This window comes from Pomacea canaliculata, linkage group LG2 (assembly GCF_003073045.1).
Source record: "Pomacea canaliculata isolate SZHN2017 linkage group LG2, ASM307304v1, whole genome shotgun sequence".
In the NCBI taxonomy this organism is placed as follows: Eukaryota; Metazoa; Mollusca; class Gastropoda; order Architaenioglossa; family Ampullariidae; genus Pomacea; species Pomacea canaliculata.
This window is the reverse complement of record NC_037591.1, coordinates 5,898,084-6,021,991: the sequence shown is the minus strand read 5'-3', so window position 1 is coordinate 6,021,991 and position 123,908 is coordinate 5,898,084. Positions and strand designations below refer to the sequence as shown.

The window sequence follows — 123,908 nt, the reverse complement described above, 5'->3', positions numbered from 1 at the left end:
TAACTGTGTGTCTGTAATTTACTTTGTATATGAGCACATGTCTGCTGTAGAAGTGAGCATATCTGTTTTATGCAAATGTGGGTGCATGGTTGTTGGTGATTCAGTTATTTATGTAAAGTGCTCTGAGCAAATCATTGGAAAAGCACTATATAAATCCTCATTATAATTATTATTATTTTCAGTTTGGTGCCAGGTTTTATTATTTTAATTTTGCAAACAACACTGAGGTTTGGCTTGCAGTGTCTGGTTCTGGCTGTTAACTATAGCAATAGCAACCTTTGGTCTCTGTCCTTTGACATAACGGTAATCAGTGTTACAAGTAAATACCCCAGTACTGATGTGCTAAGGCCTTTTGTCTTAACAGCAAGGAATTATACTAGTAACTAGGCTTAGAGGGATTATTTCTGGTATTTTAAAAATTCCTGGTTTTGCAAACCATTTCTAAAGATGAAAAAGCCAGATTTTGTTAACTTAGTCAGAAAGGTCACTGTTTTACTGTCAAGACTTTTTGCTTAGAGTTTGGTTCAGCCTCTTCGGCGACTTTTTAAAAAAAAGGAAATAAATTGCAAACACTGAAACATGGTAATAGATGTTGATTGTGGGTGCATTCAAGTGATATCTGTAATACAAAGGAAGAGCCTGTGATAATATCCTGATGTGTCTTCGCTTGATAACCATTGTGATAGGACTGGGCTGCAGTTTAAAGGGATGGAACATATCAATAGTGTCTGTACATATAATTTTAACATTCTTATGATGAATGTTATTAACACAGTTGAGTCTGTTTTAAGTGATAATGGCTAATTGAGAAAAAAATGATAGGTGTCATTTTGCAAGAATTTTTAAAAACTGTTCAAAATTGGATTTTGCCTTTGTACGCATTAGATGACTGGCATATCGGGGTTGGGGAGTGGGGAATCTTTAAGTTTAGTTAATATTCAAACAAAAATTATTAGCAGATTATTTTTTTCATTTATATGCTGTGGATGATTTGCAAAGTTTGTTTAAGGAGCAATGTTATCCTTGACTACATATAGAGGAATGCTAATTTCCTTTGGGTGTTAACCTCAGACATCATGACTGAATAAATTTGTTAATGTACTTCAATAGCCGGTTCACTTGTGTTGATTTGTACAGGCAAATGTAAAAAGAAATAAAGGTGATTGACGGAATTTGAGTTTTTTGTTTTCATGTAGTATGAAGAATAAGGGAAGAAGAAGCTGTTAATGAGGTTGGGTGTAGCTTAATGGAGAAAATCATGTTAAATTAAATCTTTTACTGCATTTGGCTAAATATAAAGTTTTTTTTTTTTTTTGAGAATCAAGTTCAGATGATGTAGCCAGTCGTGGTTATGGTGGTGCAGAAATTGTTCAGGGTAGAAATTACCATCACTTTTGTCTTATATGCCGCATCACGGGCACATAACTACTGGAACCCACAGAGTAAGTCCTGTCCATAAGGGGCACGCAGGATAGAGGTTGTCGCCCAGACCGGAGCATCCTCAGCCTAGCCTAGGAAACTCGTTTTACGTGGACAGGTAACTTGGGCATATGAGCAAATGTCTCTCCTCCGGAGCTGCGCAGAACTCTAAAGCGGTAAAGATGATATACAGCGGTTATTGTTGTTCTGTGTGATGGTGTTGAAGATGCGAGCAAGAAAAACTGTATTAAAGGGCTTCCAAGTTACATGGGAAATGGGGTTGGACACATTAAAACGCTCGAGGAACAACATTCAGTGTAGGAATGGGAAGAGAGGGAGATACGATTGTGAAAAGACGAGAATGAAGATGCCGCAAGGTGACCGATCCTGGTCGGTTGAACAGTAAATGCCTCAGTTTGCTGCAAGATGATAGGTAAGGCTGTTTGGTAGTGTAGTAGTTTAAACAATCGCTGCTCGAGAGGCCCGGGGTTCATATCTCGTCTCGGGACACTTTGTATGTGACATCTGTTCGCAGGGCTTGCCGTCGGTGGTTCTCTCCGGGTACGCAGGCTCGATCCCCCCTCCTCAACCATCAGTGCAAAATTACGAACAAAAAAAAAAAAAAAATAAATAAATAAAATCTATGCATGACTCTTGAAAGCGATAATTTTCTTGAGAAGCGGATGTATTAACTGAGTCGCGTCCCCTGAAAAAGTTTTGGCGCTCGCATTAACAAAAAAGACTTTATTGCTAATAAGTATTTAATTAACTTACAAGTGTTCTCAACTGCATTTAGATATGAAATTGTGTCAAAAACACAACATCTATTCTTTTTTTCAGACTTTATCAAGATGCAGCTGGTTTTTATTGTTAGAGTCGACAGGCTGATTTGCTAGAACAACATGCGAGACTCATTCCGATCACTTTGTTGTTTCGCATTCACCACGAACTTGCATTACGTCTGTGATATTCACACTGCTTTCCTCCTCCCTCTTACGGTTCCACTGAAATGCGAGGTTTACCGAATGTCCAATCTAAGAATGAGGCCGAGGGAACAGCGTTGCTTATCAATTATTGTATCACTGTGGATGACCGCTGTCTGGTCGACCTTGACAACGCAGGATAGAGAGTCAGGAAAGAAAAATTTCCCCCTGAGTACGACCTGGGTAAGTACTGGTCTGAAAATAAAAACGCATTTATAACAGTTTGATTAATTAAAAACCAAACTGGTTCTGGTTTTAGTCAGCAGGAATCAGCATCAATGTCATAATTTTAATGATTGGGTAATTCATTTTGAATTTACCATATTAATATATTGTCTTGATCCTTATTTTTGTTATAACTGTAATAAAGAAACCTTGTTTAGTAATGTGTAAGATTAAAGAACTCTGTGAGACATAGCTACACAGACTTTAGTGGTGTGCAAGGAAAGGGATGCAAACAATCCCTTTTGGTTTTGCAGTCACTTTTGATCCTTATGTTGTTTTGATTTCATTCATGACAAGGTAGCAAAATAGGTTTTATATCTGACACTGAATACAGAATAAATAAGAGTTAAGAAACTGACCCCATGAAAAATACCATTCAAGCTAAAGTTCCTGTGTCAGCCTGGTTATACTACAAGCAGTAACACACAATCAGTCATAAATCTATGTATAAATGTGTATATCAAAATAATAAATGCAACAATAACATGATTAATGGCTGTCTGCATGTAGTGCTGGTAGATGGGGGTTCACTGCAGTTTGTAGGTTCTTATTCCACAAAGAACAAGAAGCAAGCACCTTTGGATGGGTACCACTTGGTAAAATTGCAGTTCTGAATAGTAATAAGATTGAGTCCTTGTTCAGTCAAATGAAAGTCCTGGGAAACGGAGCAGTTAGAGCAATGTTTTCCAAGGCCGTTAAGCGTAAAAAGTCAGTTCGATACCCGCGGAACGCAACACACTTCCCCTAGTTCACATACACGCATACACACAGCTGCTTTTTTCAAGCCTTTTACTGGTGCATGTGTGGTACACATGTACTCTAGAAAAAAAGTTATTCATCATTTCGTGGGCCAAATTTCCGATAGTCTTATGAAGATGGTTAAAATGAGCTTGATTGAACTGCCAGTAACATGTCACGGTGCTGTGAAAGTGTTGTAACTAAAGCTGTCTTTGTAACCATGTAGTACCATAAGGAATCAAATAGGTGTGCAGAGAACAGGGGTGCGGCTTGACAGATCCAGTCACCACAACTCACCAGGGTGATGAACGCGCACTCGTTCGCACGCGCGTTTTCAAACAACGTTGTCAGCGCTTATTGATTTAATTCAACCACAGCAAGTCCTCGGCATTGTCCCAGCTTCCCAGCAGCTGCATTGTAGCCGGTAGGTGATGCACCGGCATGCGAACAGCGGCTCGCGTTGTTCAGCTGCGGTGCGAGTCACGGGCTGAGAGGCGCCCGTTGAAGCGTTACGCACGCACGCACACACCACACGTCACACGCACATACGCAACTTCAGAATTTTGCAGCGGTGACCAGCTCGCGTCGAGTCGCAAGGCTGCAGGCATCGGGGCCTGGTGATTGAGTCCTTGTGTGGAGACGGCCGACGACAGTGCCGACGACTGCGGGGAGAGTTTGTCCGCTTCTTTGCTCAGTGGCTGGAGTGTGCGAAGGACGTGTGACCAGCGCTTGGTGAAGCAAGTGCGCTCAAACGGTTTCCTGGACCTGTTATACGGGTGGACGGGTGGAGAGTTGGGGGGAAAGAAAAAGTCGAAGAGCGGTACGGCCAGGTAGGTATGCAGCGCTTCGCCATTCTCGCCCTTTCACAGTAACCCAGTTTAAGTCGGTTTAAGTGCAGCGCGACCCGAAAAATGAGCTGGCAGGCGTTGGAGCATGAACTTTTGAATTTCATCTGCGTAATCGGCAAATAATAATAAAAAAAAAAAAAAAAAAAAAACGAAAGAGAAAATAAGTACAAGTAGAAAACATTGACTCGAACAACTGGGACTAACAGTAAGGAGTAGCCACAGAAATAGTTCGCGTTTGCGGTCTGTGACAGCTATAGTGTCGATTCCTTGAAACGAAAACGGATGTGTCGAGTTTCTCCTTTTTTTTTTTTTTGTCTCTGTTTTTGTATCTCGCGTGTTAGCGTTACGGTGGCAGTACAAAATACCCATCTATCACCCACTCTCATACTGTACTGCAGGAGGAAGAACGCGATCAGCGACATGTCGGATCAAGCCTTATGTCTATTCTCAGTGACACATGCGTGACGATCCCGGTGCTTCGTGTGTGACGTGTGCGTGCAGTCGGAGCAGGAGCAAGAGCTTATATGCGAGCTGCACTTAACGTAGCTTTGTCTCCTCGCACTCCCTTTCTCACCCCTTCCCCACGACCATCCCCCCAAAAAAGTGAAGCTCTCGTGTAATTAGTCCGCCGGTTAGTGAATAGCCACATCGGTCACTGGCGGCCGCCGTAGACTGTTATTAGGGTGACACACGCAGACTGCCGCTTATTCTGTAGATAATGCATGCTTCCAGACACATCTCTTCTAAACCTAGGTTCCCCACTCCCTCAACCTCTTTCGCGTGAACGTAGCGGAGATAATGCCTTTTATTCTTTCTTGCATGTGGTCATGAGTGTGAGAGCTAGGGTAAATTAACCGGCTGGCCTCTTGACCAAGCGTGAGCACAGTCGCCGGAAACATTAGGATAGTGCAGATCCTAACAACCCAAATTGTGCAGTGTCCGATTGTCATCCTTTCTTTTCTTTTTTAAAGACCTTTTCTCACCACCTTCTTTACATATATACATACATATCACACTAGTCCTACTTTTCCGCCTCTCCTCGCATGATGGTCAGTAATTAATTACCGCCCACCCATCCCCACCACTCTAATCGTCAGTCGGACGTAAAACAGCCAACAACAACACGACTGTCATCTTCCATCGATGACCCAAATGTCGGGTGCAGGATGGAGATGGGAGACTTCATGTGTCAGATATTCTTTTTACACTGCATGGCATCGCGCCTCTTTGCTCCACGTTGTTTGGCCTTCCTCGGGATATAAAACCCCACACCCCTTCCCGTAAGAAATAATCCACGCCATATAAATATTTTCATTGTACCAGCCTATTGTCTTGTTCTCTTGGTTCTGTTTTCCCTTACGTTGCTCCGTCGCTGGACTGTAGTTGCAGTACAGCTTGTACCGCCTTTAATCTTTACTCAGCAATTATGTCCCGTTGGACATTCACTTGCTTCCGAGAACAAAAAAAAATGCTTGACTGCATCAACGTGTTTCCATGCCAACGCGATGGCTCTGTTTTACTTTCTTAATTCATCCACTTAGCGGGAAATGAGCTGCACTCAGCGCGCAAGTGTCTCCGCAGTGAGTTCCATTCAGGCAGCCGATGAGACTAGCAGTGCCAAGGAGGCGGTGCTGGGCGAGCCCTTCCTGTGGTCAGTCCCTGGGGGACTGGAGCTTCAGTCGCTAGCGAAATCGCTTTCTACGTGCCACTCCCCTGCTTCAGGCATAGCGTGCATAATTGCAATACGAGTGTACTGGCATTGTTATCAGACGTAAGAAAATCCTTGTCTCTTCTCATGCTGGGGAAATGGTCAGTGTCTAAACGATGTCTAAGCTTTCGGGTGGTTCCGTAGCTCAACGGTTAAGCGCTGGTCACCAATGCAGTTAAAGATCGGGCGTCCTGGATTAGGGACTTCAGCTGGGTACTTTTTCTAGTACCTTCAAAGAAATGTGGCACCTGTTTACAAGGCCGGGTGGATTGCCGTGATAGAACTTTGAAACATTTCCTTTCCCTTTCTCCCACCTCCCGTGTCTACGCTCACCCAGTTCGCCGACACCAACGACTCACACTTCGTACAGCTACTATTATTTTTCTTCCTTTTATTATCAGTGCCATTCTCAATTTCAAGAAAAAAAAAAGTGGTTTATTGAGGGGGACTGGGGTGGTTAAGCGTTCACATAGCTGTACACAGGTGAATTTGGGGTCTGCGATTGCTTGTTTGGGCATCTGTGTTTCGAAGGCTGGTACTGGTCAAGTGGTTACACAGTTATCTCCATAGTTTGACTTCTAAACTTTCTGGGCGCTTGAATGTCACAAAAAGCTGAGCGCCAAGGGTAGTGGCAGCAGTAAAAGCAGCACGGCAGCTGACATTAACAAAACATACTACTTGTTAGTGGCGCAAGAGTGGAGATAAATGGAAGTTATGGATTAAGGAAAAAGTGGGTTGCAAGTGAGACCTCGATCAGATGATAGCCCCCATCCCGCGTGAGAACACTTCACATACACTGGTTTCAAATGAGGTGTTGATTGATTTTACCTTACATACACGCAGCTGTTGCTGTGTCGGCGAGATACTCTTTCTGGCGTCAAGAGCTCGAATTGTTTTCGGCTGCCGCTTAGTAGTGGCCTTTCCTATTTTACATTTAATTGCGACTACACACAGTGCCACTGACTTCTTATCTCCCACGAGGAGAATAAGTCATCGGAAATCGCAGCAATGAAAAAAGAAAAATCAGCTTCCAGTTTCAGCCGTGATACAATTCTTAAAAAAAATGAAGAGCCAGTTTCAGTTTTGAGGTAGGGAATATAAATTAGTGATATAAATTAGTGAGGTAAAGCGCTGTGGAGTGAACTGTGAAGTATGACTTGTTTAAAAATGCCTTGCTGAGGCACTACTCCTCATTCAGAGGCTTCAAAAGTACAGAACTCCGCTGCACGTCTGGTGCTTAGAGCTAGGAAACGGGACCATGCCACACCTCTCCGTTTTCTGCACTGGCTCCCCATCTGTTCTCTCATCCCGTACAACCTGTCCATGCTCTGTTTTAATTTCTTTGCTGGCTCCTGCCATGATTATTTCTCTGAACTTATTTTCTCTTACATCCTGGCGATACAACTACGCTCTTCGTCTGATGACCGTATCCTAACTATTCCTGTCACCAGAACAACATATGGTCACAGGATGCTTAGTTCCTGTGCACCAAAACAATGGAACTCTCTCCCTTTCCATATCCTGCTACCTGCCTACAATTGAATCCTTCATAACTGACTGAAAATGCACCTCTTGCTTGATCATTATACAGTCCACACGATGCTATTCCTTTTCACTCTCCCACTTTTTCCGGCTTTTTGATACTTTCCTACTTGTCTTCCTTTACAGAATCACTATTTTCTCAGTTCTTGTTACTCTGCTTCTGTGTGCTTTCCGTACTCGTCTTCTGTTCGTGGTCAGTACATGTACTGTTGTTTAATCTTCCGTCCCTCGTATGCTGTCCATGTCTCATTCCTGTTGTAAGCGCTAAGAGCATTCTCCGTAGGAGTGTGAATATGCGCTGCATAAATATTTATTATTATGTACACTTTACTCGAATGACCCCTAGTTTTTTTACTCTTACTGCATTTGTTTGGTAATGTCTCGCGATGTTTTAAAAGCACATGAAAATAACAGGAAAAAACCTTAAAAACTCTGCCTGAAGCGCTTTTCCCCTTATACCACTCTCTCTATATATACATGTATATATGTCGTCCCCTCTTAGTTATTATTTCATTACTGCGTCCTCTCTATCAAACATCCAAAATAGCTATCAATTTTGTTTTTATTCATGCATCACCTCTGTCAACCATCTAAATTAACCATCTGTTTTTTTCCCCTCACACAGTGACGATAGTACTGAATGGAAACCATGGTTTAAAAAAAAAAAGGAATGTCAGTCCATATTTTTACAGGCACAGAAAAAAATAGCTACACGTGCCATCGGCTGCCTCCTGAACACTTGCCGCTTTTGTTCGCCTTTCATACCAAGCTGAACTGAGCAGCATCGTCGATCGCAGAGTTCATTGATATTTTGCTTTGCACAAAAAATCGCATTCTTTCCACGCAGTTTCTCACTCACCCCCTCAACCCCATCACTTACTCCGACCACATCATTGTCGCGTTGCCTTTCCCCCTTTTCCCCTTTCCCCACCGTTCCCCATTGTCGTGTTGCATTCCTGCCGCAGTCGGCACGCAGCTGCTGCACTGGACTGGGTTTGTCGTTGTCGCTGCCGTTGCTGGGTGTCTGTCTTGGCCGACCACACAAGCAGCCAGCTCACCGCTTGTCCTCTCTTGGCACTAGGGGGAATTTGTAGGTGGGGGTAGGATGTCGTATGCACTGGAACTTGTGTGCGATGACCTTTAGGGGTTGGGGGTCGAGGTGGGCGTGTTCACAGACTCTCCCGGCGGCCTGATGGTAACCATGGAGATAGATGCTCCCTCAGTTTTTTTTCCAGCTGTGTAAGTGATGTGGCCGAGTCAAAGTCTCGCTTCTTGGCTAGTGTTGCTCTAATGGTGTCGCATGCAAGTCAGACACGGCAGCGTTACCGTTCTTTTCTCTGTTTCCCATGCTGTTCAACCCTTGCATTCACTCAGATGTACTTTTTAGTTCGCTCTCTTGCTTGTATGACATATATTTCTTCATGAACGGGTCTTGTTTATCATACGAGATCACAGGAAATTAATGCTGCCTGTCTGAGAGAATCCACTACCTGAGGCCTGTTCTCCTTACCTCATGATTCTAAAGAAGCTGCCTTGTTCGTGTGTAATAAATGGCTGTATTTGATAAGTAGAATGCCAGTGCGTTTTTCCTGATATGTCAATATTACAAGCATACGAAAGAGTCCCGAGGTCTATTGTTCTTTGCTCAGTTTTATGTGTGCGTGTGTTGTCAAAGCTGTCATTAAGGAGTTACACTTTATATTTTCGAGTAGTTTATTAGTTTGCAGAGAAGAGCTTATACTTCTCCCCAAGCCCCCCACCACCAAATTTTGGCTATTTTGAAGACTGTTAACGACCTCATGGACTCTGAAATCAAAGAAAGCGATGATTTTTATGAACACGTAAGATGACACGCCGCAGCGCCTGACCTGCATGCGACATGTTGAACACGTCCTGCAACCTCACACACCGAGGCTCGAACGGCATGACTTATTTAGCAGGGCCCTCAGCCAACATCAGAAACTCATTTGGATGTCGGTCTGGAATTATGGCCTAAAAAGAAAATGTTGTGAATGCACCGAGGGCTAGGAAAGCGCATGCGTGAGCAGACACGTGTTTGAATATGAGAGAGAGAGAGCTGAGGAAAACATGAAGAGAATAAGACACACTGAGCGTTGTTACCTACTACTTATTTGTGAGAGTAAATTCTGTTATTTCACCTAAACATCGGCTGCCAGTACAAAGCTGTCGAGCAGTAGTCAGTGATCTGTTTCACCTGTAACGGAGCAGGCTTCGTTGTTCCATATAACGATCGGCCGCTGAAGCATCTTAAATATGTCAATAGATGAAGGGTTTCCATGGCTAGAATTTTTGTTCTCCTAGCGAGTGGGGAGATATACTGTAATTTTTGACGCCACAAACCTCCAGGACCGTTTCCAGTCTAGCGGAAAAGCCAGTCTTTAGTGCGAGATGGGTGGCGTGACGTAGGACAGTGGCGTGGATGCACTTAGGTGGTCCCTTGAGGTCATCGTCAGCGGAGATATCCAACCCATGTTGGAGGCAGTTACAGTTCGGCTTCTACGCATTGTGTTTGTGGTCTGCGCTGAATTCCTTTGAGTATTTCCCAGTTGAATATTCACGTTGCCGAAGAAGTATTTTTGAGAAGTGTCAGGTAAAACGCCTTGAGACAAGACAGAGAGAGGGAAGGGATGTGTGTGCGTGCGTATATGGGTTCATGCATGTGTGTGTGTTTGTGAGATAGAGAGAAAGAAAGAAAACGCTTTAATGTTAAGGTTAAGGAACAGGTTTTTAAACGACACCACATGCAGAAGGTGCAGACGTGAAGCGAGAGAAAGAGAGAGAAAGAACGTTGATTCCCGAGACTTTCGTTCACACGCTTAACCTCGTGGGAAGGTGAACGCCAGACTTGATAGTCATTGGAGCGCCATCATCCTAGGCGCTGTCGTTCTTCGAAAATCCTGTCACTAGCTCCAGCCACCATAAACCTGAAGCTTTTATGCTTGCGTGGCCGCTCAGCTGTTTTCTGCTCTCCTTTCTAGCACCCTCCCTCCCGATAATCAACCCCCTTTTCTTTTGCGAACACTCCTTCTGTCGTCACTCCGCCACTGTTGCCACTGCCCTCGCTGTTCCCGTAGGTTATCTCTTATTTACCGACGTTGTAACCCTGGCTGGACTGGTCCGGCTGCTGCTGCAGACAACAGATGTGACCACCCTTGTCCTCCGTGTCGGTAGTTTACCGCTCTGTCTTCCCAACACTTCGCCATGTGTGTGTGTGCATGCGCGTGCACTTGCATACTTATGTAAGGAAAAGAGTCACTAGTGGAAAGGGAAAATTCAGCAGCCTAGTGTTGTCGCAGTACGTCTTCGCACATGTGGGCGGATGTGGGTCATTATCGGGCTTAAGTTTGTAAAAGGAAAAAAAAAAAAAGCTCATCAGAGCCATTTTCCGGCCGTTAACGCTTTCGCATGCGACAACGAAATCATTAGACAACAGCCTCAGCTAGTGCACCTGTAGATCGTTATCTTCGCTTTTTCCAGCGTTTGACCAGACTATGCACCATCTTTTTGTCTGTTCTCTTTCTACTGTGTCTCTTTTCTTTCTATTTCTTTAAAACGTCAGGCGCAGCCGTTCTGTAAAGTATTATAAGCCACATCCAGAGGTATCTACCCGTAAGATTTTCCCGTATTTTGCATGCACAAATCTGTAAAATACGATTTTGGAACTATTTTCGTTCCTGCCATTTTTTTTTTTCAATTCCGTTGTGTTCAACGCTCGATCATGGTTGTCTGCTCACCATTTCCAGTTCGTAGTTTCCATATCTGTACTGTAATCATTCTACCTCAGAGATTTGCTAATGGACCGTCGTCGAGACGAAGTAAGTACAATGGGGACTCGAGCGCTAAAAATTTCAGACATTTCTGAAATCATACAAAATTAACTGTAAGTACATTGAGACCAGCAGAGAGAGAGAGAGAGGAGGAGGAGGAGCAACTGCACATTTTGTGTGTGGTGCCGATAAGACATCTTATATGCTGGTCGAATAACATTCTTGGCCATAGGAAGATTAAAAATCATTTAGTCACTGTGAAGTATAGCAGAGATGTTCCCCCAAGAAAACTCAAATATATGGGAAAACAATATTACCCTCCCTCCTCCCCTCCAACAATGATTTTTTTTTCATTTTCATTCATAACCCGTGGACTTTTAATTTCATGTAAAATACAGATTTTATACACAGAAGATGGCATCCTGGAATACTTATTACTTCTAGAAAGGTGAAAATAACTGCGCATAAACAGCCTTATACCATGTCTGTCAGAGAAGAGATTGCTTTGAAATGAAAGATTTCAGTATAAGACAATATTCTTAATAGACGTATGTGATTCGCCCCCACAGTTCTTTCCTTTCTGTAGATTAAAAAAAAAAGGTAAATGCCATCTCATGATTTTTTTAAGGTCGTTAAGGAGTGAGGTTATGCGTGGTAATGTTTGTAGGTTTGCATCTCTAGAGGATTGTTCAATCGTTGGTGTTTTGAGGAAAATGTTATCTTGTACCAATCTCAACCCCAGTGGCTTGGACAAAATGTTTGCGCAGACTTGTAAAACTTCTGTTGTATACCAAGACCACGTCTTGATGCTCTCTGTGTAGACAATAGGCGACTTAGCGTCTCGTCTAGGGGATGGTTTTGTGGGTGTCATCTCGGACAGAAAGGTTCTGGATGACCATCGACAGTAAGGTGCTCGGTGTCTCTGCAGTGTGTCTTCTATTTTAGTCGTGAAGTCTTGTGAGGTCTCACGAGATCTTGCAAGATCTTCGGTGTCGCGAGTCCTAGGAGGAAGACCATTTCAGTGTTGCTGCTTGGCTTTCATCGATCGTGTGCGATGACACCCGACCTTCATCTGCTCAGGCGGGGGTCTTTCCCGGGCAAGACCCCGCGTGGTTCACGCAGCGATGAGCTGCGGGGCTGTTCTCTCGACGTATCGCCCTCTGTCGGCCTCCACGAACTTTTTTCTTTTTTTTTGTCTTTTTTTTTTTGAGGGGGGGGGAACCTTGGTGTCCTGGATTATTCCGACGTGTCCATTAACAGCAGAGCTGTCCAAAAATGGAACCTGGAACACATAAAAAAATAATGTGCCGGCAGTGTCCGGGAAGTCGTCGATATCTTTTCTTTTTTCTCTTTGTCACCCACTCATTCATACTGTCTTCCCTCTCTTTCTCACTCACAGATGCACACCCACGCGCGTGAACATATGCATGCTTTTTTTTTTGTTGTTGTTGGAGTTAGAAGGGAATTTTAGTGTAAAAGCAAAATAGCGAGCAGACACCTGCTTCAATATCCGATGCGATAACGAACAAAGCCTGCCACGCCGATCGCTCACGCCAGATGCCAGCAAGCAGCCACCTCCGCAGCCAGGAGCCTGCACACACAGATATTTATATAAAGGACTGTCTACTCCTGTCACGATTTGAGTCCCTGTGTTCCTAACATTTCTCATGGTCGTCGTCGACGACATCGACCCTCCCCCCTTCCCTTTTCTTTATTTTTTTTTTTTTTGCTTTTGTTTGAGAGTAAAGTACCTTCTTGTTTATTTTCACTGCGACTTATGCGTTTATTCGTACTCACTTGTTGGGGACATTCTAATTTCATTAATTATGTTCTTTTTATTTCCTAGCTCATAATTGATGTCTTATCTGCTTATGTCTCTTATTCTCTTTGTTTTTTCCTATCTGATTTGTTTGTAAATGCTCACTGTCACCACACCACTATAGTTAATGTCCCAGCGTTCGTCCTACTTATCAGTTTACTGTATTCCTATCAATTTGCCTACTACTTGCTATTTTCAACGGCGCGCTCAGTGTCATCAGAATACTACAATGTCACATCTCCCACCTTAGGTTAGGTCCTACTGATCATTCTGCTTGTATTTTTATCAATTTACCTTCTACTTGGTACAATGTACCAAAGAAGAGTTTTGTTGTTGTTGTTGTTGTTGTTGTTGTTGTTTTTGTTTTGTTTTGTAAACGGCGGATTACTTGCTTGTAGACGGCATGCAGACCTGTCCCCTGAGTCATTTATTCGCTTTTGTGAGATACTGTGCCATACATTTGAACAACTTTGTTCGATAATTACGAAACAGGTGTCGGCTGTATTTTATTAGCAAGTGGTAGTCCACTAATAAATTAGACAGCGTGTGGCGACGTGCCTACGGTTATGATGGCAGATCCATGTCAGTTGTCCGCTCCTAGCCACAGTTTGCAGCATACACATGTTTATTTGAAGGATTTTTTCCCCGATATGTATTATTGGTGCTTCAGATTAAAATAAAATAGACTGGACAGAGCAAATTTCGCCAACATATCTGAGGGTACCTATGAGTGTTGGTGTGTTCAACCAGCAACAGTACTTGATCCCGATCACCTCACTCTTAGGACAAGTGTTTCACTATTAAGCTACACTGATGCCACCAAGTACTGGTGGGTGATCCAAAAGTTAATGTTACAATCATAAAAGAAAGAGTTGACGGGAGAAATTCTGGACTACCGCCGGGCGATATCGGGGTTTTACGCGAGGTGCGGTGTGGTTTGCGCAATGGTACAGCGCTTTTCACCTAAACAATGAGGATCGTGAGGTCATGGGTTCAGATCTCGTCCTGGGACACACACTTCTTTGTGTGACACCTGTTTACAGGGTATGTGGGCGGGATGCTCTGGTGTTCTCCTCCTTCCGCATCCCTTCCTGTCTTTGTTATATAAAAAATAACACTAGCTAGCTGCTGCGTTCTCTCCAGAAGAGCAGCGTCCATTGACTCATCAGCAGCTGTCAGAGTTAAGCGCTTTGGAGCCTCGAGCACTGGGTTATGGAAAGGTCAGGCCAGGTTATCAACGGCGTCGGTATAGTGTTTTAGATGTATCTCCCTTCGGTCTCCCACTTTCCTCCCGACTGACCAGTTTAGGCAGTTGTTCTCGCCATCACTGGGTGTGAACATTCCCACAGGATCTTCATCTTTGTCGCTTCTGCCTGATTGTTGTGCCCGCCAACACTGATATGTGTATACTCTTGCAGTTTGTTTATTTTTCTTGTCCATTTGTTTGGGGAATTCGCTCGCGGTTTGGTTTGTTGTTGGTTTTGTTTTGTTTTGTTTTTTGTTTGTTTTGCGAGAGAGAAATAGAGAGAGAGAGACCAATCAAGAAATGAATCCCTCCTCTTGTTCCTTTTTTTTATTCTCTCTTATTTCTCTGTCTCTCAGTTTATTCATCGTTCCTTCTTTCCTCTATCCGTCAACCCATCTGCCCATCATTTGCTGGATTCAGAACCATTGCCAAAAAAGCATATGCAGCCATCACATTACTACTTTCATCCATATGCTTTTTTTAAAACCCAACCCTCACAAATACTGCTTTCTTTAAGCTAAAGGGAAGTCGAACAAGAAACCCAGAAAGTGATCTTTCATTAAGCAAATGTCAACCGGGAGTTCTAGCAGTAATTTTCCATTTTGAAAAGGTTACACGGCCAGACAAAATTGTAAGGGGAAGAAAATTCCTCATTTGCTAAACCGAATGGTGCGGTCGTCTCCCCTGGCATTTGCGTTTTGATAATAATAATGCCTCAAATTAGTGACCCGTGTAAGCATTATTAGACTTATTATCATATTAGCGAAGGGTTTCCGCCCCGCAGTGCAGTGGCGTAGGAACCCGTGCGGTGGAGGGACAAGGAGGGCAGCCGCTTCATCAAAAAAGATAAAAAGAGGCAAGAATGTGTACATCGTTAACTGTCAGCATGAAACTTGCCCCCTCTATCCCCCCACAAAGCTGAGCATCCTCCTACGCCACTGCCGTGTTGTATTGCCTAATGATAATGAATTCTTTTATTAACCTTTAACATCGCATGATTCTTGCTGTATGTAAAAGAAGGGGATACATGTTTTTTTTTTTCTTATTAGGATTTTTTTTTTAACTTTGCCTTCCTTATATCTCGTCTCATGAAGCAGAAGAGAGGAGGGGAAAGGGGATAGTGGTAGGGTTGGGGGAGACTGATTTTTTGCTGGTCTTATGGAATGGGGTGGTGTGTGTGGGTGGGTGGGGGATGTCGAAAAATGCCCTCCTTATGACCGCCTGTTACTGGGTCTTTCATAAAATCTCTACAAGGAAAAGGAAAACGCTATTTTTGTTAAATAAATAATGTGTCATTTGTTTTAAATGTATTTAAATTTTGTTAGAAATTGATTGTGGAAAATATCTGAAGCTGTGTTACCCGGCAGTTGCCGAAAGTACACACATATATGTAGAGCTGATAAAAACCTTAGTAGTATGAATATGACCATACATGTATGCATGCACAGAGAGAAAAGAGAGAGAGAAAGAGACAAGCATATCTAACTCCTGCTTTCTGGCCCATCTGCATACAGGATATGGAAATGGAGAATCATATGCTGAATGGATCGAACCTGCAGCTCGGAGACTACGGGTCTGTTTCTGATCGTCAGTCCGAGGACACTGTGCGCATTCTGGATCAAGACCAGCTGCAGGTAAGCTCACGATCGCTTCCTTGTCCAGCTGATCTTGATGACCTATTCCAGGGCCTTTTCCGCACAATCCACGCATAAGAGGAGAGAAATCGTGAATGATATGGCTTCATCGTACCGTGCACTTAGTCGCCATAGCTGGAAAAACCTCTACAGATTTGCAAAATACATTATCCAGTACATCACATTAAAGAAATAAGAGCTATATTGCAGTACTCTCTTTAAGAAACTGACAAAAAACCGCTGCCTGTTTGTATTATTTTGTCGAGGCAACGGCGATATCAACTGTTTGACAATTAAAGTGCGTATCATGAACATGGTAACAGCGAATGCAATAAAACTACAACATAGAAGTCTTTTGTCAACAAACTGATGTTATTTTAACTTGAGGTGGTTCTTTAGAGGCTTTTGAGAAAGTGGGATGACTGGGCAAGAAGTTTTGTAAGATGTGCATCATCAACGCATACCAACGGGTTTTAAACCCCTGTATGACATCTATATACGAGTAGTTAAGTAAAAAAAATCCAACATATGTTTTTCGTTCGCTATCCCTAGGAAAACTCGAGTATCACAACAATGAGTAGATTAAACCCTCAGTACCTTTCTATCAAGCCTGGGTGTGACCTACCTAAACACCGATTGAGAACCGTTAATGTGGTAGCAGGTGTTAAGCAATTTTACAGGTTATTCCAAAGCTTGAATGAGCTATTTGCTATCGCATATTGACGGTTCGTACAGAATAGTTTATGGGAACTGACATCAGTTATTTTGGAATAGCGTGTGCGGCAAACATTGGACTGGTGGAAGCCTCAGGATATTGTGGGTTCAATAATTAATAATCGGACAAAGCACAGTGCCAGCCAATCAAAAGGCTGACGTACGTTGGAAAGGCTTGTCATCCAGAGCTCTCGTATCTTGTGCAAACAAAGATCATGAATTTGTTTGTTGTTTTTTGGGAGGGGATCCAGTCTATTAAACTGTGTATAGCAGCCTGTAGTGAAAGCCCCTCAAACCCTGTAGTAGGGTGTAATAATGATATTAAGCTGTTTTCACACCGTTCAACAACGTCATATGAAGCAGGCGGTAGACGAGATATATTTTGCCTCTCGCCACTTCTCGACCGATTCCTCGACGTACTGCATGAGGTTGTCTTAAAAGGTCTAAAAGAGCGCAATCTTACAGTCAATTGAGCATTTAGAAGAAGGAGATCGTTTCCCGTGAAGTCACAAAAGTAGGCAACGCATCTTTGCCATATATTCGAAGCTTTCGTTGTGACTGTGGCCTTCGATGATGTCGGTAGTTAGAATTTAGGTCCGTATTTCTACGTTTTCTTAATGTTACTCATTTGCTACTCTGCAACAAAACAGAATTAGCGACGCCTTAGTCTCACTTTTGTTCAGTAAAGAACAGATTTATTCCCGCCAGCCTCTCCACACCTTGCACCGACTGCCCTTTCAGTCGTAGTAAGCATTGTTCTTTTGGGTCCGTAGCTACGAAGTGTGGGTAATGGATACGTCGTTGCACCTGAGGCAAAAAGAGAATTCCTTCGCTTCCATCTGGTTTCCATAGTTACGAACCTTATCCAGACCCCCCCGTATACTACTTTTTTTGTTAAATTATTCCCAGGGCATCTCTGCACAACTTTATAATTACGGCCCCCTAGTGGGAATCTGGACACCGCTTGGAGAATACGAAGACAAGATGCTTGTCCTTGCTTTCCCCATTTCGCCCCGGGATAGCGAGTTAGCCTCGCTTTATATCTATGACCCCTGTACCATCTTTTGGCTTTGTTGTTCTTCGCGGGTGTCGCCAAGACGCGTTCAGGTCCACAATCTTTTGGGTGAAGAACAGTGTTGCTCGTCAAGCTAATTAAAAGTAATCGAAAAGTATACAGTTTGCGTTGTCGAATTTAATTGTTGACAGATGGAGATGTTGTTACGATCGCTTCTGTTTAATATAGTTCAAGCAAAACGTTAGCCATATATCCGCAAGTACAACCTAACACATTTCTGGACATCAGTAAGAAGACGAAGAAACCTTTTTTAGTGCTATAAAATATATGCTGCTTCTCTCTCTCTCACACACACTCACACGCCCACCCCCTACACACTGTGTGTATGTAATGTCAGGTGTTCACACAGTCTATTTATCCCGACCTACACTAACATTTATCGCGCACTTATCCTGCTGGCACTGCGTGGCACAGATGGCTGGAAATGCATAATTGCAGCTTCTAGGCTCGCTGATGCGGGAGATTAGCATTCATTATAAAGAAAATAGCTGCACCTAACGCACAGGCGCCCTCTGGTGTATTAATCGGATGAAGGAGCGGTTCACGGGCAAGTGCCTCCACCGATCGTTCCCAGCATGCCATGTCAGCTTGATAGAATGGCTGACGAGTTTTGGCGGTTAAGGGGGAGGAGAGGGGTTAGTGACAAACAGAGCAGGTTAACAGGTTTCGCTCATTTATGTCCGCAGTAATCCGTCTGTGTCTATACAAAGTTTGTCTCCTCGCTACCGGTGGTAAATTGGCTGATAAAAATGAACCAGCGAGGTGACAGGAGATGGCGAGCAGAGTGGCTTGTTTTTTTGGGGGTTTTTTGTGATCTCAGATTAGGCTGTCACCTAATTACCAATGGATTATTGTTTAATCTGTATTTTTAGTTTTTTTCTGGCACTCGTTGTCCGCGCGGATGATACTTGCAATGTGTTAAGAAGGATTTCTGTATAGTCATCGACACAGGCTCAGCCAGTAATTCCCAGTTCATTCGCAAGGAAGACGACTCATCATTTCAAGGCCTCGACAGCGGCATTAGGACAATGACATCCTGTAACTCTCTCTAGAAGCTTCTCTGCCATTAGGCACATAATAGCATTCCTGCCCTACGCGTCGGGAGCTGTGCTGATGAGAACGCAAACACGCATGCACGCATTCTCACGCACAGTCACACAGTCCGGACCACACACACTCACTCACGTACACACACATGAATGATGACATCCTTGTTATGTGATAGGCATCGCTTTACGATCCTCGTCGTCGGGTTGCTTTTTTTCCATGTCGTTTACATATCCTCCTGTCTCGTTTGCACATCACTTTCTGAAGCCTCGTTTCCAGCACTTTCCCAGTGCTGGCGGGGGATCCATTGTCTCTAGCTGATCTGAGTAAAGAAGGGCGCTCCGGGTCCCAGGAGAGGGGACTACAGAATCTACATTATGGCGTCCGGTTTAGCAAGGTGGGGGGCGCCGTGCAGGTCAGGCGGGAGGGACGGTGCGATGCTTGCCTGCCCCGAAGGAAATCTAGATAAATACATGCTGCTGCTGCTGGCCAAAGCTGCAGATTCTGGTGGTGTTGACATCGGTGTCCTTTTGATGTCTGGCGTTAACTTGCAACACTTTCCTGAAGACATTCTTGTGGTGTTAGTTTGGCAGATTTTACAGATGTCGGGTGATGCAAATAAAAGATTAAATAAGGTGCTTGACTGAGCCTGCAGCCAAGAACTTGCATTACTACCGGGACTACTGACTGAAGCCGGTCACGTCACATGATCCAGCAAGGCCCAGGGCTGGCGCGTGCTACGTACCACGTGAATGTCATCTGTTTCCGTTTGCGCGTGCGTTGTGGTGTGGGTAACAGGCCCAGCGCTGATTAAACTCTAGCTGTAAATACACCCGTGTGCCCTCAAAGTAAATGTCTCTTTGAAAAAAAAAAAACATGTATGTGCATTCATTAAAAATAAATTTTTATCACTTTTGCGCAGCTTCGATCGCTACTGCGCATGTGTGCGTATGACAAACGAACGCGCCCCTGGCCATGCACCTAACTGGTTGGGAATTTCAGAATAAGCCGGGGACCGCGGGAGCTGGTACTGTTTACGTGGCTGCAGCTGTAGTTTATCGCTGTTGGATTTTGCGAAGGAGGGTTACACGTTAAAAAAGTCAAAACTCTCTTTCGGGATTGACATAAGTCTATATACAATGCGTTCTTAGAAGCTGGCCATCACACGTACTTAATCCCGCAGTCCTAGAGAAGCACCCAAAATCGATGAGTAATGTTCCAGAATGACACGCGGAATCTTCCGCTGCTTCAAGTGACTTTTCTAACGCTGGTGCTGCTAGCACGTGACCCCACGTGACATCAAGGATCTGACGAGACCTTCCGGTACACAGCTATACAGTGAATTGGTACAACACGCCCGCCTAATGTTGAACCGGACAACTTTATTCAGACATTCTTTTTTCTGATCCTCTTCCCTTCCATTCTTTCTCTGACTCTATCGCTCTCTCACTCAATCTCTCTGTTATCATTGTATGGTTGACTGTCGGTTAGATTGTCGTTTTCCGACTTCAGCGCATTGAGCTCGCCTCCAAACTGGAAAAGGCGCTTCACAAATTCTTCTACTGTTATTTTTCAATTCATTTTTCACCTAAAATTGGCAGTAGACTCGATGAAAGAGTCAGTCTCCAAGATGCTACCAGTGAACTCCTGCCCACACCATTCACGAGGGAATTTAATTCTGATTGATGGACAACTAACGAGATCAGGCCGGATAATGCCAGGATGTAAAAACACAAGGTTTGATTTTCAGGTCCCATCCACCCCACCACATCTACTTCCTGCATTTCACCTGTCACCACATCCTCTGTTATTCTCGCTGCCTGTTCTAGATCCAGTTTAATGCGAACTGGAATGAAAGCGAGAATGAAATTCAATAAGCTGGCAGTAGACAATCAGGTATTGTTTGACAACACACCCGATCGCTTGCAATCAGTTTGCAGAGAAGACGGCCATAATACTACACATAATGCAGCGAGCTGGCGAGATTCCTAGACAAGAACAAATTATGAAATATTTTGCGCAGTCCTCAGATCATATTGCATGGCGCACAAAGGAGAATTCACCCTGTAGTATCCCCTCCTCTCTTTTGACAAGAGACATTTACAGCCAAGCTTATTCCAATGACCAAGATAACGCTAATATGTATGCACATATTGTGCTTGACGCCGCGGATTATAGTTTCCTTTAGACAGAAATTTAATCATAACAGAGCAACATTCAACATTTGCAGATATTATTTTTAATAAACTTTTTCAAGTATTTCAAAGAATTTAACGCTGGGCCCAGTGCATGATCACATTTCTCCTCATCATACATTTGTCCACTCACCCCTTCAATGGAATGATCAAAAAATGAAAGCATTCACACAAAAAGAACAATTTGTTTTGTTTCAGTGAGCCTGTGATGTTGGTCATCAAAAGATTTGGGACTCTAAGATTCTTCCAGTTATGTCTAGCAGTAGCTACATCTAAATCCCATCTATGTGTGTGTATGAGAGAGAGAGAGAAAGAGAGGACAGGATGCTGATAGAACACAAGGCTATCCTCTCCCCGGAGCCCCATCTGTTACCTCAATTAGCGAGAAAATTGCAACTTCTGACTCCCAGCCTCCCGACCTTCCTGTCCTGTTTCAATCCAAGCTTCACTGATGACAGTACAGACTCCAGGGAGCTAACCGACAAAATGTCACTGGCATGCCTATCTGTGTGTGTTCGTGTATGCGTGTTTGAAAGAGAAAGTGTGTGCTCGTTACTATGCTTGCGGTATTTTTAACACTCACCACCATCATCACCACCAACTCATTACGTCCTGTGTCGGGGGTGACCGGTGGCAGCAGAAGTTGTGTAGGTTGATGTAGAGAATCCATGAAATGCAGGCATCCCAGGATGTGACATCATGTTAGCAGGTACAGTAAGCAACATGGCGGGGTCTTCTACTCCTTTGCCGCGCCGCTGTGCAGCGAAAGGCATGGCAACAATTAGTCATGACAGCCCATGGACCGTCAGATGGCGCTGGCGTCCAAACATCAGCTATAAACAAAACTACCTTTAGTGCAGTCTGATCGCCTGTTCGTGGCCGGACTTTTAAAGTAACAGTATTTGCCGGTTAGCAGAATCCTACAGAAGAATGGTAAGTCCTTTGATGAGTTACGTAGGAGTGAATTCGTGAATGGACAAGCATATATATATATTTGCATGTGCATTAGCTTGTGTGGATAGCAGTCGATTTGGTCATTCCTTTTTATTACCACTCTTCCATAAACTGCGTAGGCCGGCAGTTGGGGCTCGCCTCGACTGTGAAGTGGCCACGCCGTGTCGATATACCATCGTTGCCTTTACAGTCTAGCACCAGTGGTGTCCATGGAGTCTGGACATCCCATTGTAACCATGAAAATAAGACGTTTTTCCTCAAGCTCCTCGTTTTGCCATGGGGGACACGACTTACTCTGCGACCCCGCTCTTGTGTTAAAGTGCAATGAGTCCTCTGCTAAGCATGGAAAGGGCAACATCATCACTTCGGTCTGCAGTGTGCAAGTAACCAATGCTACGTTCACTCTAATTAGCACGTGCACACACACCACTTGTAGATGCGCCGTTCTTGAGTGTAATGCGCCGCTCGTCGTGGCTCGGTACCTCGACAACGACAGGAAAGCATCGTTACAATCATCTTTAAAAAATTATCGACGCTGTGTCGTGATGTTGCAGCAACACATTCTACCTACCTTGATATTTTCTCGTTCTTTCTGAAGACAGAAAGTAATCGCTCAAACGAGGCAGTTTCTTTAGTTTTAAGTGAAATATGTATGTATTGCTTTTTTGTAGTGGTGGTGGTGGTGGTGGTGGTGGGGGGGGAAATTGCATCATTACTGAAACAGTTAACATCGCGTCAGCCGTTTGCCCAGATCAAGCGCTCGCCTTTCCGACGCCAGCTGCAGCTGTAACATCAGCTTCTCACGCAACATGGTTGCGTTTGTGGCATTTCCGATAATGTGAGGAGGTTAATCTGTCCTTCGTACAATGAAAGAAAGTATTATGTTACCGCCTCCACACTTTTCTGTTGTTTTCCTGTCAAATAAAAAGGTGGTTAGATCGTTCTTCACGAGAAAAACACACACACAGCATTGTGTTACCGGTACGTCACATCTGTTGAAGACTTCGTGTTGCCTTCCCGTCAAACAGGAGGTGGTTAGACCACGTCTTCTGTTGAGCAGAAATCATTCTTATCTGAAACTCCACTCTTTCTCACTGTGTGTGTGTCTCTCTCTGTGTCAAACACAGCGGTTTAATGAATATCATTTAGCGCGCACAATATGTATAAAACATCATTTTCCTAACCTCTCCATCTTAGCTCTCTGACCTCAGGGTAAACAACCTCAGCGCGTCTGAGAATTGTGACCATCGAGCTCCCAGAGTGTGTCACAGTCAAGAATAGAAGAATGTCTCGCAGAATCGCAACGAACTCGCCATGTTGAGCGGGGAGTGGAGCCTTATGAAGAGACAAATTGCAATTTTTTTCCCCCAAGCCATATATCAGCAGCATCCACCACGGTTCTCGAATGTTCTAGGGTAACAAAGATCAGCGGAGGAAACAGGTTTCGTAAAGGGAATCTGAGGGTGGTGCACGGCACTGGAGAGTGGAGACAGACAAAGCTTAGTGTTTATTTTCTCACAGCATGTTGGCTATAGCTATAACAAAAGGCAAAAAGGGAAAAAAAATACAGCAAAAGATACTAAAACATTTATGGCACGTCTGTATGAACTGTTCAGTCGAGTTGTCTTATAGACTGTAGCAAGCAATCTGATCAATACCCGGACACCATTGTCTTGAACTGAGCCTCGAGCCATCTGGTAAGTGGAGGCAAGCAGTTAGCGAATCCTTGCTTCGTGAAAGGAAGAAAATATGTAAGGATCCGTACATTGCACCGCCAAGGAGTGATACAGCCTGCTGCTTAGAGTTTCATTTACAGTATCTTTGAGGCCTGATGCTTTGCCGCTTTTTAACCATCGTTGCTTCTTTTATATCCGCTTTGATGATCTGATTGTCCGTAATTGACAGCAGGCTGGATTTCACTACTCGTGATATCGAAAGTGGCATTACACTCGAATATGATTTGATGAGGAGAGACAGAACAAAAGAAAGAATAGTCAGGCTTATCCTATACTTACACACTACCAGGAAGTTGTGGCTCGAACAAGTCTATACCTGACCCCAGAGGGCATGAGGCAGTACAGGGTGGATGCATCAGCCCCAATCTTGAGAGTGTTGCACAGACTGCGTTGGATGAAGATTGTACCCACAGGGATTACATCACAGCCAATACATCAGCTAGCTGCAGGCACCACCCGGTCGAGTAGGACTTTATGTCAGTACATTCTCGATCACCGCCAGGTAAAACTGGACCAGAATGTCCTGTCTTATGCCAATAACAATCCAGATGCTCGCAGGAATAGAATAGAGACAACATTTCATTTTACCGCCACTGTAGTGATGGTTCTCTGTGAGAGTGTCATTCACAGACGATTGTGTCACAATGCGGAAGCGTGGCAGTGACCTCTGTGTTCTCGATCCGTATTACTTGCCAGAGTGTTTGGACAAGGCCTGTCATTCCTACTCATAAATATCTCTCTGCTTATTCTATCCATCATTCATTTCATGGACCCATTATTGCGTGTATTTGCACAGAGTGACCAACATACAAGCTCGTCAGTATTGCTTTAACGAAGAGTGACCAACATATCTCTCACGAAAGCAGGAGTTCACGAATCGTAGATGTCAGTCTGCGAGGACATCAGATAAGAAACGATGCTGTGTTGGCATCAGGCCATCGTTAAACAATGAAAGTTTTCTGTACAGTTTCCTGAGGGATTGCTGTTGCTACACCCGGCGCCCCCGACCTCCTCCCACCACCACCCACCCAATAAAAAAAAAATTCTCTTTTTGTTTGTTGGCGAACACAATTCTGAGATCGATTGACAACGCTGCAGGCATTAACAGCTTGACCGGGGTGAAAACATCAAAGGGCACGTCTCTCAAAAAAAACAAACTAATGAACATAAAGGAAGAACGATGAGAATTTTAACGAATAATGAAGACATAAGAGAAAAAGACAAAGGCAGGATGGGAAGGTGATAACGGCAATCGCAGACAAGGAAGGAAGACGCTTTGAGAGGAGGTAGGGGAGGGGTAGGTGCAAAGGTCACGTGAGGCAGACCCGGGTGACGTCAGCCACGAAGGCTTTGCACTTCCTGTTCTTGGCGTGACGCTAGCTCCGAGGACAGCGAAAAGAGGATTTGGTGTCGAGAGGCTGATGAGGAGCCGAACTGTCACTGTGACGGCTCAGACGATGATCAACGGCTTAGGAAACACATACAGTCTGCGACGTCAGAAGAGAGCTCTTGGGGAGGAGGGAAAAAGTGGGGAAGAAAGGAATGTTTAATCCGGAATTATACTGTTTTGTTCTATAGCAGTTTGGTTTGTAATGGCGTACTTTAAAAAAAAATAAACTTCTGACTGGTTTCCTCGGTGAGAGAGAGAATGTGCGTGTGTGTGTGTGAGACAAGCACGTGCTGCCTACTGGTGATTCGAGATACAAACCACGACACCAACAGGTTTAGTGATTGTCTCCGTTTGTGGTGTGAAGGCTGAACACGCACACACCAAACCGTGAGTCTGATTAGTTAAAAAAAAAAGTGCATTTTTGTCTCAAATACTGGGCCCTGGCGGCTTTTGTTTGCGCACAGATGCGCGTGGTGAGGATTCACTTCCAATATTTCTTCTTTCGGGAGATGTGGGCGAGTTTTTTTTTTCTGTTTTTCTCTAGAACGTCCCCTGGAGATCAAGGCGCGTTTTTTTGTTCAAAAAGTTAAGACCGATTTAAAGGCCAAGAAAGAAAAGACGACAGCCCGGAGCACGAATTCTGGAAAATTATCAGGTCTCCAAAAGCAGGTTTTTTGTTAGAGGCGTAATCACAATGGACAGCGGCTTGAATCGATGTGTTCACAGTGCGCTGTCTTGGCGCATTCGGGTAAATAAACCGCACAAACAAAACAAAGCCGCTTAATTTCTTAATACATTTTTCTTAAATCGTCGTCCAGGTAAACATCCCAGTAAATGTAGATTTGAAGAAAAAAATATAGGATTTAGATATAATTAATGAAACTTTTTAAACTGAACCAACCTGTCTGGCATCCGGCATACGGAATACGGAGGAAACTCTCCTTACCTTCTCTGGTAAATGACGCTCTGAAAGCGTGAACGATTTAGCTTCAGGGATTAGAAAAAGTAAAAGAGTTTTGGTCAGAGGTCATATCGTGTAAGACATTTTGTAATGAACCGGACATGAAAGGTGATATTTGGTCAGTGCTGATTATTGAATGTTAATGACAGATTTACATGTGGAAAAACGTGATCTTCATAAAGCAGTCTCGGGATATCAGGAATCAAGCTGGTATTAACACGTGTACACTGGTGTGCACTTTTTTCTTTTTTTTTTGTTTTGTTTTAAAGCCAATAAAACGCAATGATTTAGTTGAGGATGTAGGATATAGGATTGGGGTGCGGGAGTCTGAAACGGGTATAGTTAATGCTGAGGAATTAAAGGGGAAAAAAGAAAAAAAAATAAATAAACGAAAGTGTCGAACGATTTGAATTAAGAGTGTAATTGCGCCATCAGATAATACGATTGACATGTTTTCTGCTGACAGCCGACGTCCATGAAGCGTGACGTGTTCGAGCTGAGGCCATCTGTCTACCACAACAAGGATTGCTACTTTCACAGACGGCGTCCGGCAGATTGGTAAGTGACTTCAAACTTAATTAGACATTGGAACACTCCAGGGAAATTTTGCTCAGGGTCGCAATACTGAGCGTAGACGACTAGTGTGCGCACGAACGCACGCACACGCGCACACATGCAAGCTCTCGATCACTCACTCGCCCCTCACGATCGTGAGGCGTAAACATATACAGCACGGAGGTATGCACTTGTCCTTGCACTTGCAGAGGAAATGGTGCCGTAGAGTCGGCGTCTACCACGGGTTCGTCACAGAGTATGCCCAGTTGTGGAGGTCGAGCTCGGGTCAGATCGGAACTAGTCTAGCTGTCTCCTGGATCGATCTCACAGACCTCCGCTTGCCTTTTCTGTGTCTGCTCTGTTTCCTCCTCCCTTGTCACACCCCACTCCCACACTTAAGTAATCGCCCTCTGTGTGTTTCTTCCCACTAATCCCTATCTCAAGCATATGTCTCTGTCTCTTTGAAATCTTGATCTCTCCTCTGTGTCTCTTTCTCTATCGCGATTTTCTCTCCATAAAACATTAGAGATTCTTCCCAACTCTAGAACCCTTGTAAATGTATTGAAAACTACTGCTTTTGTATATATTCAGCATCCAAATCTTTTTTGATTTTATATTATATTTACTACTGATTTTTTTTTAGTATTTAGTTACAGTAAAGGGCAAGGGTTAAAAGGAAAAATGCATGTCTTGCTTACTTTACCTCTCGTTAATAAAGAATTGTCATTGTCCTGTCTCGCAGTCTCTCTGTCTTAAACTCTTCCCTATGTTAGTCTTTTTATCACTCCAGGTTTCACTCTGTTTCTTTGTGTGTGTGTCTTCTGTTTCTCCTTTTCATGTCACTGTCTAGCCTCTTAGTTTCTCTTTTTAAACCTTTTAAAGTGTCTTACAAGATTGTGAGTGCCTGTAAGCTTGCTAAATGCTGCAAGGCAGCAATATACTGACTTGAAAGTCTGTCGGTTCTGTCTTTTTAAAGGTATTTAGTGTATATGTGTGTGTGTGATCTTTAATTATTTATAGTAATTGAGGTAACTTAGTCACTTAGCTTTTAGTTGCTGAAGAAGGTGTATGGATGCATGCCGAAAGCTCAAATATGAGTGCTACATTTTTTTGTGAGTGTGAAAGCCTAGTTTTCCTTCTATTGATGCTAATTAATTATGGTAGCTTGCCTATGCACACATATTCCTATGTTTAGGAAGTGCCTTCGTCATGTTCCAGCATGTTTATTGCACATCAGAAATGGAGTTCTTGTTTTGTTTTCACATGTATTTGAAAGAAAACAGAGGTATTTGTACATTGCACACTTACAGCTGCTTAAAGTGAGAGGTTATTTACTTTTTAATTTTGAGAAAGCATTCACACATTTTCTTTTTCTTTTACAACAGTACTTTATCTGTCTCTTTGGATCTCTTTTATCTCTGTATTTCTTTACTATCTCCATCCCTATATTTAAGAGAAAATAGTGTGTGTGTTCATCCTTATCAGGCATGCTTAAAAGAAAGTGGGAATAATTTCTTTCACTTGTATGCACACATTGACTGAATTGGTTTTGTTACTTATTTTGTGTTTTACTATGTTTCCTCAAGACTTTGTGCTGGTATATGAAGAAAATTTGGAAGGGAAGAAAACAAAACATGAAGACGAGAAAGGAAAGCAGTGGCGATCCAAGTTCTTAAAGAACCTAAAAAAATCTGGTTTGGAAATGGAGGAAGTAAGCAATCAGATCCCCTTTGAACCATAAAAAATGCAGAAAATCTGAAAAATTTTATGAAAATGTGTCAATAGCACAGGTAATTTATAGGACATCATAAAAAATTGGAATGAGATACTGAATAATTTACATTTTCTTCCAAAATGGGGAAAAATTCTTGTTTTAAATTTTTCTAAGGTCACTTCAGCATGCAAAGCAGCATTGGCATTTACTCTGAAAGTGTGGGATTAGCTTGGACCTGACTATTGAAGACTATATGCTTTGATTTTGCATAAGATTAACAGTTTTAGCTTTATCTCAAAGTGACTTGGCTTGCTGCAGGCAATGCTGGAGAGTACCAAGATACTGACAACGTTTGTGAAACTGCATGCACCCTGGGAATTGTGCTGTGTTTGTGCTGAGGATCTGAGTATGCGTTCACCTTTGCAGGTGAATATATGGCCAGTTAGGACAGAAGGGTGAACATACAGCCTTTTTAGCACTTTATTTTCTTTGTCTTGTGAAATTTAAGTTGCTAACTGATATCCAGTGGAACTGTGGAGTGCACTGTGTTAAAAAATATTTGCTACATTTTATATTTGCACCTTCCTCTCTCTTCATTTCTGTTTGTCTAATCTCATTTCAACCTTTTGTAGTATCTGTCACTAACTTGCTACTTCCACATTTGCCATTGTTCATTGCAGTGTGAGCATTTAATTCCTTTGTTTTAGTTTCTGATCTTCAGTAGACAGTTTAATCCCACTCTTTTGTTTCCTGGCTTTTGGAATTATGCCTATAGTCTTTTGTTTTGGCTTATAGGCTTGCTTTCTTTCATTCTGTTCCATTTACTGCTGTTGAATGAAAAAATGAAACATGTTAAGATCTCAGATTATCATAGTGATAACACACTAGATTTTGTTTAGTTTTACTTAGAAAAAGAGTTTTGGAAAAAGGTTTACTTTTATGCCATTTGTTGTAGATCTTTAGAAGTGGTGCAGTGTTTCTAGGTGATCTGAATCATGCAGTCTCTGAAAGAGTAATATTTTTCATTAACATTTCACATCAACATTTCATTCAGTTATTATGGAAAGTTTTTTTTTTGTGCATCTCATTCAACTTAGTTGACATTCTGTGTACATCATGGTGGAGTTCATGAAAGAAGCAAAGCAGAGTCCTTTATCCTAGGCTGTAGGGGGAGTGAATTGTTAGTGGTTGATTGTTTCTGGAGTCTGGTTCAGGGATAGTGCATCCGCCTTCTCCTTCCACTGATTCCTTGATCAATCATATAACAGTATGTGGGTGAAAGGGATAAATTTTCCATTCCCACAGGCCTGGCTGACCGTTGAACTGGCAATCTTGTATTCTGAAAGCAAGCACCTTAAAAACAAGACTTCAGTGGCTTCTCCTTCAGTTCATTATGGAGACATATGTCACTTTGAGCACTTGTAACTGATACACTCAGTGTTATTAGAAGCACACACTTTTCTTTGCGGTTTTTTTGTGTACTGAGTAGTATGAAAATATGTCTGCATCTTGAGATGTTTGTGTGTGCATGGTTTTCTAATGATTGGATGACATTTTGCATGCATGTGTTGATATCAGATCAGAGATTCAGACAATCTATCGCAGGTAAGCAGTGCACCTATTAGGGTATTGTGTGCATGTTGACTGCTTTGTCACATAGTTTGCATCTGCAGATCCAGTCTCCAGTGCCATTTAGATGTTCCATGTAAAATACATTTGAAAACTTGAAAAATTCATGAACATAGCAGAGAGAAACCAGGGAAAATCAGAAGATATGTGAAGTACTAAACCTCTTCTTCACTGAAGAGCTTCATTTTCCTCTGACCATCTGCTCTTTTATAAATTGTGTAGTTTGTTTAGTGGCATTGGAGAAAGGACTACATAAGAGTGCCTTTTTGCTTTCTTTTACTGGTGGAGAAACCATTTGTTAGCAAAGGTGCAGGTGTGCCTGTCAAAGTTGTGTGTTCGTATTAACTCCATCAGCATTCCTGTTTGATATGTTTTGTTTAAGATTTAGCTTTGGTAATTATCCATTTATTGGTTTATTTGTCCCTTATTGTAAGGGGCCAAACATTAATGATATTAGTATAATAATTTTAGACATGTTATTGAGTTTGGTTACCAGTAATTGTGTGGCTGTTATGGAGTATGCTCGAGTTGCATTCTTTTAGGGATTTTTCTGCTCCTCTGTCTTCCACAGAAATACTGTCTGCCAATGCCAGAATAGATTATGCATTCATATATACATGTGCATGCATGCAGACATATGCACACATACACACACTTTCATGCACCCACTCAACATACATTCACAGTGGCCAGATTTAGGTTCATTGTTCTTGCAGTAACATTTTATTTGCAAGTCTTAGTTACACAGAACCTAAGGGAAGATCAAATTTTCCCATTGGTGACATGAAGGCAGATTGCCTAGATCCCTTCCAGAATACCCAGACATAACCTGATTCAATTTTATGCACGAGTCCATGAAAAGTTGGCTTTCCTACAGTCTGAGACTGGCATAAATTGCCTTGCTGAATGATGCCTTTATGCACATAACTTCCATCAGCACATAGATGTACATAAAAACTGTGTTGCAGGCTATCAGCATTTCAAGATGATCTGCATTGCAAGGATGGTCATAAAGCCAATAATATTATCAAGGGACATCACTCAGCATTGATCATAGAATGATAAGGTTACTTGCCTGATACAGAATTTATTTTAACACATTTTGTTACATAAAGGTGTCCCACAGAGGAGTCAGAAGGATGCATGCTGATGCAGTTGTTTAGCTATGAATCATTTTTAAAAGGATGCTGAGGATCTATTTCTTTCAAACATAATTTTTCACTCACAATGCAGCAGTGTGATTGTGGCACATTACAACATGGCTTAAAAAGAAGGATACCATTGTACAGATCGATGACAGAAATTTAGCATTTTGTGTGTGTATATATATATCGAGCATGATAACCTAATATCATATGGCATGGCTTTAGAATAAGATCCTGGCATTGCATAAGTGCTATTTAGGATATCTTTGTGGTTTGTAAACCTAAGCTACTTTTGTGATTTAGCTCTTGGTTGCATGGCATGTTGGTGAATATATTTAAGCCTGCATGGTTTGCAATTTTAATAACAGCAAAACATTAAGCCACACATAACTGGTGTTTTGTATGTATTTTCTTAATAAATAGCAAAAAGCTGAATTTTTTGATCTTTTAACAAAATCTCTTAGTGGATGTTACAATGATATGGTAAAATTGTTGAGTGAAGGCAAATAATGCCAAGAAAGAAGAAATCTACAGACCTAAAGCTAAAAGAGAAGGTAGTAATTTAAACATCTGTAAACGCCATTTCATACACTATGCAAGTAACTACCTTTTTTTTTTAAAGCAACCGCTGAGCAAACTGTAAGAAAAGAGAATTGAACAACAGCTGTAATAGCTTTAATAATAGCAATAGTTCCATTTATTTCATTTTGGGGCTTATGTCTGTAGTGGATACCCTGGCTTACAGTGTAAAAGGTACAGAACAGAAGATTAGGTTGCTGGCTTATATGCAGTTGTTTTTGTCAGGCACACCCTAATCCCACCAAGAACTGGTCAGAAACGGTTCTACAGACATTGCACATTCCAGTTTTGATGTCACAAGAGGTGCCTAACCAGCCCTTGGACTACTACACTTGTCAGTTCAAGGCCTCCAAACTTCAAAGGTGCAGTGCACTAGATGCTGAGTGTTTTCTTTTCCTACAGTCTTTTAAGTTTTATAAGGTTTTGATACACTTTCTCCAGCCATAAATTTCTATCATTCCTATTTTAGTGGCATCATGGTTTATATTATTGATTTAATGAACAATTTTTGTGATGATATTAACGTGTGCTTGTGTATTTCAAGCATGAAGTGAACACATCATCTGTTTAGCAGCCTGCAGATCTGCAGCATCACCTGCTAAATGTTTCTAGATAATTAGACACATTCTTGACAGTAGACAGTACTTTTTGCTGAGAGTGCCTTTCAGGTGAAGACTGGCTTCTGCAGGTTTTTGGGCAGTGACGACCATGAGAACTTTTTCACCCCTGTGCAGCGTCATCAGATTGTGAGCCATATCCTCTCCAATGCTATATATGGCAAACGCAAGAAGGCAGAGATTGGCATTGAACGGCTTCTGGATGAAGAAGTCTTCAAGGCTGCCTTCCCTCTCCATGATGTAAGTCCTAAATTAGGTGAGAGTAGGCTTTATGCAGGGGTCGTTCAATTTATTTCCTCTTCTTGATTTCTCAGAACATTTATACTAGTCATCTTGGTATCTGTTTTGAGATTATAGTACTCATGTTATTTCAGGATGATCAGTTTGTTTCATTCTTTTTATACAATGGTATTGCCAGATTGGGGCTTCTTAATCAGGTAATTCATGTGCTTGACTGTAGAATAGAATGTTGCAGGTTGAAATTTCCTAGATCCCTTGGCAGGAAAATCCACCCAGCAGAAATATAAGTACCTAATTTACCAGGGAAGGTGGTTGGAAAATTCACCCTAGTAGAAATGGAAACCTAATATACCAGGGAAGGTTGCTTTTTGTAGAATTGAAGCAAAAGTCACTCATTTGTATGGTCTAACATGCAGTGACTGTCTTCATTTATTGAGCAAGCTGCTGTGGAATATAGGTGGTTGGCAAGTCATCTGTAGCAAATTTTGTATAAAGATGTTAGCTGTGCTGGTAGTTCATTTTTCAGTGTTCTGTGTAAGATCTTTGTCATTCATTCTGTTTTTCCTGTACCTGCTGTCCTTTTCCAGCTTTAGGACCCCTTCTTTTTACGCCTTTCAGGTGTATGGTTCTGTCTGCCTTAAGTAAGTCAGTATTGCTGTGTCAAAAATGTACAATTCATTTTAAACTATATGTAAGTAGGAGAAAGCAAATTCAAACAGAAGGAGAACTTATGATAAAGGGAAAGGACTATACAAAGAGAGACAGCAAAAGACAGAGAGCTATGCTGATCAGTTTGCAAACTGGTTTTAGACTGTCTTTCTAGATTTATCTGTTACATCAAAGACTTTGATAGTCATTGTGGACTTTAGAGGTCTTAACTGATTCAGTCAAGTTGTTTGCCTTCAATTTATAATCATACATAGCTGTAAATATCTGACTTTGAAATAAGTTTTTCTAGGAGCATCATTCTTTTACCTCACCTAGTATTTGCATTTTATGTTGTGTACTTGAATGCAAATTGTTCACTATATTTGACATTGACCATGCAGTGTTCTAAATCTATGTGGAGATTTTTAATGGGAAACTTTTGCGAATGTCAGAGATAAAATAGGTGGATAGAGCATGCCATTTGTTTTAATTGCTGCCTTTGGTCAGTTGCTAAAATCTCTAAATAACGTGGTTTCCATGATGATTAAGTTTCATATTCTTCAGTGGTGCTCAGTTGTTTTTTGCATGTTCAGACATTTGATGTGGGTTTTTTTTTCATGTAATCAAGGTATCCTACCATTCAAATCCAGTATGTTTTGCGATGTAGGTTTACAAAATTTATGTTTCATTATGTGTCCTAAAATTATACTTTTTTGTACAGGGGCCGTATGAACTACCTGACAGCAAAGTACATCCTGAAGATATGAATCCCAGGCAGGTGTTGTTCCACTACTGGGCACGATGGGGAGCCTGGTACAAGTACCAGCCGCTGGATCATATTCGGGAGTATTTTGGAGAGAAAATTGGCATCTATTTTGCATGGATTGGTATATAATGTATTCTTGACTATTTCTTTGTCTAGTTACTCAGTACATAATTAGTTCCTCCCAAAGTTGTTTGCCGGTGTCTGCAAAGCACTGGCTATCAAACTGACTCTGTGGGGACAGGTGGCATGGGCTTTGTTGGTGCAGAAATATAACATTATCATAACTACCTGAAGACCTTGCTTGAATGGGGTCATAACACAGTGCTTTTGATCGTCGATCGGTTCTTTGCTTGTCATTATTATTACACAGAATGGGGAGTTGATAGCCAAGTGGTTAGAGCAATGACAATCATGGGGGTGCTCCAGTTTGATACCTTTGTAGCACAGTGAACTTAACCCATTTGACCCAGCTGTTAGTAATGAGTACCTGACTCCATGGAGGGTTGGGGAAGGATAGGCAGTGAGAAAGAGGACATAAACCCACTAAAGCTAGCGGCCCTTACTCCATAGAGGGTCAGGAAGGCTATAGGGAGTGATGGAAAGGACATAGCCCCACTAAAAGCTAACCCTGAGAAAAGTGTGGTCACCTAACTTCTCAACAACTAAACAATGACCTTTACTTTATATTTAAATGTAATGAATTTGTGTGTCTGTGTGTGTGTGGGTGGTGGGGGGCACATGTGTATAGACACTTTGTAAACACAATGAAGTTCTGTAAAATAATAAGGTTTATTACTTGTCATAAATATGTCTTACATTTACTATCTACGACTTACATAAACACATGGAACTTTCAACTTAAAACAATCTTTTCCAAAAATACTTAGTAGAAGGAATCCCTTGTGCATGTGTGCATATGTATATATTTATTCTTTATGTGGTATGTTTAGTAAACAGCTTCCAGCTAGAATCAGAGGATTTATAAGAATGATTATTACTAATGAAGATCCACTTTTGTTGAAGGTTTGTACACAGCATGGCTTATCCCTGCTTCCTTTGTGGGCATCTTAGTCTTCTTGTATGGAGTCTTCACAATGAACAGTGATATTCCAGCGTGGTATTCATACATCATTTTTCAATTTTAAATAATTATTATTTTTGTCTTATTTTCATCCTTGTAAGCATCCCATGGAACCAAATTTAAATTTTGTTCATGGCGAAAATGTAATAATAGGGCTGTATCAACATTTAGTATTTATTTCTTTACTGACCATGGTGTCCAGCTTTGCTTTGATTTCCTCACTGGCTTTTCCAGCTATGATTTAATGGTCTACCTTTGACCTCTCATTTGAATCAAGATTATTTCTGTGCGACCACAGCGCAATGAAAAAGTGAAATACTGTACTCTTGATGTCATTTTCCTAACATGACAGCTTATGTTTGGCATGACATCTTGAGTGAAGCTGCCATGTAAGTCACTCATTCTCTCTTCCCCTTCCCTTGCTTACTCTTTGTCTATTTCTTGCTCTCTCACAGTCACGTTATGATGTCTACATTTGTTCTGCATAGTAAAGGTGTGGCAGTTTCTTTTGCAAAGTATTTTTTTATTTGTAGCTACCAGGTCTTTCGATAGAAATAAATGTAAAATAATCATGAGCCAGAGCAATGTTCACCAAGCATAGTCCATGACTGAATCAGTAAGAATATTCCTGCCAAATTTCATGAAGATTGTACAAATGGTGTGGATTTACATAGGTTTCAAGTGCCTGATCCTACCTGCCAACCAAAAACTGCTTTATTTATAAGGAGTTAGGAATTTGTAATGAGTTAAGAATGGGGGTGACAGAGATAAGAGTAGAGAGAGAGAAAAGGAGGAAGAGATAGAAAGATGTGTGCCTGTGCTGTAACATGAAATAATGCATGTACAAGGTTGTTTAGAGTTGACCATTCAAAACAAGGAATAGTAGCTCATGTCTTATTGCGTTGACTGTATGTTTACTTACGTATCTTTCAATTATTTTTTTAATGTAGGAAACTTTACAATGTGGTATTTGCAGAACTGAGGTGTGCTTAAGCGAAGACAAGTACGTCATGTGTCCTCTCAGTGATATTGGGGAGTACTGGAGTCTGTCTGACGTCTGCTTCTTTGTGAAAGTTGCATACCTCTTTGATCATCCTGGCACTGTGTTTTATGCAGTTTTTGTCTCATTTTGGGGTCAGTAGTGGTTATGATTTTTTTTCTATTCTCAATGATGAAACTCTTTTGATGAGGATAAAATTTTATAGTTTGCAAAATGTTCTGCGATCCGTTTGTATTGTCCATGAACTATAGTGACTTATTTCAGATGTTCCTTCTGGTTACAGGATTGATCATCCTGACAGTTTTCTATCCTGAGTGTTAAGGATAGTGAGAATTCTTTATAAGAACTGTTTTCTTTATATATGGACTGTAGCTTCAAATCTCTTTCTCTCACACACCCACAAAACATATGCACACCCATGCACAGGCATAGCAAACACACATCATAAATTATTCATTTTGTCATTTTTGCCTCTTTATTTCTGCAACCACAAAAAATAACTAGTTTGAGAGTACAATGTATTTTTTCATTAATTTCTTTTTAATGAAAATGTGTGTGACCTATAAAATATATGGCTTTAGTGACCAGCCATGATGTAAGCACACAGTCAGGAGCTAATGGTTAGAGACTGTCAAGCAAATACACTGACAGGAGCTAAGGGTTAGAGACTGACTATGAAGTAAGCACAGACAGGATATAAGGGTTAGGGATCAACCACCATGAAGGAATTGTGACAGCAAAATTCTTTTAAGATAAATGAATCCTATATGTTTTTTTGTGCATTGTCTGCTTGAAATGCAGCAAACTTGGAAGTATCCAGCATAGCATATCACCTGCATTTTTAATTCTGTCAATCTTTATGCAGCGGTCACTTTTCTGGAATTTTGGAAAAGAAAAAGTGTTAGTCTGGCTCACCATTGGGACTGCTTGGATTTTCATGAGGAAGAGGTGAGTCAGTGTAGCTAAATAGTCTCCACAACAGTTTCGTCCTACCAAAAAGAGCTTTTGATGATGCTCACTTGATCAGTATAGGAATATTAAACTAATCCTGGTGTACTGAAACACCAATACCAGAAGGGCATGAGTGGTAGATGGTGACCAACAGTTGGGCTCACAGTCATTTTGAAAATTTTGGGCTGAAGAATCATCAACCAATCTAAAGAAAGAGCTCATTTATTGATGATAGATCGATTTTCTTCAGGATTTCATATCTAAGCTTAAGTGCTATCTATGGAGTATACTGGATGAGATGAGTTTCTCCTAATACCAGAAAGGGTTTTAACAGTCTTCAGTTTCAGAATCCTGGTAAAGATTTTTTTAAATGTGCAAATTTTAGAATTTATTAATAATTTGTTAATTTGTTAAAAATGAGCTTGTTGAAAAAAGCTAGGGATGGCAGTATTTGCTTGTTTGCTGGGGCATGAGATTTTGAGGTGTCCAGTCTGTATAGAAAAACACAAACACCTACATATATATATATGAAGTGCACCAACACATAATTCATGCTGGAATTCCAGGAACGTCCTAGACCAGAGTATGCTGCTAAAGCTTGTGATTTGAGAGAGAATCCCATCACTGGTACTAAGGAGCCATTCTTTGACCCCCGGGAACAGTTACCCAGAATCTTAACTGGCATGGGAGTAATCATTATTATGGTAAGGATATTTTATGGTGGTTTTTATTGTGATCATTTGATTGTAATTTTATCTGTTAATGTAGTAATTGCAATGCACAATGCTGGTGAAAGATATAAGACAGTTGAGTTCTATGGCTGAAGTCCTAGAGTTGGATGCTTGACAACTTTCAGTTTATTGTGAATGTTAGCTGCTGTCTGTATGCATTTATTAGATCCTGGAACAATAGCTTCCTCAATATAAGCCTAAGAATTAGACCTTTTTTGATTTGCTTTTAATATTGTAGCGTCAAAACTAGATGCATATTATGGGCACATTGAATACCAAAAGTTTTCTGTGTTCCCAGATAACTCTGGTCCTCATCTTTATTATTGCTGTGATCATGTATCGTGTGGTCATCAACATGGTGCTGTTTGAGAACAAGGATCTGAGGCCTCGCTCTGCCATAATCTCCTCTACGTCAGCTGCTGTTGTCAATCTTCTTATCATCATGGCCATTGGTCGTGTCTACGAGACTCTTGCTTTAAAACTGACTCAGTGGGGTCAGTAAGTGACGACTTGCTTTGAATAATGACAGTATTAAAACTAGGTCACTGGGTCAAAACATTGCTTTAATGGGGTCATGACAGACGTTTGTGATCATTAGTTTTCTGCTGATCATCTGACAGCTCAAATAGGACAGAAAACTTTTTTTTTCAGTTTTTTAAGGAATATTTTTTCTTGTATCTACAACTGGGGCATCAACTTGTAATTTGTCTACAGAAACAACTATGCAGCATAAGTGGACCATTCAAAGGCCATTCATCAAGGCAGCAAAAAATATGTTCAATTCATCTAATATTGTTTCAACAGTGTTACAGCTGAAAATCCACTGCCGTGAAAGATTCTGTCATAGCTCATGTACCATTTACATTAGATGCTAACTTACTGGATAGATGGGAAGTTAGCAAGCAATTGCTGATGCATTAATGTGGCATGATGAAGAGTCATAATAGTTACACTTGGGGCACAGTGTGTTTAGGAATATAATGAAAGATAATTGAATCAGCTTTTAAATACACCACTTCCTACCCTACAGTGATCGATTTTTCTTGAGTTAAAACAAACAACTTTAACTCCTAGTAGCATGTTCACAGAATATTTGACACTTTAATGGAACTGAGGTTACAGAATGTCATGTTTGTGTTAACCCATAACACAACTTCCCCCTTACTCGCTTTTAAAACAAATGCTGCCTCTTTGTAGGTTAGCAATAAAAAAAGACTATACAAGGTGATGCCTAAATGAGATGTCATGACAGTTTTGTCTTTACAGGTTGTTCAAATAACTTCCAAGATAGATTTTATCCACCATTGCCTAGAAGGTGAGAGGGTGATATGATGAATTAAAAAGTTTCTTCATGTTTTCTTCTTAATTGCAGAGATGCATCGAACGCAGACAGAATTTGAGAATCAGTTGACTTTCAAGGTGTTCATTTTCCAGTTTGTCAACTTCTACTCTTCAATCTTTTATATTGCCTTCTTCAAAGGCAGGTGAGAAGTTTAAGGGCTGTTGTATGTGCTTTAGTTTGGCCATGATATTTTCACAGATGTTTAACACTTGCTGATTTTGATCTTTCCCCAGAGCTGAACATATTCTTTGTCTTTGCTGCAATTGTAAGATTCTTCAAAACTCTTTTATAAGCAAGAATGGGACAAACTGATTTCCACTAAGCTTTTTTAGGTATTTATAAAATTTCTTTGTCCCCAAAAAGGCTTATTTGTTTTCTTCTAGTAAATTTATCTAAAAGAGAGCGAAAATATCATCTGAATGTATCTAGTCAAAATGATTTCAGCCCAGCTCCACCAAAAGAAGTTAAGACGGGGACCAACAGTCAATGCGATCATGGCATGAGTTCGATTTGACCATGACCAAAACCCATAGATGATTTGACCACAGCCCAGAGTCAATTCATCCACTGCCTTTAGTCAGTTCAACCAATTCGTCATCTTTGTGATAATTTGGCCACAAAATAAGGGAATTTCGTTCTTGTTTGATGCACACAAAGCAAGATGTACATGTGTCAATTAAGGATGAATCTCACTTATTTTGTAAGTGGTGGTGGTGGTGGGGGGGGTATGTGCAAGAGAGAAAGAAAGTCAATATATATATCGGCCCTATGCTCCATTGGGGGTGAATAGGAAAAAGAAGATATATAGATATAATTTTAAATTATGACATTGTTGTTAATAGTCTGCAGCAGGTCAGTGCTATGAAATAATTGTGTCCTCATCTGAATGTCTTTACCGTGATATACTTTTATTTTTCCTAGGTTTGTTGGCTACCCAGGACATTATAACCGATTTTTTGGCTTGAGGTCAGAAGAATGCAATAATGGTGGTTGTTTGATTGAGCTGGCTCAGCAGCTTGGTGTGATTATGATTGGCAAGCAGATAATTAACAATGCACAGGAGATCATTGTGCCCAAGTTAAAAGGGCTTTGGCATCGATGGCAAGTAAGGCTTGTGAAAGTGGTGAAACTCACACGATGGGAGGAGGACTATGAGTTGATTGAAAACGAGGGCCTCTTCCAGGAATATCTTGAAATAGGTTAGTACTTTTTTCGTTGCATTTTATCCATTCGCCTTCTGTCATAGAAGTGTTTGGTTAATGAAATGAGTGTTCCTAGTTCAGGTCTTCTTAAGCTTGCAAAGCTTCAAATTCTTGTTTAATAAATGTAGTATGTGTTTGGTCGCATGACTATTTCAAGGCTTAACAGAATAAAAAATTATTTTCAAAGTGTAATTGTGAACAAACAACTCTGTTATCTTTTTGTAAGATACATATCTCAAAACATTCCACAGCTGAGTCAACTGGGAAAAGTGCATTAGTCATTTGTGTATAAAACTGGTGTACCATTTATGAATGTTGAGGTCATTGCTTTAACTTGACTAACACAGAACATAACCTAGTAGTAAGTGTTCAATTAATGGCGCAATACCCAACAAGTGTCCAGCAAGGTGAAGTTATGCGCGTAAATAATTGCTTTTACTTGAACGATCCAGTGATATAGTTTGAGAAGATACTTTGCCTTTACATGCCCTTTCATTGCCTAAAGTCAGTTATGCTCTCTTACAGTTTTATAGTTTGGCTTCTTTATTATTTGTGCTCTGTTACAGTTTTACAGTTTGGTTTCATTACTATTTTTGTGGCTGCCTTCCCATTGGCTCCACTGTTTGCTCTTCTGAACAACTGGGTGGAAATTCGTCTAGATGCCCAAAAGTTCGTCTGTGAAACCCGTAGGCCTGTAGCAGAGAGGGCACAGAATATAGGAGTATGGTTTCAGATTCTTGATGCCCTGGCACAAATAGCTGTCATCAGCAATGTATGTAATCTTTTTTTAGCAATAGCAGATTTTTTTTTTTAATCTTTAATGTCAGACCTCCTGTTTTTGGATGTGTGAGTTTTTGTGACCATTACAGAATTTGCCTCTCCTCCTACGTTCCAAAAACACAGATGAACAAAGAAAACAAAGGCCCCCTCTCACTTCCCCAAACCTAACCTACCACTGAACCTTTACAGCACAGATGTCTAAAGGGCTTTACCTTCCTTTCATGTGAAACCAACTGACTTAAGGCCAGTGAACTCCTTGAAATTCCACCCAACAGTGTCAAAACTTCTTAAGCAGTAAACTCATACAAAACAATAACTTAGAGGCTAACCCAAATGCATTTTTTTTTTAAATTTAGCTTGAAAGCAGGTGTTTTTTATGCAGAAAAAATACAGTAAAATGTTTTTTTTGTCATTAAATGCTTTCTGAGATGTTGATTAAGCTGCATGTGGATGTTGAACTGAAAGTGAGAATTTTTCACAAGATGTAGCTAATTTTTTAGGAGCTGCCTAGCAAAGGTACTAGTACCTTTTCTTTCCTTCTCTGATCTTGCAGGCCTTCCTGATAGCCTTCACCTCAGAATTTCTCCCCAAGATTCTGTACCAGTATCACTATGACTGGTCACTACATGGCTACATTAACTTCACACTTGCCTATGCCAATGTTAACACCTCTGGACTTCAACAAACATGCAGGTATAACTGTGACAATTATGTGATGTTGGAAAGACTAATCACAGTTACCCCTCTTAGTGTGATGGCTTTGCCAGGAAACACAGGGAAGGGCGGAAGGCGATTTTCCTTACTTTTATGCAAAGTTCAAGTTTTCTTCTTTCCAAAAAATGTAAAGGCTTCTAGCTGTTTTAGGGGAAAAGAAATAGTTTCCTCACTGTCAGGATCCAATAACTATTCAGTCACATGATAAATTATGGATTGTGTAGGTATCGGGATTTCCGCGATGAAAATGGTGATTATAATATATTCTACTGGCATCTTCTGGCTGTTCGTCTGGGCTTTGTTATCCTCTTTGAGGTGAGCATAAATAAATAATCAGCAAATCTTTGTGTTTGTGCTTAATTCAGTCACAGAATTGAGTATAAATATGTGCACTTCTTTCAGGATATACCTGATAATGCTTTGGTCTGTATTGTAAAGAGAAAAAACTCCCTTCTTTTTTTTTTTTTTGTAGTTCCCTCCCTTAATGCAGGTTTGATTTTTTTTACCTCCAACCAGATGCTTACCTGCCTGAAAGAGATGAAAAATAAAGTCTCTAAGTGCTAGGCTGAGTTAATGTTGATGCTCAACTAGACATTCTTAACAGAAAATCAGATGTGGAAATAAATACTACTTTATACCTATTATTTGTGCAGTGTTTATATATTTTGTATGTTTTGTCTGCTTTTAGTTTAAGTTCTTTTTTTTTATGTTCATATTTCAGACCTACTTTTTTTTTTGCAAACATTATGACTATGGACCACAGGTCTACTCATTATTTCAATTAGATTTACTACAAACAAAAGTGTAGTTTAAGTGCTTTGCAAAATCTTACATGGATTATTATTTTTTTCAGTTAAACATGTAGCTTGTTGATGTACTAGAGTACGAGCTTTCACAATTGATCTGAAAAGTTTAAAAGTTTGGCATATACTATGACTGTATAGCTCTCTACATTTCTCTTTCACAGCATGTTGTGTTTGGCATTAGCAAGTTGATTGACATCATGGTCCCTGATATTCCAAAAGCCTTGGAGCTTAAGATCAAACGTGAACAGTACTTGGCAAAACAGGCACTGGCAGACACAGACAGGTTCCTGGTAAGAATGTAGAACTAAAAGGAAAATTACTATCTTGTATAACTTTCTGAAAAAAATTAGTGGTCCCAGTAGAACATATTTGGACCAATGTAATGTCATCAGTTGATCCATTGTCTTTATAGAAATTTGTAAGGCAATCCTACCTAAAGGTGCTATCCAATTGTAAATCCAATCGTCCAAAATTTCATTGGCATCCATACTTAACTAGTTACTAATACTAACACTCCACCCTAAACTTTTGCTCTTTCACTGCATGTGGAGTTCACTACAGGATAGATGTAAACAGATGGAGATAAAAGCAATTCTTCTTCATGGATGAAACTTTGATTCTCAGTAGAAATATTTTCTTGTTCAACATTGACAAAACCTAGCATTTCCAGCTGATTTACTGCAGGTGGGCAATAGATGAGATCGTCTGATGAAAGTGTTTTGATTTGAAATTTTGGTGTAAAGCCATTTTGTTGCTTCTCATTGCATTTCAGCAGTTAACACAATGCAAAGACATTTTCTTTTCCCAGCCCCTCTGTCAGTCGGCATGTAAACTTTATCCATTACTTTAGATATGTGGCTCAATTTATCAGTCTCTAGCTTTTTGACCACAGTGCCAATGAGCAGTTAAATGTGATGAAAGACCACCTACAAGAATTACTTTACCATGCTCTTTACTGGTTCTAGATTACCCATAAATCAGCTTGGGCAAAGATTGAACCTGTCCTGTTCAGCAGTGAGGATGTGAGCCGCATCATTCTGAAACACTAGTAGTATCACTAGCGTACAAATAGCCTCTGTGTACATACATACCAAGTGAAACTGGGATTGTTGACTGTAATCACCATCACAATGAACATTTCAAAGCTAGCAGTTCATTTGGCAACAATAAAAAGAAGACATGACGGTGCATAAATTCCCACCCCATCCTTTAGGCTGAATAATAATAGCTGAAATTAAAATGTCTTGCCAAAAGTCTCTTTCAGGGCCAGCAGCAATCACATCTGAAATGTCCCTGACCTTTGGGGATTGGTGGTATTGAGGAATGTTTGAGAAGTGATAGTCTGTTAAGGCCTCTGCCATATTTTCTTGCAAGTATTGATAGTTTTGCCTAAAACCTGCTATTCATTTCTTTCAGACTTCGGAAGAAGACGAGGAAATAAATGGTGCACCAGTTCAGACTGAAGACATTAATTTGAGAATGTCAGAAGCATGAAAGTCATCTGCAAGCCAAGAAGTAATGCCACAAATTTAATCAACGAAGCTACATTATGCAGAAATGCATGCACAGTACAGGCATGGCAGAATCAAGGCTGTTTTCTGACAGAAACTTGTTGAGAAAGGGATGCAGAAATGCATTAGCACATAAGCTCTTCATCCTCCCCTGTGATCAGACAACTTCATCCAACTGTATCGTCAGATAATTTCTTTTTCTTGTGCATGTTTTCATTCATGCCATCTTTTCTTCTCTGTTTCCTTTTTTTCAGTTTTTTTGCACTAGCTTCCTGGCATAATGTTGCACTTTTCTCAGTCTTTTCGAAGCATGCAACAAAGAAACCATTTGTTAAATCATCTTTTGGGCTCATTCGAATACAGCAATCTGCATATGGGGAACTTCCCTGGCCTCTGTGTGGCCACATGGGAAAAATTTTTTGTACATGGAATTGGTCTTTCACCTGCCATGCCACTTCAGCAACCACCTGTTCATTTTCCTCCTCGTTGATTGAGCAGGTGGAATACACAACACGACGTACTGATGAGAAGCGTAGGGCATGCTTGAGAATGGACACTTGGAAGCGTGCCAGATTTTCAAGACGTTGGCAAGTAGTGCTTGAGAGATGATCCATCCTACTTAGCATACCTGATGACAAAAACAAATTCCAATCATTTTGAGGTTGTCCTTGTTTGATATTTATCTTTTAAAAGTATGCTTGTGCATTTTATAAATGACTATTCTGAAGTGTCTCAAACCATGGACTTCCCCCATTAAAGTCGTCAAAGTGGTACTCAGGTTTTTAAATATATTCTGCCCCTAATCTCGTCAAAACACATTGCTCACCCTCGCTAATCAGCACCACAAAAACGTTGTATATATCACCATTACAGTTCTAAAAGATTTTCCAAGTGAATTGTTTGCACTGGTGGAATTTCTGTGGCTTGAGAACATTTATTATTTGTTATATACACGACTTTTGACAGGCAAATCTATGAAAAGTAGAACCTGAATCTGGCAGACTTCTGTCTGCAATGCCACATTACCTGAACCACTGCAAGAGGGGTCAACCAAGATGAACTCCACATTAGCAAAGGATGGGTCATGTGGATCAACGGACAAGAAGTCTTGACACTTAGTGGTGGTGTTGGTGACACCTGTCTTCTGAAGCTGTTTTTGCAGCAAGGACATGCGCTTCACATCGCGTTCATATGCCAACACTCGCCTACAAACCAGAAGGCAGATAACTGATTTTTTTTTTTATATCCAGTTAACAAACTGAATGGTATCTGTATTCATTCAAAATTATATGGTGCCATACTTCATTTGTTTCTAGCACAACAAGTGTTCAAAGGTATATTGTTTACACTTATTACATTGTTTACACCTATAAAAGCACACTGCTGTTATTTTATTACCATCATCATGCACATGTTTGTGTATATACATAAATTATAAGGTAATAAAAATTCTTTTTGCAGCTTTACAACCCTTGCACTTTTTTACCTCCTTTTAAATGTATTATGCTTTCTGAGCAACACTTTCATTGAACCCTGGTGCAGAAGCTTGCTTTGGTTGAGAATGCATTCACTGCATCATATTACATAAATTAACAACTGGTGCTGGGTAAGCTCTGAAAACTGCTGATTGATTAAAAAATATAATCACACCTACCCCGAGTTCCCAAGAAGACTGGCTATGTGAGAGGTCTTGTTTCCAGGGGCAGCACAGCAGTCCAAGACTGTTGCACCAGATGGAGGGTTTAGCACATGGGCTGGGAAGCAGCTTGCCTATAGACGAAAAATGAACCCCGCAATAGTCAGACAGCAAAAATCCTTGCTGTGATATAGCTTTATGAAACATAATATATCAGCATAAACTAGACTAGGCAACAGCAAATTACTAGCAGCAGATTGTACTGACTCTTGTCCAAAGTGTATGATCTCTTTTAGCAAGAACCAAAAAGAACATTTTTACAATTGTGTCTATAACACTAATCAAGACTTGTCCAACCTCTGTGTGTGTGTGTGTGCATGCAAGAGAGAAGTGGGAAGGTTTGTGAGAGATTTGCACTGATTGCCAAGTATTTTTATTACTATTTTGATTTCATGTTAAATATTGAAAATTTATTTTTTATAAATACCGATCAAAACAACACTTTTTTATGTTATTTAATTTGATGTGATTTCATGTTTTAAGAGCTGATTATCTGACTAGCTTTTCTTTATAATAACACATCCCTCTCCTCCCCCACCCCCTTCCCGACACTAATCATCTAGATGAAAGGATAAAACCACTAGCTGTTTCTGCATACCCGGTCTTGCAAGACAATGCTGCCATTATTGGTCAAGTGATGGGCATGCAGTTCAGTTGCTGGAGGAAACACCAGCAAATCTGGCATCAGCGGATCCAGCGCAAACTTATCATCACAAAGTCCTTCCACCTCTGCACGAAAGCTGAAAAAAAAAAAATTATTAATTCCCCTCTCTCTTTGCCATTTGAATCTGTTTTAAACTATGAGGAAAGTGATGAGAGAAAGGGATGTTAAGAACATTTTTGATATGTAAGCATTCATTTATCAAATTAAGGTACACTGCTAAATGCTGTAATAACCTGCTGATAACAAAGGATATTGTACAAAGTGGTGATAGGACGGGATTTAAGGATAAGACGTTTAGCTGTAAGTGGACGTATGAATCATGCCTTGATGTCTGCAATGTGGAATGTAGAATGAAGAAAAAGACTCAAAATATTAACACTTCATTAAAAAATACCATACCTACAAAGTCTAGAGAAATAGTATTGTGGACAGCAAAGAAACTGCTCCTACCAGAGAAAAGGTCAGTGATGTATACACCTGCTTAGCTTAAAGGGTATACTATACAAAATGATCTGATGCTTCCAGTGTAAATGGCATTAACAGGATTAATCATAGCTTCTTTCTTTGAAGACTTCAGGAAGGAAGGCTGTTTGTATTAGCATACTTTATCAGCACACAAATGTGACCGATTCGGGAAGGCATGTGGACGATCAGCCACCCTTACCCTTATGAAAGGAAAACAAAAATTGAAGTGATCGCTACCAACTCTATGATCCTTCTTGGCTGCTTTGTATTTCAAACCTCTGGTTGGTCATTCATAAAGTATTATATCTTGGTTTAAGGCTGGATAATGCATTCACGACACTGGCTCTATCAACATGAGTTAATACAAAAAAGGGGAAATGAACATCTAAATGGTTATTGCACCTGCATCCGAACCCAAAGAAGTGACTTTGATACTGTGTGGCACAGAAAACTTCCCCAAGTCCATCCAGTTGGCAGTGAGTACCTGACTTTGACAAGGGAGATGGTAACAGCAAAGGAGAGATGGCCATTGCCTTCACAAAAATTTGGCCCCAAGAAAATCTTGGTCTCGAACACTTCACTCCCCCTCTTCCTCCCAGCAATGGAAAAAGATTTTTTTAAAAAAGCCAACTTCGTTACACACTTGTTGAGAGTGAGCTGACCATGCCAAATCCAACCCTCATCCTCGAAAGTTGCCTTAACATCATCCACTGTAGTCTTCAAAAGGTTGACACGAACATATCGAGGAATAGGTAGATCTGAAAAATATATTAAATGAATATGTCATACATAAATGCTAGTTATTTTTCAGAAGTTGGTGAAGTTTAACTTTTCTAAGGGGTTAATCTCTGACATGCTTATTATTTCCTCCACTGTAAGAATGCACTAATTATTTTGCAAAGATTTTCCAACATAAAATGTCCACATTTAAAGATCATGCCACAACTTACAATTGCCAAATTTTATCCACAAATGTATATGCCTACAATCAATCATTTCACACTTGTGCAATTAGTCTCTTACTGTTAAACATTTGACTCTGTCCACTCAGCAGCGAAGCAAGGGAGTCTACTCCCTGTTCCTGCATCAACTGTGAACAAGCCTCCTTCACCTCTTTCTTGTGGCGCATGATGCAAATCTATAAACAGATGAGAAATCGTTTAGTTTCTTTACTTTTAAACTCTCTTTATTATCTTAATTGCACCATTAAAAATGCTTTCAAATCAGTAATCTGTCACTGTAGACACATATAGGTCTGACTTTATAGTTTTAGATATACACACCTGGTCCATCAAATGTGTAAAAGACCATTTTAGAAATGTTAAATGAATATCTAACTGGACCAGGCTCAAATTACTGAATAACCATAATAGGTTCATTCTAGCTAGCACAAGATCATACATACCCTTTTCAAACTTCCAGCATGCCTTAGGCCTTTGCCAACAAGATGTTCATAAAGAAGAACAATGGCTAGCTCTCGATTCCTTGTCAGAGTTTTATCTTCTAGAAGACCCGAGCATTTATCAAAGATAGTGGACATCACTTCTTGATACTTAAGGGATTCGCACACAAGCGCGTACAACTGTCGTACATTCTGAAATGTGATATGCATGCAACTCATTTATTAACAGAACTGATTAGTACACAGTAAGCAATCTATTCAATGATGTACAGCCTTTTCGACAAACTGTATCTGTAGAAAAATGTTCATAGAAAAAGGTAAAATGTTTCGCTAAAACTTCAAACTTACTGCACGTTATAATCACGAACTATAGTATTACCTATACACGTCTGTTTTATAATGAAGCGAATAGACTTGGCACACCATATATGAATACGAATCCAAAAGTGTACACTGTCTGAAAACATAACATATAAAACGCAAAAATACTGACATTTTGGACACAAATACTAAACTGACTAGCTTCAGTGTACTAATGTTGTGAAACCTGATAACGTTGGTAGTACCACTGCGACATTTTAAGGTAAATTATAAAGGTTTACGGGGAAATAACCTTGTAATTGGAAGAAAAAACAAGATTTTTGACTGATCCTTGCTTCTTGTTGAATTTCTGCAAAACTTCCGCTGCTACGTCGTATAAATCCATTTAACTTGCAGCTGAAGCTTGAATCACGTTTCACGTTGTGTCAAGGGATCGGCCATTGGATAACCATGCAAACAATGGCTGCTCCCTGAATGCCAGCGTGTCGTCTGTTTTCTTTTCCAGACAACTGACAAATTTTGGAGATGGGATTTCTGAGTGTGAAGAGAGGTAAAATCTCTGAAATCATATTATGCCAATCAATTGAGCGCAAGTGCAGAAACGCATAACTCAACTAGCTGGAGAAAGGTGCAAATGTGCTAACGCTCAGCTGAAGCTGAGAGATACATTTTACGAAGTTTAAATAGAACCATTGTTGTTGCTTTGTTGTTCTGTTAACCTGCATGAAATATATATTTTTTAAATGACATTATTAAATTGGCAAGTATAAAACTATATCCACTCCCTTAGCTCTCAAGTAGAACCACATAGAAGACTTGAAGTCACGATAATATACAAGCTATCTTCATTTTTATGATCAATGCAATTCCAGTTGTGGCTGTACTGCTGGTCCTATGGGTAGGCACACTCTGCTACATCTGGTTGCCGGGTTTCATTCCTGATTTTCTTCATGTTAGAAGTCTGAGCAAATCTGAAGAAACTGATTTGAAAGGTAATGTCTCCGTGAATGGGTAGTGGGTGGTTCGATTCGACCCAATCATTATCAATGATGTGCGAGTAAGCGTCCATATGTGCATGATCGCGTATGTGTTTTGGTATGTATTGTGAATCTGAAATGTGTTGGTAGCATATGTACAAAAAGAGAGAATGTGCGTACATGTATCTGAATGTGTATAAAGAAGGAATTAAGCTACATTGTCACTTGGTAAACAAATTCTTCTCAATGCAATAATTAAGCCATGAAATAGGTAATTTTTTATGTATTCTCCTTGGTTGATGCACATCTTTGTGTGTGTGTGTGTGGAGAGAGACAAAAAAAATATAGACACAATTTAATATTAATCAGAGTTTACTAAATATTCTAACAACTTCACATTTGTTAACACTTTACACTTTTATTTTCGAAATGGCTTTTTTTGGTATGTTGTTCTGTGGTTGAGTCTGAAAATGCTTTACACAGTGCCTTGTACACAAGACTTTTTAATTACTCGAGTGTTTTCTGGCTGCAGACGCAAAGTCTCTTTAGTCTAAACTTAATGGGAGATTTCCATGCATCACTTTAAGTTACCATATGACACTAAGTTATGCCCAAATCTATTATTTCTCCATTGATAACAATGGCAACTGACCTGCTTACATCATGTGCTTAATTTGTATTGAAAAAATGTTTAACATATGAAAAGGAATGAATATTAACTTTTGTACCCAGTGGTATTACACAGATCACATGTGTGACTCCTAATCAATGTCACAAAAAAAGTAAAAAACTACCTCAGAATGTTCCCTAATGGTAAGAATCAATGTGTTGCACTTTCCACAATAAATCCTATAGGAAGTAACATCACTTAATAAATTGACTTTCTCCTTGCAGTGTCCTATGACAGCTATGCTTTGATAAGAGCAAAAGACTTTCTGTTATCCGTTCAAAATATAGATAGCTGATGTAATAAACACTCACCATCAGACAGGAAAGACTATGATATTTGTGCAATATAAATGTCATCACACTCATTTCTGTAGCCCAGCCCAGCCTAGCCTACCATGGTTTAAGTGGAATGTGACCTTCACTGCTAGCCTTACTGTAACAAATTTGAACCAAATGAAATTAGCTAAAAAGAGACTTACAAAGCCTAGGAAGATAAATAAGAAGCAAGTAACTTTATCTCTAACGATTGAATATTTTCATTTTTCTTCACCCTGTCCGAACAACAAATTTTGTTTGCACGTTTGGAAACTACATGGTTCAACAAAAAAAAAAATCCAACCATGCAGCTGAATAATCCAAAGAAAGCTGCTCATTTAAAGTTATTTTTGTTACGGAATTTTGGCTCCCTTTTCTAATCTGCTGATATATCTGTGTGTGCACTTGAGCTATTTACTGTGCTATGTTTCAGTAAAGGAAGGTGCTCTTCGTGATGGATTGGGAGGGACAAATGAGTCAGCAATGAAACTGGGAAAGAATTCTGGTGTTAATCAGTTTGATGATGCTGTTCATGTAGTGATTGCTTCTGACAGCAATACCATTGGAGGAATGATTGCACTTATCAACAGTATTCTATCAAATACAAAAGCAAAAGTCATGTTCCACCTTATCACTGACAGCGAGACCAGTTACCACTTAGGGTGAGAATGTCATTTGTCCATTCCTTTGTTTAATTATTTGCAGAAGTGTTTCTGAATGTCTTAATACATGCAAGCAATGATAATAGTGAAGTCATGACATAAATATAGTTATATGTGTTACAAATTTCCTTTTCTGAATGTCTTAAAACCTGTGAGTGATAAGCATATTTTCCTACATGATTACTTTCTTTTGTAGATCTATTGGGTTGTCAAAAAAGTCATGACATATTTTTTATGTTTTTCAGTGGTCTCTTTTACATAAAGAACAAAGATCAATCATCAATATATTGCCCGTTTTTTTTCTATAATATTTTGCCATATTTCAGTGAGCTTTATAGTTCCTCAAACATAGAAGAACCTATCTTTATAGACAAAAAACTGAACAGGGTGCTGATTTACAGCCTCATCCAAACTAAACATTGTACCACTCAAGGAGTTTTGAAGAGAGCAAAACAAGTACCCTTTCCAAGGATGGCTGCTCCATACCAGATATCTGCATCAGGATTGCAACAGCAATGACTAAGCTAGATAGGATCTGGTATAGTCATAAGATAAAGTTCACTACCAAGTACAATCTGTACAAATCCCTGGTAGTAACAATCCTGGTTTACGAATGTGACGTGTGGACTCTGCTTACCAAAACAGGAAGGAGAATCCAGGCATTTGAGAAACAGCACTTGAGAAGGCCACTCCAGATCTTATACAGAAAACATAGAACCAATGACTTTGTACAAAACAAGATTTCCACACTTACAGGACACAAGGAACCTCTACTTTCAACAGTCAAGTGACAAGCTGGTCTTCTTTGGCCATGTGACCTGGAACGACACCTTATCAAAGACTATCCATCAAGGACATCTTGGAGGGTAATCGATGATGCGGTGGCCAGAACTGGTTTATAAATGGCAAAGACTGGACTGGTCGTCCTGGACCCACTCACAGTCACCCAAAATAGCCTAGAGTGGCAGACCCTGTCAGCTGGCACTTCTCCCAACAACAGGTGCCGGTCAAGGACAACTGACTGACAGTTTGGTCTACAATCTTCAAGTTGTTGTAAAATTTCCCAAACTCAACCAGATCGTCAATTTTTCTTTTAGAATGAAGCTAGAAATGTCAGCTGTCAAACAGTGTAGCAATAACATAGATCCAAATGACTAGTACTTTCAAAAGTGTATTAGCATCATCTGTTGCAGAAATGCATCACGACTTTTTTGACTTTTTCGACAACCCAATAGTTGCTGTGAAAGGACTCTGTTGTCTTTTTTTTAATGTAATCTTAGCTTACATTATTTCAGTATGTGGCTGATGAAGACAAAACTGAGTGTTATCAACTATGAGGTTAAAATATTCCCCAAGAGCCTTGTTGAGGGCAAGATCAAGGTCAGAGGTGGTCGACCAGAACTGGCTAATCCAGTGAGTGCTACATACTACTCCATTCAGAAAGGCTACATTATCACTGGCATTTGATGCTGTTTACCAAGTAATATGCAGTAGCTTAAACTTTGGATAAGTTAGTGTAGGTACAAACAGTCAGCAATAATGATGGTTTCTTTGCATCCCAATCCATCACAGCAGTCTCAATCTCCCACCCAATTTTTCTGTTTCTCTAAGATAGAAATCATCTTGCATTCAATAGCTACACAATTTAGACTTCCATCATGACAGCTAGGATGTGATTGCTTAATAAGAAATCAGCACAGTTTTGGATTAGATGCACAGCAAGCATGCTGTCAGTATTCAACAGATTTGCATAGACAGTGTGATTAATAATTATTCTTTCTTCAGGTCAACTATGCACGTTATTATCTGCCCGAACTGTTTCCCAACATCCTAGGAAGGATTGTCTACATCGACGATGACTGCATTGTGCAAGGTGGGTTTTCTGTGGAATCATTATGGATCCTGAGAAATGTATTTAAATGGAAAACTTTCATTGGCACTTTTGCTTATTACAAACCTCTAGCTTACTGAAATTGTTACTCTCTTATTTAATAACAATAATCATGATGTTTGTGTAGCACAGAATCCCAGCACATGGCCAGGATCTGCATGTTTTCATATTACAATGAAATGAATACAGAATACAACAGGTAGGGGAAGGGTGTTTCTTGTATTCTCGCCAAACCTTTTGGGCGTGTAAGAGTGGATTATTGGGGAGGTAAGCACATCAGATCTCTACAAAGGGGCAGCTTTCATACAGTAGTATTACCTTAAGAGCTATTGAGTTTTCAGTAGCCAGGCTTAAGGTAAACAAGAAGAGTAAAGCTAATACCCAGCAACTAAAGTCTCTGGTAGCAGCAAACTGAAATGCAGAAGCTACACATTGCTTTTTGAGATGAGTAGATATTAATGCAGGAGTCAACTTTGTTCAAACTTGAAAATCCTGAGTGTAAAGGTTGTGAAGATTCCAAGAAAATATGCCTAATCTAGTTGCTGTAGCTTATTGGGGTACAGAATTTGTTAGTACACTGAAGTATAGACTATAGTGACATTGCTTTATTGATTTGAAATATCAGTGATCCATAAAATTAGCACAAATATTTTTTGAGATTGTGTAATGACTGAACTTTTCTTCAACTAAAATAAATGTAAAGCATAAAATCTAAGCAACGTAACGCCTTAGTGGCATCCTAAAGAAAATGGAAATAGGTCAACATTTGATTAATTGTACAATTTTATACTAGAGACCTGTGAAATTGACTCTGAACCATCATGCGATATCAGATGTTGAAAAACAATAGTTCTAATATGTGAACAAAAAGTTGAAACAGGATGTATGATTTTTTTAAAATTTGGTTTCTTGGACACTCCTGCTTTTTATAAACCTACAAAAGTTGTTATTTAAAGGGGACATACAGGAATTGTATCAAATGAAGATCAAGCCTGGAAACCTGGCTGCTTTTTCAGAAGACTGCCTTGGTATGAACAGAAGAATCACCTTTATGCAGGTAATGAACCAGGATGGCTTCACATAGTTTATTTTCATGTTATGACAGTATGACCACACTTTTTTTTTATTAATTCTTTTGTATAGAAATCATGTACTTCTTATGCTTCTAAATACCTTGCACACATGACATTCTTTCAACACCCTTGTATCTGCATTTTATATTTCAATTAACAAATGTTTAGCTAACTATTATCCAGAATAATAGTAATTATCTCTGTATAATCTTGCCTTAAGTTCATGTTCTTGACAGTATTTTAAGTATAAACATTAACATCAAAAATACAAAAAGCGTGATTTTCACCTATAGAGTGTAAAATGCAAAGCAAGGTACGTTTGTTAATATTAATGCAACCGTTATCTCTGATATAATGTTTTATGCAAGTATAAAAATGTCGCTGAAATTCGGTGATGAATGATGGCGAAATGTTATCTTTCATGTCTCAAATGGTGAGACCTCCAACCATACAGCCTTCATTACATGATTGTTGCATGTTTCTACATGATGGAGAATAGTTGTACAAAGTTCTTGTATTTCTCATTTCAGATGCTAGCATGAAGCAGACATAAAAGTGCATAGTTGTTAGAACATTGCAATGGCAGTGTTTTTTTTTTTTAAAAAAAAATTATGAGACATTGCCGAAATTGAATCTATATTTGTGATAAGCAAGTTCTTGACCTCCTTAGTCAGGTGAAAATTGTGGTTTAATATCTCAATTGTACCTGCTGAGCAGAAAAGATTTATTTGCTCAGATTTTGAAAATTTTGTAGCTAGTAATAACTAAAGCCAGTCGTTTGAAAATTAATAAATTGTAATAAATGAAATGAAAATTGCACTTGATGATTTAAAATTATTTAAGCTTACTTCAACACTTACAAAGGACTAGTTTTCACTATGGTTTTCAGAATGTGTATTCGGATTACTTTGACCTGAAAAATAAACACTTCAAGGAGCTTAATATCAATCCATCAGCTTGTTCGTTTAACACTGGTGTTTTTGTAACTGACCTTGCTGACTGGCGCTCTCACAATGTGACCCATAAATTGGAGTACTGGCTTGAACTCAATACAAGGTAAACAACCTCTCTGCTAGATATGCCAGCTCATCTTTGTGTGAAACGAGGGTCGAAATGAGGCTGTGCCTAACAGGCGGAGTTGCTTTGTTCTCCACTGATTTTTCTGCTTTCTAGTGCAAAATCTTCTGTTTTATTCATTTGAAACTCTCAATCCTCACTGTTCCCTTATTCCTCTGTTGGTCTTTTATTATTTGTCTGCAGTTTATCCTTCTGCCTTTCGTATGCTGCACATGTCTTGTTCTTGTCTCAAGCTCTGAGAGCATGCGTCTTCATGTGATCATGTGCTATATATAAATCACATACTTTTTTTAATTATCATAAATGAAAGAGGGTCATGCTAAGTAGAATTTTATTTTGTCCTTGATTAGATTAATACCTGTTTAGGCTCTGACATATCCAGTTATTTAACACCATGCTTGGCAAGTATGTGTATTTGAAAAATTAAGAGAATCTTTTCCTTACAGAGAGGAACTGTATGGGAATGAAAGAGGTGGGGGAGGTTCTCAACCCCCAATGATGATAGTTTTCTATAACAAGTACACGCCTATTGAACCGCTTTGGCATGTCAAATATCTTGGTAAGCACATTTTTTTAAAAAGAGACTTTCCATCTTATGGTAGAATTTGCATGTGCACATGAGCACACTCTTTCATTCTCTGTTTTGTCTTTTGCTGTCTGTCTCACAATTTTGTAGCAAGAGTTTTATAGTATTCAGATTTAACAAAGACTTGATTTTTGATAATCCTGTTATGCTGCTCTTTTAAGCCAATTCTCTTTGAGGCTATATTTTAAAAATTAGAAGTCACCATAAATAGTGCTGAAAAAATAAAATGGTATTCTGAGGCTGTCGTTGACTTTTTGGGTATGTCACCATGATATTGTCATTACCACACAGATGCAGACAAAATTCACTTGATTTTTAAAAAAATCATTATTTATAAATGACATATCAGTCAAACAATTATAATTCTATCAATGTTTAAACTTTAAAGGTAAGCAGGTTTCATATATAGTTATATACCATCAAACTATCTTTCACACAATACAGTACACACTACAATATACATAGGACGATAATCCTGGTCTCTGACTGTCTGGGGACCAGCATTTGTGAGGTCTGTCTCCACACTTTTGTGGCCGAAACTTTGAACTCGGAGGCACACACATCAGCTGGTTTAATACAGATGATGCAGTGTACTTCACCCAGCTGACCCAGAGGTAGAGCGGGTAACTGCCTGTAGCAGGAAAGGTAAGATAGCGAGGGAGAGAAGAAAAGCACTACCCTCACAAAATTGAGAGCTCAAACTCGTGACTTCCCTAAAGCTGTAAGGTATTGGATCTGTCTTTACCTTTATACTTCACACACTTGTGCTTGTGTTTCTTTTTATGAGTGGGTGCACACTCTCACGCATGCTTGTGATTGATTATACTGCACACACATGCACTTGTGTTTGTGTGCATGGATGTATATATATGTATATTTGCAGGATGGTCTCCACGGACCAGCTACAAATACCAGTTTATAAGGAGTGCAAAGCTGCTTCACTGGAATGGCCGATTCAAACCATGGGGCCGCACAGCAGCTTTTCAAGAACTATGGGACTTCTACTATATACCTGATCCAACTGACAAGTTCCGCATCATCCGCAAAGGCATTCTGTAGAATATGTGCTTGCAGGCTACGCATCATCATTGTTTTTATTGTGACAAGCATTATGATGCTAAAAAGAATTTTTATGATTACCCACCAACACCTGATTATTTAGCAAGTGAAGATTTTAATACACATTGAAAATGCTGAGAAAAAGTTATGGTCACAAAGCTGAACGAGTAGAAAATGTTGATTTTTTTTTTTAATTTCACCAAAATCTAATTGTAAAATTTTAATTGTGTTTTAGCATAAAACAAACTGTTAACAAAAGTTCTATCTGAATCCAGGTATTTTACTGGCTAATATTGACCTCTATTACATTAATGGATAATCGAATTTCTATATTGTCCATAGCCAGAGTGAAGCTAGTTATAAATGGTTCTCAAGACATTCACCAAAATAAAATGGAAATCATCTGTATCCACTGATCAGAATTTGATTTCCACTGGTGCCTCTCAGGTATCTCAAAGCGTTCTTGGACCTATGTACATGGAACAGACACAAAGTTAAAATCTGTATAGAAGCTAGGCATTGAAGGAAATGCTGTTTTGGAGATAACTACAGACCTTCTATATAAGTAGAAGTTTTTGTTTTTTTTCTTAGGAAGATCTTGGAGGATGATTGATAACTTCAGGGTCTCTGTGTTTAGAGAATTTTGTTCATAGTTCTTGCCCCAGGGTCTGTACATTTTCCATTTAGAGGTTTTCTTTGTGCCTCTTTAGTTACCTCTAAGGTAAACTAGCTTCTAACAGGTAGCCGTGGCTTCTAATTTTTATGATAATGATATTCACTGCAGCCTGTTATATTTTTGTATAAGCTCACAATATATATCTATATTTGATGGTCTTTTTTCAACAGTCCATCTACTTAAAAGTTTCATTAATTATCTTAGATTTTGTAAGTTTTGAAAGCATCGTCAAGAACATATGTTGATACGACTGAGCTTCTATGCATGCAACAGTATATTCCAGGAATGCTCATCTGTTAGTTTCATGACTTTTGTGTTAGTGATTGCATTACAACAGTTGGCTGAGCATAATCAGCAATGTTTTAAGAGGTGTCTTGGAATATTTAGGAACAAATATACTCAAAGTGCCCTTAAGACAGTGTGATACAAGGAAAGATTTGCTTTGAAAAAAAATTTATGAATATCATGCACATCAAACTTTATTTGCTGAAGCATGTTCTGTTTTGGTTGTAAACTGCCCAGTCAGTCATTTGTCCCTTGACTGGTACCTATTGTTAGTGGGAGCACACGGATAGTTGCGGCAGCTGACAAGGCCTGCCACTTAACGCCTGTTTGGAGCAATACCAGGTCCTGCACAGGACGACCAGTTCAGTCTTTGATGTTCACAAGCCAGTTCTTCAACTGGCCACCATGAATTCAACCACTCTCTAAGGTACCTTGAAGGACAGTCTTTGACAAGCTGTCGTGCTGAATCACATGACCAAAAAAGACCAGCTTGTGTTGGTTTTTTAAAGTTAGAAAGCTTTATTGATATAAAACACAGTAGGTGTGCATACGCTTATAATGTGTGGTCACCCCAAGCTAATGTTGTTTGACTGCTGCAAGCAGAGGTTCCTGGAGTCCTACAAATGGGGCAACTATGCTTCATACAAAAAGTTATTGGTTTTTATATTCTCTGTGTGAGATCTGGAGCACCCTCCTTAGGCACTTGCTCTGGAATGTCTGGATTCTCCTCTCTGAATCTAGCATAGTCCACATTTCACATCCACAGAGCAGGATTAGTATTATAAGGGATTTTGTACAGGCTGTACTTTATGATAAACTTAATATTATGGCTGTGCCAGATCCTGTTCAGCCTAGCCATTGCTGCTGTTGTAATCCTGATGTGGATATCTGGAGCTGCCATCCTTGATAGGGTGGCTGTCAAGTACTTAAAATTGCTTACCTCTTTGAGCCATACCTTGCTTTGGCGTTTCCAGTGCTCTTCTCTCTTATCAGTGCTGGTCTCCATTCCATTTGCATTCGAACTGTTAGTCCTTTATTAGTTCCTGCTAACAGGTCACATTTTCTGCAGGTACTTAATGTAGGTTGGAAATCGGTCTTCCACTAATTGAAATGGAAGTGTGATGGTCATGGAGGATTTCATATACGATGTTCTCCAAGAATATGTTGAACAGCACAGGTGATAGGGACACCCTTGACATACTGTAGTTGGAAAATAAGTTTCTGTTTGGACATCTAACATAAAAAATTATTTTGCTCATTGAGCTATTATACAGTGTTTAATGACTTGGACAAGGTGTCCTTCGATGTTGAATTTTCACGTCATGTGCCACACTCTATTAACTGCCAATGCTCATGCATGTCATTATTTTATGTCCAATATGACGAGTCACATTGTCTCTTCTTCTGTTTTTATGTGTCCTATTGTCATTGTTTTATGGAGAATTTCTATGAAGCAGCATAAAACTCTATTCTTGGCAAAATACATCTTTTAAAAATCTAAAAATTTATGTAAATATTGCTGATACTTGGTTCAAGGTTCCAAAACTGCATTTAAATGTTATATGTATTTACAGCTAAGCCCAGCATTAGTAGCATTTTATTACCAACTGTCCTCAAGGAAATAGTTACTTGCATTTGTTTTCCCTTTATCTCAAACTCTCTTTCTGGATCAGTTTTTTAAAAAGTGGTCATAATCATTGTCTTCATACATAATTTGCTGATAAAAAATTTGATAACAGATGTAAGCCACCTCTGGTTTTAAATTTGTGGTACAAAGAGTTCATTTTAATTTTCTTACTATTTCAATGTGATGTTCACTAAAATTAAGACCTAAGAAACCAGTCATTCAATATTTTTTCAATGTATTGCTAATTTTTTTAAAATCCTCCGGCTCTTTACTTAAACAAAAGCTTGTCTGATCAAAACTTTTTTCTTTTGCATCTGTTATTGTTATTTGTTGTGAAGGTGCCTTTTATCTAAACATTTTATGCTGATATTAAAAGGACTGTGTTATATCTCAAAACGTTTCAAGTTTGCATTTTACCCACACAAAATTTTTTTATGTAAATGGCATTTGTATTAAGAAAAACTGTGTGAGTGTGTTGTTTTTTTTAAAGTGGATTCATGATCTTATTTCCTAAAATGCAGTGGTCCAGATCTAATTTTCTATGTTGCTGCACTGACTGAATATTGTGACAGTAGGGTGTACCCAAAGCTGTTGTGCTGGCTTTGGTCTTCTATGACAAGTTAAAATTAAATCGATCAAAAAAAAACTAATTTAAATTTTGTTTACAAACTAATGACAGTTCTGTGTTTTGTTAACTTTCAGGAACTTTAAGAGTGATTTCATGATGGAGCCTAATGGTAACGTTTCTTTGCATAGGTATCCAGAAGTGTTTCTCAATGTCTACCTATTACTTCTACTACATGTATATGAAATGCTAGGTTTCAAAGGCGTGTGTGTGTTTCTTTTATATGCATCAGAATTAAATCTTTCTTAAGGGACTAGTATTTTCTTAGCCATTTGTAATGGCTCAGCATACTTCATGCTTTAGTTTTAATGTAAAAAATTGCTCTTTGCACATCTTTAATAAAGCCATATAACTGATCAATGCAGTATTTTGAATGTACAGATTTCAGCTTAAGAAATTTAAATATCAGCACCGTACACCAAAGAAAAGTGTTTATCAGATATTTTTGTATCAGAAATGCTTAATACTGCTGTTGTCTGTAACAGATGTGTTATGTATTACTTTGCACTCTGTGGCAATTAGTCATGTCAAACTAGAAGAAATGCATAAATAATTTAAGAGACATATAGAACAGTTCCCAACCTTTTCTATTCGCTGAACTCCTAAGAAATGTTCAGGTGTTAATGATTGATTAATGTTTGCACCCGGTACAAAAGTAATATTACAGTTTAAGATTAGGTCTAATTTCTGAGTTTTGAACCCACTTACAATACTGTGGGTAAGCAAACTAAACTAAATATGCTATTAATGCAGTGCACAAAATGAAATATATATGGAGCAATCTGATTTATTCAGAACAAAATTGTAAACAGATGCTTATAATGGAATTTTCACAATGGAGATCTGGTACAATTCTGCTCAGTAGCTTTATGTGTGTAGTTTTTCACATAGCTGTACCATTTTGCTTTCAATGATATTTGTTAATATTTACACTTAGAAAGGATCCATATCAAACTTTGTGAAAGACTAACAGTCTGTTTTTAAAAACTTGCACAGTTGTAATCAGCATTGCTTAGATTTGAAAATTTACTTGGCTGTGAATGTCTTTTTAAAAAAAAAAAACATGTTATGAAGCATATTAGTGCCAGTCTTATTTACAATGCAGGTGAATTAAATTATTAAAAAAAAAATTTATTTGCATGCATTTACAGGATTAAAAAAAGTTTTATGTCTGTTAAAATTTAACACTTTGTCCTTGTAGATATGTTTTTAAGATGTCGAAGCTTTCAAATATTAAACTCCACAGGTTCTTGCCATGACCTTTTTTTGAGGTGAATGAAAAACTGTTTTGGAATAAAAGACTGTTCATTACTGTCATTGAAAAGCAGGTGTGTTGCATACAAGTTAACTCAATATGTTTGACAATGGGAGCCCTTTGGAGTGAGGTGAGAAAATAAAAAAAATATGTTGCAGGGGGACTTGTCTGTGGGAATGGGGTCCCGGTGCTATCTGTGCTAAGCGTACTTCCACTATTCCAGTGCTGTTACCTCTCTGTGAACTATTCACTCTCACACGTGCATCAACTTAAACTAATGTTAAAGCTGTTCTTGTATAAGTAGGTCCACGATGGTGGAGACCAATACGACAGCCACGGCACTCTGATGACTTCCCCTCGAAAGTGTTGCTCCGCCTGTCCAGATCGTCCTTCCCGCCCGATCTGCCCACCACGTCAGAGAGCGACGACTGCTCTCCCGGCGACACATAGTCGAGCAATACCACGTGCAGCCACCGAACACAACCTTGATACAAAAAGATTTATATGACAAATAATGCTCAGCCTTCCAGTAAGTCAATGATCGTCCTGTAACGAGTTTCTAAAATGTGATATACTATGATCATGACCGCGTCGATGCCCAGTCATTAGCGAGCGGTAACCAGTCAGCAGATGACGTGGTACTAGACGTTGCTGCACAATTTATGAAAAGTTGTTTCTAGGTACTTGCGTTTGCTAGATATACGGTGTACTTCTTTCAAGATCGTATATATCATGCTGAGGTCTGTCGAAAAGCCGATCAAGTGTGAGACTTCGCCGATTGATTGTGGAGCCTAATTACACAGGACAGTCGCGATACAGCAATGGTATATGGGGGAAAGCCAATAGTGTAAGTGGGTGGGCAGGCACTCAATGACCAGAGTAAATAAAATGCGATTTTTGTACATGTCACGTTAAAAAAAAAAATTAAAAAAAAAATCAGTTAATAATGAAGATCTCATGCTATGAAAAAAACTTCACGTGGACATTAATTTGTAATATTTGAAACTGTCCTCTTATTCCCTTCCCGACTCATTACTCCTTCCCACCACCAGCCCTGCTCATGTTCATGCACCTCTCCCTTCTAAGATGTAGATCAACAGATCGCCGTCTGTCGACCCTTACTGTCCCTATCGTTCTTCTTTTCCAGCTGAGTTGGACGACTTGCAAATCAATCAAATGACTGCTTGTGATAAAAGCGTTTAAAAGGCAGAACCTTTACATGTGGACATGTGCGTAAAATCGTTCGTTCCGACAAGAAGCGGCATGCGTCCTGTCCGGAGAAAATACGTAAGTACGGAAGCACTTTATACGATGTTTTTTTAATCTCTCTAAAAGATTTTTGGCGGACGACAACGACAGGGGACCGTGCTCCGTACATAAGTGTTGGTCTTGTGTTCCAGGTAGAAACTTATGAACAATTTCCCTAGGCGCTTAGTTTCGAAAAGATAGATTTTTTTCTGTATCAGAAAATAGTTTACTTTTCGCATCCGTAGAGCATGGGGAGAAGCATTTGCACACACAATTCGTACTCAGTACTCGGTGGCCAGAGCAGCTTCCAGGTACTTGAAGTAGTTCACCTCTTCTAGCTGTCCACCGTAAACGTTGGTGTTAACTATGACGTTGCTTTTGTCAGTGCTAGTCTCTATCCCATGTATATCATTTGTTATTACTGCTGGCCAATAGAACGCCATGAGCGAAGCGCAGGTAGCACATTGATGGTTTTGGGGATATTAGGAAGTACAGACGATAGAAAGCACCATAAAAGGCCCAGGGAAGGACACCCGATGTTGTCTGAAACAAGTCTCCAAGCTGTTCAAATGTGGTGAACTCATTGAGTTCTTGTTCAACGCATAGCACAGAGACAGAGGGGCGTGTCGGAGGTGAAATCCGAACCTACGACCTAACCCCGGTTTTCACTTTTACGGTGGAGACATTTTGGCTATTGCGTCATCAACTACCCCGACATACCACAATACTACGTCTTTCTCCACCCTGCTCGAGCATCTCATGTGAGACTATTTCATCGCCAGGTGACTTCCTCCGGACTCTGTACAACTCTCTTGGCCTCGCCCCGTAGCACTGAAAGGTCTACATGCGCAATGAAGCACTGACTGTTGTCTTTATCTGGAAGTTATACAGGTTTTTACAACATTCACTCCATCGGTTTAGTACACAAGCGCTTTTTGCGAGAAGATATCCAGGAAAGAAAGCATCAATAACTATGATTGGATGAATGACTAAATTACGGGTGATCCACTCCTACGTGTATCTGTATAAGAAATCCCGATAGTTCTTTGCTATACATCGATAAATGGTGAGCGATCTATTTGTGTATTTATTTAAGAAATTATGAATGTAGTTAGGTATATATCGATGGATGGATAAATGAAAGAAGACAGACACGCACTATTTTGTAGAAGCGAGGCTTAAATGTGCTTACTTGATATTTTTACTGGTGTCTGATGGTGGCATGCATGTTGTCTCTTTGCCAAGACTGCATGACAAACTCCAGTTTGCAAAATATGTTGACTGTTTCAGTTGGCAGCATTCATTCTCTCTCTGGCTGTGGTAATCTTATCATGGGGCGCAGTTTTCCACTTTTCTGCAATCCAGCAAGTGGCAAAAGACATCAAAACGAATTCAACTGTTGATCCTCACAAAGGTTAGCAGCAAAGTATTTGCAAGTTACCACTTGATATCATATAAATGTAGCTACTATTTGCTTGAACAGAGGTATCGGGTACTATATAGTCCATTAAACAAAGGGGAGGGGGTGGAATTGGTGTTTTACGCGAAGCCAGCAACTAAGGCTATAGTATCACGGCAAGGCAGCCAACCCTGTAAACAGATGCCACATACAGAAAACAAATTAACGTGCCCAAGAAGTGAGCTGAACCCAGGAAATGTCTGATTCCGAGTCGATTTCGTATGGACCAATGCCACATACTAGCGCGATTTTCTCTGTACATCTGCTTTTTCCTGCTCAGTGTAAATAACTAGCATAGCCACTAGATTGGTTGTTATTTCTGGTTTTTGGTCTCCTACGAATCACGACAGAAATCAGAACGAGTGTGGCTGTAACTTTGTTAACGTTACTTAACGATGTCGTCTGAAACGGCGCCAGCTAGGTCTTAGCATAGGGGTATCTAATAGGGGATTCCTCCCAGCTGACAACCTTCTATAGAAAATCTATGCCTCTAAAGTTCAGTTGCTCAATTTACGATTACCACAGGCACGCAGCCCGTGGCTGGAAAAATGTTGGCAGACCTTTCTTAAAGAGTAACGAAAGCACGTCATAGATGTGTCGATTCTTTTAAACAAAGTTTTGGGTACTATCCATTGGTCACAGGGGAGTGCGAAGTGTGAGTGGAGTTGTGCATTGTTAATTAATAATAATAGTAAGTGGGAATTTATAAAGTGCAATATCTGAGCCAAAGATAGACTCACTGCGCTGAACAAGATCACAAAATAGTAACAAAGATGTAGAACAAGATCACAAAATAGTAACAAAGATGTAGAACAAGTTAACAAAATAGTAACAAAGATGTAGAACAAGTTAACAAAACAGAAACAAAGATGTAGAGCAAGTTAACAAATTAGTAACAAAGATGTAGAAGGAAGAACAACGCGAGGACTCACTGCGTTCCGGCAGTAAAGGGTGATAACTGTCGATGTTACGGTAACGACTTCAGAGAATAAAGTCATTGACAGGAGAGTAATGGGATGATATTGAGTAATCTTGAGAACATATGAAGACATGTTATCATATGAAACTGCTAAAGGGTGATCATTACTTCAGTTTACTCAATGTAGCTCAAGGTCGCTGCCGAAGCGAGTGAACCATGGCGGAGTGGAATCCAGCCAACAGATCCAAACAGTTCGCACTTCAAAATAACATTACATACCATCCTGTTGCAAACCTTAAGAGGACGAAAACGCAGCAGAACAACATGTTAACATGAAAAATCCAACACTTTTATCCAAATCGAAGCACGACCACAACACACACAAAATCAAGGAGAGCCGATCCCCTCGTCCTGTTAGGCGAAGGGAGAGAACTCTCATCATCCAGATGGCGGACATTTCAGTTTTGTAGCGACCTATGTTAGCGGCGGCTGTTGAGTTCTGTGTCGTTAACGAACTTCTTTTAATGAACCAGATGGTAGGTATGTTTTAGAGCTTGGTTGTTTTTGTTTATTTATTTGTTTATTTATTTTGTTTATTTATTTGTTTTGCATCGGTTAAAACGTGTCCGACTGGAGTAAGCAGACGACAGATACGTAACCTAGAAGAGAAATTGATTAGATTGAAAACATGTTTCCAATATTTAAATGTAAGGTATAAGAAATACAGTGTAAGTGTTCTCTTTAGTATGAAGATATACCATTATACAACAGTGAAGTCAATGATGTCTCTCTTTGTCTTAATACCCTTGACCTGATTATATGAGCACTAGTTTATATTCCTTGTTTCAACAATATTTTTGAAATAGTAGATTTTGTCTCCTGTTAGTTTGGACACCTGCACTGCTCTCTCTCTCTGTGTTCCCCCGCTCCTTCTCTCTTTGTTTTATTTGTAAATGTTAATTGTACTGTAAAACAAATTATTTAAAATAAATCATACATACAACACAACAATTAAATGTATACAATTATGACTATTTTACCATATGAAACAATCTTTGCTTTGGTGGATAAAGCAATGAGATGATTAGGTTCCTAAGCGCCCGCGGAGAGAGAGAGACATGTTTAGCTTCTTTCATATGGAACAGGATGAAGATTAGGTTATAAAACGTTTGTTGTATAGAATAATAATATTTATTTTCACCTGTAGGAAAGCCTGGAAAAGCAGAGATCTTGGAGATGGCCAACTTCAGTCCAGACCAAACGAAGCACCGCTACCTCATTTACACCTGTCGGCTTACTCAGTATTGTGGGGGGCTGTCTGACCGCCTCCGGGGCATTGCATACGCCTTCCTCTTGGCTGTCATTACCAGACGAAGGTTCGGCGTTCACATGGAGCTTCCAACCTGCGAGCTCTCCTCCATGCTTGAAGTCAATCATTTAGACTGGAGGGTGAATATCACCTCCCTGGATGAGTCTAATCTGACGTCACAAGTGTACAACCGTGTGAACAACGTCAGCATCAGGAAGGAGTTCATGACCATTGACTTCAACACCTACTTTGATAAAGACATAGTGTACTATACGTGAGAAACATTTTTACTCATTACATGCCTTATGTTTTGAAATATTTCTTTTCCCTTCTTGTCTTGTGTTCTTTCTATAAAAAATATGTTTTAACACATATGCTATGTGGCTCCCTTTTTAAAAAGCAGGTTCATGTCTCTGTTTATCATTTAATTGTTCGTGATACACAAAAATCGTGGAACTCTGTCAGCTCCACACTGTTATCCTAAAAATTACTGCAGTTTGTATATTGATTCCACGTTGTGTATTATTTTTATAGTTATTACAGATATGTGCTGCACATTACAGTGAGTTACATTTCCTTAGTAAAGTAATTCGAATTTAACTTTTGGTTCTTTGTGAAATCAAATCGAAACATCTGGCCGATTGACTAAAATCGTAATTTATAAAAATTCGTTTGGTGATTTAAACAATTTAAAGAAAAAATGCGAAAATTATTTGTTAAAATATTTAAATCTGGAGATGTGGATCTGATAAACGGCTTTTACTCAGGATCGGCTTTCATTCATTCAATTGCTAAATAAGACTTATCTTGTCAGGCCATTTTTGGATACGCTTGTAAAATGGAGGTTTTAGGGTAACAAAAAAAAAAAGTTGGCCCTGTGGCTAAACACTGAACTGCCTCAATTTATGTCATTATCTCAAACCTACCAAGAAAATGTTGTGGTCGCGTGGGCTTCTGACAGATAAACCCTTGACAAGCTTTCTATTCTATGATCTGGTACAATTATTAGAGTCGCACAGTTACGAACTGGACGTAATGTCATGTGATATTTGCTTTTGCAGGTCCAATCAAATACTTTTTCGAGAACTCTTCGCCAATCCCCATCACTTGGCAGACCTGGGATGGCTGACTAAAGTCCCACAAGGCGAAATCTTCCGACAAATCCTCAACACGCTCTTCAAACTAGCGCCGTCGCTGCAGAGCGAAGTCGATAACATCACAGACCAGGCGCACCGCAGGCATGGCGGAGGGATGTTGGTGGCCGCCCAACTCCGGTGTGGACGCAACCCCAGTATACCAAAGGACACTCAGGTGCGACTGGTTCCTGAGGATCTGCAGGTAATCTGGAAGTTTCTGAAGTCGTACCTCGCGAATCCCGCTGCCAGCTTCTTCATCGCCTCTGACTCAGAGGAAGTGGTGCGTGAAGCCAAGTCGAAATTTCGAGAACGTCTGCTGGAGAGTTCTGGACCCATCGTTCACGTCGCTTACTCCAAGAACAGCGATGACGTGTGCTCGGGCATGCGTCGCGTGCTGGTGGACATACACGTCCTTGCTGCCAGTGACGTGCTCCTCGTCACCCGCAGCGGCATCGGGGATCTAGCTTCTCACCTACGAGGGTTCGACAAGGGAGGCTTGTACTGCTTTCGACCTCATGATGCCAGAGTCACAGCCCTGAACATTACTGTAAACTGGCTTTGCCGATAGAAATGCGAAAAAAATATTGAGAAAGCTTACTGCTTAGAACGGTACACCCATGATGCCAGAGTCACAGCCCTGAACCTCACCGTGCAGTGGCTTTGCGATAAAAATGTGAAACCAAAGAAGATGCGGACAGCTTAAAGGTACTGACATAGAAAGTAAAGGTAGCGAGCAAAACTGATCCCGAGAAAAACGTTATTTTTATTTTCCTACCGAAGGTTGCGGTACTACCCTTGAAATCTGTACACAAGCTAAATACACGAGACTTTCAATATAAGTGTGTGTTCATTCATACCTTTGCGAAATCTTTGTCTGGATGCTTGTTTAGACTAAATGACGCTGTCTCTGTGGACGAACGACCTTACAACTCAATATGTCACTGCCTCTGGGGACGAGCTACCTATATAAGGGGCTTACAAAACCAGTTAAATCATTTGCACACAGACGCTAACAAACTTTGATTACACTGATCAACACTGAAATTATTACTGACTTAAACAGGTTCTGTAGCATCTTGGTGTGCTGAACATGAAAATGACCAAGCAAATTTTTTATTGGCTCTCGTTTTGAAGATATTTGATATAGTTCAATTTTTCTGTTTCGCCGAGTAAAGTTATCCAGTAGGACTGTAACAACATCCTAAATAAACCTACAATGATGTCATATTGTATCGCATTGCATACGATCACGAACGTATTACTGGACCTTATACACCTTGGACGAACTTTTCATGCCCTTTCATACAAAGCAATTTTAAGAAAAAATTGATAAAATGGAAAAGTAGAGGGGTACCCGGAAAAATCCCCCCACAGCAGGCCCAGTAAACAGACGTCACATACAGAGTGTCCCGATCGAGACGAGATCTGAACCCATGGCCTATCTCCGCAGCGGCACAAGCAGGTGTTTTAATCACTACACTACTGGGCGTCCCAAGCCCATCGAACCTGCTCTTACACTAATTTATAGACACAGGTAGCTGATGGAACTCCTCCCATCGATCGCAGCCCAGCAAACATCATCCACGGCCAAGATGAATACACGGTCACTGGTCGAGCAAAACATGGCGACGTGTTGTTCTTGCACAAGACAATTCAAATACGTGAGTTTCTGCCTTTTTAAAGGTAAAATAAATTCCAAGGCATTACTTTAAGAATTTTTCACTGGGAGGCAATAGGAAGATCCCCATAGATATGCAATTCATCCTTTTTATTGTGGCCTCTAGGTTAGAGCAGCCAAGGACACGAAGGGAGCTGTTGCAGACTATAGTATTTCAAAAAGGCTTTCGTTCAAAGCTGAATCGACTTTAACACTCTCCTCTTCAAGACTTGATTTAGAATGCTACAGCTGCTGTTGCAATGATTTTTTACTTGACTGGACTGTAAAAACTTTCCTTTAGACATCTTACAAAGGGATTTATATTATTTATTAAGGGGGCGAGAAATACGTGTTTCAACCTGGCGTTTCACATAAATACAGATACTCTGCACATGAACGAATCAGTCTTAACTTAGTAAGCAGAATTCGTGTAATCTTACAATAGAAACTGCCTCACCACTTGTACAAGTCTGCAGCTGCTTCAAATATACTTAGTGGGTTTTGTTGTTTTTTGTTGTTGTTTTGTTGTTGTTGTTTTTTGAAGTAATAGGCAATCTTTCAAAACGTGGTAGTTCATCATCAGTCACACCACAACAGATTTTGTGTAGTGCCCTCACTTGAAGAAAGTGACAGATGTTCACTTTTCAATACTTTCAGTAATGTTTGATACAGGCATGCAAAATACATAAACATCGTGAAGTTCGTTGTTTCGAATTGAAATAAATTGTTTGTGACAGCAGTCCCGTTACTTTTCAGACACACCTAGAGGACCGCTAGGAACTTAATCCGGTGGAAGTGGGTGGTCTCTCACTCATGTTCAATGAACAGAGAATTTCTCGAAAGGATGTATATTTTATTTATTTTTGTAACAGCAAACAGACTTTGCGTCTCGCTTCCGTAGAGCATGATGGTAACTATAAAGGATTTGCACAGTCCGTACTCGAAAGTCGACCTAATGGTGTTGCTGAGTCAACTTCTGTTGAACCTAGCCATTGGTGTTGTCGATGTTGAAATCCTAATTCTGTCGTACAGCCAGCAATTTAGGCCAGTGCAGCATTCCAGGTACTTGAAATTGTTCACCTTTTCTAACTGCCCTCCGTTCATGTAGATTTGTGCTTTGCTGTAACCGTTGGTGTTAGCTATGATGTCGCTCTTGTCAGTCCTGGTCTCCATCACAGTATTGTTATTCCTGCTTGTCATTAGATAAACACCATCAGCGAGGCGCAAGTATGCTTACTGGTGGAGGTGGTGAAGGTTTTCATGTTATTAAGCAGTACAGACGATATTGTCTGTTTTCACTGTTATGGAGACGTTTTAGCTATTGCGTCATCAACTACCCCGACATGCCTCCCCCTGCTCGAGCATCTCATCTTGGACTACTTCATCGCCAGGTGACTTCCTTTAGACTGTGTACAGCTCTCTTGGCCTCCTCCCGTAGCTCTGCTCACTGAAGTGTTGACAGTTGTCTTCATCCGGTTTTTACAGCATTTAGTCCATCGGTTTAGTACACAAATGCTTTCGCGAGAAGGTATCCAGATAAGAAATCATCAATATCTATGGATCGATGGGTGAGTAAATTATGGGCGATCCACTCATGGGTACATATGTATAGGAATGTCGAATGTTCTTAGCTATATATATATCGATAAATGATCAATTCATGTATCTGGATAAAAAAGCAGGAATTGTCGTTCGTTAGGCATCGATGGATAGATGGATAAATGAAAGAAGGCAGACTTTCAACGTTTAGAAAGAGGCTTTAATGTGCTTATTTACTTGACATTTTTACTAGTGTCTGATGGCGGCCTATGCATGTTGTTGTTCCTTTGTAAGACTGCAGGACAAACTCCAGTTTGCAAAATGTATTGACTGTTTCAGTTGGCAGTATTCGTCCTGTTCCTGGCTTTGGCGATCTTATCATGGTGCGCATTCGCCCATTATTCTGCAATCCAACAGATGACTTTTGCTGTCACCGAAACGAATTCAGCTGTTGGCCCTCAAAAAGGTTAGCAGCGAACATTTGCAAGTCAGCTTTTGATATATACATGTGGCTACTATTTTAAAAAAAACAGTGAAAAAATGAATTTTCGAAAATGTTTTACAGAACAAATTCCAGAATGCCGTAATGCATAAACTAAGAATAACGATGAATCCGTTGGATATGGAGTACATAAGATTCAAGAATGTAAAGAGAAATATTTCAAGATATGTCAATAGTTACTATAAAAAAAAGCATATAGCTTGTACACCCTTAAAACCCCTTAAAGGACTCAAAAGTACCAGCACACTATTATGAAATTCTGACGGCATACAGAAAGGTCCAAAAGCTGTATAAAGTAAGGTGGATACGCAAGCATCCTGGATTTTTGCATATTTTTCACACAGCACAGACAACTACATCGGACTCTGTAGGCTCTGTCGACTTCCATCATAAACAACAAAGATATCACTCAACAACCAATAAATTTCACATGCCCTGTTCTTGAATTATCTAGTCCAAAGAAAAAAAAAGGTTCAGTTTCGAATTAAGATCCTTTGGCGTACATGAAATCCAACTGTATACCAAAGGAAATAAGAAAACAGGATTCAACTTTTATATCACGGGCCTTTAATAGAGGGCGCATTTGGTCTGCACCACTGAACAAGGCTAAAAAGAACCGTGTGGAGTACATGTGTTGTTAATGAACTGCCTTTATGAAGCGGGTGACAAAGTTATTTTAGTTCTTTACATTGGTTAAAATTAAGTCCGGGCCTTGTAAAGTCACATCACTCAGATGATTTAGTTTAAGAGGTTTAGCGTTAGGCTATAGACATGAGAAACAGATATGTCATGTGGATTCCATAACTACACTCCTTCTATTCCACCATGCTGGGGAAAAAAGTTATATGAATTCACTGACCTCACGGTAGAAGGACTTTAAAGTCATGTGACATCATCTCTTGGAAACCAACGTCCACTGAAGACACGTAAGATCCAAACGTCACCTCCTGGGTCGGCGTCCAACAATTGCTCGGTTGTATAAACTGAAATAAATTATTGAAAATGGATTGTGCATATAAGAAAACCATAAAGTACACAGTGATGCTAATTTTAGAAATAAAACAATGTTTGCTTTGGTGCATAAAACAAGAAGATAAGGTTATAAAAGTTTATTGTAGAGAATAATAATGTTTATTTTCACCTGTAGGAAAGCATGAAAAAGCAAGGAGTTTGGAGATGGCCAACTTTAGTCCGGACCAAACGAAGCACCGCTACCTCATTTACACCTGTCGGCTTACTCAGTATTGTGGGGGGCTGTCTGACCGCCTCCGGGGCATTGCATACGCCTTCCTCTTGGCTGTCATTACCAGACGAAGGTTCGGCGTTCACATGGAGCTCCCAACCTGCGAGCTCTCCTCCATGCTTGAAGTCAATCACTTAGACTGGAGGGTGAATATCACCTCCCTGGATGAGTCTAATCTGACGTCACAAGTGTACAACCGTGTGAACAACGTCAGCATCAGGAAGGAGTTCATGACCATTGACTTCAACACCTACTTTGATAAAGACATAGTGTACTATACGTGAGAAACATTTTTACTCATCACATGCCTTGTGTTTTCTCGAAATATTTCTTGTCCTTCTTGTCTTGTGCTCTTTTCTGTAATTTTTCAAACTGTGCTTTGAAAAGTTCACTTTCAAACCTAAATTAATTCACGAGACACCCCGATCACGAGTTCAAACCCTAGCAATGATCACCGACACGTGCTGTACATCTCTGACTGACGTCACACGCAGGTTCGTCTGCTTGACCGTCTCGGAAAGCTATCGCGGTTACTCGGCGGAAGGACACAAGGGTCGATTTCACTAGATTGTTTCGATTTTTATAAACATCGGAAACCAAAATAGTGCTAATAAGTGGTAATTAAGTGAGAAACGAATCATTTATTTCTTCTGTATTGCTCTCGTGCTCTGTAACTGTAACTAAATATATTTTTGAAACGTTTTGACTGTTGCCACAGCCTTATCACAAGCCTTGAGTATCCCTTTAACTGGAAAAAATCGTCTGTCAGCAGTTCAGTAATACAAGTTCGCGAATACAAGCTATGGGATGTTTGTCTTTGCAGGTCCAATCAAATACTCTTTCGAGAACTCTTCGCCAATCCCCATCACGTGGCAGCCCTGAGATGGCTGACTAAAGTCCCACGAGGCGAAATCTTCCGACAAATCCTCAACACGCTCTTCAAACTGGCGCCGTCGCTACAGAGCGAAGTCGATAACATCACAGACCAGGCGCACCGCAGGCATGGCGGAGGGATGTTGGTGGCCGCCCAGCTCCGGTGTGGACGCAACCCCAGTATACCAAAGGACACTCAGGTGCGACTGGTTCCTGAGGATCTGCAGGTAATCTGGAAGTTTCTGAAGTCGTACCTCGCGAATCCCGCTGCCAGCTTCTTCATCGCCTCTGACTCTGAGAAAGTGGTGCGTGAAGCCAAGTCGAAATTTCGAGAACGTCTGTTGGAAAGTTCTGGACCCATCGTTCACGTCGCATACTCCAAGAACAGCGATGACGTGTGCTCGGGCATGCGTCGCGTGCTGGTGGACATACACGTCCTTGCTGCCAGTGACGTGCTCCTCATCACCCGCAGCGGCATCGGGGATCTAGCTTCTCACCTACGAGGGTTCGACAAGGGAGGCTTGTTCTGCTTTCGACCTCATGAAGCCAGAGTCACAGCCCTGAGCACTACCGTAAACTGGCTTGCCGATAGAAATGCGAAAAAAATATTGAGAAAGCTTACTGCTTAGAGCGGTACACAAATCTGAACTGTTGAACGGGTATCTTACTCCTTAGGAAGGAAAGGCAGAAAGGAAAGAGAAGGTACCGCATCAATCACAAAAAACTTGTCCCAAGAAACCTCAAATCTCACGTACTCATCGCTTTCCTCACAAACATTTGACAATATAATTAAATCTGTATACACGCTAAATACACGAACCTTTCATGTCAGTGCCTCTTCAAGATGTGTGTCTGATCAAGTGTCTTCTTGGTGCGTGAAAGCGCTTGTGTCAGGTTGATCATGAGATTGTGATTGTGTGATTATTATTAAATGATGTTATGACTAAAAATACATCTAGGGCTTATAACCAATAAATAAAATGTTTCAATGTAGACCTTTATTATTTCATCACGTCAATGTCTGGTCTCGTTTGTCTAAAAATTGATTATTGCTTTTTTACTTTTTATTTTCAATTTGCTGTTTATGGATTTTATACCTGCTAATAAATAGGCTGATGACATCAACTCGGACAAATTCGATACATCTAGCCTCCGTGTATAGCCATTTTCTCACAGCTGTAGCGGCCTATATTATCGACGCGAAAAACAGCTGTTACTGATTCTAGCGATGTCTTTCTTTCCGTCTCTAGATCTCACTCCTTGTGCGTGTGTGTGTGAGTGAGAAAAGGAGAGACAGGACATTATAGCTTTTGATCTTTTTTTGCTCAATCACATGTTACGAACTCCCTGCAGCAGATGGTAAACAAAAAGGACGTTTTACTAGTGAAAAAAAGGTGTAGAATAAAACTGAAAAATGTTGCACTGTATAAATTCCAGTGAATGTTTTGACAGTAACAAAAATTTATGAAAAATTTTTTTCTTTGATTTTTCTTGTTCTCGAGAACCCATCAACATTATGACCTTCTCCAAAAGACTTTTTCCGTCTTGCCTTCAAATAAACATCTCGTTTCAATACCTAAAAGACGATTTCAAAAGAAAAATGTTGATGAAAGAGAAAAGCAGAAACTATAAGAAAAATTGTCATTACTTCAAATGAGATTGTACGATAATAAAGTCTCAAAAATAAATTTGTTGTCTTTAAGCACAAAGCAGCACATATATGTTGAAGAAGATTTCTTTGTCGGCATATTTCAAAAACAGATAAAATCTCCAAAAATTAATGTAAATAAAATTTAATATAGAATTTTCAATGAAAGCAAGCACAAAAAGGGATAAATGTGCCGACTGAAGTAAATTTAACATTCTAAATTGTTCTCCTATTAAAAATTCATTTCTTCTTCTGTGCTCTTATTACAGACGTCCGTAGGTAAAGCTTGCAACACGTGGGGGCGGAGATTCCTTATATAGATATAAAGACATTTTTATATTTATTTTTAAATGGCCAAGGGGAAGTAACGAAGACTCAACTTCCGATACTCGCAGTTTCACAAAAGCAGTGAAAGAGGCAACATTACACGTCAAATATGGATAGCAAAAAGAATCGCTTGAGGCTGAAGTCTAAGGTACTAGTCTAAGATACTAGATGAAACTCCTTTACCGTGCTCTTTATAGCGCAGTTTACTCAAAATGAGATCGTTTACCGACTTCTTGATGTACTTTGAACGAAACGCTGTTGCCTCCCTTCTCGCTTGCGTTCTCTCTCCTCCAAATATTGCTTTCGTCCCTTGACCGAGGAGAGCTCCTCACAAGGCAAGGGTAGTAATAGACTAATATTTTGGTTTATATTTCAAATTTCATGGCCAGTAAAAGTAAATTAAAATTGTTTGTCATCACGTCTGAGATTATATAGTTAACACTATTTTTGCATATGTAACTTTTAGTTAAAAATTAATAATATTAATTTATTTATTAAGTAGTTTGCAGTTTTGAACTTATGGTTAATAGTTGTGGAGTTTAAATGCACATCTTCTACAGAAATTTTCATTTGACTTGTTTATAAAATTAGTTACAAATAAAGAGATTTAAAGTTTCATGGGTCTGTCATTACACATATAACAAATGAAAATCTGCAAGCAGACTACATTGAATAAACAACTTTAATTAATTCTGTCTAATTCCAGCAATAACATATTTGAACACTCTTCAACAGATTTCTACATTAAAATGTGACCCTGCTCAAGACAGTGAACCCCAGCAAGGAGTATGCAATAAAAATAGTGACAGAAATCAGTTGGGGGAGCCTAAGGAATGTCTTAATGGAGAAAATGTCGTACCAAGTATCAGAAGGTATTTATAACTGCATCAGAAGTTGAACTTCTCACTTCTTCCTTATTAAATCCATTTATTTATTGTATCATAACCATCGAATAATGCTTTTCATATTGATAGATTTCAGGGTTGATCAACTGAGGCTTTGCGATGAGGATGCTATAAATTTTTTTTTACTCCTAACAGGTTTAGTGGCAGTCATCCACTGTAAATGAGTATCCACCGACATTCATTCCATGTAATAGAGGTATAGGAACCATGGGTGCTAGAGGGGAGCTGCCCCTCAAAAAGATATTGAGGCAAGAATGTAAACACCGCTCACTTCAGCATGGAGTTTGCCCCTACCCTCTCCAAAGCTGGCTCTTCTTATGCCACATGTAATAAAATGATGTCCATTCAGATTTTGAAACTGTCAAAGTTGAAGAAGCTGTGCATTTATATCTTTAGGATGCTCTTTAAAGATGTCATTTTTATCTTTCTGCATACACATGAATTTGATATTCCATTACAAATTGTCATTTGTTTTCAGAGGAGATTTATTCATTTTTTCCTGTCTTTAGAGAAGCAAGTACATCAGATAACCAATTGGAAGAAGTGCTAAAATGCTTGGAAAGGAGGCGGAAGAAACTGCCTATGGAATCAATCCCAGATTTACCAACTTTTCAAGTAAGGCTTTGACCAAGAAGGCAGAATGTTCCAGCTTATCAAGGACATGTTTTGTTTACTTATTTAAAGATTCTTTTTTCAGTAGTGAAAATTCAGCTGGATGGCTATGTATGTATTGGGGATGGGGGTCTCAAAAATGGAAAGCATGTGATACAGTGCATAGTCTTGTGTCTTAGTTGTTTTTTTATGCATAAATGGCTATTTCAACATATGCTGTCACCGTACATGCCAGATAGTTCTTTTAAGATATGCTTAAAACATGAAAATTTTCAGGGACTGACAAAACACTTTTCTTCAGATATCTTAAGGGAAAGGCTGGTTATACATTATTGTTTATGAGATGTCTTTTGTGGTCAAATATGCAGTAATCATTTTTTATCAGTCATATTAAAGAAATATTACTTGGAAGTGCATTTGTATATGTGCATGTGAATGAATATATATGTCTGTGTGCAGTCATCTGTATATACCCAACAGAACAGTTCTATCAAGCGAGCAACTGGTGTGGCAGATGAATTACCTTCTTTGCCCAAGTTATTATGCTCCTGTTTGCTGCATAAAAAGCGTCAGGCTGAGGAAAGGATCTGTAGCTACCTCCATCCATCCGATGTTATTTTATCTACAGTGTCAGATACACATGAAACTAGACAAATGTTTCCAAAAGACATTTCAAAGTCTCCTTGCATACTTTCACAGACAATTAAGAAAAGAAAAGAAACAAGAAAATTAGACACCTGCAAAGAGCCTTTACATCAGACAGTGTCTTCCTCCAGAAATCTACTTGCTGATTTTTTTCCTCTTGATGTTGTTAGGACTGGAACAGTTGTCTCGGAAGACATGACTAATACAAACTACATGCCTTGTGCTGGTGGTTTAGCAAGAATCAGAAATAAGGAAGCATCAGAACCATTGTCTGAGCAGTTGAAGGATGGCTGTTTTGATGGCTCTGGCTCAGAGAAAAGGGTTTATGAGAACATTGGCAGAAGAGAATCTAGTATGGCCTCAAGGCAGGAAAAAAAACAAGATTTTTGTCTTCAGTCACATGCTTCTGGTAAAGTCTTGTCTTCTTCCAAGACTATTTTCACAGAAAGCACTAATAACAAGAGGAGGCTTGGAGAGCATGACTGGACACTGAACCAGCAAAGAGCACAGCAGCTTCTTTTTCTGATGGTTTGTCAGAGCTGCTGACATCATGCCCAATGTGCCAAACTAAATTCTCAGACGGGTAAGTGGATTCTTCTTGAGAGGTGGTGATCTTTGTACTCACCCAAATGTGTACCACTCCTTACAGTTTTTCTTATGAACTCCTCCCTGTAAAGACGCAACCCTAAACATGTTTGTGAAGAGTTAGGCTGTCTTGCTATTGGATGTTTTGCCAATTGACAGAAATATGTCTTTTTTTATTGTTGGCTACACAGCTAAGTCTGAGTTATAATATGTAGCATGTTGTGATAGTTAATCTTTGAAGCTATCCCCCAACCCCACAGAAACCTTGTACCTACCAGGTTTTCTGTCCCTCATTGTTTGTAACTATATAGCAGTTATAAAATTTGTGAAGTTGCTAAAAGAAAGAAACCTGTTCAAATATCATAAACTTTTATCTTATAGTAATAAGCAGAACAATATTGGCCATTTCATTAAAGTATAAGCATGACAGCAAACTTTCCTTCTTTGTGTTAAACTCTGGTCTTATAGTAGCTGCTTTCTCTTGAGTTCACTAAGGTTATCATCGCAAGATCTTTAGCCATGCTTGAGAAAAATTAATGAGTAGATTTTTTGCTGTTTCAGACTGACTCAGTGTGATATAGATGGTCACCTTGCAGCCTGCCTCTCTGTCAGCACTGATGACATTGTCTGGTAAGACTCAAACGAGCGATGTTGTCAGACTTGCAGCTTGATACTCTCAGGAAGCTGGTCAGCCTTTTTTCATATTGTCATCATCACAAGTAATAAACTTATTATGACACCAAATTCCTGTCCTTTGATGTTTTCCATAATTATAAATGCTGCCAGAATCAACTTTGCTATCATTTGAAAGCTCAGGAATAGTTTGACCTACTTGCTTTGTGTAGTTTTGGTAGGAACTGAAGTGAGCAAAGATGATCATGTATGAGAAAAGCATTCGAGTAACATTTTATTCTTCCTTTGGAAAAAGTCTCCTGAACTTTTAGAAAACGTAATACGAAAAAGAGATGACGAAGAGTAGAATTTTTGAAGTGCCAACTAAGGAATGTGGGAACAATGGAGAAGGAAACAAATAGCCCCCACCTTATGAGTTAAAATACTCATTTTGTTGAAGATAAAGGACTCAGCCAGTAATTGCCATTAATTACAATTATGCTAAGATCAAAAGCAGGGTTTTGTAAAATATGAAGCATGAAAATAGTCATGGAACAGACATCTGTTTTAGTGCATTTTATTTTTACTGAAGTAGTAGAAAAAAGTGTAAGATATTTTTAGGGCATCTTAGTTTTGTTTAACTACAGAATTTGTAAAGTTTAAGATAATATTTGTACTTTTGTGCAAATAATATAGTAATATTTTATACTGTGTTTAGGCTAGCTTTTCCAATATTATTTAGAATTCATCCCAAATTACTTCATGTGCAACAGCTGTGTATCTAAATCATGCCATCAGTGAATTAAAACTGTACGTCTGAACTCTGATTAAATGAATCACTCTGTGATAATCCATATATTTTTGCTTATCATGTTTTTTTCCCAGTTATCTTCAATGTCACTCAAATTCCATTTGAAAGACTTCCGTTTACAGCTCAAGAAAAGTTACAAAAAAAGTACAACCATTTAATTTCTATAGACAAATAAGACAGAAAATGCTTAAGACAAAACATCCATGTCTTTATTTCTTATTTGTACAGCATCAGAGGCTAAGTAAGCATCTAGTTACCAGATTCACAATGTGTATGCAGGTGTTTGTGGTTGCATGCACTTTGTGTCCTTGCATGTGCAAGAGAATGTTTTCACGGGGTAACAACAAAAGCAACAATTTCTGTCCCTACCAAGCCATCGTTGCTCCATATATAGGCAGGCATCAAACAACAAGAAAGAGGGAAGGGAACTCATGTTCTCAAGTACTGGCTCCAGAAGTAACAGTCTACATTTACATGGAAATAAATGTGAACCTTACTGCAGTAAAACAAATATTTATTAAAATAAAGACAAGGAGACATGATACTAAATAAATACACTGTAGTTGAGTCGTCCCATGTGGACAACAAATGCAGATATCACCTTTCAATTGATGGCACATTAATGCATTCGTATATCAAAAGTTATCAGCCAAATCTCAGCACCGGGTCATAGCTTTCTCTTTAATCAGAGGGTATCCACCGCTGAAATTCTTTCTCAAAGTCCTCCTTTCTCATAGACTTCATCTTTCAATTCACCGCAATTTACTCAACACTAATGCAACTTCAGCTTGCAAACATATTGTTTGTAAACACAGTATTACAACTCCATTACTGTTCAGTGTTTAACACTGTTGCATATGCACAGTATCATCTTTCATTTCTGTGAAAACCTTTTTTGATTCCCTTGTCAAAAAACTGATCACACCTACTCATCCCCAATCAGCTACCATCAGCATCAGCACATTCATTCCACTTAAGGTGATTCATCCTTTTTACTGGCCATCGTTCTTATCCCACATCCTCGTGCCATCTGAACAGAATCATACTACCAAAAATAAGTCAGTTACCTGGAAGAATGCCAACACCATCACTAAAGTACTATATGCAAGAAGTGACCAAACCTTACACTATAAAACTTCCACCTTATGCAAGCATACAGTGCCCACTCATACATCAAAGTCTCTATTTGCCTAACCCAAGAGAAAATTAAAATGTGAACATATCTGTGCTCTAAATCAAACTGTCAGAATGAAACATCCACTGAGCTTTTGATTGTGGGGGTAAAATTGTAAATACTTGATTTAGTAATGTTGGAGGCCTTTGACTTAGTTGGATGTATCCTTCCTGTTTCCAACTTAAAATACTCTTAATGAAGACCCATGGTCCTCTACACCAAACCAAAACACCCAGACCATCTTGTATGATACTGTGTAAAGACATAGTGTTGCACAGGTGATTAGAAGGAGAGATAAAAGCACACATGCATTTATATATTCTCTCTCTTGCACTCCAACAATCATACAATAAAAACTTGCAATCTTTAAAAAAAAGGGATGGGAAACAGATGTCTAAAAAAATGGTTTAGCAAAAAGCAAGGCTCAAAATGTATCTCTGGTTCAGTAATCTGTTATTTTTAATATAGTATCTCTAATCAACCACCACCTATCTTCATCCTTATGAAAGAAATGTGAAATATTTGTCCAAAACATTCAAATGCTTTCAAGAAATATAAGAACACTCCATCAGTGCTAGGATGTAGAAATGCCTACTTGAATGTGATTAGTGTCGTTAAAACTGCTGGTAAAATTGTGATAGTGGTCACATAAAACACTAAAGAACAGAAGTTCAACATCTGTCAACTAGTCTCTTCTTATCAACCCCTCCCATTTTCTACCCCCCTCCAACTGCACTGAAAAGGGACAGAAAAGAGCTCTTTAATAGGATGAAACACCTTTACAGCTAGAATGTTGTAATAGTGAATGTCAACACACAACTTTAGATTCTGGCCTTAATGCTACGGAGCTATAAATAGCAGAAACTGCTCACAGTATAAAACAGCACAACAGTCTAATAATAGGTATATACATGCTTTCTTTGCAGTTAGTACATTACAGCCAGATAAAAATCTGTTCGTAATTGTGCCTAAACTACTTGCTGGAGCTCCATAGCAAGCAAACGCACTACCACATTCTTTTCTGCCACACAAAATCTTGACCTAATCTTTAATGCAAATTTTATCTGTAGACATTACAGTCACTAGCTATACCAACAACAGTCACAGAAGAAGTTTTTTTTTTTCAAAATAATTCATTCACAATGGAATATGAAGAAATAACTACACAACTTATCAAGCAATTTGCACATCACTTGCACCAGCACAAAAATGAAGCATGTAAGTCTAATTTTAACCCTGGATCCTCTTGCTTTATTCTCATTGTGAGCATGTGCATAGATTATCGATGTCTATGGATTCCCATGGATACTCACTGATAACTATGCACATGTGCACCTGATGGTTCCAACATAATGTGTGCAGACCACATGCTTACACACATTCACTCTACCATGCATACAACATTCATGCTTGTACCTGAGGCAGCATTCAAAGAATAACTTTTTGTTATTCCCTTCTGGAAGATCAACATGCCATTTTAAAAGCTCAGCTGAGATAAGCTTTGCACACTACAGTAGGCCTTTCTTTGATGATTCATGTGAAATGCCTTGCCCAGTGCCCGGCAAAATGCTGACTTAGGCCATTGTAGTGCATACTGTTTCTGTATTAAAACAAGTCAATAAGGTACATACTGCTTAAAATTTGTATCTACTACTACGGAAAAAATGTATATTGGGGAAGGGGGAATTAAAAAAAAAAAAAGCTTTTGACTTCTGTGTACCAATGCAATGAAAAAGATCCAAGATGCAAATGATACAAATGCCCTATATTGCAGAAGTAAAGGACTTTCAACCACCCTTTTTCGGGTCCAAAAAATACTTAACTCTTACACCCAATTATGACATTATTTGGGATAATTTTTAATGAGAAAAATTAATAATGCCTTACTTCTTTCATGACTGTAATGCTGCCCAAAAGGAACAGATAATATCTCACACCAACTCAATGCAAAATATGTCATTAATTTTTTTTTGCTGATGCCTCTCCAATTAGAAAGATGCTCCTCATCGCATAATATATTACTGAAAATTCATTCAGTCACATATTCCAGCCATTAAGAAACTTTCAGAACATCAAACTATTACTCTATGCCTGTTAGCAATTGGCTGGCCTCTATCATATATTTTGATTAAATAACATATTCATTCTGCCAGTGAAAAATTAACAGAAACAAATTATAAGACTGCTGGGTACATACATAACAAGAACACTGCTTAGTTCAAGTAGTGTGTGAAATATTAATGCAAATTAAGAATCGTAAGAAGTTTCAGAAATGTACAGTCCACAACACATAGTACAGGGTCTTTAACAGTTAAAAATTCTACACTTAAGACCTTTTTATATATCATATCAAAGAGATCTTGATCACAGAAGTAGGATCAATACCGCAAAACAACATGGACACACAACCTTCACATGGTCATGCTTCGCATCATGCTATACATCAACAAACCAGTTTAAATTCTGCATGAAACTACAAGACCACAAGACATTTTGATAAAACAGACATGAAACCGCATGACACTATGCTAAACTTAAATGATTGCAACTGCTGCCTTCGCCACAGACATCTGCCATGCTTCATTTGTTTTGTCTGGTGGACTAGAACACTATCATTCAGTTTTTGAATCTAATTCTTTATCTGTCTATAGACTGGGATGTTGCTGCTGGAGAGCACAACCAACTCGCCATTAAGCATGTCATAAGCGGCTGACCAAATATACTCGTAGGTTGACATATTTTCAGTTCAACCTCACAGCACAAATATCACGAACTCACCAGCAGGAACTGGGCTGCTGAACATTAAGCAAATATTGCAAAAGTCTGATCTATCTTTCTATTTGTCTTCCATCCCATCAGAGTGGATGGTCGTCCAGGTCAGAGAATCATAGCAAATGTTGGACATGCAATGTGTGGAATAAAACAGATATGAGGGCAACTTCACATCTGGCCTGCATCCCATTTCAGGAACAAAATTCTCTTCACAGTTTTTTTAAAAGAAAGGTGAAATACAGATTAAGAAAATGGATCTCAAATTCAACAAACATGCAATTTTTTTTTCTTTTTTTACAGATAAAGACAAATTTGTGTTCATTTTAAATGATTTACACAATCCTTTGTGAAGTTTTTAGTGTAACTGGCTCAGTTGATACAGCAAGGTAAGCAACTGCCACAAAATGTCACATTCAAGTTCACGCATCCTACAAATGCCCCAGAATGATGGCTAACATAATACCAGTCTTTCTCTCACAATTGCCTTGCATCCAAAGTACACCTCAGCAGCTCTAAAGAGACCAATTTATCAAACGATGCTGAAGGAAAAGAAAAATCCACACACAGACCACATACACTCATGTAGAAAACCTCTGAAACACATGAAGTGCTTTCATCAAAATAAGGAAGAGCCAAAGACCAACTAAAACCCATAGATAAGATAACAAATATTTTTCAGCAACCTTCTGAAAAAAAAAATGCCCCTTTTCCCTCAATTAAACTAGGCTTGTTTTACTTCCAAATGTATCTTAAAAATAAATTAAAATTTACATGACTGCTTTTTCTTAAGGCAGCCTGTTTGCCCAAAAGAAGCAAGCTCTGAGTGGCCTTCATCCCATCACCATTCTTGAGAACATATGGATGATAATTCAATTTTGATTAAAAAATTTGCATGACCAAAAAAACAATTTTAAATGGGTCTTCAAAAGAGACACATTTTTATACATATACACTCCACATGCTTGGTAATTTTTTCCTGGAAATGTCCTAATTTCATTTAATGCTCTTGCTATCCTACATTAAATCAGCTGTGACTAATGACCTGGTCTGACCTAACAAATGGTAACATAAAATAAATGGATTATATATAGAGAACCAGCTCTTTGCCCCAATAATTTAACTTAAGGAGAACCTACTTATGTTCTTTTAGCAATAATCCTTTCAAGCTTGATAGATTATTCACTTGATTTAGACAGTCATTTAAACCATTACTTTGTACTCTAAAGATGTGTATGGTGCATACGAGTTAAAATTTTGGTGATGTAAAGTTTGTACTGGAGTCAACAAAGTATTATTGAAGCATTTAGTAGATTTACATGTGTACAAAACATCATGTTGCAAAATGTAACTTGCAATGAAAGATGCCTTGCATTCCATCTTTCAAAAACAAATACCGACCCACAGTGATAGTATTATCAATTAATAGTTTATGTTTGATAGTTTTTATGTAACTGTATCATTAACTATTCTAATACCATTCCCCCAACATGTCCCAGCTAGATATTGAAATTTTAAAAAAAATCAAGTTTGGGCATAAAGGCCAGGTGATGGTCTTTGAAATGAGCATTAGTAAAAATCTTAAAGCAAGGCCACCTACATTTTGCCAAGACTGAATCTTCATCAAGAGTCAAACCTCAAGTTCTTTTAGACAGCAAGATCAGTAAAATTTACTAAGAAAACTGGTTGCAACAAAAGATCTGTGAACCAGAAAATGCTAAACATATCTGAAATCTCTTTGATGACAAAAAAGTTTTTTTTTAAATAGTACTGTTGCTTAACTAGTTTGTATGAGCTACATATGTACACTATTCTGTAAATGCTCTAAATTAACAGGATGCCACTGTATAACTCATGAATAGGTATTTTTCGTATCTAAAGGTTCTTAAATACTACAAGAATATCTTTTGAACACCAACACAATACAAACCAAATGAAGACAAAGGTACAGACCCTACCCATCAGATAAAACTGAGGAATTCACCAACCTTTTCAAAGAAGACTACTAAATCAAGTAAAAACTTGCCAGTAGTTTTATTTGTCATTATTTCACGATCAAGACCCCACTGCTGTCCTTACTGACAGTCATGGTACTTGACTTACTGATAAATTCCCAACACATGTTGCTTCTGCATACAAAGAAAAACTGCAGCACACAGCTGTACAACTACCTGTTTTCTTATTGCACCATAAACTAAGCTGCCTTGTCCTGACTTAAGTAACTGTAGTTGAACAATATAACTCTGAAATCAACAGTAAACAAACTTAAAAGCTCCATATGAAAGCTACTTGCTTTGAAGCACTGTTTAGTCTTTTATCAGAAGTGTAAATGGCAGGGAGAAACACAAATGCTTAAGTCACTAAATGAGGAAAAGCAATACTTGCGTTGTAAGTAAAATAATAATTAATTACTCTGACCATTTATTGTTCAATATAATGCTAGATACTTTAACAAATGTTAAAAAAAAACAAAACACAATTCTATCTTCTATGAGCCAAATTAAAAATATATATATAAATTAAAATTAATAAACAAAATAAATTTGGGGAGAAAGAGAGAAAGAAGGAAAATATCACATCACAGCCATGTTCTTTTTTTTCACAAACACAATGTCTTCATTATTTACATTCAGTTACATGAGTTTGCTGTGTTCTGTTTCCATAAAAGAATGGCACATATACTATATACATCTATGCACCAATCTGTAAACATCATCATATTCTTTACAACCACACAGCAAATCGCTGTTCAATTTCATCATCACTCTACAGCTGGGATGTATACTTACTGTACATGGAAAATTTAAGCCCCTGTAGAAATTTACATGCCATGCACAAAGGCACTGGCCCCAGCATACTAACAAAGAAATTCATATTTATAACTAGAGACAGCTAACCATTCTGCCATTTGTGGATCTCACTGGTCTGTTCCAACAACCATTCCTCTTCTTCCAACACATCTGACTATCCATGACCTTTCCCCTTCCCAAGGGGCCAACAAAGGTACTTGTTGTGGTCACAAATATCAGAGCAGGCTCTGTAGCTAGATATTTAAACTTTGAAAAGCACTGTGATTCATCTGACCTAGACAACAAATTTTCAAACAACATGCAAGTTATTTACACAGACCATCATTTTTGTCTACTCATGAACATTTAGGTTTACACTCAAGCCTCAAGCATGGTAGTCCATGCACCAGCAGAGAAAATATTCACCTTCACATTAGCATTTGACATAAAAATATGATTTCAGTCAGGACATAAACATGAAGACTTGAATGTTGCCACACAAATTTTTTTTATGTTTGCACTTAACACATGATCTTTCCTTTCTGTCCGTTTATAGAACAAATCCTTTTCTGCCCGCTGTTTGGCAGATTTATTTTTCTTTTCCAGAGGAGACTTGTTAATGAGAGTAGTCTTTATTCCTGCTGCCACACCAGAGTGCTGCATTTCTTAAGTCTGACATTTCTCTTGTTCAAACGTTCCCTGTTCATAGCCACATAAAGGAATTGTGCATAAAAAAAAGTCTGGTGAACAAGCCTGAATGGAGGCTGCATACACACACATGTCTGTGCAAACATAAAAATCCAGCAGTGTAAAAGAGACCAGCATACACACAATGATTTGGATCCCAACTTCCTCTGCCAGGAGAAACAAGTCTCACATGCTGATCTGTTGACCACATGAAACTGTCAAACTGGTTCTCATGCCCTCCTTGATGAAACTACCTCAGGTGTGTTAGACCTGGCTTAAGCATGTGTATACTATTTAAGCTAATATTTTGCAAACACTATTTGCAAAACCCACAGTTCCCCTTCCAAACTCTAGCCTGTTTTAAGCTAATAATCCCACAGATAAAGAACACAAAGGAAATATGTATTTAACCGCCCAGCACCATTTATGAAAAGTTCTAGCTGCTCAGCTAATACTCGATTGCTTTCAATGAGATGGGTTTTATACTATAAAGTCTTTATAATAGGGGTGAATACTCCATCATACTGGAAGGTTAGCAATCGTGTCATGCAGGGCAACTGCTTCACTAGACACTTAATAAAGCCAAAAAAGGGCAGGGTGTACACTGAAGGAAGGGATCATTCATGCTAATGAATGGATTTGTAAATCTTGATTTCATCACAAAGAAGTCATGTATGTGCAAGCAGCAATCACTGTCTTCAGTGATGGCAATGTGGCTGCTGTTGAGACAGAAAATATCCATTTACTCTACAATAAGATCACGCTCCTTCTTTGGAGGTAATGTTTTGGGAGCTCGTGTTGGGGTGGGTGATAAAACTCCTCCACCACTACTGCCTCTCTCTACCATTACTTTCAGTTTTTCAGTAACACTATGCCCTGGAGTTGCACTTGTTGCTGCAGCTGCTCCTTCAGAACTACTGCTCACTCCATTCGACTTGGCTGACATCTCTAAGACAGGCTGCTTCCTTTGGGCCAGCAGTTCTACAATGTCGATGCCTTTGTGCTTAAGCTCAGCTCGCAAAGCAGCATTCTCTTCCTGAAGGTCATGGTACAGACTCTCAAAATGCTGCAGTCTGGCTTTAAGCTCTTTCAAATCACTTTGCCTAGGTGATCTATCAAAGGCCTGTCAACACACATAAAGGCTAGTCAGATCACATACTCTGTTCATTCCAAGATCTGCTTAAACATGCTACTCTCCAAACTTTTGGAGAGTATATATATATATGAAACCAACTTCTACATCTACTGTCTTAAAGCCCTTGCAGAGAATCATCAGTAAACTGACAATGCTCAACACAGTTGTGATGAGTGCTATGGAGCTTAAGCACAACAGCAATGACAAACATACCTCATGTACATCTGAGGACTGCATTGCTGCCAGGCGATGAGCAAGGGCAGCTTGCTCTTCCTGAGCTTGTCTCACTCGCCGCTCTCCATCCAAACGAAGACCTTGTATTTCATTTTCTAGTGCCTGAAGTTTTCTGCACAGACCCTGGTTCTGACTTTGCATCATAGACAGCTCCTGACAGACACATGTAAAACTTTCAAATTTTCTCTAACTTTCCACTTTCTTACTTGCCTCTCCCAAACAGTTGTCATTTTATTTTTTAAAGGTAAAGCAAAATTTTTTTAGATACACATTACATTGGTTAAACATGTTCGATGTACAATTATCGTTCCATGCCAAACTTGTTAGTACAAAAGATGGCATACACTACACTACAACTTTATCCAAAAGTCAATTCCATGTTACCTCCAGATGATCTAAGGAATAAATTTTTATTTATTTCAAATACTATTTGTTCATACAATTCTCACACCTACTAAACTACAAAGCAGTAACAAGTCTCTTACCCGCTTGAGAACTTGTTTTTCTCTGTAAAGACTATGTAACTGTTCTTCCTGCCGTGCACGCATCTTAGAGTACTCATGTAGAAAACTGTCCCTAGATTCTTTTGTGTTGGGAATTTTTCCATCCAAGACCCGGTGAACCATAGACAGTTCCTGTTCAAGTGTGCTTTCAAATACAGGAGAGTCATTGAATCTGATGTCCTCTCGTGCTGTAAATCAATGTGAACTGATCAGTGTTGGCATGGAAACATCTGATTCATTATATATTAAAAAAATGCTTTTCTGAACTTTTTTAATAGTCTGTCTTCATCTGCCTACTATGTTTGAAAAGGAAACATCCATACACTAATATCAAAATGAAAGTTTAATTGATAAAGTTGTTAAAATCTATTGACTTATTTTCTGCTACTTTCAAATGAATAAGTGGTTGAATGCAGAATGGTGGTTAAGGGAGAGAATTAGTGCAAATGTCCCTTAATGGACTGAAGGAGTTTTTCCCCTTATTTGTGTAGTGTGCTATGTTCTATTAACCTAACCAATGTGATCAAATTAATATACATTTACAAACTCTACTGTGCTTAATGCATATTCATTCAAAGCTTTGTTATCTGTGTCCGAAACATACATAAAAACAACTGTAACAAATGCCAATTTTTTTTTTACCACTGCCTGAATAAAAGGACTTACCATCTAATGGGGATGACTGTCCAACACTAGAGTCATCTGTGTCAGTGGGAAGATCATATTCACGATACTCTCGCCCATTATCCATTGTAATCTGCAAGGTGCTTGGATTGGGCAGGTTAGACTTTCTCTCTTGTACAACCTTGGGTTTGACTGTGAGCTCTTCTGCTTGCTCCTTCTCTGTGTCTTCCTCCCCCTTGCCCTTATTATTGGCAGAAGGAGCAAGGGAGACATTGGGTGTAAAATGGCGCTCATACCTGCAAATGTGGAAATGAATACTCTACAACTGATTTCCTTCACAACTGAACAAATTAAATTTTTTATTATCACTTTTACCAGCTTTTTTAACAAAAGAAGTTCTTGAGATATATGTTTGCATTTATGAAACTTTTTTTTTTCTGAAAGGCAGTCATGCTGTAAGAACAATTACAGCATACTGTGCCATTGTACATCTCTACAGCCATACTTTACTATTCTATGGTTGAGATCAACTCAAAATGTTGCTCTGACCAGAGCTGATAGGCAAGATAGCAAGACTTAGACTCATAATCTTTCTCTTTTCAATGTGGCCATAAAAATGTGTAGATACAAATAGTTCCGTGTTTGTAAGTAGACTGCTACAGAGAAAATATCTTGAAACACTAAAGATACAGACATACATACACAGTCCCTCCTCTCTTCTACCATAATTCTTGTTCTTACCTCTGTGACTCTGAATATGGGATGACACGTTCAGGATTCAATAGGACGGGTGGACCTGTGTGTAGATATGTGGGCACACCGCTAAAAAAGTAAGAAAAAAGAACAGAAATAACAATCTTTATTGAAGGCAAACTTTATTTTTCTCTCAATATAAATATATACATTCTCACAAATTTATTTATATTTTGTGTGTGTGAGTGCGCGCATAAACTTATGGATATGATTCCAAGACTATGGAAATACAAAAAACTTCTAAAAGATGGCCAGCTACTGGATCAAAAAGCAAAATGGAACTATAAGTGTAGGAGGTGGGGTGTGTTAAGTGACAGTTCTCAAAAGGATATTTTCACCTATGAAATTGTAAAGACTGGAAATAGCTGCTACTAGTAATGGAGCCATATTTGTGTAATAAACACCAAGTACAAACTAAGTGGAGAAAAAGTCACCCACACAGCTGTAGTTAAAAAGTTCAGGTTACAAAGACAAAAAAGTATTAAAGCTACTCTAAAAAAATTTCATTTTTAAAAAAAAAATTTGTGAACACAAAATGCTTAACATCAGTAAAGAAAACTGAATTAGCTGCACGCATATATGCTCTTTAGCTGCATCGATGGAAAATATGAATATAAGAAAATACTGGATACTGGTTATCTTAAATGTCTCCTAAAAACTACTTCTTTGACTAAAGTGAGAAGTACTACACAAGTTCTGAGAGTCACTGTATTATACAGTTCTCAGAAGTATACATGAAAACACTCAAGAGGCATTCACTAGAAATCATAACATTTTACGTGAGGCCTTTGACATTAATGACCTTGATTTTTCTTCCCACTAACAGGACAATATCTTAATACTAGTATTATCTACCTTTCCCTAATTATGTTTGCTGCAAGGTGTAAAATCTTTCCACTCTTCATGCTGGCTATAGGGTTCCATGGATGGAAAGCTGAGATGTCTCGGCCAACCACTGAAGCTGCTTCTCCCCACGCAATGACATCTTGTGCCAGGGCTGCCTCTGTCTTCGCTCTTTTCTGTTCACATCCCTCACGCTCTGGGCTCTACAGACAGTGCATATCACACTATTCAGGGTGACAATGAAGCCAAATGTTTGAAGAATGCATTACATTTGGTTCTCCCTGAAAACACACTACCCATTAAAATGATTTTATAATGTCCTCAATTGACACAGTAATTACAAATACATTTCAACAAATTAAGATGCATGAAGATGAAAATATCATGTTTATCAAATCACTTTCAATGAACACATTTACAATTCTCATAAACTGGAGTAATGTTTTCTTACCCATTCACCTATTCTACTAAACTAACCCATTCCGAAATTCCTAACTATAGAGAACCAATTCCCTGTATTGCAGACATAATATATTCCCATAAAGACTAATCTCTTTCTAGCAAGACATATTTGTAAACACTTCTAATAATCAGAAAACTGAGCATCCACTTAAATCCCAACACACAAGCAATTTGCAATAAAATAACATGTGATTGCTATGTCTGTACTGCATGGTGATAAGTGTGTTATGGCAAAATTTATGCATGTCTATTACCTTCACACTATTATTTTTGTTACATTTTGAACAATTTCCTTATTTGCACAACAGACATCACCATCCACAGTGTTTTGCTTCCATAAAAATGAAAATATAAGCAGTTTTTAGAACCCCTTACCCAGTTAAAACTGCTAATATTTAGCCCCCGCCCCATCAAAAAAAAAAAAGGAAAGAAATGGAGGTCTTATCAATCAACGGAGGAAAAAGCAGATCGGTTATTATCATGACCCAAGTCCCTGATGCATACAATGGTATGTTACTGATGTTTTACAACAAGTAATGACAAAATCCCCTTTCATATATTACAAAATGTCTTATGTTTTCATACCCCTGTTGCCAAAATTACTTACAAAGTTTAAAGTACTGGCTTAATGCTATAGATCAACACTTAATTCCAGATTTATCACAAGATATTATGGTGTTCTTAATGCTCAAATGTAAGGTAAGAAAGTAGGGGAGAGTTCAAAAGAGAGCACACACACACATATATCACCTACAGAAACAGAAACATGGGTTTTGAAAGTCTGTATGTCCATGGAACTTTGAATTCCTACATGTGTAGACAGAAAGAAAGATATGAGAAATTATACTTTATGTTCTGTATCTATTATGATTTAATGTTTGTTTATAATCATCACTTCTGCCTGTGCTCTGGCTTCTGCTTTCTTCCTCGGTGCATGCACAAGCTATTCTGCATACACAGCATGATCTTTTATGTTCCTGAACTAGTAGGGGGGAAGAGAGCATTTAAGAATCAATACAGATTAGGCACCTGAGACATTCATCACCTCCTGTCTGTGAGGACTGACACTGCTACCAGTCTGTCTGATATGCTATTATTTAGTTCACCCCTATCCAAGGCACCCAAGTGATTCCTCTGCAGATACTTTTGGTGTGTTCTAACAATGCAAAAATGGGTATAAAGAACTTGGGACATATTCAGCAAATAAAATACAGAGTAGCTCCAAACTCTATAAAACTGGCTCAGTTCAGCTGATCAACTGTCTGTTAAAGCATCCTCTCCTTAAGTCAACAGGCAGTTCAAGATTTATTAGAACTTCATCTTATGTGGAGGACCTATATTTATGACCTAATAATTCTAGTTTCCTGACTCAGCCATTCAGAAAAAAGTGGCCTGTCTTGGATCATTTCTTACTCACATCTCACTGCATTTGATTCTACCTTTTGTTTTTGTTAACAAATTTCTAATAGTGACCATGTTACACTATTCCATCATTAAGTAGCACATCCACCATGTTTATACAGTGATACCTCGGTTCTCGAACATAATTCGTTCCGGCAGGACGGTCGAGAACCAAATTGTTCGAGAACCGAAGCAATGAAACCCAAAGGAAATAATGGAAACTGGATTAATTCGTTCCAAGCCCCAGAAAATGCCTATTTACTGGTCTAATTTGTATATAATATGTAGAAAAACATGAGTCTCAACAAGAAATAAGAAATAAAAGTGGATTTATTAAAATAAAAAAAAATAAAAAAAAAGTACTGTACAGTACAGTAAATTGTGTTTCATTTACTGTACCTGTACCAAACTTTATGGCAGGAGGGAATGAATGTGGAGGGAGGAGGGAAGGGGGATGGTTATTGTCACTGATGACGCAAGCAAGGCGCGCTGGGCAGAATGAACGCCATTCGGCTCAACTCGGCTCATCTCGGACGTTCGGATGTTCGAGTTCCAAATATTTGTTCGAATTCCAAGACAAAATTTTCTCGAATTTCCTGGTCGAATACCGATTTGGTCGAAAGTCAAGGCGTTCGAGAACCGAGGTATCACTGTACTTCTTAACATATCCTCAAGGCTGATATTCCAATGTAGCCTTTGGAGCTTTGGTTATTTTGTGCCTCTACAAAAAAAAGGGCATAAGGGTCAAGGCCAAGAAGGGCAAAAACCTTTATCGTTATATCAATATCTTTAGCTGGAAATTTTCATTTTTGCCTTGTAGTAGTGTTGATGCTGGGCTTATAGTGATGTCAAGACAGGTCTGAATGCATTACCAGGATCTTGTTTTCATGCAGGTTTATCATTGAATGTGAAATACATATTTAATGGCCCAGACAGAAGACAAATATGTTCTTACTGAGAACTATTAACTTTAAATAAATACCATAAAAATTTTCAACAAAGATATCATTATTTTAACTAATTTAAATAAAAATTCAATGAAAAGGTCTCTGTGTATGTATACTAAGCACAGAGCAGTATTACAACTATGTAAGTGAGGGATGAGTGGGTAATAAGAGGCTATGAGTAAGACAGTATAAATAAGTGATGAAGACAGACAGAGGAAAGCAGGAGAGGAGAAAGATGAATGAAAGCTAAAACCATGAAAAAGTCTAACCATTCATAAAATAATAGCATTACGAGCAGCTTCTACATGCCTTTTAAGCCCTGCCATAACTATGCGGATATCTAAAGCTAGGCCTTAACATGATTCAAGCAAAAGTTTTAAAGGCATATATATATATAAACACAAAAATAAAACAAGGAGAGAGATGGTGAATGTGTGTGTATGAGAGAGACTCATTATAGTGTCAGTCTGTAAGGTTTCTCTCCTATGCTTCATAACCACAAAGTTTCACTTCAACATGTTGCCTTGCCACAACAAGTGGGCCATTACTCTTTACCACAACACCAAAACAGGAAGCCTTAATCTGTAACTTTCTCTGATCAAGTGCTTGGGACGATACAGGCTGCCTGCTGAGCTATTTACAGTGTGATACGGGAGAAGCAGCCAAGCATATCAAAAAAGATATTTAATGAGCCATACAATCCCTAATCAAGCTCATGAGTCAGAATGAGGCCCAAACAACATGGTACAAAGACTCACTTTCAAAACTCTTTGCTGTGTCTACAATAAATATCGCTGCAGTTGACCCTAGGCTGGAAAGGACTCTAACACCTCTCCCTCTGCATCCAAGTGCATACAAGCATGTGCTCAAACAAGACATACAAATGGTTGAGTTCCAAATAATTCCATGACAGGAAACTCGTAGAAGCAGTTTAAAGAGAGAAGCCTATGCACAAAGAAAGGAGACTACCAACCTAAAGCTGCATCTCGGTTAGACCTGATAACCCGGGGAAGACACTTCTGGACCTTCCTCAAAAAAATAAAAGTGAGGAGTCAGTGAAATGGGAATCAGACACTGAGTGCAAGCAGAAAGTAAAGCTAGCTGGTCAGTCCTCAACATCATCAATAACCCTGACAGCTACAGACCCCTGAGGCTGGACAAGCAGATCAAGACAGCAGCTTTGAGAACTTAAAAATAGCAGCTTTGAGAACTTAAAGACAAAAGCAATATGCTTTTAGCATATCATTTGTTAGTATATCAGATGGGTAATGCATAAATAACGCAAATTATAGCTCCATAAATGACCATCTGCAGTAACAAGAAAATCTTTTCATTCTTAGAACTTGTCAAAAGCATAACAAAGCAACAGGCATAACTCAAAATAAGTATTTACTTTTAATCCCTGACTAGCTTACTTCAAATACTACATAGATGGAAAGAAAGGAAGTGTTCTCTTTATTTCCATCTCCACAGGTAGAAAGTATTAATATACCAAAGCTGGCTTAATGCTGCACTGAACAGACATAATGGGCACACACACACACTATTTCTAGTTCCACAAAAAATTAACAGCAATATACAGAAATCTTTTATGATTGTATGATACTTGAATATGACATAATGTCTACCTATCACTATCATACATTAGCCTAAACCAAGTGTTAATGATGACTAATTATTATGTGTTACAGCACTCTATGCTGTAACCTAAGCATTTGTTTGGGAAGAATATTGCTACCTTATTATTTACTAGTGGTTTACTGGTCTTCATGCACAACTGTTCACGCTGATATTCATGCTCACTTCTCGCTAGTAGTGCATGGCCTTTACTGATATGACCTCACCTCCTAACAGACACTTAAGATACATTTAATAAATTTAGGTCACACATGACTCTGTGTTATCATGAAAGTCTAGACTTGCTGGTATCAAAAGTTCACTGACCGACCATTCATCCCCATTCTACAAACAAACCGTCTTCCAAAGTCTGAGGTAAAATGGTCAGACCACTTTACAATAAATAGCCTGATTGCCTCATCCCGCCATTCAAGACAACAGGTTTTATTTTATCTCCTTGTGAACCCAGAAGCTACTATGCAGGACAAAAGAATAACAACTACAACAATTTTTACATAAATGAATTACTTGCTAATAAATTTGCCTAGCTGCATATAAACCAGCTTTCATCCCCTGCCATAAGGTGAGGTGGGGTAGAAGGAGATAACGCTATTTGATACTGGCTCATGTTAAACAAATTTATCTCTCTGCCTGTAGCTGTCTCAGAAAGCACCAACCATGGACATGCCTAAGCCCTCACTGGCCTTCTCATCCAACACTACCCCTACCTCCATTTCATTGCACTAGGTAAGTGAAAAGATTACTTATCTTGTGGCTACTGTCCTGGTATCTTGACAGCCAAGGCTACCTCCCCCTGGACCCTGATAAAGTCAGCCCCGCTGCCATATTTCCAAAGTTTTGACTCCAATATCTCCCCATCCGTTTGTGCTCCATGCTTTGAATAGCCACCCCTTGGATGCCAAAAACCCTGGCAGATAACTTCCTTCAAGGCCGTAGGATCACATGGTTTGTGTTGAAGAGTTGAAACCCAGCTGCCTTCAATTTTCCCTACCAACCCCCCACCTCTCATAACTATCCCCATGAATAATTTAATAGCAAAATACACAGTAAAACAATGGCTGCAACTAACGTAACAGGCATATGGAAAAATGAAAATTAATAAATATGAACATTATCATATATGTCTATCTAGACACTACCAATATCTAAATCGCCAAAAGAACAGAAATTAACAGAAGTAAACCACCTTCTGGGAAGTTAAAGGTTCTTGGAAGCAAATGCAGAAGAAAAAACTATAAAACAGTAGAGCAAAACATTACTGTGAATCTAATCAAGTATTTTTGTTAATACAAGAAGTTCTTTGCTTTTTTCATTTTTCAATTTGGACTGACACCTGGCATCTCCAGAATACTAGACTGACAACAACACCTTCCTATTCACTCTTCCCTGCCCCTCCTCCATCTCCTATTACATCATGAGGGAGATCATGAGGTTTTTGTGTGTGCTATCTCTTGAGTGGAGTGCTGATGCCTGCATTCTAACATTGTCTACACCAGTCACCCATTCACGAAGGGGTTATTTTATGTTGCCGCTCAAGTTAGGAAAACCTGCTCTAAGATTCACTGCATTAAATCCCCTTGCTGTTTTTTTGTAAGTTTGCAGGCTTGTAATGAGAATATTATGACCCACTGTTACTGAGAAACTGCCAAGAGAGCTGCACACCTTTACTAGGTTGAAAATGCCGTCTGCCTGTCGCCAGAGGTCTGTACTGCAGGTGGGGGGAACAAAGGCATGGTGGTGGGTGCGTGGGTGGGTGGGGGAGTTAGGCTCAATGGGGTGATATACTGTAGCGGTTCCAAACGCCAACTGGAAAGGAGGTCAAACTCCACAACCCTTTCAGCTCTCTGTCACTGTCCACAACCCTCCCCTGCTCTCCTCAATTCGTCAACGCCTTTTTATTGTAACAGTCCCTCGACCCATGGCAAGGTCATTGTGGGGGAAATGGCTACCAGTGGGAATGCTTTCAGTTCAGCGGTCCTCCTGACAAAATAATAGGAAGCCCACGCAAGAAGGGAGAAGGGAGTGTGGCATATGGTCTTCTGCAGGGACAACACATCAATATGCGGTAATCAAGAGGCAACAGCTCCCTCCCAAGAAGAGGGGGTGTGTGTAGATTTTAAAGCTGCATTTCAACAGTTTCTTCGAGAAGAACACATAATGCATGCCTCTGGAAACCCCTCGGCTTTGACAACATTGAATGATTACAAAGATCTTACTAAGAAAATTTAGAAGCACTGATGACCTGTACATTAGTTTCCTTGCTACCTTTGTTCAGAAAGGGCAATGCACTTTATTTATTTTGCATCCAACAATCACTTTGTGTATTTAGCAGTACGAGTTATATTCTTGCTTCCTACTATGTTGTTATACCATCAATAGTAAAAATGTAATTAATAACAATATCACTGATAAAGCAGGTCATCTAACAACTCATACCACTACCATGCACAGTTCCATTGGTATGAACTGCACACAGTAAAGATGTACAATTATAAACCCAGTAGGTTATGCAGGAAATTCACTTAATGTCTGAAGTAGATCTGATAACTCTGATTTGCTTAGTGGACAATTTAGTTTTGCTTTGTGACTTGTGCACCATCATTAGAAAGAAACACAAAAACACAAAGACAGTTCTCCAAACATTATTTACAAATCTTTGCAAAGGGCAAATATTATTAATCAGCTGTCATAATCATTATCTGAGATGTACCAACTGATTTCCGGATGCATGTGTGCACAATGTGTCCTTTGATTACAGTGATGTGTGCACTTAGAAACTTTTAGTCAGATGAACAAGTTGCAAGATTCTATTTTTTTGTCTTTTCATGTCAAATCCTCATGCTGAATTTTATATATTTTCCCTGGAAAGGATAAGAGATGGTACTCATAATATATGCCTACTACAAAACACTATCATTATTCTATTATAATGTTTGAACATAGTTCTAAAATGCATATCACTTGTCAACTAATTTGACTACCTAATAATATCAGCTTTGGTAGTGCAATAAATCAATTATTAAGTTTTCTTAAGTACAATGAGCTTTGTGTAGAGTATCCACTAGGTTACCTGGCTATATCTGGTGGGGGCAGTACTGTGTAAATGCAGATTGAAAACATGCAGCAAAAAAGAAAATAAAACAAATAAAACAAAACTGTGCATAATAACTAGAGTTGTGACCCCATCATCAATGTTTGTGAGTAGCAAGTAGGGAAAAAATAGTTGCTGAACATATGCAATAAAAGGATAACAGTTCTGATGAGTGTAACCGAAGTCTCTAGAATGAATAATAGATTGATTTAACAAATCTCATTAACCCATATAACTTTCACTGATAATTAAGGAATTATTTGATTCTACAGTGAGTCTCTTGTCTGAATAGGCAAAGGTCATTGTGGCATGTCTGAAGCAAATGAAGAATGGTCAATAAGCAAATAGCACAGTGTATGCAGTGTTTTGTACTATATATAAATACAATTCCCTTCTGACAAGAACATGCTCTGAAACTATTTCTCTAACCTGCTGATTTAATCCTTTAAGCTACTGCAGGCATAACGATTTACATAAATGCCTTTACGTATTGATGGTCATATTTTGTTTACATTTCTTAAATACTGTTGCACCAAGACTTCAGTATACCAATTTAAAATATTTATAAATTTATGACACCATGCTACTTTACCCCTCAAAAAACAAAAATCCTTGTTTCAACATAATGTTGCAAAGCATGTTTAACTGTGCATACATATTCAATATACACAATACATAAAACAAAATCACATACATATTGTAAACACACTGCTCATCAATGCTTACCTGTCTACGCTTGTGCTTATGTTTTGCATCATATCGAGCTTTGATATTTTCCAGGGCATCCTGATATTTTTTATCCTTTACAAGAAGATAATCCCTCCATCGTTCAGAGTCAAACCCCCAGTGACAAGTTCGATTTTCAGGTGCTTTATGAGAATGACACACGAATTTGGATGGAGAAAACAACCCTTGACATTCAACACAGTGGATACACTTGGCGTCTGGAGTAGTATATAAATCTGGGTTAAAATATCCATCTCCTTTGCCAAAGCAGTTGTGGTACACACGAATGCAGTGTGCTGTTGGGGGATCGGTGCTTTTTTCGGGATTGCTGTGCACCAAAGCACTGCAAAGCCGCTCTGCATCAGTTTTAGTAATCAGACCACAACTGGCTGCTCTGTGGGGCAAAATATTTGCCATTTTCAAAGTCACCAACTGGTCGGGGTTGCATCTCGTGCAAAAAATGTGCAGTTCGTCGCACACGGCGTTGATCTGTTGCAAGGAGAAGTCTCGAAGCACTGTGTTCAAGATCTGTGGAAGGCAAAGCCTCTTCTCGCCACCAACCTCGAAGCAGGCGATCGTCTCACCTTCCAAAAGTGTCTCGAACTGCTCGCTGGTTGAAGTATCCACCGGCGTGAAGACAGGCAACTGTTGCACTTGCAACGAAACAGCAGCCGAAGCAAAAGGATCGAAGGAAATACCTTTCTCCGAGGGAGACTTTTTAAGATTCAATGTATCCATAGCTCTGTGCATACGATATTCCTCCAAAGCTGACGGGCTAACTCTTGAAAGATCAACTGGCAACCCTGTCGGTCCGCTCAGACTCCGAACTGCGGTGTTTTGGAAGCTTTTCAACACCCTCTGCAGTCGGGGGTTGACTTGCGGTCCGGAGTCATCCATCTATTAATGCCTGGGTCCAGTCTTTCGAGAAGTATGAGCGAGAAAAAGTCGCTCGATCACATATATGTACGGAACGGTGGAGGTCGTCTGCGCAGTGGCATCGCGAACTCCTTCCACAAAGCCAGCTCAGCTCGCTCGCGCGAACCTGTCTGGCCTCCAAGGCTCACTGCATATCTGGCTGTTCCGGCCTACGCGTTTTCCGCGACGTTAAGTCCTATTTCAAACAAAAATGTCCAGTAAATTCTTTATATACCACAATAAAACTAAGCACGGAAATCAACCAAGCTTTATAACAGACATTTGCTTCATTTTATTTGTATTATTAAAAAATATTCCGGGGATATAATTAAAGAATGCAAGCTTGACGGCAAAGAAGCTAGACGGAACAGCTGCCTGTTTTGAGACACGTCCCACAGCACACGTGCGACGACCGCTTGCATGCGGTTTGCTAAATACACAGAGCTTCCACACGCTTTCGTTTAAAGCACAGATCTTCGTATTTAGGCTGTGGAATTCTTTCAAATATATGTCATCTTACTGGATTTCATTTCACCTATTTTTGGTGTGAAACCGAGGGTGCTAGGTGAGAACAAAGCTACCGCGGTTGACCAGCAACAAATAACGGGATGAACGTCTAGCCAGTGACGTCACGATGACGTCTCGACGTCTGCAAGGCATATTGACTGTTTGGAGAGATGGCGGACGAGAATAGCTCTCGTATAGCGGTGTCTGGCGGCATCCGCGTAGCTGACCTGGCGACGGCGGATGGAGTGTACAACCGGCCAGTCGGCCCTGAGGGGGCTTTTGATAAGTAGGAAAGGTCGGTGTGAGCTTTCATGTCTGCCGGGCGGTGCGATACGTTTTCGCTTGGGAGGTGGTCGGGGACGCTACCGGTCCCGGACCGTTGACCTCAAAACACACACACGTTTCGCATTCGTGTTTGTGGTTTGATTTCGTTAGACCATGATATGCAAAGCTGCTGATAATGCTTTTACTATAATGTTCGTGCGAGTGTGTGAAGGGAGGACGAAAGTTTGTACAGAATAAATTATGCTTTTATACAATGTTCGTGTGAGTGTAGAGGGATGAGGAAAAAAGTTTGGAGAGAAAATGAAAGTTCCTGCAAAATACATTAATTTCTTTCTTTTTCTGTGTGTGAAAGAGGATGAGAGACATTCAACGACTAGTAATTGTTTCATCTCTTGCTCAACACTTATAATCTCTTGAGAACTGCTCACAATGTAGGGAAAAAATGTCAAACATGTATAGGTACCGAGAGGTCACTTGCAACTGCTGTTCTATTTTAAAATGAAAATTATCATAAATCATCTGATTTAGCCCTAAGACTCCATTAAGATCAGAGCGTAGATATCCAATTAATGTTCCGCCCGGAAGTTATTCTTTTGACTAGACCAACGTAGTGTAGCAGTCGACCTTGACAACAGGGTTGGTGCAGTCCCGTTTTAGCTTTTAGGCGCATGTTTATTTATCCTGAAACCAGTTTTATACCTTCATTACCGTGGCTGGGGTACCTTTGTGCAGATGGTCTCATATCGGTCAACCGTTCTCAGCACAGCAACCGATCCATGACCGCTATTTGAGGTCGTCTAAGCGCTCGGGCACTAGGGCAAAAGTTGCTGTGGGAGCCCAACGTGCCAGACGGCTAGGCTGGGGTGGGCGTGCAACATCGATTGTGACGTAAGCATTCTGCAAGTACAAACAGAGGGATATCAGCCAATGGGACGCCTGGGCGCTGAAGTGGGGGTAAAGGAGGCCAGAGACTAGCCAACATGATATGATATGCTGGCCATAATAGTCAAAAGTTTCCTGTTTGTTTATTTGAACTACATTTGGTTTGCTTTCAACGGATTGGTTGCGCGTTAACTTGCTTGTACATGTCATGTCTTTGTACAGGAGATAAACTATTGGTATTATTCTTTAAAAAATAGAACAGGAACAAATGTTTGCATTTCTTTTCCAATCAATACGTGAAAAAAACTAGAACGGTGGGACAGTGTAACTGGAGCTTCGCTCAGCAATTCACTACATCGTCTGAGACTATTCCCCCCAAAAAAAATGGTTTCCAGAATTTGAGATTTGTACATTTTAATTATGCTTGATCGATATCTATCCATATTCTAATAACTGAGTAGGATATATTAATTGCTGTCTTGATCAAGACAAAGACCACAATTATCTGCAGTGCACTTACTCAGTTCCAGACCACAAACTCTTTTCTAAAGGATGTGTTCCAATAAAACTGATCGACAATCTATTTCATAATGTTTTTTATTATTCATCACTCAGGTTTAGTTGTTCACAGTATATTATTAGTTAAATGTAATACTTGTACACTCAATGCTTTTTCACTTTAATTTCATTCATTTGTGTATTTCTTTAAGTTGCGGCTCAGTGGTTGAATGTATTTTGTATCATTGCCGGTGATTTTAGTGTCCATTCTTTCGTTACAGTTGGTCAGCGCAGAGAGTTCATTCTGTTTTGATCATAACTCATAAAAGCGCTTATTTATTGTTATTACTGCTATTATTATTATTATTATTATTATTATTATTATTATTATTATTATTACTAAAACACTAGCATGCACCTGTAGTGTCTAACCAAAATATGATTACGAGCTAAGGCTATCTTTGAATTTGTTTAAAAAGTGAACACCTGTCCTTAGCCTTCGTATCCATGGCACACCTGTATTCTCTGACGTCCAGCCCAGTCATCTGAGTTTGGACCTATTTTCATCCCATTGTATCCCACATGTAATAGATGTTTTGTAATTATTGAACCGGTTGCCAGTTCGTTCCTTTAAAACTGAATGAAACCTTTCGACTTTGGGCACAACGAACTCGGTCACACCTTGTGACCTGCTAATCTAGGGTAAAACGATCCTTCAGTATATACAAACACTTCTCTTTCTCTCCCCTTCCCCCCACACTTTTTTTCCCTTGCCCGTACCAAGTTAAAGTACAGTTACTGAAAGTAATGTAGAACCACCTCACGCTGGCTAGATAGAAACAGGCCACCAGGAGCACTGTTGAACAAATCTTCAGCCAAGTCCTCATGGAAAAACACCTGCAGAACTTGCTTACCATAATTTTATTCATCTCAAGAAGGCTTTCGATAGAGTGTGGCATGAGGGACTATGGAACGTACTACGGACATTTATTGTGGAGAAGGTCTTGTGCGCACCATTAAGGCGCTAGGCAACGGCTCCAGGAGCTCCGTCCATTTCAGCAACTAAGTGAATAAACTCTTTCCTACGATGGTTAGTGTGTAACATGGCTGCTTTCTGTCCCCAGCATGTTTAACATCTACCGGAAGGAAATCATGCGTAACACACTCCAGAACAATCACACCTCCGTGTCGATCGGGGCGAGGCTGTTCACTAACCTCAGCATTGTCAACGACATCGATCTGATGGCAGGCAGTAACAGCGAGTTACATACCCTCACTGACAAACTCGCCCGCCAGTCCGAGCACCTACGGGATGCAGATCATCATTGACAAGAGCAAAGTCATGGTAAACACCAACGGATCTCGCAAAGAGGAGATGAGGATGAACGAGATACAAGTGAAGGAGGTGCAGTCCTTCGATTGCTATTTTCCAGGGACGTTGGCTGCGGTGAACGTACGTCTTAGGATCATGGCAACGATGGCCAGGCTCAACAAAATTTCTGACAGCAGGAGTCAGCTTTAGCATCTAACTTAGGCTTTACAATCCTGCTGTACGGCTGTGGACCTTGCTTACAGAATCGGGGCAATGGATCCAGAAATGAAGTGTTTCAGGAGACTCCTTCGGATTTCCGACAGAGAGCAGAAGACGAACGACTTCGTCCGCGGCCTAGTCACCTGCTTGGAGGGTCCCCAGGAGCCTCTGCTCGCTACCGTCAAGCGACAAAGCTGGTGTGGTTTATTCATGTTCTTCGACACAACATCATGCCGAAGACTGTTCTTCAAGGGTATGTTGAAGATGGACGCCGTGGTAGGCACAAAAATGCTGAATGACAAACATGAAATAAAAGACCGGTTGTCCACGGGATGACTCCTCACGCGGGTGCAAGACCGGCCCAACAGAGGGCTGTGTCCAAGTGTCTCCCCTACAGTTGGTACCGGGTACCAAGAAGAATTTCAACTGCATTGATACTTAAAGATCACCATTGTTCACTCTGTAAGAGAGAGACTGCGCGTACGTGTACGTGTGCGTGCGCAAGTCGCTGCACTCGAGCGTGTAACTACACACAAGGCTCGGGAACAAATACAACCACAGGCTGGTACTTCGCGCACACACATAGACACAAACTAGGTCGTTGCCAAAATGGTGATGAAATAGGACCTCTTCGTTCACAACCCACCACCACCTGCCTCACACCGACAACACGCTCGATTCACTGAGGTAGCAGAGCTGTCAGTAAGCCTCTACGGCATCTGGACCATGATGAATGTCTTGCCGACTTGACTTGCTTGGCATTGAGTGGCATTGCTTTGTGGGTGGGAGGGGTGAGTTGGAGGGTGAGGCCGGGTTATCAACAAAACCCAATAGCTAGACGAAATGTCGCACCGCTATCAACGCAGTGACCCGGAAAGGACAAAAGCGCATGCGCAGGTAAATCTGTCTTCCACCAGCAATAAACTGGGTTCATATTTTTTTCTCCCATTGATTTGGCGTGATCTGGTCTACGCATGCGCGAACAGCTTAAGACACCTTCATCTCAGTTTCTGTCAAAAACAAACACCTACACCAAAACCTTTCAGTAGTCTGGGAGGTGGATTGGTGCTTGGTGATATAAACTCAATAACCAGACATGCTAGAATTTCAGCACATGTATTGTTCATCTTTCCTTTTGTGTATCTTCCTGGATTGTTTTCTTTTTGAACACAATTAAAGGGTTGCCTATGGTCATGGTTTAGACCTACACCAAATTATCAACTGAAAAGCCTGCTATATTTGGTCAAGCCATAGTTTCTCAGCATTGGTATGCCAGACCAAAATGATTTCAGCCGTGCCAGATGTCCCCAAATTTACGTTTAAAAATATGTCTTACAATTATAATATGCTGGCATGGATCATAAAATTTCATCCCATAAGTATGATTGCCAGTGGTTAAATAATGGAAATGCAGTATCTTATGTCTTTCTACACAACTCTATAGCAATATGCATGCAAGAGATAGGCATTCCTAATCAATATTTGCATATGGTTAATTATGTCTTAACTGTTGTAAAATTCATAATAGTGTCACTGTATCCTAAGCCTAAACCTAAGTAAAAGCAATGTTTTAATGTAGAAGTACCTTTGTTTTTGTCTCAGGTTGAGTTATTTTAGAATAAATGTCATGTCTTTTTTAACAGTAAAATTCTTAACCATTCTGGTGAATTTCTTTAAATGGCAAGCCATATATAAACCAACAATTTTTTTAATACTGTGTATTATGTTTAAATATCTTTAGAAACAACTGTGAAGTCACACATAATAGAAATCTCAGGTACCAGGAAAAAAAATGTATTTAAGTGAATTCAAAATTATAAACATAAACAATATGAATGAACACACCACACAATTTATTCACAAAGAACAGCAAATTATACAGGTTGGTGACACATAAATGCAAGTAATACATACATACTGTACAATGTATACCAATGAGACCAAAAAATATACAGGTTGAGACACAAGTGTAAGAAATGTGTACACCATTGCAGTCTTTGCACATGGGGTGATGAAAAATTATACAGTCTGGTGACACACAAATACAAGAGATGTGTACTGCTGGGCAATATACACACCAGCAAAAAAAATTATTCAGGTTGGTAACAAATGCAAGAGATATGTACACAAGGTAAGATTATTCATATAAGGTAAAGCAACATATAACAGGCTGATGGTACAGAAATATTAGAAATATAGATGTTCACAAATATATGGTGTAAGAGTGACAGAATTGAAGCCTTACATGTTAAAAGTGCATTAAGAAAATGAAACATAGGGCTAATAGTCTGATGATCTATTTTTCACCCATTCACACTGGTAAGAAAAGCATTAGTATGAACACATTATCAATTAAAAAGCTCCATTGGCATCATGCTACCAATTACAAAGCAGTGTCATATATAGCTACAATCCTGCAAGCAAAGCAAAAATCCAGCATCTAGTTATTTAGTTTGAAGTCGTTGTTCTTTGTTAATTTAAATGTAGGAACGTGAAGTGAAATGCAGTATTATTGATCTTTTGATACAAAGATCAGTACTTATATATGTTTTGGTAGCCGTTACACGCCTTGTTTTGGTTTCAAGATGGCGCTTGTCAGCGAGAGTTGTGGGAAGAGGGAGATGATAGATCCTCACTGGCAAGAGTTAAACATCACAATTGTTTGAGTGGTGTCAGCTTATTCCTCATGCTACTGGCAGTTGACAGATGTGGAGAGGTACCAACTGTTTGTCAAACTTGATGACATAATGTTTTAACAGGACTTTATTTTCGTAGGAAGATTAACACAAACGTTTATGTTGCCTTATTTATTTTAACGCCTTATTTTACAATAAATTATTTGAATTATTACTCACTAGGTTGAATAAGCGCTGTGTGTTATTAAGGTGTATTGCTAATCATGTCTGTATTGCACAGGAGAGATTATCCTCTTCATACATGCTATATGAGGCATATTTGGCATCAGAGACCTCTTTTCTTGTCAATCAGCCGTACATTTGGTGTCATTCCCAATCAGTCATATCTTGATTAAGATGGGAGAAATAATAGTACAATAATAGAAGTAATAGAAAACAGAAATAAAAAAGCACAGAGAGAGAGCTTAAGGGTATGTTCAGCTTATTCTTCTTTGCCTCAGGAAATATCAACCACAAGGATCTGTTCGGTCTTTTAAATATACATTTCTAACATTTAAATTTGCGATATCCATGTAAACAGCACGCATACAAACAGTCGGGCTGGCCTGCGCAGCTAGCAAGAGCCCATCTTCAACCAAGGCAGTGGAGTTGGTGTGTGGGTGTATGGTAGGTTCCGGGTGCCTCCGTTACACCCGATGCCCTGCACTGCACTCGGATTTGGACGGCCGTGTTTGGGTTGACAAGGTGCGCAGGTGTTGGTTCGGCACGGGAGTGAACTCAGACGGAGAGTACAACCTCCACCCCGCCACTCTCCTACCCTCCCGATTTCATCACCCTTCCCTTGCCTATTCAACCCGCCCCCTTCCACATCCACAACCCATCCAACACCCCCGCCGCTTTCCTTTACCCGACTCGACAACTGAAAGGGGTTCGCCGGGAAAGCAGCAGCAGTCGCCACGGACCTTCATTTAATTAATGTGGGTCCGCGGCGGTCGCCATTGGGTCTCGCCGGCCGGCACCACAGCGCATGCGCGAGGATATTTCGTTCACTAGAGCAAACGAAGTGGCGGCGGAGGTCGCGTGAACTCGAGTCGGGTCAAACTCAAGGCCGTGACTGTAGGTCTCTTCCACGCAGCAAGGTGAAGCAGACAAGCAAAACAAACTCACCGGGGACTATGGTCACGGTCGTCGCGGGATTTTTTTTTTCTTCCCCCTTTCCCCTTCGTTGGTTCATAAAAACAAGGAGCCCGCAAGGACCGCACCGGACTTTGGGCCAGCTTGGTGGTAAAAACTGACCGAATTCCCCAACTGGTTCTGAAGTCGTTAGGGCAACCTTCCCTCACCTTCTCGTTAGCTAGAAATGGATTTTTTTTTTTTTTAGGGGAGAGGGGATGGAGAGGGAGGAGGGAACACGGCGACATGCGCGTCACATGTTTTTGTGTTGTTTACAAGGGAGGTTGCGACTGCGACCCTCCATGTAGATGATGTGAATTGTCTTTTCCTAGCTACAAGTTTGGAAAAAAAAGAAAGAAAGAAACTAATTTTGATTGAGAATGTATATATAACATGCATACTACCCTAATACACTTACACAAGTTTCGTCCCCTGTCCTACCTGGTTGGACACCCGGTCCGCATTGCTATAACCGGTTCTCCACTGGGAACGATGCAGGGACCCATTGTGTTGGAGGACATTAAACGGTTAAGAGCCCATTCCCACCCCTTCTCTTGTTTTGTCGTCTGCTATTAGTGCAGGAGTTGCTAGAATTTTTTTTCAAAAAAGATTTCTGTCATTATGTGCAAGAATAGTTCACGATAATAAAACAGAGAGCTACACATTATTTCTTCTGAGTGTTCTTAGGTTTTTGTGCATTCCTCGAAACAAAAAACAGAAAAAAGCTCATTTTCATTGTTCTTTTGAAGACTTTCATCTGAGGACTCTGCTAATTGTTTCACGGCGATGGTGTTTCCAGAGAGCCATTCACATCCATCCTTAACAGAACTGGCGTCGAGTAAAGGACACAAAAACCACATGATGTAGTCCGAATTTGATATTTATGTGTCTGCAAGCTTAAATGCGAATAGGAAACAAAGCAAAAAGTACATTTGAACATAAATGTAGAACTAATTAATCAGTGATACAGACGCACTTAGAAATCCTAGACGAAGAGTTACAGCTGTATAACCAGGTATACTCGGCATTGTCAAGACTGTTAAATGGACATAACAGATGAAAAAAAAAAAAAAAGACAAAAAACTTAAAGCAAAAGCCAAAACAAAAGTTTACAGGGATCAATCAACAGCAAAAGGAGATGATCGAACTCTGTAACAGCTGCACAACTGTCGGAGACGCAGGCGTGCATGTGCTGTCTGCATGTTGGAGGTTTTGTGAGCTGTCACAGGTACTGATGCACTTTTTTTTTGTTGAGACCAAACGAGGGCATCCTCCTCTTTATTTACTGCCGCTTTGTTCGAACTACTGTGCTGGAACCTTTACAACGTTGCTTTGTCTGGCTGCATTGATCCAAAACTAGAAACAAAGAAAGCACAGATATAAATAAATAAACAGCCGTAGTCTGAACATCAAATAATGTGTTTCAGTCCTGATGGCGCCTTTTCTTTTCCTTTCCTCCCTTCCATTTTTTTTTCTCCTTCTCTGTCTCGTAATCTCTTTTGCCGGTCATAAATATAATCTTAAGCATGAGTATTGTCATTATAGACTTTATAGACAACATTGCTGCTGCTAAACTAGAAGATAAATTATAGACAACAGTAATGATTACAAACATTGGATTATAATTTTTAAAAGATCAGAACACAAAGTATGCTTCTATCGATCTCTTCTATGGTTCTTTGCTCATCTTCATTGTGTATTATTACCTATGTGTACCTTTTTAAGGGGAAGGAGGAAAGGGATGGGTGGATGGTTCATGTCTGTGCTCTCTCCCCACCCAACCCTCTCCTAATTGTTCTCTGCATCCATGAACGCGCACACGACCACAACAAGCGCGAGCGAGGTTCACGGCTGAATAACAGATCCACCCTGATTTCATAAGCAGCAGGCATGGTACGCTTCATATCTCCTGTTGTCAACCCTGCTTTCTCTTCTCAAAATCGATTTGTACAAGTGTGTTTGTCGGTCTGTCTGTCTGTCGGTCTGTACCATGGTAATAACTGTGCTGACGTATTTAGGTCTCCGCTCAGACGACTCTGCAGCAAGACTCACAGAAGCTATTTATCGATCATCGCACTTCAGAAGTTATCTATTATCTCCAACCTGTTGCTTAAATGGGTTCATCAATGCCGTTATCATAGCAGTGGCAGAAAGGCTGATGTTCTGCATGCTGCAGTCTCGCAGTCTGGCCGGATCGACTTTTCCGGCGCAGTCTGACGACATTGCCTGCAGACTTGTTTCTAGCCCACACCCGCTGACTGGTGGCCTCCGTTGCTTGGGGGGTGGCAGGAAGGGTGGAGGAGCCTGGACGCTTCTCTGTTGCACTTCCTGCAACAGCTTCCAGTCTTCTGACGAAACTGCTGCGGGTAACGGGGGCTGTGGCAGTGGCATGTCACCTTGCTGCTGTTTCCATGGCAACTGCTGCAAGGTTTCTTCCTCTTCTTTCAGCGTTCATCATTTGAAGTCTGTCAAAGATATTGGTGCTGTATTCTCACTGAAACTTTTGACATATTGAGGTCAGGGTAATGTCAGTTGAGTATTATGGGACAGAAATGCATGCTTTCATGGTAAAGATTGTGCTGTGAGTAGGTTGGTCGAATTTCCGGTCTAGATATCGTATGTGGCATCAGCATGATTGGTTGATTTAGCAGGAAAGTGCATCCACCTTGAGATGATTTCTCACTAGGGGGAGAGGGATGGGGAAGCCGGAGTACCCGAAGAAATAGACGCCCAGTAATGCGAATAAATGTCGTATACAGAATAATCCTAACACACTATATATATAAAACACAAATAATTCCATTTTCGAAGAGAGTCACGTGATCGACGGGCTGTCGTGCAACTGTTGACTGCTGAGCATCGCTAAAGAAAGAAGTTTCAAAACAGTAAAAAGCTCGAAAATTCGCATGCACTGATAGCTGGCAACTGAGTATACTGACACTTTTTTTTTTCTTTCTGGTTTTTGTTTTCGATGAAGAGATTAACCACGGTTCTTTAACCCACGTTCCATACCTAATGACCATTGCATGAAGCATCTGCAGACTACTGATGAAAGACAACAGTGGATTGAGAAATCCCAACACACGAAATAATATCTGGAATTTAAAAAATATAGCAGTTAAGTTTTTTTTTAAGTTGGCTGCCGCCATCTTTTTCGAAATTTCTGCAGAATAGTACTTACAAGGATTGACTAGTTGCACATTTCGCAATAACTTTCAGGTACAAGAATGGACAGACAAACATGTCTCGGGGATCTGTCTGCATTCTTTCTTCTAACCCTTCACACCCCCTGTGCCTGAATGTGCCCTTTTTGCACTGATGCATTGGCGGCCACCCGGTGCCATGACCCCTATCAGAAGCGCCGGTTCCCCCAAAGTCAGCCGGCATTCGCCGCCCTAGTGCTGGAACCCAAAACTTGTCTGGAATCCGTCTAAACACTTGCCCAGACTCCGGACCGCTCTGCTGGCTCCAGACAAAAACAACAAGGAGAGTGGACCGAAATAGCAACAACTTCAAGCTTTGAATGATTTACCCACAACCTTTGACCCTGTATAAAGATTCACACCAGCATTTAGTGGGCAACATCCATGGAACTGTAGTAATGAGACAGAAAGTTTTAGGATGAGCATTCAGGAAAGACGAGGGGGTGAGATGAGTGTGTTTGAATGGGGGGGCTGCTTGTGTGTGTGTGTTGGGGAGGGGGAGCAAATCCCTCGAGCTTTTTTATGGTCGTATCTAATGAAGTAATGCTTGGCACACAAGGGTGTGAAGAGGAAACGTTGGTTTTCCCATGTTCCCGCTACCCAGAGTTCGCCTCAAGTACTTTGTGTGAGAGAGAGAGAAAGTGAGACTGACAGGCTGGAAGAATGGTCGCAATGTGAACTTTTTGTTGCTTTTTTTTTTAAAGAGAGGAAGTAATAAACAATGTTCTTTGTGGCTGAAAGTAAGGGTAAACAGAGCGGAACAGAGTAGTTTTATGGAAGTGTCAACGAAAGACAAACAGCCGGTAACAGCAGCCTTCAGTATGAAAAAAAAAATGTCTGAACACTACTCACCAGTCTGCACATTGTCCGAGTTGCAGGTGTGTGCGTGTGTGTGAATGAATACTGGTTTAGGTGAAGTGGCGGTTGAGGGTGTGTGTGTAGGGGGGAGAGGTGGGTAGTGGTAGCAGGTCTGCCCCACAAAACCATTTCAAGATCAGTATGCGTGTGTCCAATCGATGACGTGTGAAGACCAATGGCGAGCTAACGACTAGTCTCTCTTGCTTCCGAAAAAGAAAAAAAAAAAAAATGGACGGAGGGTGAAAGTGAAGAGGGAGGCAACCAAACAGAACAGAGACGGTTAACATAATCAGTCAAGCGACAAAGGTCTCCACTCCCTCCACCCATCTTCTTGCCATCGGTATAGGGTTTGGCTCAAAGCAACGGAACTTTGATTCCTGGCGCTTGGAGACTGACTCATTTCCATGTCTTTGGTTCCCTGTGTGTGTGAGAGAGAGAAAGGATAGCCTAGAAGTTCAAACTGACATAAATAGTACACAGGCGTGACTTGTTGCGCAAGTGATCGCGTGACTCCCAAGAGTTATCTCCTCGCAGGCATGGCGGTCGGTTGGCCTCACAGTTACAGAAGATTCGTGCGCGCGCGCCTGCACCCGTGCACTTTAACCTAAATAAAGGTCGTAAAAATGCATGTAGCAGGTAGCTGGCTGGGCGGGAAGCGAGCCGCGCTTATCCAGCACGAAATCCAACCGTCAAGCATGCACGTCACTCGTGGCGTTCGCTCTTTGACGCGGGAGCAGCGGCGTCAGCGGCATCAAGGGCGCGCGTGCCACACTCGGCTGACGCCCGTCGTCGTCGCGTTCGCTCTGTTTGTCCTCGACACATCGTGGCCTCATTAACCGGGCTTCTGGCCGGCCGAACCGGCCGACAGGTGGCGCGCGCTCACGCAAGGACAAGCGGCGCGCGCGTTAATTGTTTACACGGCTTTGAGAACGGTACTTTCTCCTAATGACGGCGAGGGAGTTATGCACGGCAAACGGCATCCAGGACAGAACCGGTAACAGCGAAATAATGGATCGGAATGAGCGTTGTTCAGGCTCGTGGAAAGGTGCCATCATCATCATCATCATCATCATCATCATCATCATCATCATCATCATCATCATCATCATGATAAAAAGAAAGGACCACAATTATCGTCAAGAGCGTTTGTCATTACATTATGAGACTTTAAAAAGCTCGTCTCTGAGAAATATTAATTAAAATTAATTAACAAACTTCATATTTTTTGAGATATGTTGCTAGTGTTGGAACGTTTGCATGTTATCACTGGCCAATGGTCAGATGAAATACCATTTCACCTGCTACCCCACAGTTGGTGTGATGCAGGTAAAGAAAGGACATTTTTCCGAATCATTGACGCTCACCGCCAATAAAGTTTTTTTTTTTCAAAAATTTCTTGTGGAGAGAAAGCAAAGTCACTTGTCCACAGAAGGCTTTTTAATATGATCTAGTCTGAAAGGAGGATGACATTATCAAACATCTTGGTAGTCCAGCTCTCCAACTACACAATGAACATGTAGTCTGAACAAGCTAAACTCATGGTCAGGAATATCAGAACAGCGAAGGCATTACCACGAATAGCTAGCTACTCAACATGGCGTCATCTTCCAAAATGGCTTCCTGTCGTCTTGCATGCAACATACGGTTGGGCGGGCAAACACTGTACGAAGCGAAGCCCCTCTATACCTGCAGGAGAGCGATGGAAGGAGGCGAAGGGAACAAATTAGCAATAAACATGCCAGTTGCATGGAGCTGGTGGCGCTGCACTACAGCATCTGGTGGCTTCATGACTACAACATGATGGACACGTTTTGAGCTCTCCTTCGTAGGAAAACAAAATGTTCTCAGATCCTGTGTGTGTGTGTGTTTTCCTATTTTCGTCTTTTATTTATTTGGCTCCTTGATCATAGCTTCAGCTCAAACCCATGAAGACATCACCTACTCATCTCTTTCAACCCTTAGTATATAAACACTCACCGAGCATATCAATGTTTCTGTTGAGGTCGTGTAGAGTGGTTCACTTAACAATCATCATTTAAATGTTCTCTAATTGTTATCCGATCCTGGTACAAAACTCACAGTAACTTGCAGACTTCAGTGAAATATTAGCAAAAATTCAATCGATGGCAGACAGTTAATGTTAAACCAGTTCACTACTCTTCAGGTGACAGGAACACATGCTCTACTTTCAGTGAAACCTGACATTAAGCACCTGAATGGGTGGAAAAAAAAAAATTCTCGATAACCTTTCGTTCATTTGCGAATGAGATAATTATCCCATTTATCTCGGAGACTTTTTTTTGTGGAGAGCAATATCCATCTTCTCTTCTCGTTGTCTTTCTTTCCACAACCTTCCACAGCCAGAGACCCATTGAACAGATTGGTCAACTAGGGAAAGCAAGTTGCGCCACACGGGAATCGATCCGTCCTAATTTGCACACCTTCGACATCTCATCTGTCTATTAACATTAAATGAAATAACATAGTCAAGCTTTTTATTCAGACATTTACCGTGTCCTTCCATGTCTCTTGAATGGAATGAGCATCAAATGTATCGCATTGACTACACTAATAAAATAAGTGGAACACCCTGGTCTGTGCCATCATTTAAATAACAGGATACAAGGGACCAGATCCAATGTAAATTTAAACAAAATAAATATCATTGCAATGTAGAGATTATCTATCAGTTTTGAAAACCACTGATATTTGTGTAAATTTGTTGTAAGAGAAAAATGAGAACAAATGATTTGAAAATTACTTGTATTGTTAACAACAAATTAATGTATGTTGTAACTATAGTTGTGTATTATTTCAGTGCACTTTATTTGTGTGTTTTATGCTTGACCCTAACCCAGGAATTTGTTTGTCTTTTAATGTTAGATGACTGAAATCAGTCTATGGCCAGTCTGTCCTCCATTATCTCTCTCTCTTGACCTGAGAGCACTTTGCACGAGGTCAAGTGCAGCTTCCACAGCAACCGTCTTCATTTTGTTGCTGTATCGACTTTCGGAGTTTGTTTACTTGTCTTCCTTCGATGAACATTGTCATGTCACGACCATGAGAAAGTTTGCGAAGGTTTATTGGTTTCTCTCAAGCTGCTTGACATGCAAGCGCACAACAACCACTAAATGAAGCCAAAAGTAAACAAAACACAGAGCTGTCAGTTAGCTACAAACAGGCTTAGCGAATTTTAAAAACATGTGAAGAAAAATAAACGTGACTTTAATTCTAATTGCTGACGTCACTGAAGGTTGCAAGCTTTAAATATATGTTAATGAGAGGTTAATTATCAGCGAGCCCACCTTAGTGACGGGACGAGAAAGAAGACCTTAACGAAACAGAGGTCGTCACACTTATTCTTTCCGGTTTTTTTAAAACAAACTATAAACACCTCATTTGAAAATAATTTTGCATTCGGTTTACCACTCTCCTTCAATGTTTGTCATATCTGGCACTTGTTCATACACAGGCGCTCTCATGTAAATATAACTTGTGTAAACCCTCGCTCACACATATCTCAAAACGAGTGTATATCCAATATCCAAGCAAGCGCATTCGTAAAAGGAATATTTTTTTTAACATTTTAATCTAATGGTATTATCAGGCTTAAAGTCATTTTTATCATGGATTTTTCTTCTTGAAGCATTCTTCTCGTTCTTGTTTTTTTTTTAAAGATGGCGAAGGGCAGGTTTCATCTGCAGATGAAATGTTCTATAACGTTCAGAATTAGTTTCCTGCATACGAACTGCTCGTTTCGCGATATGAAGCCCCCCACTTCCCATCTCCACCCTTACCCCCACACGCCGGTCGCTGTTTGATTATGTCTTCAGGGAAATTGCCAATCTCAGAGAGCAGAGAAGAATTCTGTGCAAAAGCTGCATCGTGTTACCGACATGGGGGTGGCGGCTTCTTCTCTCGTCTGCCTACCTCTGCGTCCAGACCTTCTGTACCCCCCGGACTCTCACCCACCTACACCCCCCTTTATCTCTCTCTCTCACAAGCATGTAAAAGCCTTGGAACCCGAGAATAGCTGACAGTATTAAAATCCTTCTACCTTCCTCACTCACGTCACATCCACCCCCATCTCCATCCTTTTCCTCCACCACCACCACTTTTACGGCACCTCATATTCGGTGCCAGATAGTGAGGAGTTCGACCCAATGATGCGTGGGTTCAAACGTCCCGTTGCCACGACAACAGTGACGTTTTCCGAGCTCTGCTAATCAGACGCCGGTGTCCGCATGGACCGCTATTCATCATCCGATTACGCTCGCCCAGCACCCACGTAGAATTCCAGCCCAAAGTCGGAGGATCTTCCGAGAGTTCAGCGAGAACACACCGCAGCGAGAAAACGAGCCTCGCAGGGTTAGAGCAGCAACGTAAATCACGTGAAAAGTTAAGAGCTGAGTGCAGAGGAACCCTCTTCGTTTTTATAAGGGGTTTATCACTGGAAAAGCTCTGCAACCTGATGGTCAGTCCGCTTGACTGTGTTGCAGACACTCGAGCTTCTTGTTGAAAGACTTTCCCTCCCCCTGCCGTCCTCTACCCTCTTCAAGCAGAAATGATTTATCAGGGTATGTACAAGCGGTGGATGGAATTGGTTGGACCTTAGTCATAGTGAACCTTCACCTTTCCTACAGCCCCTCGTCTCTGCAACCCTTTATCTTTTTATTTTTAAAAAATACCTTTTTACTGTTCACAAGAAAATTAGTCCAAAGCATGACAACAGATTGCTGCAGATGAAATCCTTCACAGTTTTCACGTCTCGCCGAGAGTGGTTTCTGGGATGATGACCGCTATTAGAGAATGCTATGGGAACCTCAAGAGGCGGAAGAACCATCACGTGGATGATGGGATAACACCGACGATAAGACCCTATTACTAGCTAAACGCCTCAGTGGAGTGCAATACAGAACTTTTACCACAAAAGCCCGCCACCCTCATCTTCTCCTGACAGGATGCGATTTCAGCCATCCACCCTTCTCTCAATCTCTAAACTCTTTAGTAATTACGTCGCTCATACCCTGCATGAAGACATGATGGTTATTTCTGTAACAGCTGTAAAGCACTCGAAACTGTTCAAGCCTGGAAAACCTTTCATGCTTTCTAGGTAGAAAATATATCTTTTTCCTCGTGGAAATTACTCATTTTCGACAAAATGAAATTTTTTGTGTGCTGATTGCTTGATACCCAGCTTGAAGAATTTTAATTAGCATGACCTTTCAGTCAGGAGAACTCTCATTACGACACCTGCTGGGGAGCTAGAGTACCTTGTAAGCCAAGAGAACTCATGGGAAAGTAGCCGGAGAACGGGGTTCGAACTGTAGAAAACGCTCGATGGTTCGAGACCTGGTCGGACCGATGATTCAGAAACGAGTAGCCGAGCAACATACCCAGAGCTTTCTGTCGCTGAAGAAAATTCTTATTTGGGCAAGATGGCGAAGTGTCATACCTTTGATATGCTACATTGTATTGAGGGTTTTCGGTTAGACCGGTCTTCTCTGGCAACAGCCAATCAGCATTTAGCAGTTCTTTTAGTGCCGTGCGCAAATCGGAAAAATAAGGTTCTTTCATCCAGCTACAAGATTCCATCTTCACTGACACGGGTAAAGAGCGATTTTAATCAGAGAGGTTCTGAGTCTGACAAAGTCGCTTTCACGGTTGCCTGCTCTTGCCAAAATAATTTTAGACAGAAAGTAGGAGAAACAAAGCAAAGCGAGGCGTGACTTCGCATACTTAATGCGTGAAAGAGTCCGGCACGGTCTTTCTGTGTCTGGCTCTTCCACCTTTGTCTTCGCTGGCCGAGAGAAGATGCATCGGATGCTACTATCGCCAGCATCGTTCTTTCTCGACTGAAGCGAACTGGACAGAGGGATGATATGGTTTCAGAGAATAAAGCCGTTGTCACTCATTCAAACGTATTGAAGTACAGACTTACACGCGAACATTTTCTTAAAATGCACAATAATCTAATGTAATAGTTCTAACTACTTTAAAACAGTAATTAGCTGACATTTCTATTTTTGTACAATATATTTTATGTACTTAAATGTATTTACATGAGAGACTCCCTAAAGACTAGGAATTCAATCGTAATAGTAACTAGTGATACAGTCCTACTAAGCATTCGACTAAAACTTTTCTTTTAGTTGTTAAATATGGAACTTTTGACAAAAAAGGAAACATTTAAATTAAAAAAAAAACCCCATGGTTTTGCATGTTTTGGGGCTGAAAAAGGTGTTCTGCTCATTGCAGATTTCTTTGCTATACATTGTTTTAGCCAAATAGCTTTGTACAAAACCTCAAATGTTCTGTTTATCTGTTACAATTCATTGGACGACTCTCACCTCCTGTGTATTTTTCACTGACTTTCATTCCCACTAGGTACTGTTGGCATCTTCCTGATTAACTAAGGGTCATTGTCTGAAATTCTCAAATGTCCATAGCGGCCTTTTAATTTGCTGCTCTCGTGGTATCGCTAGTAGCTACAATTTTCTTCATTCGAGTTTTTATGCATTTATTATTATCGGGAAATCAGAATATATTTTTCTCCGTCCTATTTTTAAATTTACCGTTGCGACAGTTTACAACAGAACATTAACCTTTTCCACCCATCTCTTTACCCTAGTATTTCTCGGTAAAGGTCGCTGAGAGGCTACTGACCCCTTCTTCCGTTTTAACCACCCACGAGTGTGTACTGCGCATGCGCTGAATGGTTGACTACATACTTTCACTGGCAAATGTGTTGACAATACGCCGGACAACATTTTACTGAATATGTTGATTAAAGTTTAAAATTTTAGTCTCGAACGACTACAAAACCATTGGTTTCCTGTGACATTTGCACACAACTTTGCCAACATTTCGTCAAACATTCGATGTTTGCTCGGTCAAGAAACGAGCACATGAAGCATTGATATATTTATATATTTGTGTGTAGCATGAACAGCACCTATATATTGCCACATAGAATGACGATTTATAATACAACATAGAATGAACATCCATATTGCCACCTGGTATGAACGTCTGTGAACTGTCGCATTCATACTGGCACAGGGTGTGAACACCAGTCTGCTCACATGTATCTTGGAAACTATATGCACAACTTTTGCCGTAACGGGAACACATGACTACACACGAAAGTTTGCAAAGTTTAGAGCCGCAGGTGTTGAGATAAGAAGATTCCAGAAAACTGAAAAATGTTGAGGTAGGGAGACCCGCAGAAAGCTAACAGACTTTGAGGTAAGCAAATAGAAAGTTAACAGAAATAGGGAAATGTACAGAAGTAAAGAGGCCTGATCCGTTGTCTATGAAGGAAGAGTAAGTCGTTGCTATGGGGCAAACTGAGGAAGTCTGGGACAAGCGCTTATTTCCGTATGTTTTCGGTGATATTTTGTCAAGGAAAATAAAAGAATGTAAAGAGACATAGAAAGTTAACAGATGTCGATGCAAGAGGTCTACAGACACCAAACAAACATGTCATACAAAATATGTTTGTGCTCGACAAAGATCTCTAAATGTTAAACAACAGTGAAGACTGTTAGGCCTGTAAACGGATGTCACATTCAGAAAGAGGCATGTCGGAGCTGAGATTCGAACCCAAGACGCCGGATTCTTAAAGTTTTGGTGACAGGTTTTTTACTCACGGCAACCAACCGTCTCGTATAGCTGGTTCCAGAAAACAACAATAGCGGAAATGGACATCAAGACAACAAGAGGCCGTTGACCTCCCTTGGTAAATTTTCAGTCAGACGTGGATATTCTCAACTATCCTCGACAACATTTAACTCCATATCACTAACGGACCCTATGTACGCAGCAGGTTCGTAGTCGTAACACGCGCAGTTTAGTAAAGAAAGAAAATAAAAGACAAAAAAAAAAAAAAGGCAAAAAACCCCCCCAACCAAACAACACCTGACTCCTCCGCCAGGATTGTTGGAGTTGGGAACCTGATCTTCTCGCGTAGTAGTATGCGCAGAGAGCAAAGGAAAAAAAAAGCCCAAAAAAACCCAACACAAAACAGAGTTTGTTGAACCCCTGGTTGGGGCCAGGAAACCACCGTCATGTTTATCACCAAGTCTCATGAGACAGATTATTTATTCCACTCACGGAGACTTGCACTTGTAAAAATTTGAATTCTTTCAAGGTATCGGACAAAAGATATGATTGTTTGAAGAGATCTGTGCAAAGATATAACGCATGTTCTTTCCAATTCTCTCTAACATGCACACACACGCACGCACGCACTGCACACACAGAGGCACATAGACATTCACAGACACGTGCACGGTCAGTGAGATGAATATCTCTCGAGTAAACAGACTCACCTCTGTACACGAATATTAATGTCAAACCGTCACCACACACATGCAAGCACACAAACACACTCGCGCACCTGCGCTGCAATATGCATTCATGCGATGCTCGTTTGTTTACTTGCTACACTCAGCCTTGAGTCGATAACTCCGCGCTTTGCATAATGCGGATGTTTCTTGGGGCACCTTACATGATGTAGGTCAGCATGCATTGCCTTCACTTTCCAGAAAAAGAAACAGAAAGGTGTTTGGGGTGGAGGGTATGGAGGGAGAGAGAAAGGGAAAGGAGGAGGAAACAGATTAGGAGTGGGATGGCGGCGCAGAGGCTGAGGTGGTTGGAAAGGGTGGATTTTCTTGTTTATCTGAACTACCGCCTACAGCGGAAATATAGCCTGATGTCTGACCTCCTTATCGGACACCGGCTGCAGCGCGAAGGGTGGGTGTGGGTAGGGATGGGGAGACGGTTGACAAAGGAGTGAAAGGACGAAGAAAGGATCGAGTGGTAGTAAAAACCTAGAGGGTAGTTGAGGATGGTGGTGGTGGTGGGGGGAGGCCCAGGCAGCAGTATCTAGGCTGTGGTAGCACTGAAAGGATTACAGGGTGAAGACAGTTTGCCGCAACGTCTAGGGTTGGAGCTGCCAACGGCTCGCTAGACAAGACTGTCGGGACACTCGACTTCCCTTCAAGCACCACTTGATAAGGCGGCTGAGTACTTCATTAGAATAATTCTATGTAGGGGATGAGCCACTGGTGCTGCGATCTACTGAATTTTAAAAAAAAATGTGTTGTTGGTTTGGTCTGCAAATGCATGCGGATTGTAGGTTGGATTCGGAAGAAATGAAAATTGGTGCGATTTGTGTCGAACGTATGTGTGTAAAGAGAACAATACAAACTATTCATTCAAACATCATGGAAGGGTTTACAGAATTTTAGGACTTAGTTTCCGTGAAAAAACAGAAAGAGAGAGAGAAAGAGGCCATCCTGCAAACAGATCACAATCTACCGCTACCACTCTGTTTATGTTGCTTTTTCTCTCTATCACTTCTTTATTTAAAAAACAATGTTTCGGAATGTCAGGCTGCGAGTGCTAGGAGGGCAGCACTGTTCAAGACAGACATCAGAGTTTGGGTCCAGGCGGCGTCAGCAGCGTCAGACGTTGGTGTGTGTTGAGCGGCTTAGCGTGGAGGTACTACATCTAGACACACATCTCATCCAGGGATGGGGCTGTGAGTGGGCGCCAACCGCCTATTATTTTCACCTGTCCTTGACGGTTGCTATTCGATCCCGAAACCGCTAGCCGAGAGCCAACGGTTGCCGCCACCTTTAAAGGGCTGTCTGACGACCGCGAAATAAAATGGAGATAAGGCCACCTAGGAGACGTCTGCAGGTATCAAGAGGGAACACGAGAAGGAGATAAAGGGTTAGAAGACACTCCTTAACTATTTGGCCCACATCAAATGGTCCATCACTGCGTATAGCATCATGTCCTGCATTCTATCAAACCGTATTAAATTCACACAGAACATCTTCACATTAACACAAATATTTCTCAAAACATTTGGGCACCGAAACAACACATTTTTTATGTGTCTGAGTGTTTTCTAGAGTTTCAAAATATGAAAATGTTACCTAGTATGTCCTATTAATGACACATGGTACAGGCTTGAATACATTCACATATATAAACATATATAAAGTTGTTATCTGAATATTTTATAAAGAGCATTGAAATGTGTCTTAATGTCCCTAGTATGTCCTAATAATAAAATATCTCACAGGTTTGAATATTGTCGCATGTATATACATATATTAAAAGCTGATGCATGATACGTATCAGGATGTATTTCACAACTCTAAAACACAATCAGATAGGGTTAGCCGTTTCGTAACAGAAAGTGTACAAGAATAGAACACTTTAGGTTGAGAGTTTTCAGATGCATGTCGAGACATGAGTCATTTCCGTAGACTGTTGTGGTTTTTAGGTTTATCTCCACCAACGATGCTTTCCTGCGCTCCGCTGAGCACACACGTGCGTGCCTATACGCCGGTGAATGAGTCTCCTGAAAAAAAAAAAAAAGTGGCTGGCTCCTACATTACAGTTCCTGGTGACATGACCCGAAAAAGCACTGAACAGTGACAAGCCCTGGGGCTCGACCACCAACAGGCTCCTGAGATGAGACGATACTTCTTTAGTCGATATGGCGACATCAATATTGTTGTAAACCTGTAGCAAGAACTTAACTATCCGACTGGCTCCCGCAGTAAAACAAAAAAAAACAAAACAAAAACAAAACAAAAAAAACAGAAGCAAACAACAAAACAAAAGCAAACACCAAAACAACAAAAACAACAAACAAAACAAAAGCAAACAACAAAAACATAAAACAAAAGCAAACAACAAAACAACAAAAACATCAAACAAAAGCAAAACAAAAGCAAACACCAAAACACCAAAAACATAAAACAAAAGCAAAACAAAAGCAAGCACCAAAACAACAAAAACATAAAACAAAAGCAAAACAAAAGCAAGCACCAAAACAACAAGTACATGAAACAAAAGCAAGGAAATTAACAACAGCAGAAAACATGGGCAAAACCTTTTTATTACAGGTATTCGTGAGTCTTTAGATTGGAGAGACATTACAGCAGCTGTCACAACGCAGCGATTTTGCTTCGGGTACCCACACCCGGAAGAGCGTTTTTGTTCGGAGAATTTGTTCCGTTTTTAGATGGAACACACTTCGGGTGGTCAGCTGGAAAATAGCAGTTGCTGATAAAAGAAACACCGATAATCACAGCATCAGCGGAAATGATACATGGAAAGCAATCGTGACCAGTGCATTCGTGACAAGTGTGTGTGCGTGCGTGTGTGTGTGTGTTGCCGGCTAGACATGTGTTAGTCTGTGCCATCAATCAGTGAGATGTTTCGGGTCAGTGGCGCATTTGATAAAAAGGAGAGCTAGGAGGGAGTACCACTGATAAGATCGTGCAGGTCAGAGCTTGAGGTATGGAGGGTTTGGGGTTGGGGAAGAAGATGGCTGACATCCAGTGGCTGAAGGTGCACAAAGAAAAACAACACGAGGTCTCGCGACGAATTCTCGGAAGAGTGACGAGACGCTGGGAGAGGTGGTGGTGGTGGTGGTGGTGGTGGAAGCAAAGAGGTTAATCCTCTTTGGTGGATGTGTTGTGTCTACTAGAGGCATGGTGGTGGTGGTGGAGGACAGGGAAAGGAATGAGAGTTTGAGAGGGGAGATAACCGATAAATGTCCAAGAGGCGTGTGAGGGATTGGGTAGGGGTTGGGTGTCCTGGATTCTTTTACTCAGACTTGGCCCCTGTAAGTCCCTCCAGAAAAAAAAAGTAGTTCAAAATCGATGCCCCATTTTTTTCAACGCTTGACTTCCACCCGACTGGGTGAAAACATGAGAGTATCCACGCGCAGAGAACAGGAACGGGTGGAGGAAGGCTAGACTGAAAGTGCTGTTGGCAATGGCAGAGTTACAGGGGCTCTAGGGTCCACACCAAGACGGACCTGTTTCTCTCTCAGTAATAATACTTGTCCACGACAACAAATGCGTGCACTTTAAACTTTCGTTTTCAAGCAAAGTGTGAAATGACATTAGAACACGCTCGCGTCCCGCGGAAATGTGTTTACACCATTCAAAGACTTCCCTCCCCCCCAAAAAAAAGAAGTAAACAACAACAAGGTTGAATAACTTAAAAGCTCAATTTAAAACAACCAAACCAAACGAAAACTATACCTGACCTACTTAATCGGAATCCAGTTCGTGCAGCCTTCCCCCCTTTCCATCTCCAGGGGCTGGGTTCTGGGGTAGCGTGGGAGGGATGTGGATAGACCAAGACGGCGTGGGCGCGCGCCCGTCCCTTTCTCAAGACTCGCCGCGAATTTTATTTTCCAAGCGACTAACACTCCCTT

The 123,908-nt window shown here is 40.0% G+C and overlaps 6 protein-coding genes and 3 long non-coding RNA genes across 18 annotated transcripts; 5 read left to right on the top strand and 4 right to left on the bottom strand.

Annotated features, from left to right (window-relative positions):
• The first annotated feature begins 2,294 nt into the window (after positions 1–2,294).
• LOC112557374 (anoctamin-7-like) lies at positions 2,295–44,076 on the top strand. 6 transcript variants are annotated; one of them, XM_025227181.1, is made up of 21 exons: positions 2,295–2,585; positions 15,831–15,950; positions 26,489–26,580; positions 28,164–28,288; positions 28,610–28,717; positions 29,870–29,896; positions 31,870–32,006; positions 32,333–32,501; positions 33,871–34,036; positions 34,939–35,029; positions 35,973–36,130; positions 36,862–36,944; positions 37,514–37,651; positions 37,977–38,172; positions 39,051–39,162; positions 39,942–40,219; positions 40,789–40,994; positions 41,556–41,695; positions 41,941–42,031; positions 42,684–42,812; positions 43,939–44,076. In XM_025227181.1, the coding sequence occupies exons 4-21, from the start codon at positions 28,280–28,282 to the stop codon at positions 44,014–44,016; spliced, it is 2,316 nt and encodes a 771-aa protein (XP_025082966.1). In that variant the 5' UTR covers positions 2,295–2,585; positions 15,831–15,950; positions 26,489–26,580; positions 28,164–28,279; the 3' UTR covers positions 44,017–44,076. The 6 variants fall into 6 exon arrangements, with proteins under 6 accessions (XP_025082966.1, XP_025082964.1, XP_025082965.1 ...); XM_025227179.1 differs by lacking the exon at positions 2,295–2,585 and adding an exon at positions 3,916–4,195; XM_025227180.1 differs by lacking the exon at positions 2,295–2,585 and adding an exon at positions 3,916–4,199.
• LOC112557382 lies at positions 11,165–21,718 on the bottom strand. Its single transcript, XR_003097949.1, has 3 exons — positions 21,565–21,718; positions 12,750–12,842; positions 11,165–12,533 (listed from the first exon to the last, which is right to left on the bottom strand). It is a non-coding gene; the product is annotated as an uncharacterized LOC112557382 (long non-coding RNA).
• Positions 43,971–49,051, bottom strand: LOC112557376 (probable 28S rRNA (cytosine-C(5))-methyltransferase). Its single transcript, XM_025227187.1, has 8 exons — positions 48,874–49,051; positions 48,264–48,452; positions 47,882–47,996; positions 47,502–47,616; positions 46,328–46,469; positions 45,688–45,803; positions 45,060–45,238; positions 43,971–44,661 (listed from the first exon to the last, which is right to left on the bottom strand). Exons 1-8 carry the CDS (start codon positions 48,964–48,966, stop codon positions 44,201–44,203), a joined length of 1,410 nt encoding a protein of 469 aa, XP_025082972.1. The 5' UTR covers positions 48,967–49,051; the 3' UTR covers positions 43,971–44,200.
• On the top strand, positions 48,993–58,082 carry LOC112557379 (glycosyltransferase 8 domain-containing protein 1-like). The gene is made up of 9 exons (XM_025227191.1): positions 48,993–49,131; positions 49,454–49,573; positions 50,976–51,204; positions 52,500–52,617; positions 52,990–53,077; positions 54,052–54,152; positions 55,058–55,224; positions 55,692–55,804; positions 56,715–58,082. Exons 1-9 carry the CDS (start codon positions 49,107–49,109, stop codon positions 56,888–56,890), a joined length of 1,137 nt encoding a protein of 378 aa, XP_025082976.1. The 5' UTR covers positions 48,993–49,106; the 3' UTR covers positions 56,891–58,082.
• Positions 58,083–61,227: 3,145 nt separating this feature from the next.
• LOC112557381 lies at positions 61,228–75,543 on the bottom strand. Its single transcript, XR_003097948.1, has 4 exons — positions 75,402–75,543; positions 71,987–72,110; positions 63,799–63,960; positions 61,228–61,842 (listed from the first exon to the last, which is right to left on the bottom strand). It is a non-coding gene; the product is annotated as an uncharacterized LOC112557381 (long non-coding RNA).
• On the top strand, positions 61,752–68,138 carry LOC112557377. Of its 3 annotated transcripts, XM_025227188.1 has the most exons (5): positions 61,752–61,887; positions 62,506–62,645; positions 63,897–64,020; positions 66,192–66,567; positions 67,355–68,138. In XM_025227188.1, the coding sequence occupies exons 2-5, from the start codon at positions 62,586–62,588 to the stop codon at positions 67,995–67,997; spliced, it is 1,203 nt and encodes a 400-aa protein (XP_025082973.1). In that variant the 5' UTR covers positions 61,752–61,887; positions 62,506–62,585; the 3' UTR covers positions 67,998–68,138. The 3 variants fall into 3 exon arrangements, with proteins under 3 accessions (XP_025082973.1, XP_025082974.1, XP_025082975.1); XM_025227189.1 differs by lacking the exons at positions 61,752–61,887; positions 62,506–62,645; positions 63,897–64,020 and adding an exon at positions 64,045–65,524; XM_025227190.1 differs by lacking the exons at positions 61,752–61,887; positions 62,506–62,645; positions 63,897–64,020 and adding an exon at positions 64,046–65,520.
• On the top strand, positions 72,272–78,709 carry LOC112557380. Of its 3 annotated transcripts, XM_025227192.1 has the most exons (6): positions 72,272–72,650; positions 73,194–75,366; positions 75,954–76,090; positions 76,633–76,738; positions 77,195–77,963; positions 78,527–78,709. In XM_025227192.1, the coding sequence occupies exons 1-2, from the start codon at positions 72,304–72,306 to the stop codon at positions 73,870–73,872; spliced, it is 1,026 nt and encodes a 341-aa protein (XP_025082977.1). In that variant the 5' UTR covers positions 72,272–72,303; the 3' UTR covers positions 73,873–75,366; positions 75,954–76,090; positions 76,633–76,738; positions 77,195–77,963; positions 78,527–78,709. The 3 variants fall into 3 exon arrangements, with proteins under 3 accessions (XP_025082977.1, XP_025082978.1, XP_025082979.1); XM_025227193.1 differs by lacking the exon at positions 75,954–76,090; XM_025227194.1 differs by lacking the exons at positions 76,633–76,738; positions 77,195–77,963; positions 78,527–78,709 and adding an exon at positions 76,259–76,376.
• An 870-nt stretch (positions 78,710–79,579) lies between these two features.
• Positions 79,580–100,223, bottom strand: LOC112557375 (ski oncogene-like). Its single transcript, XM_025227185.1, has 7 exons — positions 99,165–100,223; positions 90,912–91,102; positions 90,045–90,125; positions 89,346–89,599; positions 88,662–88,867; positions 88,156–88,329; positions 79,580–87,930 (listed from the first exon to the last, which is right to left on the bottom strand). The coding sequence occupies exons 1-7, from the start codon at positions 100,059–100,061 to the stop codon at positions 87,550–87,552; spliced, it is 2,184 nt and encodes a 727-aa protein (XP_025082970.1). The 5' UTR covers positions 100,062–100,223; the 3' UTR covers positions 79,580–87,549.
• Positions 100,224–100,446: 223 nt separating this feature from the next.
• LOC112557218 lies at positions 100,447–102,126 on the top strand. Its single transcript, XR_003097919.1, has 2 exons — positions 100,447–100,881; positions 101,604–102,126. It is a non-coding gene; the product is annotated as an uncharacterized LOC112557218 (long non-coding RNA).
• Positions 102,127–123,908: the final 21,782 nt, after the last annotated feature.

Excerpts from the sequence above, each read along its gene's own strand:
- LOC112557379 (XM_025227191.1), top strand. The coding sequence starts at position 49,107 with ATGGGATTTCTGAGTGTGAAGAGAG. Across the intron at positions 51,205-52,499 it reads GAGACCAGTTACCACTTAGG|TATGTGGCTGATGAAGACAA; the intron begins GTGAGAATGTCA and ends ACATTATTTCAG. Across the intron at positions 55,225-55,691 it reads TGGCTTGAACTCAATACAAG|AGAGGAACTGTATGGGAATG; the intron begins GTAAACAACCTC and ends TTTTCCTTACAG.
- LOC112557376 (XM_025227187.1), bottom strand. The coding sequence starts at position 48,966 with ATGGATTTATACGACGTAGCAGCGGAAGTTTTGCAGAAATTCAACAAG. Across the intron at positions 47,617-47,881 it reads ACAGAGTCAAATGTTTAACA|ATCTACCTATTCCTCGATAT; the intron begins GTAAGAGACTAA and ends TATATTTTTCAG. Across the intron at positions 45,239-45,687 it reads AGTCTTCTTGGGAACTCGGG|GCGAGTGTTGGCATATGAAC; the intron begins GTAGGTGTGATT and ends TCTGGTTTGTAG.
- LOC112557380 (XM_025227193.1), top strand. The coding sequence starts at position 72,304 with ATGGCCAACTTTAGTCCGGACCAAACGAAGCACCGCTACCTCATTTAC. Across the intron at positions 72,651-73,193 it reads AAAGACATAGTGTACTATAC|GTCCAATCAAATACTCTTTC; the intron begins GTGAGAAACATT and ends TTGTCTTTGCAG.
- LOC112557375 (XM_025227185.1), bottom strand. The coding sequence starts at position 100,061 with ATGGATGACTCCGGACCGCAAGTCAACCCCCGACTGCAGAGGGTGTTG. Across the intron at positions 91,103-99,164 it reads ATAAGCACAAGCGTAGACAG|AGCCCAGAGCGTGAGGGATG; the intron begins GTAAGCATTGAT and ends CACTGTCTGTAG. Across the intron at positions 89,600-90,044 it reads CCATATTCAGAGTCACAGAG|GTATGAGCGCCATTTTACAC; the intron begins GTAAGAACAAGA and ends CCACATTTGCAG.
- LOC112557374 (XM_025227181.1), top strand. Across the intron at positions 32,502-33,870 it reads CTGCCTTCCCTCTCCATGAT|GGGCCGTATGAACTACCTGA; the intron begins GTAAGTCCTAAA and ends TTTTTTGTACAG. Across the intron at positions 41,696-41,940 it reads GGACTTCAACAAACATGCAG|GTATCGGGATTTCCGCGATG; the intron begins GTATAACTGTGA and ends TGGATTGTGTAG.
- LOC112557377 (XM_025227188.1), top strand. The coding sequence starts at position 62,586 with ATGTGCGTAAAATCGTTCGTTCCGACAAGAAGCGGCATGCGTCCTGTC. Across the intron at positions 62,646-63,896 it reads GTCCTGTCCGGAGAAAATAC|TTGGCAGCATTCATTCTCTC; the intron begins GTAAGTACGGAA and ends TGACTGTTTCAG. Across the intron at positions 66,568-67,354 it reads AAAGACATAGTGTACTATAC|GTCCAATCAAATACTTTTTC; the intron begins GTGAGAAACATT and ends TTGCTTTTGCAG.